Source organism: Uloborus diversus, chromosome 10 (genome assembly GCF_026930045.1).
Source record: "Uloborus diversus isolate 005 chromosome 10, Udiv.v.3.1, whole genome shotgun sequence".
Taxonomy (NCBI): Eukaryota; Metazoa; Arthropoda; class Arachnida; order Araneae; family Uloboridae; genus Uloborus; species Uloborus diversus.
The window spans coordinates 118,768,946-118,904,255 of NC_072740.1; the positions used below are offsets into that span (position 1 = coordinate 118,768,946).

A 135,310-nucleotide genomic window follows, 5' to 3' on the forward strand; every position below is an offset into this window, starting at 1 on the left:
CCGTTTCTTTTAAACTATTTTGTACAATTTTCATACTGTAGGGCATTTAATGAAAAAAAAAAAAATGGGGGTATGAGGAGTGATCAAAACAAACTTCACTAAAAGCGGATATGAGCAGATGACGAAGTGATTCTCTTTTCTCCTCTCTCGTTTTTCCTCTCTGTCCATTAAGTTCCATGATTTTTCGAGCAAGCAATTTTTATTTTGTTTGATCTTGATTTGCAAAAAAATGTATAACTTTTAAAATACTTTGTTTGCCTTTTTTTTTTTTCATATTTTTGTAGTCTCAATTACCTAATATAAGGCCTCAAAATACAGATTTTTTTTTTTTTCGAAAATTTCTCGGTTGAAAAACCCCTGGACCCCTGAAATTATGGATGTTCTACATCCGACTTAAAGGGACACTCTCCTGTTATCCCTACCACTACAAGGTGAATAAGAAAAATAATAAGAAATTAAAATAACAACAGTTCAAACAGTGGAATCATTAAAAATCGAGACAAAAAGTCTTCTATGTTAACATTTTTATGCGTTTGGGGTGTGTATATATACTATATGTGTGTGTGTTAGGGCAATGTGCTAATCTGGGCCCCTCCCGAAAAAAATTTCTGGATACGGCCTTGCTTCAGTATCCATGTTGTATGATTATAGGGTGTGTCCAAGATCTCGTGAATATTTGTTTCACTTGTCTTGGATGCTCCCGAGTAAACTAAATTCCTGGCGCAATTTACGTCGTTAGAGCTCAAGAGGGGTATTGAAATTCTCAAGTGGTAATGGCATCCGCCGATAGTGGCACCAACTCCAAGAATGGTAGCCAGTTCCTACAATAAGTACGTTGGTTCCAAAAAATTTTCCCCTCATAAAGCTGTGCCAGATATATCTGCTGCTTTTTTATAGAAATGAGCTTTGCTTTTATCTTCAAACAAGTGCAATATCAAAGATAAGAAGCGAACGACACATCAGAATACTCATACTCAAGACTACCTAATGAAAATCTGAACACGGACATGCACTCATCAAAAATTTATGAGATTTTCGATCCAGCATAAATTACCTTTAACCTATGATGATATGTCCAGTGCTTAAAAAATAATAATACTTTGTAAATTGTATTTAAGTATGTTTAGAACGGTTTTCCAAACAGACTTGATAAACCTTATTTTAAACCATATTGTATTAGAAAAGATGAATTGTCTGTTGATGGAGATTATCTACTATGGGGCATGAGAGAGGACGTGTGTTTGAAATACACTCTATAACAAAAAAAAAATCGACACACCAAAATGAAGTAGTTAGAATGAAACGAAATTTTACACACTTGATGGCGACATTGATGTTAGAAAGTGATTACAAAACGAAAGCAAAATGATCATTTATTACTGAAATAATCCCAAGTGAATGGAGTTTTAAGTACCCTATGGAGCCACCTCCACTCTGAAAGTAGGAGGCTATACAGTCGAGCATTGAAGTTAGCTGTCTAGTACGATGTCTTACGTCATCTCGTATCGCAGTTACTGTAAACGCGCTACTTTCGATCAAACTTTGAGTTTGATTTAATTTTGGCTGTCCAATTTACCGTCTCAAGTGATCCCAGATATGCTCGATTTGTGAAAAATCCAGGGCATCGCTCAGGCGAGAGAGGCTCATAATCTGGAAGAGGAAACCCTTTGAGACCCTTGCTATGTGTGACCGAACATGGTCCTACTAAAAAAGGGCTACTGGGAACTCCACCATGACTGCCAACACATATGACCAGGTCCGCGCCAAGCCTGATCGGCGCCGTCGTGCAAATGTTTTTGAGCGCCTTTATGCAGTAGCGTTCAGCAAAAATATTGTTAACACCTGGTATGAGGTTTTGTAGACAAATATGAAGTCAAAAATAATGCGTTTGGCATTTAATTTAATAAAAAACGATGTGTAAAAATGTGTATTTAATTGTGGATTACAGTGTAAGTTTTTACTTCATGTCTCCAGGTTATTTCTATTTCAATAACTCCCCTGATATGCTAAAGCGTTTTGGAAAAAGAAAATATTTTAACTATCAAAGTTAACGCCTCTCTAAATATCTCTCCAATCACTTATGAATAATTAATCAAACTTTCAAGTCTGTTAAAACATGACAACAGGTTACTCATTATGTTTCGAAATTGAAGCATGGGAGACATCCCACCTTAAAATCTGAAAACTGAAACCCTACCACCGACAACTTTAAATTATGGAAGGCATTGAATATGATATCTAAAACAAATACGTTGCCCAAAGCTCTTTTTTGACACACAAATAGTTAACGAAATAGGAAGAGGCTTGAGTAATTATGGCCAAGTCGTTTGGAACAAAAAAGTTAACCAAAATTGTTGTCTATAATATACAAAAATTACGCACAAGTAAAATATATGCAAATGGGCTTTCCGTATTTTTAAAGCATGATAACATGAACTAGTCGGAACACCACGAACAATAATTAAAAATTCCAAAAAGACATGTATTACACTAATTACAATACAACATATTCACCTCAAGATCCGAAATGGGGAATAGAAAATTTCTTGCGCCTTATTTGCTCAGAGACACAAAAAGGCAATAACTTTTCCTTCAGATAGGCAACGAGAAGATTGCTGTTTCAATGAGCAATATAATTTCACCGCCACCATTGGATATAATCAGGGCCTGATGAACGCACGGTCCGACAGGTCCATGAACATAGGCACCACAATTTTAGGGGCACCAAAATTGGGTAAATGTCTTTATTTCTTCCCTTCTTTTTGAAAACTTCCACATGAAAAATGTGCAGAATTTCTTGTGAGAGGGTTATCAATTTTTTACAGGGTCGAGTCATCACTTTGGCTTGACCGGAATCTGGATATGTTGAAAAGTTCAATTTTATTTTTTCGATTGGAGAGATTCCCCCCACTTAGAACATTTTTTATTGACTCTGGCGCCGTCGTGCTTCACACGACCTCGCACATAGGCACGGTGCGGCCCTGCATGTGACTGAATCATAACAGAACCATACCGTTAGGCTGTCATAGTTCTGTGAATCAATACTAGGGGTAACTATGTTTCCTAACGATAGCATCCTATAACGTCACTCTAACTATGGGTGCGATGTGCCGCTGGAAAGTAAAGGCTTTATAAGGGTATTCACACTGCCGCCTTTACTTGGAGTAGTGTCGAGTTCGACGAAATCTGACTGCAACCGAATGGATCCAGATCGTTTTTAGTGATGAATCCACATGGATTCTGGGCAATGGTGACATTTTTGTAGTCTAATGTTGAACTTCCCGTTGTGAATTTCCAAATAGTATCTTTGCTTTTCAGTGGCACACCGCATCCACAGCTGGGGAAATGTTATGGAGTGCTATCATATACGAAATGTGATCGATCCGCGAAATGCGCGATGTCCTGATTTGTCACAAATCGAACGTATATGGGATCACTTGAGACGATAAATTGGACAGTCTATGAGTTTGCTCAAATGGATGGTGCGTTTATAGTAACTGTGGTACGAGATGAAGGACATTATACGAGACTGCTATGCCTCAGTGCTCGACTGTATTGTCTCAGGATTAACAGGGTACAAAACCTCCATTCAATAGGGATATTCCCACTAGTAAATGATCAGTTTGCTATCTTATTGTAATTGCTTTCTTAGATGAATGTTGCCCTCATGTATGTAAAATTTCGTTTCATGCTGATAACTCTTTTAGTGTGTCGATTTTTTTTTTTTTTTTTTTTTTTAAATAGAGTTGACTTTTTGATACTCACCATGGAAATATAAACATGATAGCATTTGCCAGGTCTTTTCTAGTGGCCCAATTTTGACCAAGGCATGGAGTGATGTCTGCTGATTGCAATAAGACCAGCTTACTAAGTCTGCCCCTGTCACAGTACTGCAATCATGAGTTTGACCTAAGGCTCCAAGGGACTGGATTCATCATGAATTTGAAAAGAAAGATCAAATTAAATACATTTTAGAAGTGAAAAAGTACTCAAAAAGGATAGATGTTGAAAAGATTTCATTTACATCAGTAGCAAGCACAATAGCTGTCTTGCAACAACTATTTACCAGGCATGGACTACCCTTGAGGATGTTTCGGATGACGGATCTAAGTTCATTTTATAGAAAATAAAATACTTTTTACATCTTCTGGTATTCTACATGCACTTAGCCCGGCATCAATCTCAATCAAATTGTCAAGCTGAACGCACCGTTCAAATCTTTAAACATTCGCTTTGTGAGGTATACTCTTAAACTGTGATGACAGTAGTATAATAACCAGTGGCATACATAGCGACCCCGCAACCCCCGGGAAACGGGGGGGGGCGGATGCAAGAGGTATGAGCGCTCACACACTATGAAAAAAAAAAAAAAAACACTGTGTTAAAATACTTCTTATGACTTCTTATTACACCCATAAAAATAAGTCACCAAAAATTGTTTTAAAACAGGATAAGACTATACAAAATGGTAGAGAATTTATTTATTACTGGGGTAAAAATATTTACAGAAATGTCAAATATAACTGGCTCCCTTTCAGCATCGACACAATCTAAGTGTGCCCACACTTGGGACCGTAACGCATTTTACTCCCACCTCTCCCCGAGTGTCTTCAGGGAACTTTCCATCATGAAAGATGCAAGTTGTATCGCTTGAGAAATAATTTTTGTTGTTGAAAAAAAAAATGTGGTACAGAGTAATGGACAGTCTTTAAATGGGGGCCCATATTTGCACCGAGTTCACGTAAAATATGGCCACTGCGACATGTAACGTAAAAGCGTGCGTGACAAAATTTTTTGCGTTAAAAAGTAGCTTAAGATCGTCGATTTCTGGATATCACTGTGAAACTGTTTTTAACTGAATATAAAATTAAAATGATTTCACAAACCTCTTAAAAGTTTGCAGTTCAGAAAAACACCAATTTGCATAATAATTCACGCTGCATCCACACTACTTGAAAGAATGTTTTTTACTGCTCTCTGCTATCTTATATTCATAAATGGCACTATCTGCAGTCCTCGTCACCAATCTTCAGTGCCTACCATAGCGACAAGGGAGGGGTGCCCATATTTACAACTGCGTCCGTTTTTACACCTTTTCCCCTCTCTCTCTCTCTCTCTCTCTCTCTCTATATATATATATATATATATATATATATATATATATATCTATATATATATCTATATCTATATATATATATATATATATATATATATATATATATATATATATATCTATATCTATATATATATATATATATATATATATATATATATCTATATCTATATATATATATATATATATATATATATATATATATAGATATATATATATATATATATATATATATATATATATATATATATATATATATATATATATATATATATATATATATATATATATCAGTTTGATAATATGGATTAAAATCAAAGGATCTTTCAAATGCGACAGAATTAACAGCTTCGAGAAATTTCAAGCTATACCATACAAATTCAATCATTTTAAGAACAGGAAAAATAACAGCTCTGTTAAAATTTTCGCAGCCTGTTTCATTGAATGTCTTAGGAAATAGTTCTGAATTTGATATTTTTAATAGTTGCAATGGTCGTTTGTTATTAAGGCCTTATTCGGTTACGATTTTGAACGTGATTGATATTTGATAGCATAATATTGCGTAGTAGGGTAGTAGTATCTTAATCAAAGTCTTATTGGTTGCAATGTTGGTTGTTGATTGAACGTTGCATCATTTCATGGTACGGAATTTTGAGTGTCAGCTTCTTTGGATCAGAATTTTGTAGTTATCACACTGTTAAAAATTCAGGAAACTTTTATGGTAAATATTACTGCAAAATGGAATGTTTACAGTACAGAAAAAATTGCAGAAAATTATAACGAAAAAAAAAAGAACGATTGCAGTGCCAATTGATACATCACGTAACATACAGTGCGAAGCAGATAACACCGTATATCCTGTCACTCGACGTGTCCCAACTCGTATGGTGGGCAACAAAGCCGCCTGCCAATCCGAAGGTCCCGAGATCGAACCTGCAGCTCGCATTTTGCGTTTTTAAACTATCGTTTATTCTACCGTAAAATTTTACAGTAAAATATAATTTTATGATAAAAGTTACTGGCAGCATGGATGCCAGTAACTTTTACCGTAAAATTTGAGGATTTTTTTTTTAAACAGTGCATTGACTGAAAATGAACTTAAAAATGATTGTGCATCCCTAATCCCACTCACTTTGATCTTCATATTGATATCTGTAATAAAAGTTAACAAGTAAACATTCTTTTACAGCAGTGCTTTGACAGCATAACTGTTAATTTGAGGCACGACTGTTTTGAGCCTCTAATCTTCGTTAAATTACTTCGGAAAACAGTGAAATTGTTTTTTAAGTGAAAGCACGTAATACTGAAGGAGCTAGACGTGCTGAACGCGAATAACGCACTGAAAAAAGCTAACTGGTTTTCGTTAAAGATATATTTACGTTTTTGTATTATGAAAGTGCGCTATCGCAGATGTATCCCTCCCCCCCCCCTCCCAGAGCAATGGCACACCCGCAATTACCATGAAACCCCCTCCCCAAAGGGCGCTCCTCCAAAAAGAGAAAGATACCCCTGAATATAGCCGCCCTATAAAAATTTCAATGGCGCAGTCTGCGCTATGACCACCCACCCTGTGGGCAACCCCGTCTATCGATATCATAAATGAATGTGAAATTGCGAATTTTTTGCGTGACATTGCAGCAGCTCTTAAATCTTTATTTTTGCCTTTTATGAAACTTTTCGTCAAAGATACACAAAGCACCGCTGTTCTGTTTGTCTGTGAGACAGCAGAGCAATCACTTAGTCTACCTCAAGAGAGATTGGACTCATTGCCCATCCTTTAAGTCTGAAGAAACGTATGTAAAGTGCACCAACTTCAGGTGAACTGTATTCAATCATCATTCCTCCTTTTCACATCAGGTTTGGCCTTGTCAAAAACTTGGTATAAGTCATGGATAAGGATAGAGAAGCATCCAAGTACCTGCACTGAAAATACCCTGGACTAAGTTTAGAAAAAAGTGAAGAACCTGTTTGCGGGGCATCAGATTGAACACCTCTTTCATCAAAGATCATAAATTTGGGAAGCTTTTTCAAAGTTAGGCAAAAGATTTTTTCCCCAGTATTTTACCGCCCTGTAGCCAGGGCTAAGGCTGAAATATATGAACTACACCGCCAGCTCAGTCATTCATGAGCGAGTGAATGACTGAGCTGGCGGTGTATTTCATGTAAAGCAAAAGAAGTTTGGTATTGCTTTCTTCCAAATGTCAACAAACTTCATGGAAAATATCGAGGCCAAAAACTATACAAAGATCTAGTTGATGATAGGTTGGCTTTATTTCATCTTTCCGGCTGCAATATGTCTTTAAATATCCACTTTCAAGACCCTCACTTGTATTTTTCCCTATTAACAGCGGCAACTCAGTGATGAGCACTGAGAAAGTTTTCATCATCAGAATATTGCCAACATAGACAAACGATACCACAGAAATTGATTTACAGCAATGCTGGATGGCATAATGGCTCTGAATTGAAGAACTGCAATCAAAAGTCTCCTCTGCTACATGTCTTACTTATTTAAAACAGAAATGTTATAAGAAACCATCCTCTAGTTTTCAATTGTGAACTTTTCACTTTTCATCCTTTGCATTTTCCACCAGTTTTCTCTGATTGTCGTGATGATGTTTTACTTTAAAAGACATTTGAATTAAAGACATTGAAGTGTTTATTTATCAATTGAGTTTTTAAACTGGTTCATGACATGGGTTTCTGTAATGTACTGAATAATTTTTTGATCGTTAATAAACTGTTCGAAATTTCTGCTTGTTGGAAAGTATTTGAAGAATTTTACTTTGTCCTGTAGTACCGACTTCTTCTCTTCTTTCGCAATTAAGTTATAGATTCATCTGTGACCACAACTTTCTTTTTTAAATCTTATTTTTCTTGGGTAAACTTTTACTGCTTTAAACACATTTATTTGGGGAAAATCGAATAGCTATTCTAAAGAATAACATTATAGTTTTGCAACTGAAAAATCTCAGTCACTCAGACCTATTAAAGCCATCTGAAGAAATAATCTTATTCCGGTTCTCTGGCATGGCAAAATTTTTTTTTAGTTAAAAAATCTAAAAACACCTGAAAATGGTAGTAATGTACATTTTTTAACGCCATTTTTATGGATTAATATGCAACTACCAAAAGAAGCAAAAATATACAACTGACATTTGCACTTATATACAACCCGATCACTAATTATAAATCCTTTTCCCATTAAATTAATGCATTTGATCTTTTGTTTTTGTTTTCAAAGATGGATTTCACTGTTTCTGGTATAAGTAAAGTTTTACGAGTAGTTCTATATTTTTATCATTCTCATTTTTCTTAAATGATGTATATTTTTGCACTTTTTTACTTGATTAAAGTTACAATAATCCTTGAAGAATTATAAATAAAGCAAATAAGTGAGAGTTATGCATTTTTTCATGTTATTATTTCATGAAAATTAAACTGGAGTTTTGATTTGGAAGGAAGGAGTTTACTGTTGTCATTTGTCCCGATTTTTAAAGCCGAGTTTCTTAGAGAAGGTCATGAAGTAAATGATGCTAATGCTCAATCGTCCTTTTTTTAAAGTCAACTTTCCTGGCCATGCCCACCTTACCAGCCCCCCCCCCCCCTCCCTTGACCAAAACACATTTTTGTTGCAACAGCCGCCTATATCAAAAAACGTAAAATTTTCTTGCAAAAAAAGTTGGGACATTTACATATTTATGGTTAAAAAGTTTTAAAAGATCATTTTTTGTCTAATATTATTTTTAAAAAACTGAAAAAAATATAGTAGCTTGGAATCCTTGAAGAAAAAACCTCGTCACTCAGTCTAGGTATGCTAAAATGTCGTACATCTTCTGCCTCCTCTGATTCCTGTGCACCAGCACCGTTTCGAAAGAGCATAAATAATGAGCTTGCTGAAGAGAAAGTAAAACTTGAGACAAAGCAAATGCAAGTAAGTAAGATCACAAGAATGAAAAAAAAAAGAAACCATTAAAAAAAAAGAAAAAAAAAAAGACTTGCGTTGTGCAAAATTTGGAACACTTTCATACCACCTAAGTGAATTCATGCACCTCACACAAAATCCCTCATTTACAATAAATTTCTCCCAAACATAAACACGCAAAAAGTTTATTGCTCTTTTCTATTTTCGTAGAAGTCTGCGTTCTTGCCAGACTTCGCAATTTGTGCTGACGTCGCTCCTTGCGAACAGCTGCGCAGGAAAAGAAAAACTTTCAGCAGATGCTTTGGAAAGAAAAGTCAACGAGAAAAACTCGCAAACAGAAAAATGCTTTTTCTTTTCTTATTCTTCTACACCCGCCAATGACAATATCGGTCCACAAGGGATGCCGCCTCCTACATCCTTCCCGGGATTCCATTCGAACACCCCAACATGGGGAGCGCACAATTGACGGGAACCGCGCTTTGAAGCATGATTTGCGCTCTTGTACACAAATGGAACTTAGTACATTGTACTACAAGGAATACCATCCAGAAAAAATAGATCAAGTCGTCAGTTGAAATTTGTAGAAGCTTAATCTTGACAAAAATGAATATGGATTAGATAAACTAGATGTCAGACGCATGCTTTGCCCACAGAAATGAATCTTCGCACATTATACTGCAGGAAACATCATCCATAGCAAAAGTACAGGGTATTTATTAATTCTTGCACTAGAAATGAAAATTTATTGAAAAAAAACCTATAAGATTTATACATAATTCGTTTTTTATCAATACTTATCTTGAAATGAAAATTACTAAATTTACAAACTAGATTTTGAACATTTCGACTCTGAACAACTTAACTAAAAACACATACCTAAATAAGCTCGAAAAAAGGGTGTTTTTTTTTTCTTTCTTCTTCTTTTTTTTTTTTTTTTTAATTAATAGAAACCCTAGCCTACGTCGATAAACCAGGAACAATGCATCACTCAAAAGCCAACATTCAGCACATTGTTACCGACATTCAACCAGATCTATTATGGAAAATGTGTGAACACTGGACCTCCGGGTTACGCCGTTTACACGCCAGCAGCGGTGTGGCCCACCATAAAATTATTTTTAAATAAAGCATTTTACAAGAACATTGAAGGCATTTTTCTTTAAAATTTAATTTCCATTTCAAGCTCTCTGTCTCTAAAAAAACTCTTTATTATATGTAATGTATCTTTTATTACAGTATGAGGAATTGCATTTGACAAATATCAACCAAGTCGTAAATTTAAAAATTGAGGATGTGGGGGGGGGGAGGAGAAAGGGCTTAACCCTTTAAAGACAATTATGGGAGACGGAAGTCTCCTAAGTCCAAGTTTATTTTACAAATGATTGAATACCAAATAATTTTAACTTCTTTTTTCTTCATGTTATTTTGGAACCAAAATCTTAATATTAGCGGAAGGAAATGTTGTTTTTACTTTAATTTTATTTTTTATGACAACACCATTAACTTCAGAATTTAAATTATGCGTCATGCGCCCCCTTTTTTTAAACTTTTGTCCGCAACGAAACTGAAACATGTAAAACTTGTAGTACAAATGAGTTTTTTTATTATATAAGAAAATCACTACCGTACGGGAGCTAGATGGAGCTGTGAATGAAATTTTTGCAAGACCCTCCTTCCGGTTCAAAGACTGCAATGTACGAGTTAGGAGTCAAATGCTCTCACTCTAAAAACTGTAAAAAAATTCGTACATGAAATAGCCGTTGCGGGTGAAAAATTAATTTAATTGATAATGAAAGAACAACTCTATGTCCAAGTGTGGTCCGCGATATGCAGTTTATACGGCGATCGTCCAACATATTGTAAATAGCTGCCAACCAGACTTATTTTCTAATACATGACAAATTTATCTAATGCCCAATTTAAGTTGATATTTCCAGTAAGTATAGGGGGATGTGTGACAAAGTGAAATTGTTACGACAGCTTACTTTTTTCAAAATGAACAAGTTGGTAATTCGATCAGAAAATTTCGGTAATAAAGAAAGAACAATATATTTCATACAAAGATTGCATTGAAACGTTATTTTTTTAAGTTTTGACAGTAAATTTGTATATCCCAAAAAAAGGTGGAAAATTTTCACTTCTTTTTTCATGGGGAAAAGTGAAAAAAAAAAATATTTTTCTAGTGTAAATATAAGAATGAATGAATAAATGTAAAGGAAATGAAACAATAGACGAATAAATTAACAAATAAGTTAATAAATTAGAAAAAAAATCAGTTAATAAATTAGTTAATGAGTAAGAAAATAAGAAATGAATGAATAAATAAGGGGTTTATTAAATGAAGGAATGTAATTGAAATAATAAATGAATACGTAAGTGATTTAATAAATAATTGAATAAGTAAATAAAATAAGCTATTTCACTTTGCCCCGCATGCTTTTAACTGACTGTACAAAGCATTTAAAATACAAATTAGCTTAATATTAAAAAAATATAAATACTGCACTGAATATTAATAGATCGCAATTAATATTTAAAATGTTAATACCAAGAACTTTATCATTTAATAATAGCAAAAATAATTTTTGTCTTAGAACAAAATATTACAATATGAGTACCAATTTTTGAAAATTGCGTGTACTATCATGTTCTTTGGTTTTCAGAGGTATTTTTTTCTTGACTGGATTCAACTACATGTGTTACTACATAGTTGAAGTATTACTAGATAGGTGGCTCTAAAAGCAGAGTAAATATTTCACCATTTCACTTTACCCCGCTATTTTCCTTTGCCCCATATTCTCCTTTTTAAAATTCTGAAGCCGCTTGAAGAAATAAAAATTAGCAGCCCATGCGTGCTAAAGCTTTGTTCTAACCTTGCGTTTCATAGATTTAATACTTTTGTAATGATAATTCTGCGCACGTGAGTTTTGAAATAGGTAATAACGAAATAGTTATGATTGTAAATGTAGAATTTTTTTTAAAGCCATAATAATAAAAAAATATAGTGAAACTAAATACTATTCAGCAAACTAATTCGAATTTCTCAGTTTCGTTAATTTAAATTAATTTGTAATGTGATTAAATTGCTTTAGAGCTTCATTTCTCCCTTGAATAAGTAAGAGTGAAATCAAAATATATTTTACCCTCTATTTATCAACCTACGTATAATTGTATTAAAATGCTGACTGGTTTAATAACCTTTATTACGATAATTTCTGCATGATTGATACGTTTTATTTAAAGCTCGATCTTATTTCTAAACGGCTGGTTTGTTTTTTTTTTTTTCGAATTTCAGTTAGTGTTTCTTTTAATATATCTCTTAATCATTTTCTGAATTGAAATGTTTGGAGGGAAGTATTACACATAAGTTGTCAAATAGTAAACCATAATGTAACTTTTATAATAAAGAAATAATATTTTTTTTAAAAAAAGGGAACAAATCGTGATTGTAAGCTATAAGCATCTTTTGCTGTTTTGCTCTTTTTTTCAGAATTGAGTATTTTTCTGATATTTTAATTGGAAAAGTTGAGGTTGGGTGGAGGCTTCCCAAGTTGAGCTATTTCAGTGGTATTAATACAAGGAAAAGAAGAGAAATATGTTTTAAATAAAATTGTCACGAAGTTTTGACTGCAGTAGTTGCTTAAGCTATTTTTATCGCTTTAAATGTAAGGCAGAGGTTTCAAAATTAAACTCTTTAAAGCGATATTAATACGATTCGAAATATATTAATTTGGGGTGAGGATAACAAAAAAAAAAAAAAAAAAAAAAAAAAACAGAATGTTTTTAGTAAAAAAATAGTGGTTACGTTTTTTTTTTCCTTTCCGATTAATTTCATTGATCACAACATAAAAATAAAACAAAAACAATGAAAAGCTATTGTTTTTAAACGTTTAATACGTTTCAGCGCAAAACGATTTGAAACGGAAAAAAAAACTCCGATCTTTTGCGGCTTTCACAAATCAATCTCTCCAAACACCTGTTAAAGAAATTAGCAATGGGGGTGTTGATCAGTGCTTGTGTCAATGATCTTCCCGCTATCAAACAGCGTTCGGAAATCTGCTCCAACGCAGAAAATAAACGCCAGAAAAAGTAGCTGGAAGGCTCCACAACTCGTGACAGAACCCCAGTTGGAAAACTCGCCTTCTAATGGCCTGCTCAGGAGCCGCCGAACTCCGCCTCATGCGCGCTCCCATTGGCCGAGGGCGGGAGTCACGTGCTGCATTTAACTCCCATATTTCTGTCAACCTCGGTCGCGATGATTTACCGTTCGTTTATTTTCTGATTTATCTCCCGGTGAGACAGCTAATTTAGCGCGGCCGCTTCTCGTGTCGAATCCAGCACAAGAGTGGGAAAGAAAACCCGGGCCGCTGCGCCGCGCCGCGAATTCGAATGAATTCGAACGTTGTGTACTCGTCCGTGTGCCGAAACGGAGGGGATGCGGCGGCCTACGGAGCCGCGACCACCCCACAGCAGACGATTTACAACGGCGGGACAGCCGGCTCGAGTCCCGAGTCCATCTCGGCGTACTACCACCATCAGCAACCACCAACCGGACCGTCGTACCTTCCGACCACCCTGATGACACCGTACTCCAGTGCTCCTGAACTTCGTACACCCCCATTGCACCCCGAGGCCACAAATGGCCATCACACCCCCCACCAAATCATCAGCGACAGTAATGGTCTCAGCTACACCAACTTGGACCAATCGCATTTTCATCAGCAACGACCTGCTAATCCAACGTACCATCATACCCACTACAGCGCGGTGGCCGACGTGGCCCCGCGTAACACAGCGTACCACCACCCGTATCGAAACCTCGACTATTCTTACGAGTTCGGAGGGCACCAGGGCCCCGACCATCAGGGGGTCTCCTTGGGTCCAGAAGGGGCGAGAGTGGTCAGTGGATTTGGCATGACAGCCTCCACCTATCCGTACTTGGATTCCTTGAGCTTGACCGGCAGAAATGGGTACGGTGCGTACGAAAAGTACGACCCAGCACTAAGAGAGAGCTGTCAGATGAATGGAGGGTACCAGTATGGTTCCCCGGTACACCGGTCCCGTGTACCGACGGCACAGCCGGCATCTTTACCTATGTTCAAGTGGATGCAAGTCAAGAGGAGTGTACCAAAACCACGTAAGTCAATAAATACACTTTTTCATTGATTTTTCATAAATATTGTGCACATTGGTAATAGCAATTTCAAAAAACCTATTAACTGCAGAAACTGTTCAACCAATATCTTTTACGGATTTGTGGAAAAGAAATGATATTGAAGAGATTTAAAGCAAAAATCTTCATATATAAACTACAATCTTAAAATGTGTTCAAGTTACTTTTGTAATGAAGGACATAAGTTTTAGTCGTTTACAGAGTGTATGTCATACCATTTGTTTATTTATGTGAAAGTCAATATTTCAATAGTTTAAAGTAAACAAATGATAAAGTAAATAAATAGTTAGTATTCAGAAGTATTTTTATATGAATTATATATTATGAAATATGAAAATTTCCAACCATTTTATATTGCATGGCTGGAGTGCATGCAGCTATGTAGTTTTTAGAAACTCATTTATGATATCTCATTTATACAGCTTATGAAGTTCTCAGACATATTTCTACCAACTACGCTAAATTTCTCATGTAATTGTTGAAAATGCTTGAATGAAATTAAACTTTTAAAATGTTTATTAAACCATGCATCAATATTTTAATGAAATACATACAAGATCCAAGGATTTTATTTGCACATTTAAAATTGATTTTCTGTGACTAGAAGTGAAAAGTTGATATTCTTTAAACTTAACATAAACACTACTTAAAAAATCTGGGCCAATGTATGATTAAAATTTAATTTTGGAACAACTCATGCAATATACTTTTTTCTCTAGAAGCCATGTGAGAACTTGAGTCAAAGTAAGCATGGTAGATACGTAATGATAACGTAACGACAATCCTTTTATATTTGCTGAAATTGAAAGAAAAAAAAAATGTGACTCACTAAATATATTTCAAGCAAAGTTTCAGATACTCTTTTCAAGTAAAAAACTAAGTAAAAAACTTGGTACATGAAACTTTTCTTCTTGTATTTGACGAATCAACCAAGTTTCTTCAAAAGCCATTGTTAATCATGTTCTCATGAGTCCCGGAGAGACTGAGAAAAATAACTGCTGCTTGCATTAAATGAGTAAACAATTTTTTCCAGGTTTCAACAACTAGTTGGTTAATGACTCATTTCCCGATGACTAATAATTTGAACGCGACGAAACAATTATTCATTGCCAGCGCCTGAAAAGTAGATCTTAGCAATTACAAAATACAGCTATTAGAAGCATTGATCGCTTAATTGATTTCAATCGCTGAGTTTCTCGCGGGACGCAGAAGCTTAGAGAAAGAAAACGTTTAAGTGCTTGATTGTGCGGGAGACTAAATCTAATTAAACAACATTAGTTAAAGCAATTGTTTCATTTTCGCCACGTTAGTGAACAATTGATTTTAACGGTGACACTAAACATGTGGAATTCCACTTCCAAATCGATCAGTTTTTAATCTTCTTTCTGGAGGGATAAATTCAAAATTTTGAATTGTATATAGATATATACACCGGACTAATTTTGCATAAAAGTTCATAGGAGCTCAGCTCTTGTACTTATTTTTGATATTATATGTGATTTTTACTTAGATTAATCGATTAATATGGAAAATCCCATACGTATGAAAATGGATATTCTAGTCATATAATTTGTAGCGATGACTGTAGTTTTTATTAGATTAACTTTTTTTTTTACCCTGAAATTTTACTTCAAAACTGTGGAAGATGCTGAAGTGATTTGAGTTGCATAATAATATTCGCGTTGTTCATCCATGTACAGGAATGTGGGGCAAAACGAAATAGTAAGGCAAAGTGAAATGATGAATTTTTTTTTTTTTTTAATTATTATTATTATTGCCTTATATCTCTGGCAATATTTAAAGTATGCAGTAACACAGGCAGTCTATTCCAGTTAGAAAAAAGTTATCTCTGAAGTTCAGAACATGTGATAATACAGGCAATTTTCAAAAATTGATACTCATGTTGTAGTATTTTATGATAAATTAAAAATTATTTTTGATATTATAAAATGATAAAGTCCTTGTTAATAACATTTTAAATATTAATTCAGACTTACTAATATTTGGTGCAGTATTTATTTATTTAATATTAAGCTCGTTTTTATTTTAAACGTTTTGTACACATAGTCATGTGCATGAGGGGTGAAGGGAAATAGTTCATTTCGTTTAGTTATTCAATCATTTATTAAATCAATTACTACGTATTTATACATAAATGAATTCATTTACATTCCTTCATTTTATAATTCGCTTACTTATTCAGTCATTCACTTATTTTTTTTATTCATTCTTTATTTTATCCTCTCATTTATTTTTCCTCATTATTTATTTATTTATTTCTATTTATTCGTTCATTGTTTTGTTATTTATTCATTTAATCATTTATTCTTTTATTAACTCATTTATTTGCCCAAAAATATTTTTAATAATCAAATAGAAAGTATTTCATATTAAAAAATATTTTATTGTTCCCTTTACCTCACGAAAGAAAAAGTGAAAATCCCCCACCCCACTCTTTTTTTTTTTTTTTTTTAAGGCACGAAGTTACTTCTAAGAATAAAAAGTAATGTTTCAATGCAAGTCTTATTACGAAACACATTGTCCTTTCTTCATGTATAGTAATTTTCAAAAGAAACTTTCATTTTTTTTCATCTTGGAAAAAGGTTAGTTATCTTAACTGTCTCACTTTACCCTACATTCCCCTACTATGAATATGATCAACAGTCGTGTAATGGTGTACGTTATTGTGTAAATTGTGTCTTGAACAATTTATTAAAAACTTTAAAAAAAAAAAAAAAAAAGATTCCTCTGAGCATTTAAAAGCTAGGGAAAAGATAATATTTAACTCATCAACCTTATATGTTTTTACATTTCTATTTAAAATTATTTTATGAAATATTTACTTCAAATTTCATTATTTTGTTGAAAAGCTTTAAAGTGATTCTTTCCATTATTGAAAATTCTTAATTTTGGCATTTCATCAATTAAAAAGTTTTTTCTGATCTACTTTCACTACTTCGCAATGCATAAAACATAGTAAAATGTGTTTGTTGAGTTAAACTTTTAAGAATATAATTTCACGCAATTAATTCCCCCTAAAATTTAAGCACGATTTTGTGGAATTCAAAAAGCGCAGTCTTTACTGTAAACGATTCCGCTAAATAAAGATTTATATGATTTTTTTTTTTTTTTTTTTGAGCGAGAACGTTTTATTTAAATTATTTTTAAAACAAAATACAAATGATTGATTTCAATTCATATGAATTATTTTTGCACTACAAAATTGATATAAATGCTTTCGGAGATACAAAGTTCATACGGTTTGTGTTATAAATGCAAAACTCATTCGAAAAATTTAAATAAAAAATTAAACAAAAAGAAATTTCATTGTAATGGTTTAATAAATTAAAGAGTTGTCAAATGTATCAATGCGAAATTCATATGGATGACTTTGGAAATAGAGATTAATATAGAATTATTACTATCATTTAAGTCAGTTAATGTTCATGAATAATTATTCAGTTACGTTCCTTGTTGGGTAATAGACTTGCAGAGTTCAATTAAAGTGTTTTTTTTTTTTTAATTTTTAGTTTTACCGTTTGGAAATTAATTAAAAACTGGGGTGATCACACTAGGTTTGAAATGGTTTCGCAAAAACTTTCGTAACTTTGCTCGATAGGCTTTTTTTTTTTTTTCTTTGTAGTCATTGATTAGGTAAATCATCTTTGTTTACTGCACTTTCGTCAAAAAAAATTAAAGAAAAAAGTAATGAAAAGTGAATTAACAATGTATTTTATTAATTTGCACTTAAATATTTAATACATTACGAACAAATCTATTAAGTCTTATTGAAAGCAAGAGTTATTTTCAGATCTGTTCAAAAGTTTTTCTTTTTTCCTATGTTCGGGAAGCGTGTATTATTACGCAGACTTGGGTCAAACAGATGAAATCGAGCGTAAAATGTTTACATTGCAAATGATTGATTTCTTCTCAGTGATTGTTTCTGTTAACTGGTGATTTGTCGCAAAATCACTCTGCCAAAATCCCAAATGTATTAAAATGGATAGTCTAGATTCATTGTTTAGTGGGATGTTGCTAGTTTTGTTGATTTAACTTTTGTTTCACCCCAAAACTTTACTTTAACACTTAGGAAGATGCTCAAGCTAGTTGAGTTCTACAACACTAGTGTAGCAATCAAGTTTGTTTCAGATCATTTAAATTCTTACATATTTTTTTTTTCCAAAGTCCGTAACCAAAGTTTCCGGTGGAAAAATTAGTAATATTTATCAAACTTTGTAGCTACAAATATTTTAAAGTGCAAAATTTTAAATTGCTAAGATTAAATCTAATATTAAATTGGATCAGGTTAGCATATGCTTTAATAGAAATGCACGAACATAACTCAATCATCTCCTAACTGTTTGGCAGTCATATCCTAACTGTATTAATACATGGAAGAATCTCTCTTACCAAAACTTTTATAATATAGCAGCGATTCTGAACCAGTGTGGGGTGCGCCCCCTTAGGCCCTAGCATTTGAGAAAAATACTGAAAAATGACTAAGTTACTGATAAGGAGGAAAAACATTCTGACATAACAAAATTGTGTGAATCTATTATTAAGTCTAATAACAAAGTTTCCCTATAGTTTTGGTGAAGATTTAAAGTTATTTCGTGGTGGATAGCTTCAGCGTCAAAACACTCAAAATATATTATTATTTTTGATGCTATTTTATGAATGAAAGGGAAAGGCGAGGTGAAAATTATGTTTGAATTTTGGGTCGCGAATGCTAAACCACACCTAAATATTTTCTTGTATGCAAAATTTTTCATGTCGAATTTATGTGTTTTTTTGCTGCATTCTTGTAGGAGAGATAGTAATATTTCCAAATACTTCATTCAATCGAGTGATTAGAGATTTACGACTCATACTTGAATTCAAAATAAAAGTTGGAGCGTTTACAATTAATTTTTGCACTGTAGAGAAAAAAATTAATTGCATAACCCATCTTTCTCTTTAAACCAAACCGCTATTTTTAATTCAAAGCAATTGAAACCTTGCAGTTGTTTCGATTCAGGTACATTTTAAATGCTAGAAACTCGTAGTTTATTTTCTATTAAAAGTTAAAAACATTAATAGATATAAAGTATTTTAACACTAACCTATTTAAGACAAAATGACAAAAAGATTGAAGTATTTATTTATCGAGTTTACAAAGTAAATATCAATATTATGGCTTACACTTTAGGAAAGGGCTATACAGCAGTATGATCTTAAATTTGAAGTAACTTAGCTAACTGAACAGAAAGTGCGAACGAAATTTCTGCGATTGTTTTTAATGTAATGAAATGGACACGTAGCAAATATATTTTAATTATTTTTGACGTTCACGTGTGATAGTTTTGGAACATTATTATTATAATAATTTGCTGCATTTCAAGGGCAGTTTCAAGTAGCGTTCAGAGTTTTTATGAATCAATAGTGACTTGAAGTCATTAATATGAAATCTATCGACATATGTGACGTTCATTGTGAAAGTTGTCTATCTCTATATTTTTAAAATGTTTTTTTTTTTGCTAAATTGTATCATATTCAGTTATACCTTTAAGTATAAAAGCGAAGCAAAGCACTTTTCGAAAGTTAAATATCTAATGACTAAGTAGTAACTGAACACCTGTATTGTTTTTCCTAAGGAAAAATTTACAAAACCTTTACATAATAAGGCATAGCAAAACCGTTTACAAGAAGATACACTTCTTTTACAATGGATGACACATATCTGTTCTTTTTCTTTAACATGAAAAAAGAAATAATTGCTTTGTTACTGCACTCGTTTTATAAAACTACTCGCGAAAACGAGTGTATATTAGACCAGTAACAAATCTTCTATATGTACATTATCGGAATTTTTGTTTTTATTGAAGTTAAATGAAGCAGCTTGTTCTACTGTACTCAATTGGTATCCCCAATTCATAATGTGTGCGTAAAATGTATGAATAACAAGCACAGTCCTTCCTTCTGGTTTGTGTTCTGGGGGCCAGGTTTAACTGGCCTTTTTCGCCTAAATATTTCTTCGAGTCATTTTACAGTTTACGAACGGGACATTTAACAGCCAATTTCAATATTTGTATTTTTTCAATGGGAAAATACAAATGAGAGTTTAAAATAGTTGAAAACTGTGTTATTAGTACTTGCACAGTGAAAAAAATACAAACATTTTGAAATTTGGTGGAGAAATGTCCCATTCGTAACATTAAATGCCGTGCAAATGATCATTTTGAAATTAAACCGGAACATGGATTCAACTTCAATCTCTCTCTTTTTTGCTATCATTTTTGAAAAGCATTTTTTTCTCTATTTATTAACCATGTAGAAAGGGGAGGATAGTATTTTTGCGTTCTTAACATGCATTACATTCTAATTCACAAAATTATTTACCTGAGCTTAATTAAGCTTACTGATCAAAAATTACATTTAAAACATATTTCTATCTTTATTAATGACATATCATAAAGAATTCATGAACAAATTAGGCGAATTTCAAGCTCATCACAACAATTTAATTATTTAATATTCATTAGAAAAATAAGCACATAAACAGAATTTAACTCATAACATATAATTCTTTCTGTCGAAATGTTTCATGCATCTTTCTTAAAGCACCTTAAATGTATCTCGTACTTTAATATGGTTAAATACATTAAGTAATAAACATATCATCATGCTTTACACATAAATTTAAGAAAATATTTGACTAGACCAAATACAGAAGACATTCATACTTAGAATAGTACTGGAGAGAAGAAAAAAATTACGGACAAAATCGTTTAGAGTAAGAAAAATATAAAAGAAATATATTTAAAATAAAAGAAAAATCTATTTTTTGTATAGACAACAATTATTAACCTGGTTCACAGCTATCCCGCCGTTTAGGGTAACAGAGCCTTGGCAAAAATCGGATGCAAAGAAAATTATTTGAATAAAAGAAGCTCAACTTTAATGCAACAAAATAAAATGTCCAAATGTTTAAGCACTCTATCTTTGTACTCCCCAACATCACAAGATTTCTGTCAATTGTAATACAATGCACATTCAGCAGCTTCAAAAATTGGCAACCGAACAGTAAAATTTTAGAATTATTGTTTTCCAAACAATAACTTAAGAACCATTGGATTATATACAGTAACTTCAGAACTATTGAATAATGCAATAAGCTAATAAGCTATGTACAATATCGCCGATTTTCTTTTTCTAAAGTGGAGAATATAAAGCTTATTTCATAACCTTACCTGGGTCTTTTAGTTTTAAGTCAAAATATTTTTTAATGACGTAAATTTAACCATCATGGCTCACAGTTTGCCTGAAGCATATAAGCAAACTTTACTCAGTTAGGGACCTTGCAATAGTTTAGGACTCCTACACCTACACAAGTTTGTGTAGGCCAGCCTACACAAACACGTCGGCCATGTTTTTCCCCATCCTACACATGTAAATACATTTTTTTCTTCAGAAGTTCTGAATTCATGTTTGAATGTTTTTAATTTCCCACCAACCCTCTTTTTAAACATATCTAGAAGATTTTGTTTGCAATAATTAGATCATGCAAAACAAAAGGAGATAGGTATCGTTTTTACGTGGTAGCCAATCAGCAATCTTTAAATTTTTACATAGTCTTCAGCAAAGTAAAGTTTGTTTACATGCTACCCTGAATGACTGAATTTGTTTTGATGTGTTCAAATAATTTCAATTCACTTTTTAAAAACTTCATTGTGATTTTGAAGGGTTAATTTACTGTCATATAGTAATCACGCAACCCATGGGAAATCAACTTAAAAACTAATTTTGTGAAATTGTTTCTAGTAGAAATTAAATTTGATATTCAGAAAAATACAAATATGTGAACGTATTTCTCGTTTAGAAGTAATTTTTGCTTATTTTTTGTTACAAAAGGGGGGGGGGAGTTACAAGTGAGGGAGTGACATTTTCTACTTTAAACTTACATAAAATGCATAGAAAAAATATAAATAAAATAAATAAATAAAACATATAAATTTGAAAGTTATACTTATCTTTTAAAACTCTATTTTAAAAAGTATTTAAGTATTCAAGCCTCTAAAAATGTAAAGTCAAAAAACAATCGTAAATTATCATAAGGAGATGAAAATGACTTTCCGTGAGAATGACCCACATAAAAAATAACAGGGAAAATGAAACTCATAATTAAATATTTTTAGTAGCATCCTGCATGATAAATAAAAATTGTTGAGAAACCATACTCACTTCGCGTTTGAAGGTGTGCTGGCAAAAGAAGTCCAAGATCGCCAAACTTTGGTAAACCGCTTTTTCTTAGTTATTTTCAAACACTGATGACGTCTTCACTGCTGTTCAGAAATACGCGGAACTCCTTCAAGTGTCTTCTCTATCTTGCCAAGTAAACACTCATTAAGAATTCGTTTTCAAAATTGTCACACACATAATAATGCATTTCACTAGCGCAGCCAGAAATACTTTCTGGACGGGGTTTTTTGATCAAAAATACCTTGTGGAGGGTTTTTTTTTTTAAAAAAATTCAAAAATACCTTCTGAAGAGGGTGTTTTGATAAAAAATACATTCTGAAGGGGGTGTTTTGATCAAAAATATCTTCTGAAGGGATTTTTTTGATCAAAAATATCTTCTGAAGGGGATTTTTTGATCAAAAATATCTTCTGAAGGGGATTTTTTGATCAAAAATACCTTCTGAAGAGGTTTTTTTTTTTTTTTTTTTGATCAAAACAGCCCTTTTCATATGCGTAAACTACTGTATTAGAATTTGCATTAATGTTAAAAAATGGCTCTGGTTGGTGGGGTGTTTTCACTCCCTAACCCCCCCCCCCCCCTTCGCTGCGCCACTGATCCTATGTATCCAACTACCCCAACTAAACCCAGATAATGGTATTTTAATCAATTGTACTTTTTAAAAAATACATCTCTTTCGGATAAACTGGAAGGCTTAAATGGATTACTTTATGTGCATTGAGTTAATGGTTTTATGTTACTATGCTACATCTGCGTTATGTTTATATAAGATGTAAAAAAATCTTACAACTCTTCACTGCAACCATTTTAGAATCATGCTCTCAATAACAAACAGCTAGAGAGGCCAGGTTTTATCAGAAAACAGCAAAAGTCACATCCAGTTGCGTGAAAAAACTTTTTAACATTAAAAAGCAGTTCCAGCTCCTCCCCCCTCAATGATAGCCTTGGTTAATATTCATTGTCATCGTTTTCATCTTAGTTCATAACTCATAAGCTTTTTATATTTGTATTAAAGTGAAATACTTCAGTTCATATACAGTCTGTTACAAGGAAAAATGTATGTACTAAAAACATTCTTAATGTACTCTAATTTGGGATCTTTTAGCAGTTTTTGAGCTTGAGGTCAGAAACTTTATTTCTGGATTTAGAGCAAAGGACCACGTTACTTACATTCGAAAAGAATCGATAAGCATAATAGTGAGATTTATAAAGTGTTTAAAAATAACTAATAGAACACTTTCAGCATTCCAGTAAAATGTTTGACAAAAGCATGCAATCAGCGTACCGAATTTCTGAACAAATACTTAAGTTATACATTGTTTAGTCCAGTCACTTTGTCTTCGCAACTCTAATAAAAAAAGGTCCCGTAAATGATAGAATGGCGTAAGTTAGTAAATGGGTTTACATTAATATCCATAAACAAATAAAGCATTTCAGGGGAACAAAACGCTGTCAACCACTCAGGTTGAAAATGCTTCTTTCAAACTAAATTGTTCTTCGTAAAAGTAAAAGTAATGAATAGCTTGGGCTTCTGTAAGCATGGCAGCAGAAATAAGATTAATTTAAAATGTATTAAGAACAGGTGCTCGTCAACGTTAAAGGTTGGAGTCATTTGTTTTAAAATGGCCACAAAGTACTTTTTTTTTTCTTCTTAAAACATCCTCTCGTGTTGTTCTGCTCCAAACCCAAAACGACTTCACTAGCTGCCTTCCTCGCTTAAAATAAACTTGCACAGGTAAAAAAAAATCCGAGAAAAACGTCTTCAAGATGACGCCAGGCCAGAAGATGCTTTCTTGCTGAGTTCTGAATGCTGTTTGCATGATTTGAAGTTTTACTTATAGCCTAATCTTGAATTCCCATTTAAACTCTCCCCCTTCCCGCTTTTTCTATTATTTTTTTTAACCAATTGCACTTTTAAATCGTTACCGCCTTAGCATCTGATTTTATCTTGCAAGTAAAATATTGTTTTATTGACTTATCTTGCATTTAGCCGTTAAAAATATGAGAATATAATGAATACAAGAATATTTAACGTGATAATTGTTTGGAAGCATTCTAAAACTTGCAGTAAAACATGGTCATCAATAATTTTCTCTGCCCTAATAATGGAAGTTGGTTATAATTAAGGTTTTCCTGCTTTAATCTACGTAGAACTCGTTATTATATGCTGTAAAAAAATTCCAAAACTTTACTGAATATTTCCGTGTAACGTTTCGAGATTTCCACGGTTTTTATACACTTCCTGGAAAAATCAAGTATCATGGTCAAAAAGTTTCCTGAATTGCTAGAAGTTGCACGAATACAGACTTCTAACTCTTGTGAAAAATCTCTTTAGCTCTCAGTTTCAAGATTAACTGAGCGTATTTATAAAGTGTATCGGCCTAGAAGGTAGCAAGATCTTAAATTATACCGAGCTCAGTTTGCTCTAAAGTTCCAGACCACAACTGGCTTTTGACGGGAAGATTCCTGAATTTTTCAGGAAGTTTCCGGGATAATTTCAGAAATAATACTAAATTTTAGCAGAAATCGTTCCTGGTTTTTGCAAGTTATATTACTGGCAGAAATTGGGGACATCAGCTGCCCATTATTTTCCAGGAACGTTTCTAAATCGTTTTTAGTGTAGACATTAATCATTGAAATTTGGTACACATCATATCGTAGGATGTACACTACAGCTAGGTACAAATTTGACAAAATATGGGTGGTTGCGAAAAAAATTTCCATTAGGTTTTTTCTATACAACATGTACTAGAATTAGATAACTGTTGTATCCAATTCATAGGTGTTAATTAGAATTTTGAAAACTTGATAAGTTGATCGTCAGATAAAAAAGACATTCTATAACTCCATACGTTCACGTACCTGTTTAACATATCAGGATTGCAAGATAGGAGCCAAAACTAGGCAACTCTTTAGGTTTAGAGCTGCAAGTCTTCACATTCTCCAAAATCGTGAAGGAAAAAAACATTAGTTGAGTTGTCCTCAAAACAGCTGAATTATATAGATACCGATTAATGTTCACCTTTCTATAATGGACTATGAGGAGAAGAAATCTGTAAAAGAGAGCATTTTCAGGAAGCTGAAAAATGTCATAGAAAAATTGGCTAGAAAAATGTTTGTTCAGGACTTCTCTTTAGTACTCAAGCGGGGTCAATTATTGCATCATTTTTAAGCTTAAAACAGAAATTTCGCTCTACAAATTATTCGAACGAAATAAAAAACATATAAAATTTTGTCGGTCTTTATTTACATGGGAGCTCAGCTCTTGTTGCACATGTTTTCATTTTTGTGTAAAGTTTTAAGCATTAAAGGGCATTCAGACTATTTACTCAAGAAAATATGTGATGAAGACTATAACACTCATATTTTTTGCTGGGAATTAAACCTTAATTTTAGGATATCTCTTTGTCTAGTAGTTAAATTTGAAGGTATTTATGAAAGATCATAATCGACGACTTATTACGTAAAAAAATGCATTGCTAATAATAATAATAATACTAATAATATTAATAACGAAAGGTGTAATGCTTATGCAGCCTGGAATAAACAAAAATAAGGAACGAAAAATGATTAAATATTCAAAATTATAAGTTTGGAGCAATAATTTTATGAATGTAACTTTTCAATTAGAAAAATTGGTTTTTCAAAATAAAAACCAAAACAATTGCCAGCAACCTTTCAAATAAAAAAAAGAAAGAAAGAAAAAGGTAAAGAAAATTACAAGGACATATATTAAATCTGTAGTGCATCTGAATAATGAACTTAAGTAATGTAGAGTAGATTTATGAAGGAATCAATGAGTGAAAGTCCTCTACTCTTCAGAACATATTTTCACGAATAAATACTTTGAATATCGTTTAATCTGTAAAAACTGTTTACAGAAAAATGAAAACAAATCCCATCTAAATTAAGCGCGGCTAAAATTTCATAGGTTTTGTACTTTGTAAGAGAAGGATTTGTATTTAAACACACACATGGATACTTTATTATTATTACTTATTATGTAGCCACGTTTATGAAAAGTTACTTGTAACTTGTTTAAAATAAATTTAAATGACGTACACCATTGTCATTCTTTATTTAGGATTTACACTGTTAAAACAGATTTCTTAAAATTGAGACAAAATCGCTTATTTTTGAGAACATCAAAATGACTCCGAGACAATTTGGCTTAGAATTGAAAAGCAAGAGTTCTTACTTTTGAAATACACCCTCTTCTCAAAAACAATTCATCATATTCTCCTTTTTGTTCTATTCAGAAATAAGCACAGACGGTATTATTTCTGAGAATAGGGCTGTTTCAAAAATAAAAACATGTCGAATTGGTTTGAGAATACGAATGTCTCATAAAGAAGCACATGTTGTACCATTCGCGAGTATGATAATTCTTGCAAAGCTAAGTAGCCCATGGACTTATTCGCTCCTTTTGTGAGCTTAAACAGTCTGGACAGGCCGTAATCGAACTGAAGCCGATACACTTTATAAATACGCGCAGTTAACCTTTAAACTGGGAGCTAAAAATATTTTTCACAATAGTGAGAAGTCTGCGGTGAGAAATAGTGAGAAATTCAACTCCCGCTTTAATTTCTGCGAATGTGTTGTTTTTTTTTTTTTTTGAGATGGTCTGCTTACTTGAATTTAAATTTGACATTTACTTATTTCTAAGTCAAAACTGCTTGGAAAAAATGAGAAGATAAATATTTTCATTTCTAAGCAGATGATTTTTAACAGTGTACTGAAAGAAAGGCAAATAACATGTAAACACTGTTTCAAGGGGGTTCCCCCCCCCAGCAGAATATTTTGACTGTCCAATCAGCGTCATGGAAATTGACTATGTCATGCTCACCTAAATAGCAGTTTTGGTTAGTGGACAGTTTTCGTGCGGTCCTAGTGGGCAAGATATTTTAGTATTTTATTGCGTAATTGGTGCACTAAATAGAGAAACTAAAGACAAACCCAAAGCCATGCTTAACTCAATTTGTAAATTTTTTGACTTGCGCCACTATCATTCTAACCAGTACAACCATAATCATCGACCGTTCCTATTCAGCGAAACACCGGGTGAGAACTATTTCAATTATTTCTCATACAATAAGCTCTGATTTAATACTGGAGTTTGGAAAGGGGCGCGTTACCTGTTGCATCCGCCGACTTGGAGCGATGCGAATCGATAGATGAGGATTGTTTTCTTCTGACGCTACCATCAGCTATAAGATATTGTTCTTTCCCGTTAGCCAAGCGATTGTTGCTTTACAAATCGTTCTCAGGACAACTAATCGCTTTATTGTGCGTAGATAACACTAAATGTTTCGCTTCTCAAATTTAAATAGTTTCTTCATTGCAAAATAAAGAAAAAATCATGTTGCTAGATTTTTTTTAATTTTAAGCTAAGTTTTGGATTTTGCTTTAAACCTTAAAAAATCGTTGCACATGGGAATCCATACTTACGTGACTATTTCTAGTTTGATGTTATGTATTTGTTATTTATCTATTAAATCCGATCCATGCAATTTATGGATAGGTGAGGACTGTTTTTTGCGCACGCTTCCTGACATTGTTCTTAATCAAGGATCAGGGGATCAAGGAAAGCTTTATGGCTTTCTCAGGATAACGATTTTATTTATTGTATATGAATACCCGAAGAGTTTGGCTTGGAAGGTTAAAATGTAATATATTATTAAATGAAAACTTTGTTGCAAGAATATATGTATATATAATTATACTTTGAGTATAGGACTTCAGAATTAGAAACTTGCTGCGACTAATCATCCTTATTCATGCGACTATTTCTAGTTTTATGTTACTTATTGATTTCCATACCTGGTTCGTAAAGAGCACTATGTCACCCAAAGACAAGACTTTCCAGTAGATATATTTAAAGTTTACTTATGACTATTTGTTAACTGGATCGTTATTTATGGCATTTTTAAATGGAAAACTGTTTATTATTATCTTTGAACTTTTGACTATTAACATTTTATAATAACAGTTTTTCATGTAAAAAAGTTTTTAAGTAATCACTTCTTCAAAAAAATTAATGGACATAGGGTCATTTATATCTCCCCCCCCCCCCTTATGTTATTGATATATGCTAGTTTTTCTCATCAGCTATGTTATGTATTACTTTAAATTAGACTGCTATCTTAAACTCTTGGCATTGTATAAAATAAAATAACAAAAGACCAGGGAAATTACAAAATATATCGCAGTATTTTTATGATATCAATAAATTGCAAATTTCAACTGATTTTGTGATTTAATCATACTACCTGAATATTTGAGTATTTAAGGTAAGTTACGTACGTAGTACTTTCTGACTCACTAACCCTACAAGTGGAAAGTTATTGCGCATAAATTACTGCTAAGACACAATTCAGCATAATTGCTCGTTTTATTTTCAATTTTAATTGTAGGGTCAGCAATTTAATAACCAGTTGAACGGTAGTTGAAATAATATTATTATTATATATATATATATAGCGCATTCTTTTTAAAACAACACTAAAAAGTTCAGTTTACAAAGAAAACCTTAGTTTAATTTCGTAATTAAAAAAATCATTACATGTATTTCACAAATACATTTTATGTTCAAAAAATTTCCAGTTGAAACATTCTGACTTCACAGATTTTTTAAACTAAAATACGTTAAATTAAAAAAAAAAAAGTTTTAATACTTCAAATGCGAGTTCATTTTTAATTAAAAAAGTTAGATTAAATAGATTATAAAAGCCTCTCTTTTAAATGAACCGCTCTTCACAAAAAGTTATTTAAAAATAGCAAAGCGTGAGATTAATTTAAAAAGAGAGAGTGAGACCGCAATCATAAATTATGTCTGCAATTGCTTTTCACATTTCAAAATTATTTTGACAGACAGAGAAGAAAAACACGTGTTAGTGCAAATCGGAGTAAATAAAATTAAGGAACCGTGCACATGTGAGTGTTACGATATATGATCATGAAGACATTACGCTCAGACTTGAAGTTAATAAACTCGATTTTTTGCCAAGATTTTAAAAATAAACCAGTTATGATTTAAAAAGAATTTCAAATGCAGCAAGAACATGGATCAAATTCTTATGCATGTAAACCACGTTTTGCTGAACATGTGCAAATTATTGAAAATGTCTCTCGAAACTGAACCAAACTCTCAATGGCTATAAAACATTGATTTTTTGTCTATTTTTCCCAAGACAAAAAAAAAAAAAATAATAATAATAATAAAATAATATTTAAATAAATAACATAAATTAAATAAATAAAAATAAATAAATAAATAAAATAACTAAAATAACTAAATAAACAGAATAAATAAATAAATAAAATAAAGCTTTTAATAAATTATTTTTAAGTGAAAAAACCGCTTTTAAAAAACACCCTGGAGCTTAAAAGCAAAAAATAACTGGTTACACTTACATACTATTTCTTAACCAAACCTGTAAATGAAATCTATCAATACTCAATAACCTATTTTTTAAGCCAATGATAAACATTTACTGTTAATTTAACAGAAAAACTCTTTGGACCCCTAAAATAATATTGGTTTGAATTTCACAACAAATTTTACAAAATATCGCCCGATATTTTTAACTTTTTACAAGTGTTATTCTTCTTGTTAGAACTTTTTCAATTGGTTTATTTATTTGGTTCTCAGTATAGTCCAGTTGTTGTTGATGTCTTGTGCCAGCTAGGCTGGCAATTCGGGGTGCGCTTTTCCAACTGTACCATAATTTGGTGTGAAGTCCGACTTCCACAGCAAACATATGCTATAAGGACCAGTTTATAGGGTAGGCAACCATTCACATTAAAACAACACATTCCCACAAAGAAAGGACAACGACCGGAAAGAGGAAGTACATCCATGCCCGAGCTGGGATTCGAATCCGAGACCTCCCCATCTCTCTCAGACTCCTCTGACCACTAGACAGGGCGGGCGGCTATTATTTAGTTCTCAACTAATTTTAACAGTATAAATGGTTGAGCTTTTAAAATGTTACTCTCTGTTTTGAACTTCATAACTTTAAAACAAGTCTTACGACACACGCCTTATCTTTTTAATCGTTTATTTCTGATCCATATTCGTCTTCTTCTTTTTTTTTTTTAAATATTTATCAATTTATTTGTTTCTCAATATAATTCAGTTCTCAACTTATTTTAACAGTCAAATTTTTAGGCTACTAATAAAAAAGTGGGTTGGACTTGATAAATTTGAAACAAGTCTTACAAAATCACACCGTATATTTTCTTAACCATTTACTTCTTTCAAATGTTGATCTCTTTTTACAAATAATTTTAATGTGTTTATTTATTTGTCTCTCACTATAATTCAGTTATCATTTTTTTAGCAATAAAAATGTTTGGTCTTTTAAATTAATAGTGTTCATAACTGTAGAACAGGTCTTACGGAATAAAGTTTTATTTTTTTAATCTTTTCCTTCTTTCGAATGATAACTCTTCTCTTAAAAATCTTTTTAGTTTATTCATTTATTTTTCTGAGTATAATTCAATTCTCCCTATTTATCCACAGCATCTATCCCAGCACTCACAATACAGATAATGTTTGCAAACATAACAAGGGAAGGTGGAGGGAACGGGGGGGGGGTGGTTAAGCGATTAAAAAACGGTATTCGGATTCTCCCTTCGCTGTGTTCATAAATAATGGATTTGCTCAACGTCAAAAGTTTTCAACCTTTCGATGATTTCGGCCCCCAATTCCCCTTTTCCTGAATAACTCGTTTACTTCACTGGAAAACACGTGTAGCTCACTAAAATGCAATTTTTGAGAAGAAGAATATCGGTTTCTCGTTTTGAGTTGCTGAAGAAGGATTTGTATGTCGACTTTTTCCTGTGTTGCTACACGATTTAAAGCATTGCAAATAACGTGTAATATCTCTATATACACTCAAACCTGTTTATGTGCGGTCTTTTTTTTTTTGTGCGATTTAGGAGTAATTTTTGTTACAAAAGCTATTTTTACAGATACTCGTGAAATACTGAATGATTTTATTTATTTTTTTTTCTAAGCAACTTATTTATTTATTTATTTATTTATTTATTTTGCGGTCTCTATCCATCGCACAAAAACATGTTTGCGTGTATATAAATGGATAGGTAAACCTACAGTTTACGTCGGGATGGATCTTCACTAAATTTGGCTCAGATGTTCTTTGATGCTCAGGAATCCACGGGTGGGGAGGGGGGAGGGGGAGTGGAGATTCCGGCAGAAAATCCGCGAAACGGAGCATTTACGCTAAATAATGACAATGATTGAATTTTGTGAATTTAAAAAAAAAGTCCAAAGAGATCAAAATTTAAATTTTGAGTCTTAAAATTGCTATTTTCTACACGCTGACGGTATATTTTACTTTTCTTTCTTTTATTTAAGTCTGATTGTTGAACATGCGCTAGTTGACGTAATTTTAATACGTAACTTTGACGTTGCAATGCTGGACAAGACCGCACAATGCTGGACAAGGAGCCTAGTATATGTATTTCCGTGACTAGTTTGTAAATGTGTTAGATTGATTTTTTTTCTTTTTTAAATTATCTCTTATTCCTTTAAATTGGGGTTTTGGTTACCCCTGGAAGTTTGGCTATGCAAGCTGTTGGATGGCTATGCAAAAGAAAAATTATTCCTTAATAATTTTTCTTTTGCATAGCCATGAAAATCGAAAATTAATCTTAAATTTTCGATTTTCACGACAATAGCATTGTGTATTATATGCCTACTATGAATTACTATTTATTATTCTTATGCATTCTTATATATTAGTAAAATTTTCTTTATTATATATTTTGCTTCAGACTGAAACTTCTCCAAGTACTCTGTTTTATAAATTTTATTAACGAGTTATATCTAAACCGTTTACTGCGACAAAGCATCATTGATACGTATCTCTAGTACACGTCTTTAGCATTTATACGTAGTTTTCATAAAATCCTGATTCCTTCCTTTCTTTCGAATGCAAAAGTTCATCGTGCATACGTTGCGAAATATTGATATTATCTATGTTTTTTCTCTCGCTAATATTCAAAAATTTCCTGCTTGACTACTTTTCTCAAAACACAAGTTAAAAGACATTTCAAGAACTCAATTTTGTTGATAATGTGATAATTAACCAATGCTCAAAGACAGACCCGATATTTCGAACTTTTCGGAGGGGGGGGGGAGGGAGAGCAAAGGAGTATACTCAATGAAAATGAAAAATATTGCAAGAAAAACAGAAAAATCATGGCCACTTCCATGTTGATACATTTATTTCCTAAAACCCATTTCCCCCGCCCCTTCCCTTTACCACACTAAACGATGGACCTGCTCAAAAACAATCAGCACATCAGACGACGATAGATATTTTAAGCAAAATGTCTGTATGCAGAAAAAACTGCGAAGTATAATCGCATTAATTTAGTATTTCATGGTTTCTAAAAGATTCTTGTTATTGTCAGCAGTTTTTTTTTTTTTTTTTCTCGTTACCCGTCATTCTAAAACCGCGTAAAAAAGTTACACCTCAAAAATCGTATTACAAATTTAACTAAATAAAAACTACTGTGTAAACTGAACAGTGTCTTACAAAACACTGCATTATAAATTGAACTCCATTATAAAATCACATCAAAAATTTAACACATTACTGCATTGTATACAGAAAACCAAAAATTTAAATTAGCACCTCTAAATTGCCATATAAAATTTGATATCTGTATAAAAAAAGTATTCAAATAAAAAGAAAACTTGAAAATTTTAACTCCTTAAAATACAGCTGTAAAAATCACTAAGTGTTTTCTTTAAAACTGATTCCAAAACATAAACGCAACAAATAAGAAGGATTTGCTACTTTCGGAGAAAGAGGCAATAATTGTGAACTGATGCATATGCATAAGAAAATTTGACTTTTTACAAAGATATACACTTCAAGAACGTATGTCAAAATGAATATTCTATTCTCCTTAATTAGCTTACATTTTTTCGAAGCTGCTTTTAATTTAAATAATTACTAACTCCCTTAATTGCAAAATCGATCGCAACTTCGGAGGTTTCGGCAAAAGTGAGAAAAAATACAAAGAAAATCTTTCCCGAACGAATTGTCATGTATGCATAACGGGAAAAAAAACTCTTTCTTTGGAGAAATAAAGAAAGTTTATCCTTGTTAACTATTGTGTTTTCAAACCGCGAAATTTTAACACTTAGCCAGCAAAACTTAGCAAACAGTTGATTGATTGTTCCCCGTCTCGCATCATCAAGCCAGCATCGCTGCTGTAACTGCCCACTGGGATCCAACCCCGCATTGTGCTTGTCGAAAAGAATTTACTGCCTAATATACTCGCAATTACTTGCCTCGCTCAACACAATACGGAATTAAACTGCTGTTAAAAAGTTTCAATGAATCAATAAAGCATACGAGCTGTGATTGATAAATCTTTCATGAATAAGGGTAAATTGGCAAACGAATGTTTTTTTTTAAGTACGACATATAATAAAGAAGGGGTAAAGAATGCACTAAGATGGTTCTATTACTCGCAATTACTTGCCTCGCTCAACACGATACGGAATTAAGCTGCTGTTAAAAATTTTCTATGGATCAATAAAGCATATGAGCTGTGATTGATAAATCTTTCATGAATGAGGGTAAATTGGCAAGCGCATGTTTTTTAAGTACGACTTAAGGACTGGGTAAAGAATGCACTAAGATGGTTTTATTACTCGAAATTACTTGCCTCGCTCAACACAATACGAAATTGCTGTTAAAAAGTTTTAATGACACAATAAAGCACATGAGCTGTGATTGATAAATCTCTCATAAATGAGGGTAAATTGGCAAACGAATGTTTTTTTTTTTTTTTAAGTACGACATATAATAAAGAAGGGGTAAAGAATGCACTAAGATGGTTCTATTACTCGCAATTACTTGCCTCGCTCAACACGATACGGAATTAAATTGCTGTTAAAAAGTTTCTATGGATCAATAAAGCACATGAGCTGTGATTGATAAATCTTTCATGAATGAGGGTAAATTGGCATACGTGTTTTTTTTTTAAGTACGACTTACGAACTGGGTAAAGAATGCACTAAGATGGTTCTATTACTCGCAATTACTTACCCCGCTCAACCTCAACACGATACGGAATTAAACTGCTGTTAAAAAGTTTCAATGAATCAATAAAGCATACGAGCTGTGATTGATAAATCTTTCATGAATAAGGGTAAATTGGCAAACGAATGTTTTTTTTTTAAGTACGACATATAATAATGAAGGGGTAAAGAATGCACTAAGATGGTTTTATTACTCGAAATTACTTGCCTCGCTCAACACAATACGAAATTGCTGTTAAAAAGTTTTAATGACACAATAAAGCACATGAGCTGTGATTGATAAATCTTTCATAAATGAGGGTGAATTGGCAAACGAATGTTTTTTTTTTTTAAGTGCGACATATAATAAAGAAGGGGTAAAGAATGCACTAAGATGGTTCTATTACTCGCAATTACTTGCCTCGCTCAACACGATACGGAATTAAACTGCTGTTAAAAAGTTTCTATGGATCAATAAAGCACATGAGCTGTGATTGATAAATCTTTCATGAATGAGGGTAAATTGGCATACGTGTTTTTTTTTTTTAAGTACGACTTACGAACTGGGTAAAGAATGCACTAAGATGGTTCTATTACTCGCAATTACTTACCCCGCTCAACCTCAACACGATACGGAATTAAACTGCTGTTAAAAAGTTTCTATGGATCAATAAAGCACATGAGCTGTGATTGATAAATCTTTCATGGATGAGGGTAAATTGGCAAGCGTATGTTTTTTAAGTACGACTTAAGGACTGGGTAAAGAATGCACTAAGATGGGTTTTTTACTCGAAATTACTTGCCTCGCTCAACACAATACGAAATTGCTGTTAAAAAGTTTTAATGAAACAATAAAGCACACGAGCTGTGATTGATAAATCTTTCATGAATGAGGGTAAATTGGCAAGCGTATGTTTTTTAAGTACGACTTAAGGACTGGGTAAAAAATGCACTAAAATGGTTCTATTACTCGTCATTATTTGCTTCGTTCAACCCAATACGGAATTAAACTGCTGTTAAAAAGTTTCAATGAATCAATAAAGCACGTAAGCTGTGATTGATTGATCTTTTATGAATAAGGGTGAATGGGCAAACGAAGGTTTTTTAGGTACGATATAAGGACGGGGTAAAGAATTCACTAAGATGGTTCTAGTACTCGCAAATATTTGCCTTGCTTATAACACAATACGGAGTTAAACTGCTGTTAAAAAGTTTCAGTGAATCAATAAAGCACATGAGATAGAATTGATAAATCTTTTATGAATAAAGGAAATTGGCAAACGAATGTTTTTCAAGTGCAACATAAGGACGGGGTAAAAAAAAAGCCCGAAGATGGTTCTATTACCTTCAAATATTTGCCTTGCTTAACACAATACGAATTAAACTGCTCTTAAAAGTTTCAATGATCAATAAAGTTCATGAGCTGTAATTGCTAAATCTTTTTCCTTTTACGAATGAAGTATTAGTATAGAAGCTTTCATACGTTCTGATAATAATAAGTTCGAAAAAATATTAGAGAATATCATATCATAATTCCGGTGCGAAATTATCTCAATTTTCATATAATAACTAGTTTCGGTTATCCTAATCAACTTCTGTTTCAAATTCCGATTTTACTTCTTTTGTTTTGAAATCGTATGTTGAGAAGGAGAGGGAGAGACATGACCTTACATGAGAAATCAAGGAGAGGGGGGGGGGGGCGGGGCCAAAAATGAGAACGCCTGATCTATATGATCAGTAAATGGTGTTCTTTTGTAGAGGTGGAACATTTAATTTACATCTACATAATCGTATATGCCATTTTTACGCATTGAAAAAAATATCTTTGAAGTCCTAACAGTGCAGCATTTAAGAAATAATTGAAAATATGAAAGTTGAAAACCAATAATATTTATGTATCAAGGTCTAAGTATGATCAAAAAGCAAAACATAAGAATATTATCATTTTTTTTTTTCAAATAAATAAATTAATTAATTAAATAAAGAAAGAAAAAAAGAAAGAAAGAAAAAGAAAAGAAAGGAAGACTTTCGTTAGACGAACGTAGTAAGCGTGTTATCAATTCAGAAAAATTGGTTCTTTATATCTACTCGTCTTCACGGAATCACCTGTCTTCAGTCTTCCATCAGTATCATCAATTACCAAAATCAATAAATATATAAAATACAGAATAACTACAAGCCATAATTTAGCTGAAAAGTTATCTAATAACAGGTTCATGAAAGCGAAATAAAAAATATAGTCAGTAATTTTTGACAGCTTCGACTGACTTATTTTGCGTTTCTGTCCAATTCATCATCTGGTACTTATGTAAATATCAGCTTCTGATTCAACTAGTCACTAACTCTACACTCATCAGTCATTTTCAATAACTATAGGGTAAGTTACTTATTTCTTTTAACTTCGAGTCGCATTTTATCGATGCTCTTATCGATTTTGACTTTTCAATTACAGGTAAGTAGGATTCGAACCATTTTTCAATATCTAATTAGCCGCAAGAAAGGATATCTTTGCACTCATTATACTTTTAATTGTAAAAGCTGATTTTTGAATGTATTGCTTCATCGTTTAAATGTTACCAATTAAGCGTCTATCTGTATGCAGAAAATGGAATTTAAAAATCAATGTTACTGAAGAAAATGTCAATGAAAAATTCCGCGTCCGCGTCTTGGGGTAGCAATCAAGCCATTTTCAGGTTATCGTCGAAAAAGGGTTCTTTGTAACCCCGAAATACGTGCATATAATATTTTTGCAAACATAAGCTGCAATAATGTTCATTTCATTATTTATTTCTTGGTTGTAAACCGTACTCCCGATTATATGTTGATGATTGGGACTGGTTGTGCAAACTGTAACAAAGCTAAAAATGAAAAAAAAAAAGACAATCATCAGCAAAAATAAGATAGTTTTACTCTCTTTCTCTCTCTATTACTTAATGGCTCAACGAGAGCAAATTTTAATTTAAAGAAAATTTGCGCCGAAAACCACATTACTCAATGCTAACAACACTTTCCTTACACTTGAAAATGCATTGAAATCTTTTTACCCGAATGTATCTCTTTCTCTTAATATATAAAATAACACTTTACATTGGTTTTTTTTTATATTTTATACTGGAAATACACAGGTGCTACAAGGATTTTTTTTTTAATTAACCAAAAATCCCCCCGAAAACGGATAATTAAGAACATTGGAATCTGGAAACTGCACAGAATCACTCGTCAAGGTATGACGGGTGAAAATTGTTTCTTAATTTGAGTGAAGCATTTGTTTGTTTGGGGATATTTTGATCGTTGAAATTTCAGTTCGCATAACTTTGGGCAATTGTTCCTTTCTAACAAAATCAGCGAGGTCAAAGTACATTAACTCTTTTTGTTGCCAAAAAAATCGGCAACACAGTTGAAAAAAAAAATGAAGAATCTCAGCTATTTTCTAGTAAAAATAGATACAAAATTCAATAAACATTCTCAATTGTAAAGTAATTCATGCTTACAAATTACTTCATTGCTGGTGCCGTCTGAGTGTTACTCGATAAGTGATTTTTTATATGAAGATGCACAAAAAATCTTCCAAACCCAGTACAAACGTGCAGTTTAAGATGGAAACTGCGCACATAGTAAGCAAATTATATAATCCACACATGTATAACAGTATATTCATCTTTTTACATGTACAAGTATATTCATCTTTTTAGCCCTTGTATAAAATGTATATACATTGCATGGTATTTTTTTGCATAGTATTGACTAGACGTAGGTGACAAAGGATTGAGCAATATAAGAATAATATCGGAATTTTAAAAGTTCATGCTGTTTCCAAATATTTTTGTATTTTGTAGTTTGTTTATTTTACAGAAAGTAGTATTATTTTTTCAATGATGATTTTCTATCAGTCAGCCTCTGGTCAGACATTTACTTTTCTTCCAACTGCAGACCTTACGTGATTGATACGTCACCCCATGTGCAGAATAAGACATTCAAAGTAAGTTTTATTTTCTTCTGATTTGGAGCATAGATTCAAACAAATCTCGGATATCTAAGGAAGTCGAAACAAAAGCCGAAAAACTTGTTTGTCATTGATGGAAGGTAAGCGGTGTCGAAGGTGATTTTGTTTGTATGTAATTTTTGGGGTATTAACGTCTTATTTGTGAGAATAGAACGTCCATTCCTACAGTTTTTGGAGCTTTTTCTTTAAGAAAAATAAAATGCAAATGTGTTTAAGTAACGATAATTTCCATTAAGGTCGTTTTACTAACATTTAAGGACATTAAGCTCAGTAAGGGATAAATGGGAACAGAATGATGCAACAGAAATTAGTGTTTTAACTTCTTCAGATCGTCCCATTCCTTTTTAAAGTGAATTGCAGACATGTGTAAAATACGTAACAGTAATTTTATGTGAGTTTCACTAATATTTTAGGACACTAGACTGAGTTGGGGGCAAATGATAATAGAATGCAAGTGTCTCAACTTCAGATGTTTCCATTTCTTTTAGATAAATTGGGAGATAAAAAGTTGTGGATGTGCATTGCATCCCCGAGAGTAACTGGGTGTGAAAATGTTTCTCTAAGAAAAGTAAAATGCTTATACAGTAATTGCCATTAAGTGCATTTCACAAACATTTAAGGACATTAGGCTCAGTATGGGTAAATGAAAAAAAAAATGCTAATGTTTTAACTTCAATTGTTTCCCTTTTTTTTATAGATATATTGGGAGATAAAATGCTGTGCATTGCATCTCAGAGAATAACTGATGGATGTGAAAATTATGACTTCATAAGAATTTGCTAGCGAATAAAATCCCATATCTGTTTACTACAGATTGTTTCTATTTTCCCTAGAGGTTGAGTGGTAAATGGAAACTGGTTTTCGTCCCCATGAGGTTGATGTAGACTGATAACCGTCATATACATGATCAGTTTAGAAGCTTGAAAAGATCTACACCAACGATGCTTAATCTGTTGCTCATATGCTGCATGTGACCCGTAAAATTTTCCAAATACATTAAAAAGAAAAATCAAATTAAAACTTAAGTTACACTCGAAATTTCTAAAATGCACACAAAAGTCTGACATACATCAAGATTTAATCTTTCAAACATATTGGGAAAATGCCAAGATTAGCCTTCTCCACAGTACAGTTTGTCTGGAGTAAATGGAAAGTACCTAAATTTTCTCTTGTAAAATCACCATGTCATGAATGCTTACGAAACGGTTGTCAGAACACGAAGGTGGAGAAAAAAAAAACAAGGGTGGGGTCATATCCTTCCTAAACCGTTGTTAATAGTATCCATATTTCAAACACTATGTGAATAAAATATGAACGATTTCAGTAGTCTTTTCAATTCATTAATTAGTTTTGAAAGTAAATATTTAAGTAATACTTTTAAATGCTTATGAAATTAATTTGCAATTTTTATGCCTATTAAGGGCTTTATTCCTGCCCGATTTCGTGCTCTTTATTAACTCTCAAGCAGATTCAGATTTTTTTTTGTATCAAAACCGGAGGTTCGTTCATAGGGAGAGAGGGGGACGAGTCATTCATTAGCATGCACCTCCCCCCCTAAAATAGTAGTCCCTGTCAGTACATTTTTATTGAATTTTCGTCAGGCTCATGACTAGGCTTGACTTGTATTTTTCTCATCTTGTAAGCGTCCAAAACTCCAAAATTAATGTTAAAATCCTTTTTCTTCAATCAATATTCATTACAAACTTTGAGTCAGTCACTACAAGTGAGCCAGTTTTTCGTGAACCCCCAGTTTGAATTTACCTAAAAGATGGACCCATGCGTTTTAAGATAACTTTTGTTTCTATCAGCTCCATCAATTCCAAAATGTTTTGGTAAGCAAAAATAATTGCTGTTTAGCGTCATGTATTAAAATATGTAAGTATTAATTTCAACATTATTAAATCGCTAAAAATTTATTGATAATTATTAAAATGAGTAAATCTTCTAAAACAAAAATCTATTCTTGGAATTAACAAAGTGGTTTTCAAAGAGTGAAGCACTTTCCTTTGCATTCTGGTTTTGGTTTTGCTGAGCAGTTTTGATGCGTTACAAAACACACACGAAGCATTTCGAAGACCTTGGGTTACAACAGTGGCACGGATGTAACGGCTATTAAGGGTAAATGACCAGGTTTCTTCTTCTTCTTTTTAAGATTTGTGGTTTATTTCTCTTTTTCCTTCTGTTTTTCCGTAACTGATAAAAATTCCTGCAAACTTGATGAGACTCAACCTTGACTCGACCTTCAATTCAAACTAAGTTTTTTCTTGTCCTTAAGGACCAGTAGCGCACACAATGGGAGGGTCCACCCCTCCCCCTCCCATCGCCCTTGAATTTTTTATTGACGGTAATCATATGTATGTGGTACGTAAAATAATTCCAAGCAAAAGAAAACAATAATTTCAGATCTAATTAATGTTTTAAAATATATACATATATTTTCTCTCTTTCTTTCTCTGCAAAATCGAACTGTATGTGAACTTGAATGGTTTTATAATAATGATTTTGCTTCGCTGTTTTCATTTTTAACTATGAGAAAAGTAAAAGCATTCATTCTTATGCTTTCTATTATTTTAATTAAGCATTTGTGAAAAATAAATTCAGTTTAATAACGAATGCTAAGTAATTATTCAATTTTTTTTAACGTTTTTTGTTCCCGACAATCGATAAAATCGATAGAATATGTTTGGATGCGTATTGAAGTATGATATGAGATATTTAAATGAATTTAGAATTTTTTATGGATAGCTTCCATGAACAATTTAAAAATGTCGTCTGGTCTGTTTTAAGCATTCTCACTTTTCTTACTCTTTCCACTGGCTCGACAGCCCCAGATGGGTCCTTGCTTTTTTATGCCATTATGTTCCAGGTCAAAATTTCCCCAATTTGTCACTCAATAATTTTCAGATCTTTTTCCAGGCACGCAGTCAATCCGTTTAAAATTTTGTATCCCTTTTTATTCCAGTGTCAGATGGTTTAGACAATAATTTCGTTTTAGTGACTCAATTACATCTAAAATAATTAGGTTTTCCACCCATTCAATCATTATTACACTAAATTTGTTAATGCAAAATATCTGGCACATTGAGAAGCTTACACTACTCGCGTTCGTATCAGACCTACACGTGCTCTCTGGGTGGCGGGGTACACGTTCTACCTGAGCAACAATTTTGCAGTATTTTTGTTCGAGTGTTAAATGCAAAGCGTTAGTTCAAAGAGAATTATTTGTTTATATTGCAATTATAATTGATAGAAGAGACATAAACCACCCAATGCCGACATTTTCCTCCCTAGGACATACGTACACATGACTAATATTTTAATCAAGTTATAGCTTACAAACTAATAACAATTAAAGTACGTAATAAGCATATCGTTCTTTCGTAATACATCTGAATTTCGTAGACCAATTTTCATGGTTAATCGAATCTGCAAATCGCTTGTGAAATGTAAAACAAAGTGCTCAGTTTTTAGGCGCTCTTGCATGAAAAACATGGATTTAAAAGTAATAAATCATTATATTTAGTGTCATCTTTTAGCGTGATATATTGACTCTTTTATAATTTGGCGCAAAATACCGCATAGCGTCTTCTTGAAGCAAAATTACCAGGAAAACAAGTTACAGTATACATAAAGCACACTGTTTCCAAAATTCAACATTTAGTAGCGCAAATTCTCTTGAAGATTAAACCCCTTTGATTGAATAATAATAATTTTTAAAAAAACTTTGTAATAGCGCTCATTAGACATATTTATTTTTATGTTCACTGAACATGTAATGCCTTTATGACACAGAAAATACTCGTAACAACGGACGGGTTTTACTTAAAGTGAAAATATTTCAATTCGTTCTACTTTTTTGGCCCTGCTACTTTTTCAAAAAGGTTTCAGACGGTACAAAAGAATGAGATTAGTCTTTAAAGAAATAAATTTCACTAACTTAAGAATGCTATAACTCCTTTTCTTATTTATTTTTTAGACCCTTCCGAGTTTTGATACGGCGAAAAAAACTTAGAACGGGGTGTTTTCACGGGTTTTCCTATCGTATCAAATTTGAAAAGATACAGCAATTCCTTCGCTGAGAAAGACAAATTTCAAACAGCTTTTAGATTTAGAATTCGAATTAAAAAAGAACAAGTTCGAATTTTGAGAAACGTTCTTCGAGGTGCATCAGAACCTGGCGCACGGTACCTGCAACCAGAATTTCGTACTTCTGGATGTTTTTATCTGTCTCCGGGATACACACCAACACATACCCTCCGTTTTATACCTATGAATATGGACATACACGTAATTTTATGAGTCGGCAGGATTTAACTTATTCGCACTAAAGGTAAAGCAACCAATTTTAACAAGAATCGGTTCCGTTTAAAACTTGTCACCGTACATTTGTAGATAGTATATATACAAGTATTTCCCAACTACTCACAGGAAAATTCTTTGTGGCCGAAATACAGTATAGCAATATAGAAATAAGTCCATGTCTAACATATGTTTATTAATTTATAAAACTAACTAAATAGACATTTACATTATAGGCATAGGTTACAAATCAAATTAATTACTTTTTTCTGAAGACCATCTATTATGAAGTTTTAAAAAAAACGAATAAAACACTAAAAAGCTTAATTTTAAAACTTTTCTTAATGTTTTCTATAAAGTAATAGGCGCTTAATTTGCAAGCACTAATTGAAATATTTAAAGTAATACTGCGAGACACAATTAATGGTCTTTACATTTCTATACTATAACGATAACCATCAAGTGAGACATAAGGAATTAAGTTTTCTTTTTTTTTTTTTTTTTTTTTTTTTTTCGGAACAAGCACAAACTTTTCTGACTGATTCCATAGGTTCCAGGCGCTTAACTGCAGGCCTAATTGAAATAGACAACATGTATCCGATTCTATACAATAACAAGAACTATCAAATGAATGATAACAATAAAAACGGGAATAATATGCTATTTAAAAGTAAGCGTACGAAACAAATTGTCCCAATAACAACAAAAATAATTCCCCTTACTAAACCTTTCCCTCTTAATGTATGAAGCCCCTTTTGCTAGATGTTTCCCCTCTTGAAAACAGTCAATTTTACTTAGTGTCTCAGCTTTGTTTCCCAAGCACAATTTAAAACTTTTTTGACTGCTTTTCCGTAAGCTCACGGACGTTTAATTTGCAAGCACTAATTGAAATAGTCAAAATATATTGAGAGATACTAGTAAGGATGCATCCAATTTTTTACGATAATGAAAACCAAATGAATTTCCACTCTAAAAACAGGAAGAAGTAATAGATTATTAAAAAGTAAGCAACAAATATACATATTTAAGCTTTGATAACTTATTTAATACTTATACAAGAAAGCATAGGACCAATACAGAAATGATTTACTCGGTTTGTATGCATTAAGATCAATTATTATTTAATACTTTTGTAAATTATGCAATTGCCTTTTTTCTGAAATTTAAAAAAATAAAAATTAAGCATTATTTGTTATTTTATTATATGCATCAACAATCGAAATGTAACTCATTTTTCTTAATGCGTGCTAATTTTCGCAGGAACAATATCCTAAACCACGTGACACATGTGACAGACCTTAACGAACATTCAAGGAGAGGCCTAGGTTCGATTCCAACACTGAAGCTTAAAATTAAGTAAGACTTATTTTTTGATTTTTAGTCTTAGCAGATTAGAAATTCAAAGAATCCCCTTTGAAAAAAATTATTTTCCCCCCAGCGACTACACGTTCATTTATCTTGCTATTTTTGGAAATATGTATCCGCGTAAAAGGAGATATTATATGATGGTAATCCAAATCCAAACAGACTTATTAATATCAAATATAGGTTTTAAATAATTTTAAGACAATAAAAGTTCCTAACGAAGAATAAGAAACGAATATCAAAAATACTTGACTCAATAATTAACAAAATCCATTCTGTATCGAGCATATCTTCCAATGTCTTAGAAAACTAATAATATCATCCCTAAGCTTCAAGGACAGTCTTAATGAATGAGGGTCTACAGCCACAAAATAACAATAACATAATACAAGTATAAAATAAAATGAATAAATAGATAAAGAATCCACCAGAAATGTTAGGAAATGTAAAAAAATATTAAGTCAAGAAATGCTTGTACCTATTTGTTACAAATAAGACGCATAATCGCACTGTAAGAATGAATAAAGTATAAAATATAGCAATACAATCGTAATAATAAATATTAAAATTGTAGGCATAATGATGGATTATCCATGCAAGTCTGCGTACATACTGCTTTTAATATTTTACTAGAGAATTATTTAATTAAAGTAATTTATTGATTTCAACATTCAGTTCTGGTTAGTCTTTTTCGAAACAATTTCATGTCTTATTCGAAAAATTCAGTTATAAAATGAATGTGTTGTAAATTACTTTTGTATTTAAGACAATTTTACATTTTACTCATGAGTGCATTCATTGTATGTGCTTCGTATTTATTTATTTTTACAGTTTAGTTATAAATATTCTTATAATTTTCAAACTAGGTTGAATGATATGTCAATTGTTTCCACGGCAAACTGCTGAATTATACTCTTGGTAAATTTGATATTTCATTGCCAAACTTGTAGGTTAATTGTAATTTTTGATATTAATCACATCGTATCAAATGAAATTAATTATAAATACTTTATATTACTTATAATTATAGAAAACTTAAGTTAAAGTACACATTTTTAAAATATTCTGCTCGCGAACATAAAGGGGGGGGGGGCGTAAATCATATGACTAAAACATTAGCTATTGCTATGATTGTTTATCATGAAAAGCTTAATATTCTTCAAACATAACGTCCCCTTTAACATAAAACACAGCTTACCTGCTTTTAATAGCATTTTTGCATTTTAGGCGCTATGGCTACGAAGAACTGAACTTTAAACGACCAAAAACCTTTGGAACTCGGTCTATAGTTTACGAGCTCTGTGTTTTTTTTTTTTTTTTTAATATTTCTCATAGTCTGGTGTAAAAATTGAAAAAAAAAAAAGTAATAATGAAACAAGTAAGCAAATAAATAAATGAGGAAATGAAATAATAATAGTAAAGTATAAATAAAAGTAAACAAATCAAGTAAAGCAAAAATGAAATAAAATAAATAAATGAATAACAGAATAAAAGATAACTTGACCTTTATTTACTTTTACTTTTTCTACGTCTGGCATTTTTGCACACTTTTTTCATTTAATTTTCCTATGTTTGCATGTATATATGTATACTGAAATCTTGTGTTAGAAGTTTAAAAGCTTTTTTTAAAATATTTGAACGTAAAGCTAAACTTCTTGCAAAAGAAGTGGGGGAGCCATGTAATCTCCATAACTGATTTTAACGAATAAATAGCCTGAATTCAGCCGATTATGAGAAAATTCACATGCAATTTATTGAAAAGACATGCGCAAGTTGCACTCCCGTGAGCAAATTTAAGCCCTGGTTGAAAGTTAAAAATTATTGAAATATCAGAGTAACTGTCTACAGTGGATCCTCTCTATTCTGAACACTCATGTGACCGAACAAAAGTTTTCAGATTATGGAGTTTTGCATTATATAGGGGGACTGGAAATGCATGCACAATGTATTCTATTGCGTAATGGACAATGTTCAGTACTTTGCCAAGTAAGCTATACCAGTTATTGAGATAGAAGTGCTGAATTTTAGATTTGCAGCTAGTGCAATGTTATCGTTACAATGCCCCTAAAAAAAGGAAGAATTTTAATATGTTTTTGCATTGTGTATTCTCCAGCAAGGTACGTGTTATCATCCAATTGTTTAAATGAAGAGGTTTTCGGGTGATCCTAAACCGCATATTGCTTGTAGGTAATCGTACTTTAAAGATCTTGAATGGTTGGATTCTTGAAATACGCAGCTTAGTGGCAGAAACTTCAGGCTCATATGGCTCAGTTGAATTATTTTATGAAATTCAGGAATATCCACGAAAATAATCTTTCTTCTTCCACTCTGCATCTTCTAAATGTTCTTCAGTCATGTGATAATTTGGGAAGGTATTTCAGGTTTTATAATGTGATTCACAGGAATTCCCAGTACCGATCGTGAACATGTTCAGTATATAGAGAGGTAATAATTGAACGGAATTAAAAACAGCGTTCATAACACTGGGGTGTTCATATTACAGGGTATTCAGAGTGCAGAGAGGTCAACCTATGTTAAGAGTATGGAGTTTGCAAAGAAATTTTGTGTGTGTGTGGAGGGAGGGGGGTGTAAATACTTTATTTAAAAATACCCTCAGAGCTTAGACATTTTATCACGAAACGTATTACATAGCCTTTGCATATCTGCAAGGTTAAACTTTATGCCAAGTATAGGCAATCCCCTACATAATTTATCTTTGAACTGTAGGTATTCTTCGTTAACATTAATGGTATTTTTTGATGATCCATTTGCCTTTTTCATAAATATTGAAACCAAAAAAAAAATAAAAAATAAATAAATAATTAATTTGAAAAAACTTTAAAAATTACTGAAAATGGTTGAGAAGTATAATTTGTTAATTTTCCCGCTCAAACTGTCGAAATTGAAAAGGACATCCACAAAATTTTTAAAGCATAGCTTTTGACTCAATCCATTATCTTTAACTTTTGATTCTTTTTTTTTTCCTACGTTGTATAAACAAATATTATCGCATTTTATATAATTGAGCGATATCACGTTAAAGTTTAAAATGATAATTTTTATTGAAAAAAGTGTGAACGCATTTTCATAACCACTAATAAGACCTGATTGGGACCGTTGAGATTTATCAAAAAACCATCGCTGCGATTTATCAAACACAATTTCGTAACCCATATGAGCATGCGATGTTTTATTCCACCACGTAAGACTTCAAAGAAATAAAATTAGAATTTTGTCTCCTTTAGGTGATATATATGAGACAGAAAATAATTAAGTGAACGCTTGAAATATTTTATGTAACAAATTAATGAAGTAGTAATAATGTAATAATTCATGAATTTATTAAATATGTAAATTATTATATATTGAAAATTAAACATAACTATTTTAAATTTTTTTAGCGCTTCAAACATTATTCGGTGAGCATTATTATTATGAACTCAGTAAAACGTACAAATAATGTAAAATAGTTAAAACTGTAGTGTACCTATGAGAATAAATAAAGGATAAGGAATTTTTTCCACCCCCTCCCTTTAATATCGAAATGGAATTCGATCTCAAGCAGTTCAGTCAAATGTATCACACTATTTAATGAAGCAAAAGTATATCAATTAATAACGAATAAATACCTTTGTGCTGAAAATTCAAAAAATCAGTAATCCAACGTCAGAAAGCACAAATATTTGCAAAATATTGCAGACACGTGTTTCGGTGTTACAAGGAACACCTTTTTCAATGCAAAGAAATGTGAGCTTCTGGATGAAAAGTCATCCGCTTTTCTCGGATGACTTTTCATCCAGAAGCTCACATTTCTTTGCATTGAAAAAGGTGTTCCTTGTAACACCGAAACACGTGTCTGCAATATTTTGCAAATATTTGTGCTTTCTGACGTTGGATTACTGATTTTTTGAGTATATCAATTAATGTTTCATGTCACTTATTATTGTTCACATATATCTTAGTGTGTTTCACGCATAACTTATAATCGTTCACATATAACTTAATATGGTTTACGCGTAACTAAATATGTTTCAAATAGTTTAATATGGTTTACGCGTAACTAAATATGTTTCAAATAGTTTAATATGTTTCACGCGTCTATTAATGTATTCTATATGGCTTAAATATGTTTCAAATATAACTTACTAAGCTCCACTTGGTTTAATAAGTCTCGCATCCAACTTAATTCTTTGAATATTGCAGGGGTGCCCATCCCCCTTAAGAGCACGGAGCACCTCCCCCAACCCCCAAATACAACGAAACCCTCCCAAGAGCGCGATACCCCCTAAAAAAGACACGTATAACCCGCAAAACAACCCCCCCCCCTAAAAATTTCAAGGGCACAGTCTGCGTCATATCAGCCCCCTAGGTGCCCCCTCCCCTAAGTACGTATGAATATCATTATATTGGGCAAATGCGCAATAGGTGCTGTTGCTACCAAAAACGAAGTTCATATAGCTTCTGCAACAATTTGCTCATCTTCAGACGATGACTTAAAACATAAATTGTGTAAAACATATTGTGAATTTCAAAACTACGTTGATATTTTTCATCCACTTCCCCTCTCATCCACTCTTCGAACATCCCTGATATCGGATTCGCGACGATCTCTACATCCTACTTGAGAAACATTCCGAAGCGTAAAAGATAAATTAACTATCCGCAGCCGCACGTTCTTTGATGGTAACTAGATGCGGTTGAACAGGTTTCCATTTGAAAGCACAAAGCTTGTTCAAATACTCAAAACATATTCCAGATTTGTTTAAATTCGGAAAACGTCATTTTCGGCATTCATTCAAATGCATCACCAGTAACACACTATCCATCAGAAATCAAATGAAACATTTCGAGTCGAGAAAGAAAAAGTTCTTTGCGCTTTGCATAACAAATGGTGCGGGTAATGTTCCACAGCAGTCTGGATAGTCGAGTATCTTGTTTGCCATTACCACCCACGAGATCCTATATTTCTTTCTGTTATTGTACAGAGAAAAAAATGTTTCATCTGTGAAATATTATTCATAAGCAATAAATTACAGCAGTCTCTGTCTAAAGTTACTAGAACCCTAATAGCCTTTAAATTGTTAAAGATATTGTGTTAAAAATAAGTTTTGTAACAGACTACGATTTTAGAGGGGAGGGGGAACATACTGAAGAATGACCCCCTGCTTGGGTGTCGATAAAAAGCACCAACTCGGCCAGCAATAAGGCACAGGGCACAAACGTTACAAATCATTTTCATAGGCAATGAAATGTAGTGTTTTAAATATTTACTTCCAAAGATAATTAATATATTGAAAAGACTACAGAAATCGTTTACATTTCATTCATAAAGTGTTTGAACGCAATGTCGATGGACATTATTCTCGACAGTTTAGGGGGGGGGGGGGGTCATGACCCCCATGACCCTACCCTTGTATCCGCCACTGATAAAGACAATGGATTCAGATTTTACTTAATGGTCGAGTATCTCTTGCTTGACATTACCAACCCCGAAATCAATAATTTTTTATTTTTTTTACATTTTAAAAATAAATTTCATGCCTTAAAATAGCTATTTAATATTCTAACTCTATTTTAACAGAAAAAAGCATGAAATATGCAAATGAAATCCCTGCTAAATAAAACTTGATACTCATTAGAAAATACCATACAAATATCTAATAAAAATCCATTTCATAGTTTCAAGTCAAACCGTGAAAGAAATTTGCTTGAAAGATCCAATGTAAAGGATTTGCGTTTCTTCAACACCTACACAGAAATCTTCAAAAAAGCAAAGTCAAGCTTAGGATGAGCAGCCCACGTCCTAGACAATATTTTCTCGAAATAAAACTAGCAATGCGTACAGCCTCTGTTTTAGAGCAAGGTGTTATATTTTGATAAATATCCTGCTGCACTTTTTTTTGCTCGAGTCTTCAATCTCACCGCCCGATCGCTTTTATTATCGGATTAGAAGGAGCTTTTGTTTAACGGAATAAAATGCCACCAAACACGTTCCTTTGATTGATGGAGGGGCCACAACATTCTTTACACAGAGGACCATTGATATATATATATATATATATATATATATATATATATATATATATATATATATATATATATATATATATATATATATATATATATATATATATATATATATATATATATATATATATATATATATATATATATATATATATCTGCATTCAATACATTTCATTTCAAAAACATAAAAATTAAACTGAAAATTTTCTGAATTTATGTTGGTAATTTTTTGTGGTACTTCGTTTTACTGATATTTGTCTGTATATGGGTCATTCTCCAAAAAACGTAACTTTTGAACGCAAATATTTTTCAATTTCAAAACCTTTCTTTCTTTTTTTTAAAATTCTTACATGAAAGTGTTACCTACTATGAGTAACCATAGATAATGGTCCAGCTAAGTTCCAATTATTTTACTCATAAATTTAAAAAAATAAATAAATAAATAAAAAATGCCTTGTTCAAGGAAATATTTTTTTTTTTTTTTTTTTTTTTAGTGTTTGAAAATTGAGGCCAATTTACTATGAAAGAAGTAATTTTGTTAATTGTGCAAACAAAGAGCTATTTTAATGATTAGTGGGAGTTTAATTTTAAGTGTGTTAAAAATGTGTGTTAAAATAGTATTTAGTAAATTTGAGAACATACTGGCAATTTATAATTGTGGTAGAATGCCTAAGATTGATGTATTAAATCTCCATCATTTATTTTCATCTCACAAATAATGACATTGATATGGACGTTCTCTTCTTTTTTTACAATTATTTACACCCCTGAAATTTGAGTTCACGGAGGTGAGAATTCAGAATAACCACACTAAGTTTTTACAGCAAAATCTATCTCCTTGTTTTTCGACAAAAATCTCACAACTTCAACTATGGCTGAAAATAAACAAGGGGATTGCCTTGTATCATGGAAAATAAAATTTGATGTCATTACTGCCACGTGTTAATGAGGAATGACATTTTAAGTTTGGGTAACGGAGGTGAGCATTTTTTGTGTGACATGACTACTTATCCTAAAAAAAACGAACTAAAATACAATATTAAAAAATTAAATATACTTAAACAATTAGTATTTGAGACACTATATATCTATTCATGAATAAACAATCTAAATAAACTTGAATATGTTTGTACTGTTTTTGTTTCTAGCAGCTTTGCGCCTCCATTACAGTACACTTTAGTATTTATTCTTGCATTTTTTCAATGTCTTTGAATTTATATTTAAAATATGTTCTTAAAATGTATCTCATGTTGTATATATATATATATAAATATATATATATATATATATATATATATATATATATATATATATATATATATATATATAAAATGTATAAGGTAAGCGCGTCTTATAAGGCTAACCTAAGGTTAATTAGCTAGTATTTCACTCATTTGTGAATCAGTTAACTCTTACTTTTGGACAATCATAACATGACTCATAAAAAGTAAGAAAAAAGTAATTCCTTGCAAAAATTTAATTTAATTTAAGTTTACAGTTGTTATTTTTATCAGTTTTAACAAAAAAGGCGACTTGGTCTTATCAGAAACATTGGTCTTCAATAAGGCCAACTCTGAAAAAACTCCAAAAAGTACTTTCAAACAAAAAAAGATATAATACATTCTTTCTTGTCAATATAAAAACAAGTTAAATCCCTAAAGCACACTTGGAAAAAATACGAAACATTATCAAAAATTCCATATCTACTTCAATAAAAAGGAAGAAAAAACAATCGTTACATTGAGGCTCACTGATAAGTCGTTAATTTTCTGTCTTTTCGCTCAGTCCTAGCACAGTTCGTGCACTGAAGTACAGCATATGCAGCACTAGATCATATCCTCGACCCGATCCTTCGGTGTCGTTATACGGACACCGTAGCAGTAATAAAGCGAATCCTGGCTTTATTAAGCTACATAGGGTTCTCAAATCACTAGAGAAAAAATGACGTTACACAAAAACACTTTTCTTCACTTTATTTTAACGTGAACTACAAACATATTAGATCTTCTGGATCAATTAACTACTTTTTTTCTAGTACACTGCAGTAAAACACGATGAAACAAAATTTACTGTAAAATAAGATAACTTTGACAACACACTTTTGCAACAGTTGTTGCTACACTTTTGCCTTTTGATGAAAAATAGCATTTGATTTTGCTTGTTGATAACGCTTCATCATAACGAAAAATTTTTTTCAAACATGGGGCTCATAAGATTTAGTCCTATACTATAGTTTTATGCCGAAAAGTTAGTGAAAAAATTGTAAAACACAAACCATTAGAAAAAAAAATCGTTTTTGATATTTTTTAAATTTTAAAAATGGAAATACCTCTATCTCCCTTTCAAAAAGCTCCAAATGTTCATGCTTTTGAACTTGGCATCTCTCTAGACCCTCAGAACAGTGTTAATGGCTGATATAATGCTCCCTTCCCCTCCAAATAGAGATAATGACTATGAAATTGTCGAAAACAAATTAAAAGTGAGGGGCGGCTTTTCCAAAATATGGAACGTGTAGGGTTAAAAGCCGTGATCGTTTTGGATTTAAGAAGTCATTTACATAAGAATCAGCAAGAATTATATCAGAAGCATTTTAATGTTTTTTTTTTCCGCGCAGTGTTATCTGCACTGTATCACATTTTAAGTGATGGGAAGTATTTCTGCATTCTGAAGAAAACTAAATAGTATTTTTTTTAAAAAAACATTTTTACATTGCACCATTTTAACCCTTGACATTTTTGCATCTACTGCATTTTATACAGTTTTAGTGAGGTTTGTCAAAAAAAAAGAAAAAAATACCTCTTTCCTCTTTAGGGGAAAAAAAGCATTTACTTTTCGGTTTGAAGAGCAGCATATTTTCGATCAAATGAATTTCACTCCGTCACATTTTAAGCTACTGGATATTATATTGCATTGCAACCAAAATTTTATGAAGTTTCTTTCAACTGTTTTGACATTCTACCAATAGAACTCCTGATTTTTTTTGTATCCGCTGATTGCGTTGTATTTATAAAGGTATTATTTTCTTTCTTTCTTTCTTTTTTTTTTTTATAATTTTCTTATTTTCAAGTATTGAGCACACCATTAAGAGTGACATATTTGCAATCAAATTTACTTCACTCCGTCACATTTCAAGGGACTGGATATTGCTATTACATTGTAGGCATAATTAAATAAACACTGCTTCTTCAAAATATTTTGACATTGTACCAACAAAACTCCAGCGACATTTTTGCGCCAACTGTAGATTAGATAGTCTCTTTCACCTCACAAACAGTTCTTTGGAGACTATAACAAGGTTCCACCCCATTCGTCTCCTTCATCACCCCTCCCACCCCCTTCAAGCTCTGCCGGTTGCTTTAGACTCCCTCCCCAGACGAGATGTTAATTCATTCCACAAGAGTTAAAAGTATCTTTGGGGTTAAAAATAACGCATTCTCCCCAACACGCTCCCCGCATTTCATCTCTGCCATGATCAGCGGAATTAAATAAGAGCAAAAAAAAAAAAAAGTATTTTTTACCATCTGCTGAACACTTGGCTCACAAAAGAACTGAAATGCCGCAATTCCATTGCCGAACAGCAAAAGTGTTTATTTGTATTCGATTTGTTAGGGCATAATTACACCTCTGAGCCTCGATTTGCAGTTTCTTTCGCTTTCCTAAGCTCCATCTTCTAAAAGTCAAAACAGTTTACTTTATAACATCTGGTAACACTCCACAACAAAACACAAATGCCACCATTCCATCACCTAAGTACAGCAATCACTGTTTTAGAGGTTAGTGCCCCTGAGAAATTTCAATTTTGGCTCTCCTACTTTTCAAAATTTCCACTTCTAAAAAAGCGAATTTCATTGTAAATATCATAGACCCTGAAATTCGTTGTCTTCAGATAAAAAAAATCATCTTTTTTGGATTACAGTGAAACCTCGATTTTACGTCCCCCGAATCTACGTTTTACCCGCGTTTTACGTTTTTTCCATCAGGTCCCAGTTTTTCCGTATACTAATAATGTTAATTTAACCCGGAATGTAAGTTTGTTATTTATCAATTTCCGCAGTTTCCGTTTTCCCTGAGAAGTATAAAAATTAAAGAAATGTTCTTAAATGGGGGAGCAATATGTTTCATTTGCGCTTTTTTAACGATAATCCACGTTGTTGAAAGTTAATCTATGAAAACAGAAATGCTACTGCTCTATCCGTAGCCGAACTTATGGACTTTTCGTCCACCAATGAAGATGAACAAGAGAAACCGGAAGAGAACACAGCCCGTCCCTTCTTTGAATATTGCATTAAACAGCTTATAAATAGTTATTACAAATAGCTTTTTTCTTTCTCATAACCAGGAAAAAAACTTGCAAAGTATTTCAATCCTCTCCTGGAAGATGCTGCATTTACTTTGAACTGAATGAATACAAACAATCCATTATTACGAACTATTTTCAACATTTTCTTCCCATTTGATCTTTGCTTTCTGTGTAATACCACAATAATTAAATTATAAGTTAATAAATTTGGTTTGAAGCACTAATCAGTTACGACATCAATCTAAGTAAAAGATTTATGCGCGAAGTGTTTCTAGTCATACAGCGTAAAAAGTGACATTTATAGGGGGGGGGGGTAATGGTTAAACTTTTTTTTCAGAATGTAAGAGGAACAAATTAGATCTTGTAAAAAATTATAATTTTCTCCAATAAATGGACGAATCAAATAACATTATTTTCAGTACATCCTACTATCAGTAATATACTGCCGTGATAAGACAAAGCGCAGGATACAATAATAAGTTTTTGAGGTATTTGAAGAAACTCGTTTTAGATTCCATATTAACAATAGGGAAGTGTTGGAATTTGATGTTTGTTTCGTGTTTTATTTTAGCGAGAACCAAATAGGCAAGTTTTTACAATAAAGCTAAGTACAATTGATCACAAATATGCAAAAAAATAAATAAATAAATAAATAAAATGAAAAATTTGCAGGCACTGCTTTTTACCTTCATACGGCAGTATAGCACACATTTAAAAGCAAGTATAACATTAAATATCAGTATTATTCTCATATTTTAAATTTTTAATATCATATGTGACATGTGAGGAAGTTTTTTTTCTTATTCATTTTGAACATAAAATTTGAAAATACTTTTATTTTCACTTACTTTTAAAAGACGGTAATCGGTTCGATATTTTTTATTTTTTTTACATTGATAATTTCCTACTGGACTAATTGATTTGGATGATTATGTTTTTTTATCGATAGAAGGTGATTCAAAACCTATTTTTGATTAATCTTACCCTTAAAGTATATACAATGAAATCCCGTTACAACGAATGCCAAAACAACGAAATTTCCGTTTCAACGAAATAGATTTTCAGTCCCAATGTAAAATACTTTACATTGCTTGAATTCCGTTACAACGAAATGCCCGTTAGAGCGAATGAAATTTGTGGCCCCTTAAGTTCTTTGTAACGGGATTTCGCTGTATATATTTACATTCGAAGTGAAAAATATTATTAGTTTAAATTTTAAGTATATGCATGTTAGGAAGTTATTCTTCTCATTCAATTTGAATATGAAATTTGAAAGTTTAATTTTCACGAAATTCAGAAAGAAGGTTTTTGGTGCGCTACTTTTATTTTTGAACATCGATAACTTCTTACTGAATCAATCGATCTTTTAACGATAGAGTGTGATTAAGAAATTATTTTAATGCATCTTACTCTTAACTCTTAGTAGTGTATATTTACATTCACTGTACATTTTTTCATCTTAAAAACATGTTTCTTATTTTAATAACTCTCATTTCATTATAATGAATATATCCTTATATCCGATATCAACTAAAACGAGCTTTGGCAATACTTCCGAGGCGTTCAATTCATTTTAGATACAAAATTTCCCCTGGTTAAATCCTAGTAGCGCCTCTTGATTAATTTTTTTCATCAACTTCCATTCATCATTATGTGGACATCCTTATAATTTTTCATCTTTTCGTTCACGTTCTCACTATATATCTATCCGCTTGACCCCCCAGCTTTAAACACAGAATCAGAACTTATCAACCAATAGCGAGAGTAAAAAATAATAATTAAACTTGCACCTTATAAGGAGCATATTTTTTCAAGCGTATTACCAACGCTTATTAAATTTTTCCGCAAAAAATGAGTAAAAAACATCTTCTTTTTTTTCAACATGAAAGCCTGTAATTAAGAGGTATAAAACCTATCAAAGGCTGAATAACTTAAGAAAGGAATGTTGAAGCCTCGGGGTTGTAAAGTTCTTCTAATTTCAGCCGTCAGAAAAATAAAGAATTTAAAAAAAAAGCGAAGTCAGTTCCGGAAAAAAAAATGAATATTCATTACTTGAAGAGACTGAGGAAAATACCAACATTGGTGGTTTTGAAGGAACGAGGCAAATAGGAAAAAAAAAAAAAGATGAAACGAGTTGGTTCACGGCTTGATGGACAATTTAACTCCTCCTCTAAAAAACTTCCTTCTCTAATTTTGGTAGATACACGATTTTTAAAATGTGCGATAAAATGGCTAAATAAGTAGATGAATCACTGTATAGAGAAAAGCTAAGTGAGTGTTAGCGTTAAACTTAATTAAAGCTATAAAATTAATACAGAACAGACCCAATTACATGCCATCTAATTGTTATAACCATCTAATTGTTGCAAGTAAATTGACTGAGCAAATCTCTTAAAATGCATGCTTTTTATTCTTTACTTTTATCATCTACGTTATCTTTTCCCCCTCTCATACCAATTAAGCATTTTAAAAATATATAATAAAAGTTTAAAGAATGAAAAATCAATGTGACTCAAAATACTTTGCACACTCTCAGAAACGCATGAAAAAATCTCACGAAAGTTTCGTCGTGTTTGACGAAAGGGATTCGAGAACAATGCTTTGCGTAAACTTTTCGTCGAATTGACGAACATTACGTGAGATTGGATCATTAGTTTTTGACCCAGCGAAAAAGGAATCGTCGTAAATGACGGAGTTTGTCTTACGATTGATGAATTCTTGAAATTAATTTCCGAGAGTAAATACACATAAAAGAAGTTAGTAAAACATTTGAGTGATTAGTGATATTTAATATTTCGTTAAACTACGCATGATTTCATTCACGAAATTTACGCACTTTAGCATATTCTTTCCTGAAAATTAAGCCTTTCTTCAAAATTTGGAGGCGATTGTATTTCCGCAAAACGCAGTAGAATTAGAATTAAAATTTGCCTCTGAAGTATAGTATATAAAAAAGATGTCTAATATATCAATACAACCGCCGCCCAAACGCTACTAAAATAATAGTCATACAATTATGTATATTCTTAAAATAAAAATTAAAATTAAAAAACTTTTCAATGCATATGCTCTACTTTTTAAGCAAGTATTTATTTATTTATTTGTTACTTTTGATGTTGTAAGAAATTTCTTCGATAAAGAATTCGATTCGAAATTTTTCACCGGTAATGCTTAGATGTTAGCGCAGCCAATAATCACTCATAAAACTTTAGGACTTTGCCTTGATCTTTTAAACGTTTCACCAATTTTCGAAACGCAGTATATATTTACTTTACTACAATCCAGCAAAAAATAAACCAATAAGTTAAAGTTTTAGTCCAAACAAAGTGACTACAAACCCTAAAATGTTCACCTGAAATACCACTTTTGCTCTCCGACGGCTAAATATTAAGTTATAGAAATGCAGATCTTGCTGAGATATGCTACTCATTCATGGCAGTTCAATGAAAAAGGTATAACTCAAAATCGCTAATTTTTGAGATATGATTTTTTCTGAAAGGAGTGAGCGATACGCACTCGAGAATTATGTACACTGTTAAAAATTCAGGAAGATTTTCTGGTAATTGTTACTGTAAAATTGCATCGCCGACGCATCGCTGATTTTTACGGTAATTTATACCGGAGAAATAAGCGATCCCAGCGCCAACTGGTTGCTGTGGCCTACCGAGGAAACCGTAAAATTTTACAGTAACATTTGATTTTTACGGTAATAGTTACTGGCAACATGGATGCCAGTAACAATTGCCGTAAATTTTCCGAAAATTTTTTAACAGTGTATCAGCTTAACTCTGTATCAATTGGACCCGTGCCCCCTACATATTATTTATCAAAGGGATTTTTTGTGGGAACGCCATCATTTCCGCAATTTTTTTTATCAAACTTAATAATTAAGGCATTATTTTAAAGATTTTTTATCACCGCTTTAGGCAAAAAATATAGATACAGTTCACATTTTGGTTGTGTGTGTTTTATTGTTTATTCTGTTTTTCATTACGCGTTGCTTCAATGCAAAGCATCCCAAAATGGAGACAGTTGGTTAGAACGTTGTGTTGATAATGTCACGAGTTCGAATCCTCAGGTGTCGAAAAACGTCGTTTCAATCGCTTAATCCTTTGTCAACAGAATTCTGATCCAAATGTCCATCATATGTAATAATATACTACTTGCAGGATTCTGAACTCAAGTACTGTTGATGCTAAATTCAGGCAACAAAACATTAATTTTAATGTAATATATCGCACTATACGTTTCAAAAATTATTTCAACAAAATATAGGCATCGATTTCAATTTTTTGTTTCGGTTAATTTATTCCGCACTGTTTTAGTGTATAGCATCCCGCGATGGATACCTATTAGCTCTGTTTGTAAGAGCTTCATGTTGGTAATGCGAAGGTAGTCTAATCGTTCTTCCTGTAAGTCGGAAAATGTAGTTTTTGAATGACTGATTTTCCTTAGTTGAATTTTGGTCCAAATTTCCATGAATATTTTATCGTCTCTCCCCGGGGGAGTGTTCAAAACCACAGTTGTGTTGTTGCATTGAAATCAGAAAAAAAACCACGTATTTTTAAAGGTGGTAAATTGAAGTATCATATGTATTATTTCTTAAAAGTGTTCTTTGTTTGTACGCCTTCTTCAATAACTTCCTTAATACAGCATCAAGCTTCAAGAGTAGGATACAATTTTGTATGGTTTATCATCGCTCAGTGTGAAAAATAAACAAACAAGTCCCATTTTTGCTGTTATTCAGAAACTTACTTTAAAAGCCGGGTTTTTGCATTCTTCCTGCATAACGCGATTGCTTCGTACGCGAGTCAGCTAATTTTTTCTTTAAACTTAGATGTTCCTACCTAGCGTAAGACACGACGGTTTGTCGAATTAACTTTGGGAAATATCAGGTTTCGAGGTTTAGAGTACCAGCAACTGATAAACAGCATTGCACACGAAACGTATTTAAAATTAACAGGCAAGTAATGCTTGCTATAGTTGATGTATTTGCTTCAAATCGGAAAAGATATAAGAGAGAAACTATGTAAACTGAAATTAAATGAAATACAAGAAAGCAAATAACGAAAAAGGAACAAGAAATATTAAAGAAAAAACGCAACTAAACAACCAGCAATGAATTAAAATACATAAAGGAGGAAATTAAATGTACTGCTCTTTGGCATCTATGACGGATTTTTTTGACACGTGATATTTTCGGACGGTATCTGATATGAAGGAAAAAATAAAATTCCCCAGGCAAATGAGGAATCAAATTCTTCTCTTTTTAATGAAATAAACGATGCATTTTCAAATTCTTGCTTGGAAATATGTAATCAAGGGCGCCGCCCAAACATAAACTTTTGGAAGAGGAGAAATTCTTAATTTACCGAATAATAACATACTAACATGAATACATTGCCAATATCCAATAAGAAGAGACATTAGACATTATCAAAAAAATAATAATACAGTACTGCAATACTGTCTTCAAATTTACCTAATCGTCAAAGAAAATTTGCCGCACAAGGACATTTTCGGAAGGTCACAGTGACCTAACGTGACCTTCCATTGAGACGCTCCTGAACTGCAAACGTCCATAAATCAGTAATACATTTATGACTAAATTAGATGAATATCAGTCTTTAAAACAAAACAATTGCGTATTAAATATTCGAATTGTGTAATATGCATTGTCTACTAATTATTTTATTATTTTTTTCATGAATACTTAAAAAGCGGATTTTTTTTTTCTGCCATAGCTTTGTTTATGCTGCTTAGGATGTCTTGTGCTTAAATTCTATTGCTTTTAATAGAAATAAAAATAATACTTGACGTCTTCTTTCAAGTCGGGTCGCCAAATACCAAAATACCATTGATTTATCACCCGTTGCTTTACATTATATGAATACGTAAACGCACTTCCTCTTTTCTATATCATTAAAAAGCGATTCTGCTGTCGAATGACGCATAATTTGTGCATTCAAATTAAAGGGTACTTACGATTACGATTTAGGGGTATGGCTGTGTTGTCGTGAGAGCAATCCGTCGTGTGTCTCAAACCAGTTTTGTCTGGATTTTTTTTTTTTTTTTTTTTTTTTTGCGTAATTGAAGAGAGAAAATCGGAGCTTTTTTTCTTCTTCTTTACTTCTTTCATACTTTCTCTTCTTTTTTTTCTACCGCATAAGACTTGTCAAGGTCGACCGAGTGCAGTAAACAAGTCAATTCGAACTTACATTTTCTTTCATGTGTGTGTTTTTTTCTTCTTTTAATAGATAAACAGATTTGAAGCATGCTTAAAATCAAAGCAATCAATTGTTTCTTCAACGTTAATTGGGTTCATTCTTTTAAAAAATTCACAAAATTCCGTCTGAATTCTGGAGGACGGGGGAGAGAAGATGCTGACTGTCGCTGAGAAAAAAAGTCGGGTTTTGAGAAATTAAATTAGCATTTAATTCCTAAATGATTTTAAATAGTTTGATTATGAGCTAAAGCAGAAAACTTAACAAGAAATCACCGTCCATCTACAGAGTTCCATATTGTTTAAAAGGTTAGTTCACAAAGACGCCAATTAAATACTATCTATACGCGCGCTTGTGTCTATATGAGTTTATAACCCAAGTGAGATTTCACTAATTCCATACCGCTATTAAAAAATTTACATTACAAAATCTGGACCATGTTTTAAAAAAAAAAGTAAAAATAAAAAATAAAACGAAGGGACCAACGCCTTAACAAAGAGTTGTACAAACTTAGTAAATATTTTGTATGTATAAAATATAGAGAAAACTTGACACATAGATTCTAAAGCCTACTGAACCCGTTTGAGGTTTCGTGGCTCAGGGGTGCAAAGGCAAATGTTCTGGTTCGGTGGTCAACCGAACGAATAACTCCCAGTGTTTAGCTCCCAAGCACGCTTGGTATTCATTTTATTTACCTACTAAAGAGATAAATGGTTGAGTTGATTGTGCCAAAGCCGGGTTTGTGGCGCAGAAAGCGCGAAAGGCTACAACAAAGCCACTGAGCTTATGCATGAAATGTACTAATCATAAAGAAATTCGAAATAAATAATTAACAAAAATTATTATTTGCATGAAAAAAGCAATAAGAATTTAATGCTGCAGTTGTGGACGAAAAATTAGTGCGATGCTTCTAAAAATTCTGACTTTAACCTATGACAGAATAAAATTTATAATTTATCTGACAGTATTTTTCCATGGAAAATCATTTCATCAATGAACTAAAAATGTTCATTACAACTGTTTTTTTCATCGAAATGTTACTAAAAACTGCCCAACTTAAATGTTCTTCCCACACCGGACTAAAGAGGAATGAATCCCTTTCGTGTCCAAAAATGTGGGCTTTCGTGTCCAGTTACGAAAAGTCGGCAAATCCCACAAAGCTATCATATACCAGTAGCTCTTGGGAAAGTCGGAACATCGCGTTCCGCTTTCGTAGTTTAAGTATAAATAACTTGCTACCCAAAGTCGTCATCGTTAATCTCATTAACCTGGATATTAATGATTGTGGTGGCCGTATTTTTGTCGAAGGAGAACGGCAATGCCACGAGAGTGGAGACATTGAAGGATTGGTTTAAGATTAGATGGAAATAACACACCTGAAGGAGAAAGCTCCTTTGACGAAGAGATTTCTGCAACACTTTTTCAAAGAAAAATATTTTAATTGTAGTTTAATTGGAGTTCCGACACCGTCTATATACTTGTGGATGTACGGTTGGATGTGAAATAAATCCTAGCTGAGCATAAATACCCAGTAGAATCATTAAAAGGAATTTTATGTGAGGAAGAAAAAATGGTTACAACAAGCATCGGAAGTTGTGTACGCAAAAAAAAGCACAACGATTTTAGTTTTTGAATTGAGTTTGCAAATAATGAAAAGGAAACGTTGAAATATATATATTTTTAATTGAATCATTATACTTAATCGTGTTTTTGCTAATCCATTAATTCCTTATACATTTCCTGCGTCGAGCAATCTTTGTAACATCTCGAAGAACGCATCAGTAGCCCAAGTTCAAATCCCGATAGCGCAAAAGGTTTCTCTATTGCAGCAACTTGGCGATAAAAATTGCAATTAATCAAGAAGCCAGGAAGCCCTCAGTTGGCGGTAAAAATTTATGTAATGAGGCAGAGTAAAATCGTTTACAAAGAGATACACCACTTTTACATTGAATGACACATTTATTAAAACGAGTTCAAACGTAGATCAAAATGGGTGCAGTCATTCAGCTTAAATTTGAGCTCGCAATTTCTTTATTTTAAACTGCCCTACTAATATTTTAATAGTTATATTGGCATAAAGCGGAAGAAGTGCTCCTAAATAGTACAGTCCTTCAAAATTAGTTCATTCCTTCAAGTGATAATTGCTAAATCCATTTAAAATGAATGGTTAGCCAAGGTCAAAACTATCCGTTCTCTGGCATTTAGAGTAATTTTGAGCCACGTTAGAAATGCTATGAAAAAGAAATTAGTCTGATTAAAGTAGTGCAACTGTAATGCAGTAAAAAGATCTAACTGCTTAAAAACTCCCACTTTGAGCTTCACAACCTTACAAGATTTCTGTGTTGTTGCTGTTTTGTAACAGCTAGACTGGCAATTTGAGTTGCGTTGCTTCACTTTTCCAATTGTACCATAATTTGGTGTGAAGTCTAACTTCCACAGTACAAACATGCCATAAGGACCCGCTCATAGCGTAGGCAACTATTCAAAACACATTCACACAAAGAAAGGACAAGAACAGGGAACAGGAGAAAGAAAGTGTATCCATGCCTGAGCAGGGACTCGAACCCAAGACCTTCCCATCGCAGTTAGACTTCTCTGACCATTATACAAGGGACAAGGGGGGCGAAACAAGATTTCTATATTTTACAATTGAATAGAATGTTACAATGTAGGAAGAGCCAGTTCAGCAACTTCAAGCAACGCTTCCAAAAACAGTAGCTACAAAATTGAGCTGCTATTTTCTTCTTTGTGAAATAATGAGTAGAAAATTTATTTCATAACCTTCACGAGAGTGCAACACTGGTCTTTCTAGTTTCATTCTTCAAAGACATATGAGGCAGTGAGAAGCAAAGGGATGTAAGTGGCAAAACTAAAAATTTGAAGATAGCCAGTGCAAATGGTAGGGGAACATCTCCCCTCTCTTGGGGCAAGAGATAGTACTAGTAATCCTGGTAGATGTTGCTGTATAGCATGATTAAGAAAAAAAAATCAATGAAAGCCTACCTAGGACGTTATCTTTAAACGCGTTTTACTCAAAACTTTAAAATGTCCACCTACATCCCTTTGCTTCTCACTGACTCATATGTACTAAAAAATTTCAAGGGGCGCAAAGTTAACAGTCTGCGTTCTCAAAGTTACCCTGAATCCCTGAAGGACTGTAACCGCCTTGTGTTATTAAAAATTAAAAATTCTGCGCTACGTGGGTTTATTCTTCAAGTACTTTATAGAAAAATCTCCAACTCGTTAAGAGATTGTAACCGAAGTTTGAAGAACAAGCTCTCACAACAAAACTCGATCTCATAAGACTAATGCGGCCCTTAGCTTAATGGACGTTGAAAAGGAGCTGTCGCTCAACTTCTACTAGACTCTCAGAACAGGAAGAAATATGATGCAAAGACAACGTGTCTCGGACTCTTTTACTTTTTCATTTCTTCTTTTATTCGAATTTTTGCTCTTTCGTTTTTGCTACATGCTTTCCCTCAGAAAATTTGATTTTCCATTTAATATCAAGAATACTATTTCTTTGAAACAGCACTAAAATTTCTTTCAGTGAAAATTTGATAACTCTTATTCAAAATATTAGGTTCAAACTAGCTAATTAGTTAAATAATTAGCTGTTTATATAGACAAAAGAAAAAAGATACACATGGATAGAAAATAACAATACTAAACTCAAAGTAAAATATACGCCTTAGAAAACACTCCGCCCCCTCAAAAAACGTCCTTTTTACCAGATCACGCTGCGCGTTCCCTTCCAGTTTCGTCAAGCTTAAAAATATATGTATAAGGTATAGTTCTTGTCAATTTAGACAGGAGGGCTTCTTTCATAGCCTTGGAAGTTTTTGAATCCAACATATGTTAAAATTAAGAAAAAAGGGAAGTTAGAGGCATGCTTTTGTATTGCTGAAAAACATTCCTGACCCGAGGTACATCCCGTCAAAGATTTCAGATTGGGCGTCATTTTACACTAGCGATTATCGGCAAACTTTTTCTCCGGAACAACGCACGATATTTTTCTGTAGTTCTTTTTACTAGAAAGATATTTTTTTTTTCTTTAATATGAGTTTTATTTTCTCTTGTTACAGTCTTTAAAAAATAATATTGAAAAGTCAATTTTTGATTTTTTTCGAAATCGCCAGTTGCAAAAATTTGGATTTTTTGACTATTGCTCAGCACCATTAAGTACTACATTCTTTGGAAGGAAGAGCTTATACTATTGAGTTTAACATATTTTAGAAAAAATGAGGGTGTTCTACGAACTGTATATATAAATGTAGACTTGAAAATTCAACATTTTGTGAATTAGTAACTGACAAGAAGACACTTTGAACTAAGTATTTTGAGTGTTGATGTACAAGTACATATATAGTTCCTGAAAATCCCTCATTTTTTCAAATGGCTATGAAATCTTTTAAACTCAAAAGTGGAAACTATCTTTTTAATCGACTTCAAAAAGGAGGCGGTTATCAGTTCATACCGTATGTATGTTTTTTTTTTTGTTTTTTGTTTGTCCACTCATAGCGTCCCACCTAGTGAACCGATTTTGATTATTCTTTTTTTAATGGATAGAGGATGGCTCAACTTAGGTTCCATTACTTCGTTTGACCATATTTGTTCTTTAGAAAAAAGTTATAGGCAAAAAACAGTAAATTTCCCTATTAAATGATTAAAATGATATTGTAGCGAAGTTCGCACTTTTCATCCGTGGATAACGGTGACTCAGTGGTAGAATTCTCGTCTCCCACACGAGCGACCCGGGTTCAAATCCCGACTAGGAAAAAGTGAATTTTACAAAAATTTCGTTTCTACTGTTTCCCGTATTTTCTCGAATGTTCTATTAATTTCTTTATCTTTTCAAGTCTGGAAAGTTCCAGCACTTTTTCAAGTTGTATATAAGGAGATGTAACGTTCATTCGTGGTTCTGAATAAAGATCTCGAGTTGAGACTAACGAGTATTCGCTTCGTTTGGCTTTCACATTGTCTTCGCTATCTTCATCTACGCGACAATATGAAACTCATTGTTATAAAAGTTTGGTGCCATATAACTGTAACATTAATAGTAATTGTAATGATAATTTTGAATAAAGGCTTTTCTAAAGCAATACAGTGATATAGAGCCGCACTTCTTACTAGGTAACTTCTTACTTTTACTGAAAACTTCTACATTTACACTAAAAAGAATGAAATAAAAAAATTTTGAAAAAAAAATAGAACCGACTTCAAAATTGCTCTAAAAAGTGAAAAATAATTTTATTCTTTAAACACCATCGATAATACTTTTAAACATAATTTTTGAAGTTGGCGCAAAAACAAAAAGTAAAATCCATTGTAACCATGCTTCGTTCATATTTTTATCAAAAAATCATCCAAACTAAGGAACGGAACATTAATATCGTTACGCAAATATGCTGTCATCAATGCGTAATGCATGTGGTAGTGAAGAAACTGGACGTGGTTAAATTTATACTTGTAGTTGAGTTATGGCTGTGAGTGATTTTATCGATCGTTTTTGTGCCAACTTCAAAAATTATGTTTAAAAGTATTATCGATGGTGTTTAAAGAATAAAATTATTTTTCACTTTTTAGAGCAATTTTGAAGTCGGTTCTATTTTTTTTTTTCAAAATTTTTTTTCAGAGAATGTAGTACTCAATAGTGCTGACCATCAGCCAAAAAATCAAAGTTTTGGAAATCGGTAACTCATATTTCTCAGTAGTGTACATTATTAAAAATATATATATTATCTTTCAAATAAAAAAATCCGCAGTAAAATATCTTGCGCCATTCTTGAGATAAAGAATGTATACATTTTGTCAAAAACAGCATGTGAGAAATGCTGTCCACAAGTTGCCCTCTTTGACGGGCTATATCATGGGCCAAGATTTTTTTTTTTCTGTTTTCGTTAAAAAACTTTGTCTTTATTTTTTGATTGCTTTGTTCCGACGACTTACATCCCATAGGCTCGCATCTTTATATATTGATGAATAACTTCCTTGTGACTCCGAAACATATGCCAACTAATTTTAAAGTTAGTACATCAAAACTTGATCTCCCCCAAAATTCAATTTCGGAAAACATTCAGTTTAGATGTTCTATACAATATTGACATTGTCTAATAACGTAATTAATATCGCCGTTTCTATACATATATTTATTGGAATCATTAGCATTGTCTGATGAGTTAATAAGCTTTTTACTACCAGGATATTTTCTGTTGAAGAATCACGATGTATAAACACTTAATAAATATTTTAAAAAACTTTTAGCTACTTGTTACGTGTCTAGAACGAGTTAATTGATTCATCGTTGGTGAGAAATAGTTATCTATTTAATGTACAAAATGTGCACTCTACTTTGCAGTATGATATATTATTCTTTGGCGGTATACATTTCTCCACAGAATAGGGTTTTTTTTCTTCTTTTTATTATAGATTCTGTTATAAATCTCAATTGAACTTCGGTAGATACATTATTATCACCCCCACATGGCCTTGTTTCACGCGCTGAAAATCAAAATTACGCCTCAAAACTTTAGTCAAGCGTATTTTCCTACTTTGTTTCCTGAGCACAAATTTAGCATTGTGGAAAATATAGGAAAAGTCAATTGAGGCAGTGAGAAGCAAGGAGATGTACGTGGACATTTTCAAATTTTGAGCAAAACGCGTTTACAGATAACGTCCTAGGTAGGCTTTTGTTGATTTTTTCCTTAAATCATGCTGTACAGCAGCACATACCAGAGCTACTAATACTATCTCTTGCTCCAAGACAGAGGAAAAGTTCCCCTACTATTTGTACTGGTAATCTACAAATTTTTAATTTTCCACTTACATCCTTTTGCTTCTCAATGCCTCTATTGGTATTTTTTAAATAACAAATTAGAAAATTTTTAAATTCCGAAAATTCAATAATGTCAAATATTAAGTTCAGAAATCAAAATAGTTCAGGGTCATTCCATAGAAATGTCAACCTCAACCTCAGAAATGTTTTTTTTCACAAAGCCTTAATTGTGACCTATCATTTCATTCAGCATATTTTCTAGTACATAAATCCAGTAACAGTTTGCAAAAATTTCATTCGGTGTTTTTCTTCTGGCTCTAAACGTGCGAGGTTGTAGAAAAGGCTTAGCATGTGCAAAAAACATGCGTCTACGTTTTCTTGTGTAATGCAAAATGTTTTGCAAATTTTTAAAAGAACTATGTTTATTCTAAATGATTAGATGTTGGCCCAATAAAATTCACTGTTATTTTTTCATACATGATAAGATAAGTATTTTAATTAGTTTAGTTACTTCAGTGAAAATATTTACGTTACGTTAGTCACGAAAATGTACTATTTTCTGCTTAAAAACTAAACCAGATGATTGAACCAAACAGCACTTTTTATTTTCTTGCATCTATGTCATATCTACTTAAAAAGTGCAAAATATTTATTTCAGTATCAGAAGATATAAAATAATTAGTGTGACTAACGTAACATTTGAGCTGTGACTAACGTAACAGTTTGCATGTGACTAATGTAACATTTTAAAAATGACTGCTAATATTTAAAACTTATTTAATTTAATGTACATTTTCATGAACAATTTTGAATATGCAGGCATTCTATATTGATTAAAAATATAAAGGCTGAAAAATACGAGTAAAATTACATTGTATAGACCTTCTGCTTACTTAGAAAAATACTTTTTTAAAAGTCTTTATAAAGATACTTCCAATTTAAAGAATTATTAAAAAAGAAAAAAGGTGAGTAAAGCAAATTGAGTGCTCTACTGAAGGTGCATTCAACACAAGAATCCAAGCTTAAGAATTAAGTTAATAGAAATACAGTCTTAACAAAGGAGAACGTCTCTATTTTTTAGAAAATACATGTCCACCTATTATTAAAATGAAATAATGGATGCTCGTTGGGAAACATTTGAAGATGTTACATGATACAGTGACAATAAGCTCTGCTGCCATATATTTCAGAAAATGCAAGAATGATCATTTCAAACATTTGCGGTGATATCTGGAACCGGCGTAGAATGCATATTGCGGTGATATGCATTCTACAAAAACATGCGAATATTTTTTTTTTCAATATTACATTTTAATTCAAAAGCATGCACAACACTATTCGTTCGATGAATCAGTAAACCTTAAATAATAATATGCCATTGAAAAGTACTACTGAGTTTCGACGATAACTAGTATATCGGCAGAATACTAGAATTCGGTGAAACTGTCAATTTGCATAAAGTTAATTTTTTAAAAGAGATTTTTCGGACTTAATTACCCCAAGAATGATGTTATTCAGTTTATAAAAGCAGTTTTTTTTTATTTGTTAATTTTTTTTTCGCACATTCAAATTGAATTAATTGAACTGAATCCTTCCATTCAATTTCTTACCCTATCATAGAAAAAAAGTAAAGGAAGAACCATAATGCAACACAAAGAAGGTTCCCATAAAGTGTAAAATTAGAATAAGAGCAAGAAATTAATTATAAAAAGTTTTTTATATGCATTCATTGTTTGCTATTCGATGGTTACGTTAGTCACGTTACGTTAGTCACACACAGTTTTTCGTAAATGTACCATTAAGGGCCAAAAAAGATTCATCTGTAACAAATCTGTAGTACATTTTTAAAAATAGATTGTTTACCTCTTACAAATATATCGGCCAATTTTAAATATCTGCGTAAGTTTCAGAAAAATTTGCCTCGTAACATAAGCATTGTTGCTCAGGGTTGCAAAAATGTTACGTTAGTCACGATGCCTTTTTTTGGTGAAAAAACATCTGCCAGCGCTTATTTTGCTTCAAATTCTTGGTAGAAATGAAAAATAGTCACCTTGTACATTTTAAATCTGCATATTAAACCAAAACACATTCATTTTTACTCCCGGTGTAAGTAAAAAGAGTTTGAAAATCAGCTGAGAATGTTACGTTAGTCGCTATGGAATGACCCTTCACATCTTTTTTTTCCATGCAATCTTTTATTTCATCCTTAGAATGTTAGTTTTGCGCTGAAATAGAACAATATTATGGTCTTTTATTGTTTTATTATATTTTACACCTCCAAAAATAATTTCACCCCTCTAAAACCGTCAAGAAATATCTTAAAGCCTTGAAAAAAAAACTCTAGCAATATGTTTGAACACTTTTTACAAATATGGCGCTTTTTTGAAGTCGCAAAAAAAAAAAAAAAAAAAAAACTTTGCGTTAAGCTTCATTACCCAAATTAATTTAATTTAGCCTTGGATCAGACTGCGCAATTAAAACTGTGATGCCCGGAGGCAATAGCCAAATTAACATCTACGTAATCCAGCGATGTCTAAAATTTCATCCAGACGCATTATTATCTGTATTTTTATACACCCAGAAGGTAAACCCTTACACAAATTAAATGAATGCACGAATAACATAAAATGAGTGCTTTTATCTTAATGAACTAAAAAGTAAATAAGTGTCGAAGTGGACTTTTCTCACTCTCCATCCGCTTTGTATGCATGGACGATCTGTGTTTGGCTCTTATCTTGGAGAAACAACAACTTATTACAAGACGCATCTGCAAAGCCGCTGGACCAAAACCACAGAACTGCATCCGGTAGGTAAGCGAATTTCAACGCACGTCCTCTTTCGCTTTTAATTTTTGTCGTAGGCAACTGACACATCGTGATGTATCACCTCCAGGACATTAATCCGTTGTTCACTCTACAAAATGAATCCGGAAATTTGAAAAACTAATTTAGCCGGGCCCGTTTCTTTGCTGACAACTTTCAGGTGGATGGCTCGGAAGGGTTGGTCTGTCTTCTCCGCAGAAATCATGCCAATAATTTATGACTCCCCCCCCTTTCAAAATCTCCAAACTTAGTGATTTGGGAAATTCGCTTCTGAACGGCAGCGCAAAACGTTCCCAGAATCCATCAAGGGTTAGACAGTCACTGCACCTGTCTAAGTTTCCGAAACTTGGAATTACTATGAAGTTATGTGGAGGAGAGGATCTTACAATTGCGTCAGAGGAGAGTTAAATAATTACTTTGCATATTTAGAATAAGCTTTGGGATTGAAAATAATTGAATCAAGCCGGCCTTGATGGATCGCGCATATCTCGCATGTGATGCAACATAGTTTGCCTTTCAAAATGAGATAATGTTATGGTTATATGTTTAATTTCTAGAAACCATGTATGAAAGAAAAAGATAAGAGCTACTTGAAGGTATGATTACCAAGGGAGTTGTCGTGGTTAAAATGAGAGTGATGTACTGCCGTGTACCTTGAGCAGGTAAAAGGCAGTATCTGCAGAAGTGACTTTTCGAGACATTTAAAGAAAAACGTTTTGGATTCAATACTGAAAATAGGGAAATATTGGAATTTAACGTTTTCTTCTCTGTTTTTTCTTTTTTTCAAACCAAAATAAACATTTTTGGAAACCAAAATAAACAAGCTTGCAAAATATACCTAACGTACCATAGATGACAAAATGGAAAAGAAAGGAAACGAAAAAATTAAAATTTTCAATCATTCTAACATAGTTTCGAGTAAATGAAGGTTTTGAAAAAACATCTACAAAAAAATCCAAGAGTGCTTAAGTAGAGGATTTGCATTTAAAGATACTTGTAACTTGCTTTAAAGGAACATTAAATGGCTTACACCAGTCATTCTACTTTTGCGATGTGTTTGCCGAAAGGAAGTTCAATACATGCAAGGCCTGTTATAAATTCAAAGATATCAGAAAATTCTGGCTGATGCCCGTAGTCATGGTAGGGAAACTGACTTGCAACACTTTTACTCTGACCTGACGATCCGTTTGTGCAAGCTCCTAAGGATCAATATATTTTAGTATTTTTTTTTAATTATCTTTTACAGACGGTATGTTCAGTAGAGGAACCAAACAGTTGCCCTTCCCGCCACACAAAAAAAGCCCATGCTTAACGCAAATTATAAAATTTTTGACTTGCACCACTATTATTCAAACCCGTGTCCAGTTATTGGAATGTATCAATGGGGTAAAATCAAGGTTGTGTAAATCATATTTGCTCTTTCTGGTAAACTTATGTTTTCGTCCATCTAAATAGAAATTCCCAACGCATATTACTAGAAGACACTATGCGATCGAAGGATGGTAGTATGCAACACCTAATTAGACCATCTATTGATAATGATATAATTGATTTTTAAAATATTGATCAAAAGATTTTTTTTAATGTAATTTTTAGTGTTGCCTCATGAACAAAAACGAAGTTGAGAAATTTTTAAATTAAACATTATATCCTTGCTGAAAGTGCATTTTTGGAAAGTGATCCGCTTTTCAAGTAGTAATTACATTTGTAATTTTCTTACCTACATAAATTTATATTGACAGAAAAAAATGAAATTTTGAAGGTTGTTTGTTTTTACTTTTCCTTCTTTTTTTTTTTTTTTTTTTTTTTTTTTGAGAGAGAGTGGGTGGGGAAGAGGAGTTGTTTACAGACAAAACGCTCAAAATTAATAATAACAATGAATGCAATCTGATAACTTTTGGTCATAAATGAACTTATACCACTTAAAAAAAACAGCTTAAATCTGAACTTGCGATGTATTTTATTTTTCTTCATGGTCGAATATTTTGCGGTAAGTGTTTATACTGATGCAAAGTTGCAAATATATGAATAACGATGGTTCAAAAAAAAAAAAAAAAAAGGCCATTAGACTTGCAGTTTTATACTAGTGGGGCGACATCGATGTTGATGTATTCGAAACATCGATGTTTATGTTAAAATATCGATGTTTGATAGTAGGTATTTTTTTAATATCAATGCTTTGCGTTCGACAATTTATATTTGATCCAAAAATGTCCAAAAAAAAAATCCGAATATGTTTATAGTTATAATGAAAGCTTTATTATTAATTAGTTATAGTGAGATATGTCACATCGGAAAGAGTTTTCTATTGTTGTCCATAGAAGTAGACTTATATTGTAGTAGAAAGCTAACATTCCTTTTTTCCCACACTCTGGTTAAAAAAAAGAATATTGAGTGTTTTTAACGTTAAACCCAGTGGCGCAGCGAAGGGGGGGGGGGCACCCCTCAGAGGCATTCGTTTTAACCTAATTGCAAATTCTAATGTAGTAGGTTAAGCATATGAAAAGGCTGTTTTGATCCAAAAAAAAAAAAAAACCTTCAAAAGGTTTTGTGATCAAAAAATCCCCCCAGAAGGTATTTTTTATCAAAAAAAAAAAGCACAGAAATTTTTTTTTATCAAAAACCCCCTTCAGAAGGTATTTCTGACTGCGCTAATGGTTAACCCCAAACAGAGGATTTTTCATTTTAGTTTTCCCCTAAGATATATATGAACCTGTAATATCGTCCCCCGTTCTCAATAAGTTGTAGATTTAAAAAACTGTAATTTTACTATAAATATGTAATGTACTTACTATGCGTTTTAAGTCGCTATAAATATTCTTCTTCACTATCGTTTTCTTATATTTTTATTTACTTTTTGTGTGTGCATGTTATCAACTTTTAAAAATTTTTAATTCCTGTGTAATTACTTACTTTCAGTTTTTGTATTATTAAGGTTGGAAATTTAAAAGATGTTACCAAATTGTTCCAATTAATTTATTTTGATGTGTCAGTTATTTGTACTTTAAATATATGAGTTATGTATCCTTTTGAAAAATTTAAATGGAGCGTTAATAGTTTATTATCAAAAGTTATTATTTGCTTTTCTTTGACACCTTAAAAATCTTCTTAATAAATTCATTACTTTGAATTTTGTTCCAGTATTAAAACATTTTTTCGAGTTTATTATGCAGGAATGTGCAGTTAAATGCTCGATTTTTGGAAACATCGATATTTTTTCGTCGATGTCGCAGCACTACTATGTATTGTTTAGACTTTTTTTATTCAATTTTTTAATGTCACGTACACATAAATCCGTCCTTTAAAAATGGTGACGTATAGTTCAATGGAAAGGAATCAGATTTTATTATTAAAAATTAAAAAGAAAAAAAAAAAAAGAAAACAAAAACGCTCATACTGAGTAGGGAAAAAAAGAAAAAGGAAAATGGATAGATTATTATTATTTGTTATAATCTATCATGCAATAATAGGCAGCTAGAAATTTTCATCTTCATTTGAGAGCAGTTTAGATCATTAGAGACAGGCAACTTCTGTTATCCTCTCCTTTCTCTATTTTTACTACTTTTATAACTATTATTATCATCATTTCAGTGTTAATAGTAATAATAATCGTTGTAAATTTAGTAATAATAAAAAAAGTAGTAGTAATGGCAACGTAATAATAGTATTGTCATCATTAGTTGTAGTAAAATTAATAACAAAAATAGTAACAACATTGACAACAATAATAAAAGTAATAGTTATAAATGTAATAATAATGATAATAATAGCAATAATAATAATAATAATAATAATAATGCATTACAATTACAAGTAACAATAATGATAACAAAGAAGAATTCGACCGAAAATTAAATAGCCTACCAAAAAAGTGAGAGAGAGAAGAGGGTTCATATAAATGTTTCACAGAAGTGAGAAACTGCAAAATATTTTCTTTTTTCCTAAACCAGTCCTCACAAAAATAAGTTGACATCAAACTCGATAAAACACTAGCATTTAAAGGGTAATTTTATGCATATGATACCTGTTATGGGAAATTTAACGTTCTTAAGGTGTCCTTTGCTGTGATCACTTACATGCGATATGAATACTTACTTTCATGCATGCTCAATGGATTAAATAAGGGAGACCGGAAAAATCTTCTCATTTCTGGAAAGGAAAGAAAGGCATCCAATCCCACGTGAAGAAACAGTGGGAAGCGAGCTTTGAAACGAAGCATCGGAGGGTTATTAATCATCATGATTACTTTAAATGAAATTGGGCGACAACCAGTGACATAATGTGAACTGTAATAATTAATCACACGCTTTCTCCGATCAAAGGGACCATTTGCATGTTTTCTCTTCCCTTAGAGAATGATATGCTGGTGAAATAAAACTCGGAGTAATCTAATTAAATGAGCGCTTGATTTTAAAAAGTTGTTCTTGATTAGCCGTTCATGAAGAAAGGGAGGTGTTAATTTATAACGTAAATGAAAAATATATATGTCTTACGACGGTGTCATGTTCAAAGAAAATTGGCGGAAGCCACTTTCCTTTGCTTCTGAGTGCTGAAAATGTTGCTCTATGTTGAAATATATATTAGGGAAACATAATGCATCCTAGCAAGCTGAGAAGATAACAGAACACTAAAAATTCTATAAAACTTAAGTCAAAAGAAAGACATGGAGTACATAAAATTACTAATCTGTGGCAGATTTTTTTTTTCAGTTGTCTGCGATGGAGAGTAAAAGCCCAAATTTAGTCTGCACTGTTAAAACCGCTGGCTGCATATGGCACCTTTTAGGGTGAAATGTTGTAGCACAAGAGGCACCGGTGAAGGTGCTAATTAACTCCTTTTGGCATTACTGTGACTCTTAAAGGTATCATTTGGTTCTGTATTGAACGCTGTGGCACCTCTAAGGGTTTCATTTGGCTCCTTCTGGTGCCCTTAAGGGTGTCATAGAGATCCAAATAACTCCCTTAAGGGTTATCACTGGGGCTGCGATGTTTCACCGTTATAGGTGCCATATGCAACCCGCAATTTTAACAATGTGCAAGGTAGAATAGCATTAGATTAATCGTAACACTTTATTTGAATCTGCAAACGAAATATATAAAAATATGCTAAATTAAAAAATTAGGAGTAAAACGAGGGCTAAAAAGCTTCAAAACAAAATAGAAAACTTCGGCACAATTTGCTGCGGAAGCAATTGCTTTTGACCTTTTAGCTACTGAGGACTCCTGCATAAATTTAAACGCCTTTTTTTTTTTTACTTTTTTTCTATTTCACTTTGAAATGTATTTTTCTGCTTTAAATTTGAGAAATTCGTGAATAATGCGAAGAAAAAAAAAAAACCTTTCCAATTCAGAAATAGCCTGCTGACCTAGTCAAAAATATGCGACTTTTGTCGCAGCGTTGCGCTGTTTCTGCTACCGGAATAATAGTTAATTTAAAAGGGAAGACAGGCCTCCTAATACTATTGCGTTAGGCTCAATGTTAAACTTGGTCCCTGACTATAAGGAATCTAAAATTTATAGTTAGACTTAAACACTAAATTTATAGTTATATGTTAATTATAAAAAAATACGATAAAAATTATTGTCTTCCGTTTTGCCAATTTTTGATCGTAAAATCGTTTTTTATGGTAAAATTTCTTAGCGTTTTACAATAAAACTTGTGGTGAAATTTAGTATAGCTCAGTGAATGATACTGTAAAAATTTTCAAAGGAGAAGGACTTCCCGGTGAAAAGTTCTAGTATCCATGTTGCTCGTACTTTTTACCACAAAATTCTTTTTTACTGTAAAATTTGTGTAGCAACCTATTGATAAGTTGAAATCGTTTATTCTTTCATATAATTTGCTGTAAAACTTCATGCGTAGTGTACAGTAATATTTATGTTAAAATTTTTCTTAATTTGTAGCAATAGACGTCAAAGGTTAGCAAAAAACAGATAAAATGTATTAAAAATTAAGGAGAAAAACCATGTTAACTTTCTGTTCAAGGTTTAGTAATATATATGCATGATTTTGTCTAACATGCAGACATGCAGTGCTCTGTAAGTTATCAAATTTCTCCAAGCGTGATTTTTTTTCCTGAGTTTTGAATAGTCAAATTTAAAATTCATATGCTAAACCGCTCAAAAGAGTCTTTAAAACCTGCGCATGGCCATAATTGAAAATTGGTCATTTTTCATTGCATTCAAACGAGTTTTCAAGCAGCTTTTATATCAATAAACAAACATTAAATTAACTCTACTTTCATTTATGATACCGAAAGAAAAAATGCTTGCATAACTGAGTATTCCAGTAAGCATTTAATGTTAACTCTCATTGTCTCTCAATCACAAGGGGTTTGAATAATTTCATTTGTTAAGATCGTGGTATACTGTATAAAATTTTATTTAAATTTTACTGTAAAAGAGTACTGGTATCCAAGCTGTCAGTACTTTATTCAGTAAAATTCTAATTTGAATGAAAAGAACGAGGTACATGCAATTGGATCTGAACCTGCCTTCTCATTTTACATAAAACATTGCGCTACCTCAAAACTGAACAGGAATCGTGGGGAGGTTTGGAAAAACAAAATAGTAGCTATATGCTTCGCACCATACGTTACGTGGTGTAACAATTAGCACTGAAATTGTTTACGTTATCCGGTACAACTTACTACAAAATCTTCTCTGCACTGTAATCACTCTATTTTACAGTGTCAGTAACCTTAATATGTTCTTGAATTTTATCAGTGTGAGGAAAGTCAGTTTGCGTATCCGATAACGAGTATTGGAATTATACCCATCTAAGAATGCTTCCTCTTTTAATACTAACAAAAATGAGCTCATATAAGGTCAAGCATAGTTTTACTAGGGCCAGACTATACTGCCGTGGGCAAGTAAACAGCAGTACCTGCAGAAATGAGTTTTCGAGGTGTTTGAAGAAATGCGTTTTGGATTCGATACAAACAATAGTGAAATGTTGGAATCAGACTTTATATTTTTTTCCCCGCGGAAACCAAATACGCAAGTTTGTACAGTAAAGTTAACGTGTAATAGATGACAAGAAAAATAAAATTGCAGTTACTGCCTTTTACCGGCCCACGGTAGTACATTACTGAGACGTTTTCCAGTTCATACTCCTCGGCATCAAAAGAGCTTCATTTTTGTTTATGATATCAAAAGAGAAAATAGGTGCTTAAGCTGAGTAGCTCAAATAAGCATTATGTGTATTCCTCATTGTCAAAAATTTCGTTTTCATTTGAGGAAAATAAAAAGGTTTCCATATACTACTGAGAAGTCCATGTACCCCATCTACAAAAGAACTTCGTTTCATCTTTGATATCTAAAAAACAAACAAACAAAAAATATCAACTGAAACTACTAGTTATCTAATATTTGAAACCATATAATTTGAATTTGAATAAGCGAATGATTTCTTCGAACCAATTCTTTTCCATTTGATATCAAAAGTCATTCGTTGACAACTTTATACCAATCTAAATGTAGACTTTCGCAAGGATATCAACAAGAAAGAAAAGACATGACAATGCCCAAAGAGATTCGGTGAAGGGATATTGTCTTTTCGCTTCAGCAAAGCTAGGGGGTTAATACAAAGAATACGAACAAAGTGGACGCAATAACGATGGATGAGCTGCAATTACAGTGCAAAACGTTTTGTATGGAGAAATAACACTATTTCGTGGTTAGTTATTGTCGCTAGGCTCTGTGCTCTAACAGTCATCAACTTCTACATGCTAGACTGATCATAACTTCCTATAATAGATATGTTAAGTTGAATGATGACTGAAAAGGTTGTGGGCACAAAACCTTGAGTCTTCACAAGCTGTTTAAACAAAGAGAAGATATGCGTTAAAAATAAGGCGAGCAACGACGGTGAACTGAGCTATTGCTGTCTTTAAGCAGCTATTTTGTCTCCCAAAAGCTAAATTTATGTTACGATTTCGTCATCACGATGTTAATCAAAATTTCAATTTACAAATACACCAGCAGTTTATAGTTATAAAGTGTTTATTCCAAGCTTAAAATTTCAGACATTTTGGTTTAATAAAATACGGTAGCCTAAAAAATACTCATCAATTTCTATACCGTGTTTGACTTCTCATAACTTTGCATAATAGGCATGTTAAATTGATGAATAAAGTGATAGTGGGCACAAATCCTTGAGTCTTCATAAACTGTTTGAACAAAGAGAAGATATACGTTAAAGAGATGGTCAGCAACGACGATGTTGTGAACTACAATTATATTTAGGTAGCTATAACGTTTTGACTTTTAAAGCTAAATTTGTGTTAACTCTTCAGTGGGCCGGTAGGGGGGGGGGGTCTTACACCCCAGGAGAATTAGTCTTTTGCATTTAAACCGCTTTGTAATGTTTACATAGGAGGTTTTTTTTTTTTTTTTTTGCATATGTTTGTCACTTAAGGTATTTTTATTAGCATTTGGTGTATATATATATATATATATATATATATATATATATATATATATATATATATATATATATATATATGCGTCCAAGTGGCCGAGGTTGTGTTTTCTCACGACTTTCTTGTTGTGTGTTGAATATTTTTTCACTGAAGAAAAAATCCATTGTAGCTTTGAAATTGCTAGATGCTGTATTTTCTCAATAGTTTGTGCTTTATTTATGTTTTTTTCTCTTATTTTTACTTCAATCATATTTTAACACAAAGCATATTTGATCCTTTTTCATTTAACTTACGGTGCTGTTTCATTTGTATTTATATGAGTAAATGATACGAAAATTATTGGAAGCTCTCCAGTTTCGATTTTCTAAATTATGAAATGTGCGCAAGTAATATAATGTTTTACCTCATCACTTACGTTGCAAAAATATCCCCTTACCACAGTTAAGGGATAAGATTGCGCCACCACGATGTTAATCAAGTTCTCAATTCATAAATACAACTATAGGTCCTTATTATTTTGGTTCGTGTATATTCCAATCTTAAGATTAAGAGACATATTGTTTTCACAAAAAATGATAGAATGAAAACTACAGAAAGTTTATTTAAGAAGAGGAGATATTTAAAATATTAAATCTACCACTAAGATTCATAAAACAGAATTTCTCAAATATTGGAAGAAGCAGCTTTTTAAGTGTAATTTTTTTTTAAGTAGCATTAATTAACTTTGCTTTTAAAACGTTCTTTTAATATTAAATTTAAATGTTCATTTAACCAGGAGACCGCCCGAATAGTGTAACAATGAAAAAAAGTTAAAATAGGTAGCAATCAAACGGGCATATTGAGACATTTTTTGACGCAAAAGGCTTTTGTCCTCGTGCCTCCGTTTTCAAGATATATATTCTTAAAATCTGCCAAAATTTTAACAAAGGTGCAAAATTTAAACACTTGACATGCATAAGTAACATGTCTTCCATTACTCACCGAAACTCGCTAAATTTTGCGACTTTTTAAAAAATTTTAGCAGACTTTAAGACCTAGCTCATATTTCGACAACGAGGACACGGGAGCAAATAATTTATGCATCCAGAAACATGTTTCACTATGCTCTTTTAATTGCTAGCATTTTTTTTTTAATTATTGCGCTATAGTATGTTTTCCTGGTAAGTTATATACATGTAATATAAAAGTCATCTAAAGAGGTATTCAGCGAAAAGTTTATAATGAATCTCTCTGGAAGTACTGGCGTATCACCAGCGTTCTTCCTTTAGCAAAATACACTGGTGAAAGTACTTTATGAAAAATGGATATAATGTACAATGAATTTATGAGCTAAAATTATCTGTACAAGCTAATATAGAATGCTGTGCTTCCGTGCAGAATAGATATTTTTTTTTGTCGAACTATACAGACAAATATATCTAATAATCTTATAGCTTAAAAATTTTAACAACATTGGGCTGTATGAAATTTTTATAAGTGGAGAATAACAGCAGTTACTTAAAAATGCAGGGCATCAAATTGTAATTGAAGTGTTGATTAATGTTAACAGAATATGAACTCATTTATGAGATTTCAAAAATACGTTGGATCATGTTTCGTTCGGATTAGTTGACTTCCATTACATCAGCGAAAGGAGGTGGATTGGTAGGGGGAATTTATAAAATTTATGTTTTGTGAAACGATAGATACTGGATCGGAGATTCAATTTTCTATCAACTTTGGCTATTCCTTTTCTTTATAAACAGATGTTTTACAATATATTGAAGATAAATGAATTAACAATAAAAAAAACTAAACGACTTCAAATTGGAAATAGAATATCTATGTGCTTCCTTGCAACTTAAAGTGAACCAATAACGACACAACGCAATAAAGTACAAACTGCAGTGCAATTTGTGCACAAGTATACTTTGTAATCACAAGACTAAAAACGGCTAAGATTTTGCTGTTTTGATTTACTACTTATTCCAGGTTAGCCTATATCCAAAATCTGTTGAACCCAGCTAACGGGGCTTTTTTTTTACCATGCATTCGTGGTGTTTGCCCAAAATATTTTTTTTTTCAAATATTAAGGAATAGTATATTACGTCAATAAGGAACAGGAAATGTATTTATTTATTTATTTATTTGTTTTTGTTTTTATTTTTACTTATTTTTATTTAATTATTTATTTTTTACAAAAAGCAAAGAAATGGTCTCAGAAAAAACAGGTATAAAAACAAAAAACAAAAAAAAATAGATATTCAATAAAATACAATCCAATATAAAATGTTAGACATTTTAAGTATTTAAGTAAAGCAATAAATATTGTCTGAACACCTAAATGATGGACCAACTACCTCCGCTGTTATTCTAAGCAATTGAAAACACAAAGCTTTACGCAACCAACGTGTAGATACAAAGTAATATTTTCTCCAAAACGTTCAGCAAATAAAGCCCAAAATGAAAATGTAAAAATATCATTGCATCCGTGCTATATAATAAGACGGTGTTACTGAGACGAAAGCTGGTGTCAAAGATCAGGGCCATCGTTGACGAGAAGAAAAAGAGACTGGGATCTTATAGATTGAGAAGAGTACAGGGACAGGACAAAAGAAATGTCAGCGACCTATCTTTGCGCTATTACGTGCTATTTCTTCCACATTGAAGTGCAGTCAGTTTTCTCCTGAACTAATCAATGTCTCCGCAACAGTAGAAATTCGACGCAAATGTTTGAGACATTGAGCAATTTCTTTTGAATAAGTAACTGTTAATCAGGAATGTTTTCTAAATTCGAGATTCAGTTTCTTCAAAAGCAGTGGTAATTAACTTACTTTTTTTTTTCATAATTTTTGGCCTCGAGCTTTGGTATTTTGTGTATTTGCATTTGTATTTCCGCACAAGAGAGTTAAAATCGCTTTGCATAACTATATCTATCCAACTGATATTTTTATATATATATTTTAAAAAATTCATATTGCTTCTTGCGCTCTAAATTTTTCAATTTACTGTTATATATACATTTCGATCACTTAATCAGTTCTTGCAGATAAAAGTTGGTATTGATTTATGATTTCCTTGAAAAGAGAGTTTTTAGAAATAATTTTTGCAATTATTCTAAATTTTTACGACGGTAAAAATGTTATTGACTTTTAATTGGGTTTAATGAATCTTAATGCATTTGACTTCTAAAACGCATATTAAGTTTTATTACAAAGCCAAACGGAAAGCTAAGTTATAAGTTTCATGTATTTTCAAAAAAAAAAAAAAAACGACGCATGGGGTTTTGAAGACTTGAAAATCTTGAAATGAAGAATGACTCAATTCAAGATTTTATTTAAAACATTAATGTATTCTTCGATTCTTGCTCTTCATGCATCTTTTTACTTTATGTAAAACACTGCATATTACTTACTACAAATAAGTAGATTTCTTCACTCAAGCAAAAAACATTTTTGTATGTTTTAGTTATTTTTTAATTGAAACAACGTCACCTGTCCCGTTAAATACATTGCAACAAGAAAACTGCCATAATTCGTTTAAGAAATTGAGGGAACTTCTTTTTATAATCAGCGTTCAAGTTGAAGCGTGCTGCTAATCCGGCAAATTTTAATTTTCCTGAAGTATCACATGCTAATGCAACGGTGCAAATTCAATGGAGTGAATTAAAATCTTCTTATAACTTATGCTTTCTAACTAGTAGGAATTTCTATAACAAATTAAGTTAACTTGCGGTTAATTTATATAACATGACTAAGTTCCTGATAAAGATAATGATGCTAATAATATAATTGCTTTGCCTGGAAATATCCTCACGAGACATATAGATAAGTTTGGCTAGGAGGTTAGCACACGAATTTTCTGGCTGCAAAATTTGCAAGTGATCCTAACTTTATTGAATTTTAGAAGTTTTTGCCAGGATTGTTTATTGTCTTCACTTTGCCAAAACCCTGGCGTTTGTCAAAATCTATTGTCTTTGTGATTGATGGACAGCTCCTTCGCTGCAGATGGCATTTTGTTTGTAATTAATATTATTATACGATAAATCTCAACTTAGTGATATTTTTAAAGGCCATTTCTTTCGGATTGGATAGTTGTAAGTTATTATTTAACTTTAAGCACTTAGCTATGATGGTTCTTAATGGTTTTAAATCGTTTTTAAATTAGAGGCTTCTTTTGTTTTTTGGAAGATGGAGTTTTGACGGATAAGTGTCGCCATTATTAAGAATTTTTATTACTCCCTGGAACACGCTTGCAGCTTAGGTAAAATTATGTGTGCACATTTAAATTAACGAAACTAAATCTTTTTCTATTTTGGAGTGGGAAACAAAATTTATATATGCTCAATGAGCTTTTTTTTTTCTTCCAATAACCTTATATCACGAGCACAGCCGTGTGGTACAACTAGTAAACGATAGTACTCAAAAGCAATATAGTTTAGGCATAGCTTGATGAATTATATGGCATACATAACCTTTTACAAGTCTAACATATTAGCTTCTAATGAAAAAAAAAGTACTAATTTTTTGCAAAGAAGTCCTAAACTAAAGCTTTTTTCAATATGTAACTGACTCGGCAGAAAATGTTTTGAATTCCATTCCTGGAACAAACTTTAGTCGATAAGTCACACGTAGCAAGCAAATCGGGTCTGCTTGTGACTAAAAAGTCACAAATTATGCCGGGGCGTATCCCTAGAAAAACTTATGGGTGGAGTACAAGTAAGTTCATTGAAAAGCTATTCATTTTGTCCCCTCTCCCATTCACGTTATGCCACTCTATCCACGCTACATATGAAACTTTCTAATCAAGGCCAAACTCTTAACTTCTCTAGTGTTTTGTTTTTCCCTTCTTCCTCTTTTCTGTATTTGCTTTACATCTCTGGTGCTTCTGCTCTTTCCCATGCCATTTTATTTTTATTCACCCGGCGTTTTATTTTACAGGTTTACAGAGTGATATAACTGTGCAATGCATAGGGAAAAGGGGTTTCTTAACTTTTTTTTTTAATATTTCTTCAGACTTTAAGACTTCAAATTTCGATAGCAGGGAGGCGAGGGCAAATAACTTGTGCTACCAGAAACATGTTTTACTATGCTCTTTGAAATGATATTTATTTAAATGTTTTTCATTATTGCACTGTCGTAAGGTTTCCTGGTAAGATAGCTTCAAGCAAGAAATCTTGAAAAAGTCTCAAGTGATATCCGTACCAATCCTACCTCTGTGCAAAATGTTTAGAACAATGAGTCATTTTGTTCTTCTGTGGGGACAGGTTCTTAGTTTTATCTGGTGTTGTGTTTCTGTTCATCACTGTGTTCCTTACGTGAAATCACATTTCTTGTGCCTCCACTTTCCAAAATTCAAAATTAACAATCAATCTATAAAAAAAATTAAAAAAAAAAAAAATCCCGATTGTTCAGAAAAGGTTATTTAGTCAATATTTATCTTAAAATTCAATAATACAGCGCAATTTTCCAAATAAAAAACTGCTTGATGGTCGGCGCTTTCCCATCCCCCCAGCCATATTTCTTTTGACTCACAAGTTTTTTTACGGCCGTGGTAGCCCGATCGGTAGAGTGTCGGATTCGGGGTCGGAGGGTCCTGAGTTCGAACCTCGATGGTCGAAGACCCACCGTCGTCATTAAAGGGGACTGGGTGACGTTAAATATGCTCGTGGTCTCAATGTCCTCCAAGTGAAACGATACCTCTGGAGGTGCTAGCACCAGGTAGCTATTAGCTCCTGGACTAGTTCTAAATTCTAATTAACTGTTCGATCCGGTGATGGTGCTGCCATCTATCGGTATATAAAATAATGGAGGCAAGGCACTTAGTATGCAGTCCTCGACATAAAATACAGTTGTAGTCAGTGGTGACTCTGAATAGGAATAGGAATAGGAAGTTTTTTATTACACTAGCTACCTATGATGAATATAATTCGAACACACACACACAGGCCTGAATGTTTAAATTTTTACCTTTTAAAAGCAAATATATTTTGAGGGAAATGAAACTCACATGCAAAGCAAAATCAATTGAAATGTTAATCATGTCACTAATAAGTGACAAAAAGGTTCATATATAACACAACTCCTAAGAGATCGTCGAATGTATAACTGAATAAAGCCTCTATTTTTTAAAACTTCCCAATGCAAAGAAAAATTTGCTGTCTCAAAAACGGTTTACAGTCTTTTTTTTTTTTTTCAATTACAGGCATCACCAAACGTGTGTTGGGGCGTTTGCACTCACGGTGAAGCTAAAATAAACAAACTTTGATCACAGACTGTATTTTACTTTCACCCTTATCAAAACAGCAACCAGTTCTAAAAAAAGTACATCGATACGCATGAGTGAACTGGACCAAACTCTTTTTATTTATGCAAAAAAATCAATTCACTTGAAGTGAATTTCGTTAGTGAACAGTTGTCTTATCTCTGGTTTTCAGAAAACAGGATGTGCTCTTTTACATTTTTTTTTCTTTTTGCATTATTACATGCAGCTTACAGCGGTGAGTAAGGCTTGAAACGTGTCTTCAAGAATATTCTGATTAATGTGATATACCAGTAGCTTTCGGCATAGAGACATCGCCACTGCTGTGAAGTGCTTTTATTATATTTAAAAAAATGCAATTTATGTGATGTATTTATTTCGATAAATTGTCCCATTAAGGCTAGAATTTTCGTGTGGCATGTTTTAAGGCAACTTATTTTATGTGAGGCAATTTTTTAGGTGCCTGTACAAAGTCAGAAATACTTATACTACGAAAACATATGCTAACCATATTTTAATAATACATAAGAATGACATCTAATTTAAATCAAACTTTAAAAAATAATGCAAATGACAACATTCATCAACTCGTATTTGTTCAACTCAGCAATTTAACGTTTGAAGAGAAAATATGTTAGATTAAATCTATATGTCAAAACAAACTTATTTCTTAACAAGCAAGAGAAAGAATTCGAATACGCACACTCATTAACTCTGTGATATGCTCATGCTCACCTTAACACTTAACCACTGTGAAGAAAAATGCTTCAGGATTAAAAATCTTCATCCACGGTGGATTTACATACATTTGGTCATGCAATAGCTATATTTGCAAATAGCTATTCTAGCGATATATCAAACTTGAATAACTTTTTACCGATTGTTCGTAGATTTTGAAAATTCAGCGTTATCAAACCACTTGTATGTTTCGTGAAGCATTCAAGTGAGGCAGTGAGAAGCAAAGGGATGTAAGTGGCAAATTTAAAAATTTGGAGATAACTAGTACACATGGTAGGTGAAACTCTCCTCTGTCTAAAAGAAAGAGATGGTACTAATAGCCCTGGTAGTTGCTGCTTTACAGCATGATTTAGAAAAAAAATTCAATGAAAGCCTGCCTAGGAGCTAATCTTTAAACGAGTTTTACTTAAAACTTGAAAATGTCCACTTGCATCCCTTTGCTTCTCACTGCCTCATATAACCTATAAATTACTAAATTGCTTCTTATAAAATGCCTAAAAACACATTTATGTAATAAATGTTCTTAAGTTGCTCGCTATTTTAAGAAAAGTTCCAAAATCATAATTTTTATTTCAAGTTATTGTAAAAATACCGTACTTATAATTTTTATTTATAAATTAATATCGAAGGCGGCAAATAATATTTTTGGAATAGGTACATAAAGCGCGTTTAGAGGAATATGTTTGACCGTGATCTTCAAATATGCATCTTGAACAGTAATCGCTGAAAATTTGCACAAAGTTTCAACCAGGAAGTTTTGGAAAGGGGCGTTATTTTTGAACATGAAATATTCTAAGTCACTTCATTGTATTTATCAAAATTAGTGCTTTTACTGAAGCAAAACCAAGATGAATAACTATTGTTTAACCCTTCTAAACTACTGTTTGTACGCCAATAAGTTTTTTCTGCACTCTTACTCATGTGCAATCCTTTCCGAAGTCACTTTATTTCTGCATCACAGCAGGTGCATTCCCATGCAGATTCCTAGCTCAGAACGTTAAAGCGGCTGCTTAGTAACCGAATCAAAAATAAAGTGGCTGACTAACCAAATAGTTATTTTCACAGAGTGTAATCGTCTGAACCTACTCGTATATTATTAAAATTTGTGAATAATGTACGAGTTAAAATTTGTGAATATAATATACGAGTTAAAAATTTTACAATTAAATTGTAGAATTTTTGAAGCTAAAATAAACAAGCTTTGATCACAGACTGTATTTTACTTTCACCCTTATCAAAACAGCAACCAGTTCTAAAAAAAGTACATCGATACGCATGAGTGAACTGGACCAAACTCTTTTTATTTATGCAAAAAAAATCAATTCACTTGAAGTGAAATTCGTTAGTGAACAGTTGTCTTATCTCTGGTTTTCAGAAACCTGAAAACCAGAGATAAGATTTCTGGTTGTCAGTCTGTCCACAATCGCAACAGTTACCATCGGCTTCACAACGTTACGGAAATCATTTCGCCCAGCTTCATTCCAAGGGCTTTAACCCAGGTAGCCGCACACTTAATGTTTAAACGCTTTTTAAACGTTTTAAAATGATTGTAACAACATTAACTACCAGTTTAGAATGAAACGAAGGATCCTATAATTAAAGTAACGGACAGATTATTTCAAACCTATAGTAATAAAATTAACTTGGGGGACTTATGCTAATTGTGTTTAAGAGAATCCTTTCAACGTTTTACAAAGGTACTTCTGCTTTTTGGTTTTTTGGTAGTGGATTTTTTGAAGCAGAAATGCATTTGAGTAAAGAAATTATTTTCGACACATAAGCTAAATCAGCTTACTTTTACTTCCTTCCCTTTTTATGGGGAACATGTTTTGCATTAAAATGAAAGTCCTAGGCGGTAAGTATGTATTTCACTCTTAAGGACATGTGATATCATTAATCGAAATTAATTTCGACATATAAATTAAATCAACTTACTTTTACTTCCTTCCCTTTTGATGGGGAACATGTTTTGCATTTGAAAATGAAAGTCCCAAGTAATAAGTACGTCTTTTACTCTTAGTGATATGTGACATCATAGCTTAAATAGCAATGAGTTGAATTTGGTAAGAAGTACAATAAAATAGAAATAGTTAAAATAAATACTTAAATTTAAAATTATATAATTCAATTTCTCTGTCTCTCCTACAAACGACTTTCGCCACGAGAAGTCTTCACGGAAGAGTAATTCTACAAGGAGCGAGAGTCACTCTCTAATAGGTTCTCCTCCAGAAACTCGTGGATAATCCCTAACCGAATGTCACTTTTTCTTCAACACACCATATTTTGTCCATAATCAGGATGACTAAATCTCACGCTTCTTCGACGCGTCACAAGAGTCCCAACAACTGCACGCTTATCAAGTGTACGTGACGCATTAGAGCAAATTTACAATGCGTCGGTTCCCTCGTAGACAGCAGTTGCAAACAATGCTTCGTTAACTTAAAAATCGAGAACGGAATCGTTAATCGCCTGGTAGCATGACATTGCTTTCGGTTCCAGATACGGCAATATTTATGTTCTTTTATTTGCAGTGCGCGGTGTAACGTGTCACAAATTATTCTTAGTGATTTAGTGACAGGTGAGGCATTTAGTCTCGAGACTGCGAGAGGAAGTGGATGAGTGTTATCTAAGATTTGAAGGGTTACAGCATTCGCGATCAAATGAAATTCGAAACTTGGAATGGGACTTGTAGTTTTTAATGCCTATCTAAATCTAACAGATGGCTACCGCATGGGTAATTTAACTTTTTCTTTCGAGACATTCGTATCTTAATTGCCTTCCGGCGGATTATTTTCATTTATTTTTATTCTCGTTTTGTGTTCTGGAAAGAAATTTAAGATTAGATTTTTGTGTGCAAGGTTAAAGTTAGTTGTACTTCGTTAGTTGTATAACCGATGAAGTGTTCAAACCAGAGGAACCCTGAACTTAAATTTTTAGGAGGGCGGAAATTCTCAATTTAACGATTGGAACTCCAAATTTTGCCAAATAATGATAATTTTAAAGTAAGACAAAACAACGTTAGAAGAAGCACAAATTCTTCTAACGTTGTTTTGTCTTACTTTACTGTTCAGCACAAAAGTATTTATTTATCTTAATGATAATTTTGTCGAATGGAACTCCAAGTTTCCTCGAATGATGGTAATTTTGCCGAACCGTCAGACAAGATTTGCCGAATAAGGAAATTTTTGGGAGGCTACAGTGACCTCTCGTGACCTTTGGTTCAAATATAACTTTTTTTTTGTGTAGAAAATTTTCATTAACTTTATAGTGTTACGAGTTTTTTCAGTAAGATACAGAAGTGACGTTACATTTGTAACAGTATACGGATCTCATCCTGAGAAGCTGTAATGGGTAATTTGACTTTTTCTTTCGAGATATTTCTACCTTAATTGCCTTCCGTGGATTATTTTCATTTATATTTATTCTCCTTTTGTGTACGAGAAAGAAATTTAAAATCATATTTGTGGGTAAGATTAGTTGTGTATTTCTTAAATTGTATAAAAGATGAAGTGTTCAAACATATAGCTTTTGTGTTAGAAAGTTTCAGTAACTTATCAGTCTTCGTGCGAGTTCTTTCTTTCGTAAGATGTTGTTTTAGAAGAGATGTCATATATTAATCAGTCCAAATCTCATTGAGCTGTAAAGGGGGAAAAAATATGGTGTGTTGCACCAAAAGATGGGAAAAACTTGCTGGCAGCGGCTCCAAAAGGTAGCGCATTATTTTGCCATATTTTGGAGCAAGGTTTGGTGCTTTCTTGCTCTTGCATATGTTTCACCAAAATATAGTAAAATTAGGCATCATTGTTTGCAATCAGCAAATTAGCACCATCTATTGGTTCAACTGATCACATTTTTTTTTTTTTTTTTTTAAGTGTTACGAGTAGATGTGATGAATATTGTACTGGCGTCATTTAGAATGAATTGCTTACGAAAAGAATCCAAGATTGAACTGAAAAACAAATTTTAATCACAAAAAATTATTTACAAGAAAACACAACATTGCTCATTATTTTAGAAAAGTAAATTCTATTTGCAGTTGTTTTGTACATTGTACAAATAGAAAATACTCTCAGTTGTCAAAACTTTCCGCAGTTTACACATATTTCATGCTTCGGTTTTCTTATACCTCTTTGGGAATCTTTTACTCTTAGAGCTTTAAATAGTTCCGATGAATTTCGTACTAATTATGATATGCTTTCAAACTTTTGACATAATTTCCGAATGAAATGCCTACCAACGGATTATTTATCCATGAAATGAAATTTAAAGACTAGCTCCTCAACACAAACTTCAAACCTAGAAAAGACATTCGTTGTTTATTACAAAAAAAAAAAAGGAGCTCGTGTTGGTATTTAGTTTGCAAAAAGCAACATATTTTATGCGATCTACATACAGGCATCCTATGGCGAACAACATTTACATTACAATGCATACCCAGGCTGAGTTTATAACAAGGACTTCAGAGTAATTTTGACTATAAATGCGTATTTAAAAACTATAGTGATTAAAAGTTTGGTGCGAATTGAAGTTTTTAAAAACACATTGCGCGAGATTTTATGCATGATTAACTTCAAAGAGATCCCGTCCTATCATAGCAAAAAAATTTGATTTCCAAATAATAAGCTGATTTTTTAAAATAAACGTTAAGCTGTATTACTGAGCTGTGTATTCTTCCATGCTCATAAGAATAGAAGGATACGACTTTCTCTGTATTCCTCTATTCTTCCTCTAAGCTATTGTGGATGTACAAGTTTGCTTAAACTGCACACAAGCTTTTGTTTTTATTTTTTCAACAGGAATCCTAATTACTAAAACAGAGCATGCGTGTGTAGTGATCTCATAACCTCAAAAACATAATTATCCATTTGTTGATAATTAACTATCGCTGAGTTGAGTATCAGAGACATATTTTAAGAGGAAAGACAACGGTTGAATGTATTATCTGAAATTCTGAAGCATTGCACGAAGCGTGAAAATGTTATGGGAAATTCATAGACATCCCTCAAAGTTTCAAGTATTGCCGGAAAATAAAAATCATCAACGGCCGACGTCTAAATGCGTTCTCTGACACTGAAAAACGTTCTTGACAACAAAGCATTTGAAAATGTTCTCTGAAAAGTACAATTTTAGGCTACCTTTTGTAAGGATGGGATAACATTCAGAAACTCTCTTCCTCCCTGTTTATTGACTCCCATCGTATTTTTCTTTCTTTAGTTATTTTAATAAAAATCTCATGGAAAGTCCTCATCTAGAATTTTTTTTCCAGTAACAGTTGACTATTCTGGTTTTACATAATGGAATTTTGATATCCCCCTAATATTTTTATTGTTTGAAACACAAACGTCTCCGGACCCGATAAAATACTTTTGACATTTTGGTCTGAAATGGTATTTTGCAATGATGACTCTCGAGGAAACCATGTGGTAGTAAAAAAAAATCTAAATAATTATCAATCGAAAGATCATGGTAAGATATGTATTTTGACGCATGACGTATTTTCCCTCATGTCCACGTTATCGAAATATGGGGCCTTAAGGTCTGGCGAAATTTTAATGAAAATTGCGAAATTTAGCGAGTTTCGGTGAGAAATGGAAGATGGAAGGCACCTTTCACGCGCTTTGCATATCGATGGATATTTTGTCCCATGTAGACGGTGGTAGGTCATACAGAAGGCCGGTGCCCTCTATTTCTCGCCAAGTCTTTGAACTCGGCAACTTTTCCCAAATTTCGGCAGACTTTAAGACTTTCTTTAAGTCTTGATAACGGGGGAAAAGGGCAAATAACTTACGCATAAAAGAAATTCTCAATAGGCTCTTTCGATTGCTACCAATCTATTTTTTTTTTTCATTAATTTATACGTATACCCTGATTAGATCAATTTATTTTATTCTATAAGTATCATCCTCCTGAATCTTTTGATAAAGTTTTGTTTTACTTTGGTTTTTTTACCTTTGAACATCTAGAAAGACTGGTGTGATTTTTCACCAGTTTTTACTACAATATTTCAACTCTCTCTCTTTCTATACATTTTTTTTTTTTTTTATTTGAAACATTTTCGGTTGTCAAGGAATTTTTCTCCGCTTTGCCGGGATTTTCGTGATAACAATTTGATTTAAAAAAAGCCAAATATCTCGATGGCTATGATACTCTTATTTTTCTTCACCTATCAACTTTTTAAACCTGAGGTCTGCCACAGTTTTCTACTGACGTTTGAAACGTACAGTAATTAGTTGATCTCAATAAAACAGATTCTCGGATATGCCTAAATAATATATATTTTTTTAATTTTTCAAAAAAAAAATGTCATGTTTTTCTTTGTTTGAATTTTTTTTCTTTCTCACTTTCAACACTGAATGTTTTCTTTTTTAAGTATTATGTCACTAAAATGAAGTTGGCTGCCGTTTATCCTAAAAATTGGTTAGGGGGTATGTAGCAACTTTCCCTCCTTGGAGACTGCCCTAGCTGGAAACGAAATATGTCTAAATGTAAGGATAAAATAGTTTTCATTTTTTCTTCCTCTTAATTTTAACTCTTAATGCTTAGTTTTCACTTTCGAAAATTTTTCTCATGACGTCATTGTACAAAGAAAGGAAAATAAAATACATCTGAAAAAATATATTATGAACACTTCGGAGGGAGGAGGCTGTATCCCTACCTGAACCCCCTCCACTCTCTCAATGCTTACAAATAAAAAAAATAAAAATTCATTATTTTAAAAATCAACTTTACATCAATTCTAACAGCCTGCTTGTTTCTTTCTTTCTTTTTTTGTGTGTGTGCGACTAATATTTTACTGCACGTCTGTAAAACGTAAGAGGTGAAGTTTTATTTTCATTCAATGTTAATGTGCTGATAAACTGCCTGAGATAAATGTGAATTCTTAACAAACATTTTAATTATTTATTTTCTAAGTGCCAATTTGTGTTGAATAGGTGATGCTGCTAAAAACCAATCGATTAACTAAATTATCTGTTTAATGAAAAGTACATAATCTAAATTTTTTTGGAGAAAGGACCTGGCTGCATATTTATTCCCAAGAACCAATCTCCTAAATAATCCTTCAAGAATCATTTTTGAAGTAGGATTTCCTAAAATTCATAAATTTAAATACTCCAAGAGACAAATTCCATGCATGTGCATTAAAAATGTAATTAAAAATTGAAGATTCTTCGAAAATGATATGATGATTGCTGTTGGGATAATCTCACTTCAGAAAATTCACTTTTTAAAGTTGGTGTGCTTCATTTGTATAGTGAGTTACGATCGGTGTTAAAAATGAACAATTAAGTAAGATATTTTTTTACTAATATTGAGACTAAACTCGAATAACACCAACGAAGCGTAACGCAACAACTATTTAATAAATTAATATATATGTATATAATTATTTTGCAATGTACTAACCAAAATAGTGCTTTGTGCAGTTCAGCTATATATGTTTTACCAAACACAATAAAATTTGGTGAACAACAGGACGTTGCTTACCAAATAAGTATTATGAATTTGCACTATCGAGACTTTTTTTAACTACTGAAAAGTGTATTGAGGACATATCTTCGGTACTTCAGTCTAAGTGCACAAATAATATCATTAAGAGGCAAGAGGGTGACTGTCAAAGTCAGACAGTCGGGAAGAATATCTTTTACTCTTGTTTTGCTTAATACCCCCCCCCCCCTTTTTCAGATTGCTTATCACTTCCCATTGTATCAAAAAACTATATAGTTTATATTATAAAAAATATTCAAAATTTTATTTCCCACTGCTAACAATAACGCAGTGGGAAGGCAAAACGCAATATCTACAAAATTGATGTTTTGAGATAATTTGAAGAGAGGTGTTTCGGATTTCATACAGTAACAAATGGGACATCATAGAATTTGTGTGTTTTTTCGTGCTTTTTAGCTGGCTTGTATAATAAAGCTACACTCCAATAGATGAGAAAAATGCAAAAAAATAAATAAATAAAATAATAATGAATAATAATAGTAATAATAATAAATAAAATAATAATAATAATAATAATAATAGTAATAATAATAAATAAATAATAATAATAATAATAATAATAATGAAATAAATTAAAAATTGGCAAATACTGTGCTTTACCTTCCCACTTCCCGCAGTAGAATGCACATAGCTTTTAATATTTCTAAAAATGTTTTCATGAGCACAAAGGATGGAAGAATTCGCTTGGGCATGTGTTCTAAAGCTCAAGGGCGCATGGATCCGAGGGCAAACCGGTCTGCGGGACCGGTGAGCCCATCCTTGGTATAGCAATGCTACTGCGTTTGATAGATTAATTATATTTAAAGATAATTAGGAGAACATTTTAGAATTGACGTATTTACATTTTTTACAAACTTTATGTGTATGATAAATTGTTTATAAATTAAAGTATTTTGAAAAACATTTCAGAATCGAAGATTTTATATTTTTTAGAAACTCGTAGATTCATTTTTGGTTTCACCCCCCAGACGGGTGACATTCGGGGCGGAACACCCCCTCCCTAGCCCACCTCCCCGTAGTAAGGTTACTGTGATAGATCATATATTTATTAAAAAGTAATAATTTTAAAAGGTAATAAACAAATGATTTGCTCACGAGATCACTTATGCATGTGATTTTTTTAGCAAACAAAATTTTGTTCATTAATCTTTTAAATTCTTAATCTTAATGAAATATATGAGTTGTCATGAGCGAGATAAAATGACTATTTTCGGCGGAAACATTCGCTCATGAGACGTATATTTTATGACGTTTGTTAAAGAGCAAGGACCTATCTTTAAAGAAAAACTGCAGCATTGTGCAAGAAAACTCCCACATTTTAAGCATTACATTCTCAAATAAGTGAGTATAAAGTCACTTTAGTTTTCTGAGTCGGTGCTTTTCGAAAGAATACAATACAAGAACTCATTTCGACCGAGTAACACCAGTGAGCATTTGAAACGCTGCCCAAGAATGTTTACAGGAAGTTATTCTCTATACTCTATTTTTGACTCTTTCTGATTTTTTGCATCACTTCTATATCATTGCTTCTGAATAACAAAAACATGGTTTTAAACATTAAAAATATATCGTGATTTTAAAGCTTTTATTAATGTTTTGGCGCTAATACTGTTTGATGCACGCGAGGTTATTTGTTGATGGGCGTATATAATTTTTAACGAATGTTAAAAACAAGAAATCCAGTTAACGATACAAATTTAGCATTTCGCCACAGGTGTATTGAGGTCAATAAACTGGCATAAATGTTAATGAGAATAATACAACGGATCAGATTTCTCTTCGCTTCTAACCAGAATAAAATGGTCACTCGGGGTAGTTTTGAACCACAATTTCTCTATTTTAAACTGCCCCATTCCTATTTCGATAGTTTTACTGTATTTGATGGTATAGGTATAGAACGGAAGGGAAATTTTTAAAGTATTTCATAGCTTCGTAGAATTGAGGAATAATCATTATTAAGTCGATTTAAAATTAATTATTATGCTGGTTCAAAGTTATCCTGCTGTTTAGGGTAAGATTATGTCACGTCAGAAAATAAAACAAAGAATATATATAAATATATATATGTGCGCGTGTGTGTGTGTGTGTGTGTGTTCCCCATACAAATCCACAGTTTACGTCGGATCTGGACCAAATTTGACAGGGAGGTACTTGGGCACCCGAGAAGGAACGTAGGGGGGCTTTCGAACGACAAAAAAGAACCGCACCGTTCGAACTTTAATTTTAAGACCCGAAAATGGCATTAAATGGCTCTTTCTACTCGAAATAAATGTCCGATCAGTTCAATTTTAACGCCATTCGAAAGCCCGCGAAAAATACTCATAGAGATCATTCACTTCCTTCGAATTTCAAAAGAAAAAAAATGGAAAAAATTAAAAAGCACTTTTCAGCTTAAAGGAACAGAAATTTTATGCCGTAAATTTATGGTTTGCGCGATCTCATTTTAAATTAGCTTGAAAACAATTCAGAAAGTTGCCACTTCTTTTTTCTCGACTGTGATTAAATAAAATTTTGTTTTTGTTTCGAGGTAAAAATTTCCCATTTTGATTATCATTTGGCGATTTTATCTTCTTTTTTGGGGGGGATTTTGTATTTATGGAGGGTTACTTTAAATTTATTCGGGAGTTTTTGATTTGTAGTTTTTTTCTGTAAGAATGATTATTTTGAAGGGAAATTTTAGTTTTTTTTTTTTTTCCTCTCTCTAATAGAAGCCCGATTGTTGAACACACATCACTTGACATAGCTTTTATTTTCAAGATAGACCGTGCGAAGCCGTGCAATGCAGCTAGTATTTAATAAAAGTGATGAAACTTGAATGCAGCAGAATAAACGCCTTTTTACTTAATATTACAAGATGTATGTCATTTATAAAAATTGCATAGAATTTTCCAATATACGAACGACAATTTCATAACTTTTAGCGGGGTATTTTCCTGCTCTGTGCCGGATTTGTTACTGGCAAAATTCAGGCACATTAGTAGCCCATTATTTTTCAGGAATGTCTCTGATTTTTTTAGTGTCCATGGTTGTACCTAAGTTTAAACAAGTTTATTTTGAGTGGATAAAATATCCTTAAGTAGTTACAGCCATAAATCAATTGGTGGTTTTCCAAAAAAAAAAAAAAAAAAATCGAACCTTCCTCCTCATTCACTGTTGAAATACTAGAATAAAAATGATGTAATGTATATTTTTTCCGGCCTAACTTAAGTTTGTTCAATATGAAAAGTGGTCTTGTTTTAATCGCGTAATGTATGTTGTATTTCACGTAAAAGCGGGAAGATTTATTTAAAAAAAATAGTGTGGTATCATATTTAACAGAAAACACAAAATATTTTAAAATTTACATATATTATTTAAAGTTTAAAAAAATATATTTCTCTACAAAACCAACAGAATTGTTAAAGCTGTCTGATTAGTTCTTTTCTAAACTAACAAATCATCTGCTAACGAAAAAACAATGATTTAATTTGACCAAATATACTTTTAGCGTCCCTTCATGCATTGAAAATCTAAAATAAGCCTCAAAAATTTAATGAGGTGCATTTTCACATGCTCTGTATTTAAAACAAAAACTTAGCATCACAGGAAAAAGCAGTAGTTTTTAATTTTGAAAATATTATACTTTAAAGTATTTTATTTTTTACAATTCAAAGTGTCAAAAATTCTAGAGGTTAAAAAGTAAAACAGTACACCTTTTTTCTTTCCCTCTCATCTTCCATCTCATCCTTAGAAAGTTAGTTTTTTCAATACAATTGTCCACTATTATTGTCATTACTCTTTTCGTACCGTTCACTCCTTCAAAATGAATTTCGCTCCTTTAAAAAATATCGAGGGCATTTTTCACACCTTCAAAAAAAAAAAAAAAAAAAAAACTCAAGCAGCACTTATGATTTTAACATTAACATATCAGTTCAGTGTTTCGCATTAACAAATTTCTTTTACTTTAATCTTGCGGAAATATGCATCAAAAATTTTCTAAAGATCAAATGACATGATGTGCAATTTAACTTCTTTTAATAATGGAAGTTAAGTACAGAAAAAAATCTCTTTTTATAAAACACCTTGTTAAGAGCAAAATACTCAGAAATGTACGTCGGTAGTTTTGATGTACCCAGCGGGTGGTACTTCTGAATAACTGCGGGACAAGACAATTGATGTCAAAATGATCGAGCGTCTAAAGAGGTGTTGATGATTTCATGTGTATCCTTCTTCTTTTGATTGATGTCACAAGATTATCACTTAACAGCCAGCATGCTAAATACTTATTTTAGGCGATCCGACATACATGTTTGAAAAGATTTGGAGGTGTAATGAATTGTTTGTTTGTATTTGCTATCAGTTGAGTATTTCTAGTTTTGAAAATACGACTATTTCTGACAGTATTTTTCCTCAGATTAAAAAAAACGAGATTTTTTATTCAATTAAAAATAATTTAATAAGTTTCAACCGATAACATTTTTTAATTGCCTAATTCTTTGAAGAAACTGCAGTTCTTTATTTATTAGTTTATACTTAAATTTATCTTTGATGAAATTCATGTTTACATTCCAGGATCCCAGAAATGATTTCCTGTTAGTCACTTTTGTAACTATATTCCTGACCAATCAGTAGTAGATAATTTAATGCCATATGACATCATGTTGACATGACGATACCATCAATTTGTTTATCCCCCCCCCTTTTTTTAAGCTCTTGATTTTGTTTCTGAAATCACTTTGCGTAGATTTTTTTTTTTTTCAAAACCCGGATGTTAGTAAATATGTTCGGAATTAAGTGCACCTCCTTCTAAAAAGTAGGGGGTTAAAATATCAAATTTGGAAGATATGACCTAATTTAATTTCCTATTTTTACCAATCTCAATTCAAAAAAATATATTAATACATCATATACTGGAGAAAATTTGCCATTTAGAAGGTTCAAAATTGCGTTTATTTCATTTTTTCTACTTTAATGAAGTAGAAAACATTAACAGAATACAATTCACTCAGTACTGACTTTGCTACAGTTAGAATATAAGAAATCTGAGCAATAAATTTTTATTGTTACTGATTCATTCTTTGTCACATGGTATATACAGATGTTATTCCTAAGTATTGAGCCAAAATAAAGTAAAAATCGTGTGCAAATGTGTCTTGCTTCAGTGCGTCGTGGTCCTCAATCGGACTTAGCAGACGTTGCGATAGTTCAACATGACTTGGGCTTTGATTCAGTTGGGTGCTGACGATGCATTCGGGTGCTGACGATGACGTAATACATTCGTCAAACTCACAACCTCTTTTGACGAATAGCATATTAATGTGTATAATTTTTATTATGTTAATAAGCTATTCGTCATACATAAGTTTTAATTAGTACTGATTGATTCGCTGTTACGTAGTTCGGAAAGATTTCATGGCATATTTTTACATTTCAACATTTTCCGTCATTAATTTTAAATAAATATGAATATTTTGCTTAATGAAATACGACAAGAATAAACTACTTTAATTTTGCATAGATATATTGCTTCACTCAGCGCCGTTTCATATAATGGCATTTCTACGGAGTAGCGTTTCTTAACTTGAATTCCGCGAAATATTATGAGAGGTCTGCAAGAAACTAAAAGTTTTTATTTTATTTTTTGTTTCTAAAGAAAAACGCAGAAACTTTTGCTAACTTCAATGTGGTTAGGAATGTGGTGCTTTATTTTTAATATCATAAGCTATTTACGTGCACTAATACTTAAGACATTATGAAAGGCATTACTACACATTTGAGCACCTTTTTACTAAGTGATCAATCTTGGAGAAAATAATATAACTTCAGTATTTTTCAAAAACTTTTCATCATAAATTCAAACTGATTCATTAAAATATTAATGACAATGGTTGCAAAAATTGATCTAAGTATTCACTCTAAAAATATATTGAAGAAATCTCAATGCAAGGGCATAAGTATTTCCTGAAATTTGGACATTGTTGCTGGAGGGAAGCTTGAAGAGGGCTTTAAAAATTTAGTTTTTGGGAAAATTAGAATCTAACATTTTGAGGCGTTAGGGTTTGACTTAACATGTGTACTAGATACTTTGCATATTAAAAAAAAGCATCCTTCCTCATGCAGCGCTTTTTGACTAAGGAGAGTAGTATAGGAAAATTCAAATTCCGTTCTCTTTGGTTTTGCCCAGTCTGTCGGAAGAAACCGAAGTTTCACGCAAAAAGATGGGGGAAATGTGAAGAAAAGTTCTTCAGAAGAAAATTCTAACTACATGAATGAGAAACATCACCATTTGAAATAAAACACTCTAAGTTTTGAGTCAACACAGCCGACGAACCGATTACACGGACTAACCAACCCCAGTCCATCCCAAGATCAAAGATTAAATTCGTTTCCATCTCCTTTCAACCATTCGTTTTCTTTGCTGGATCAACCCCAAGATAAATCCGTTCAGATAAAGTGGTGTGTGGCATCTCAATCCGACGAGTTTCCATCAACAACTCTACCGTCTTCTGAACTGGTTCTCTCTTAAACTACGATAATCCAAGGTGTGAAAAGAAAACATGGAAGATACTATTAGAGGTAAAGACTTGACGTTAGTTCCCACATAAATCACTCGATTAACACTCGCCTTGCTTGTATGGAAGCTACCCTTAGCACCTTTGACAAGACACCATTAATTCCGGATAAAGAGGAATGGCAGCGGCGAAGCCATCGAAAGTCCATTAAGCAGCACTTTGCTCTCTTTTTACCCATCCTTAATAATGATGCCACGCGAAAAGTATTTATTTTACCAATAAACTTTCGTGTTTTTTCAACTCTCCCTTTTCAGCAGCTTTAAAAAACGGTGTCTGATATTCAACTTACCTGATGTAAGGTACTTCGCTTGTCAATGCTTGTTTGGAAGAATGCCGAGGTATTCGATGTTGACACTTGATTCATCCAGGAGCATAAAAGGAGCTTTTCCGATAATCAGTGCAGCTGAGGTATCATTAAAAACGATGCGATTTTTTATGCTTAGATTTATGAGATGGTAGGTGCGGTATGTAACCACCAAACAGATTTTGATAAAAATTAATGAGTATTGTATTTATTGAATAATTTTCAGCCTGCTTTTGCATAGAAGTAGATTCTAATTATTTTCTTTTAAAACAAACGTAAAAGAAGTTATTGAAAGATTCAAGTGATTGTTGATAATGGATAATAATAAATTGGTGGTATTTCTGTCTCAAACTTGATATCCTAAACACTTGAAAAGCGTATTTTCTTGCAAATGAAAAACAAACACGAAACTAAGTAATAAAAAAAACTTTTAAAAAGAGTATCTGGTATTGGTTGATGATTGGGCATGTGGTATTGATTGATAATAGGGTATTTGATATTGACTGATAATAGGATATGAAATATTGGTTGAAGAATAGACAAATTATAAAGTATCCACAACGCTGCTACTCGAATCGAAGAGGAATCACGGAAAGGAAAAAAGCTATTACAAATAACATTAACCTGCCATGATAAAACCATGAAATTGTTGCCTCCGATGTTTGAATATTTTAGTGGTATTTGTATCATGCTGAAATCAAATTCGAAGCCAGAGAGCTACTTTCAATAACCATTTTTTTCCAAAGGGGGGAATAAGTTAATTATTTTTACAAAAAAAAGCATATTTTTTTTTTACTAAACAGTTATTATCCTTTTATTTATGTAACTACAGTATAATAAAGCGAAGAATATTCTATGAAATTTTGCATTAATTTTAATGAAGAAATAAATTATTAACAGCGACTCTCCACGGACGTCTCAAGACAAAAAAAAAAAGGCCAGTACTGTTAACTCAGCACTGCACCATCTGAAATCAAAACACGAAATGATTTTATTAGTTACTAAGTTTCTACAGGTAAAAAGGTCGAGTTTCTGCTTTTCAATCGATTTTCCCATATTTTTCTAGAAATCAAAATACCAGGCTTTACAATTAAAAAAAAGGAAAAAAAAATTTGCAATTTTAAACTACGTTAATGTTTTTTTTTTTTTAAATTTTTACTGACGTTGTTATGCCTGCAGGAACTAAATTAATAATAAAATCATTTTGGGTTTCTGATCGCAGATGCTCCAGTGATCAGTTATGAGGGGTAACGTAATGATTTTTTTTTTTTTTTCTGTCTTGAGAAGTTCACGAAGAGCGTCTATCAATGGCTCATTACTTCATGAACGAAAATTTTTCAGATTATGCTTCAAATTTTACTTTATTATGTAGTAGGTATAGAAATAAATACATACCCGTTAGTTACATACTAACTCAGTTACATACTTTAGTTAGTTACATACTTTAGTGGTCACAATACGAGCGACGTATTGTGGCCACTAAAAGTTACAAAGATTAAAAAAAAAGTTTTCGTTTCTTGTCAAGGCGGAATGACGCTTTTTCTTTTGAATCATATTAACTTTACTGCCCATTCAAACTCATTTTGTTTTCCTTGCAGCGTAGTTTTCGTATGTCCAAAGAGTAATTATATAACTAAATTCAGAAAGTTTAATATTCTTTTTCGTCAAAGTATTATGGAAAGGTTTGGAGTGAAATTCACGTAATTATGACGAGTAATCGCGTAATCATTTAAAGTGATTTTGCAAGAAAATCCTACATGATAGAATTAAGAGGATTGTGAATTCGAATTCAGCACATTGACGTAATGAATACTTTAGGCAACAAACAAAAAGTTTGAATTCGAAGGTTAGTGTAATTTATACATAAAAGTGTGCTTATAAATATACATTTGTACACATTGGCTCAGTCATAATTTTCTGCTAGGTTAGGGTCTTAGTCATACAGTCCCTACACGTATATATAACATGCTAATGTACGCAATATTGATAATGGATAAAGGGTTTTTCGGGTTAATTTAACTCTCAATACTGCCCCCACGAGTATATTCATGCATTGTTTTATAATATAAAGTGTCTGTAAAATGTCTCGACATATTTTGATGTTCGTTAATTGACAAAATAATGAAGATACTATCAGCTGCTGCTAATAAAGTAACGGATATAAACAAATATATATATATATATATATATATATATATATATATATATATATATATATATATATATATATATATATATATATATATATATATATATATATATATATATATATATATATATATATATATATATATATATATATACCCCTCTTATAAGAATCAAATATTTCTCCATAGACGCAATGTTAATGGAACGCTATGTATAATCGAATAATTTCTGCTGAAAACGTAATAAGACTGGTCAATTATTGGAATCGTTTAATTCTCAGCCCATCGAAAGTCTTCTTAACAGAGCCCAGCCAGAGAGGAAATTTGAATCGTATAATATCTTCTGATCTAACAGGGAGATATGTTTCAAACAAACTTCTTCGGAAACAGTCCGAACAAGGATTTTTTTTCCTCGGTTTTCAGGAGCATTTTTTGAGCAGTGAAATAACTTCATTAGCTCGTTCAGGAAAAATTGCCACTAACAATGAAATTGTTTTCTAGCACCGGAAAATCAGGAAAACGAAGAGAATGATAAATACATGTTTTGTTTTAAGAAATTGAAGAAAAAAGTTAATAAGCATGACACTTCAGTTCTCCGTTGTCGTAGTATTGACGATGTCAACAGTTTGGTTGATTTGGGAAATTCAGTGTGAAGGAAATAACACAAACGGTTTTATTTTTGTCATAAATGTTAACTAAAATGTAGTTTGTGTTAAATTGCCATTCTAAAGTTTTTATATTATTGTTGTACAGTTATCATTTTATTTGACCGCAATTAAAAGTAAAATAAATTTCTTCAAAGAAAAAAAAAGTATTGTCATTTCAATATTGCCCGGTCAAAAAAAGATTATTCTTTTACATGTTGTTTTAAAATTGTTCGTACTTTATTTGGCACAATATAATTTCTTACCAATTCGAATTCCTTTATAGGAATTTGTGTACTTATTCTATTATAACTTTTACGCATGTACGCTTATATATAGAAAAAACGGTATGTGATTTTAAACTATTCCTATTGAAAACACATTTGTGGTTGGAATTCATTTGAACATAGCAGTTTCAGAGTATGAGTTTGATATTTTCATATTAACTAATAGCTACACACAAAGTTCTACACATAAAGACATAGTTTGTGCTCAGAGAATTCTTTTAACTGTTAATAGGATGTATTTGAAAAAATTGGAAGCCTAAAAACCAATTGAGCTATAGATATAGTTGCTGGATATTGGTCTCAAGATATAGCTGCTGTTGGAAAATCGATGCTGACGTAGGGGAAAGTGGGCCGATAAGTTCTAGAAGAACTTCTCATTAGGGTTAAAACAGTATCACAAAAATCACCATGCATTTCAATCAATAAATAAATAAAATATCCAAAATCATCAAAGTCTAACTTACCAACAACGCCGACAACGTCTTTCTACAACACCACCGCATACAGTGGAGATGCACTGCGAAGAAACATCGATAGTCTCTCACCACAACTAATGATATGACATCTTTATCCGCTAGTAAACAAATCACTGGCCACACCAGGGCTGGTTACTCGAACAGTGGTTCATTTGTTAAAGCGTGGAAAGCCATAAATTAAGAGCAGTCACTAGGGGGTCTTACTTAAGAAACCATCATTTCTTTTATCGATTTGTCTCCGCCACCAGTTTTACACCCTGGTGAAGATAAGTCCCAGTGGTTGGTATTATGTTCATAACTTATGACTTTTCGTAACGCCCTGAAGTGGGCTATAGGAGGATCAAACGTAAGAGACTGGGTCATTACAGGGTAAGTTTTTGGTCATTCGTGAGTTTTCAATGTAGTGAAGTATTAATCCTTTGAGGACCATAAACTTTGCGCTTGAGTCATTTTTTACTCACAAAACCATAGTGATTTAAATAAAAAGTATGTCAAGTTTTGTGAAAATTCGCTCTGTAGATTTTGGGTAGATCGGTGGGACATATGCATCAATATGGTCCAACAGAGATGCAAAGCTACAACTGCTTTTCAAATTTGGTGTTAATTCATTATTAACCTCAGAAATGAATGCATAATTAATGACATGACTTACATTTTTCCTTCGAGTGAAAGGTAATATTGAATAAACGTAGAAGCATGACAGTATGCATACAATGCTTTCAATCGATGTATTTAATTTGCGATGTTTTCAAAATAAAATTTGTGAGTGTATTTGTAAACAATAATTATTTTTTTAATAATATTTAGCTTTGCCAATATTTAATCAGGCTAATGATAGCTCAGTAGGCTGGAAGAAGTATGATTTATAAGGTGTTTGTGACTGATAGTTTATTTTTAAAAAATGAGCTTAGCGGTCATATATGGCCCATGATCCTTAAAGGGTTAATGCAATGAAATTATTTTGCTACTTGCATATAATCACTATCCATAAAATTGTTATATTTTCGGAAAAATTCATATTTAATTCAAAATGAGAATATGCTACCTTTATTTGAATTTGTGTAAGTCTTTACTGCATGATCCTTTTAAGTTATATTTAGAGAATTCACTATATTAATTGAACTTTATTTGGTAAAGTGCTTGTCTAATATTTACCGTTTATTAAAAATAAAGAAAAAGACCCATTTGATGCATCATTTGAGTTACAAAAGAGTCTAACTGAAATAGTATTTCTAACGAGCCTTAACTTCACACTGTTCATCTAAAAAATCTTATTATTCGTAAAAATCTTACTAAAATTCATTTAGCTCTTATACGTTGTTTACAGGGGGGGGGGGGGTGCATATTCTACCAAAAGAAAAGGTCTCTTATTTTTCATTAAAAGAAAAAACGATCTTCAAATGAGAAAAAAAATAAATCCCTTTCTTCGTTTAAAAATCACCAAATCAACAGCTCAACAAAAATGACGACATATTTTATAACAATTAAACTCATCAGCATAACAGCAAAAAAAAAAAAAAAAAAAAAACTATTTGCAGTGAAAATTCAACTTAGCTTAGGCATATTCATGGGTGAAATGTACTCAATTCCTTGTGCGGTGGAGAGAAGAAGTTTACTTAAGAGGAAAAAAGTTTTAAAAGGAGTAGAAACACAAAATAACATCAAAAAACCTTCATATTATTTTTTAACGTTTAATCTCATTATCCTGTGCACAGAGTCATGAAGTAAAAAATAAAATTATCGTAAAATGAGAAAATTTTTGTACTCTTTTCTTCGTTTAAAAATCACCTTGTCATGCAGCGGCTCAACATAAAGGGTTACATATTTCATAACATTTAAACTCACCGGCATGATATTCAAAAAAAAAAAATGTGCATTGAAAATTTTGCGCAGCGAAGGCGTTTTTCTGGATAGAAACCACTCAATTCCATACATGGTGGCGCAAAAGCGTAGAAATACAAAGTAAACTGAAAACTTTCATATTATTTTCTAAGATTCAATCCCATGATCCTTCACAAGGAAGAGCATAGCAAAAGTTAAATAATGTTCAAAGGAAAAAAAATGTACTCCTTTCTTTGTTTAAAAATCTCCATGTCAAGCAGCAACTCAACATAAATGAGTACATATTTTATAACATTTAAACTCAGCAGCACGACAGTAAAAAATGAAAAATATATGCAATGAAAATTTAGCTCAGCGAAGGCGTGTTTATGGATGGGAAGCACTCAATTCCATACGGTGTCGCGAATGAAATAACTTAAGTAGAAAAAAGTTTTAAAATGCGTAGAAATACTTTGTCAGCGAGCAAAATGTAAACCAGCGAAACAACTGCCTTTTGATGGATGACTTCAGAGCAAAGATAGTGACCGCGGAGGAAGAAAAAAATGACAAAACGTTTTCTATTACAAAAAAAGGAAAACCCACAGGGACATTGTGTAGCTCTCTAATTGTTAGCCGGCTTTTTTTTTTTTTTTTTTTCAACTTTCAATCTGACATAGCAGGATTGAAGATTGAATGGAAGCACTTAGCCGCTTTTTAACCCCTTTGGCAATATGCGATCGATTCTCACTTGATGTTTTGTCCGTAACTAAATCTGCATATAGAGTGGTTAGGGTCGAAAATTTTGGGAACTGTTCAACGTGCTAAGCTTCGGGCCTGTTCTCGGAAAAGTCGTCTTCAACGAGTGATTGCTTTGGTATTCGATAATAATATGATGTGGCTAAAACAGATCCATCATAAGCAATGAAGCCTACCAAAAGAATATGATTCGCAGAATGCTATATTCCAAGAACATTATTTGATTTAATAAAGCGTTTAAGTTTATTATAAAAGCATTCATCTTTTTGTGTTGCTAATAAGCCGCTAATATATTTTTTTCATGCCCGAAAGACGGTATAGTAATTTTAATTTAATTCAATATATATTCATATATTTCAGTTATTTGTGAAACAAATGAAGTTATTAGGGTCGATTAGAAATATATTAGTTGGATGTTTTTCAATTGAATCAGAATTATATGTGCAAATTATTGAACAGCACGAACCATATTTCGTTGACTGCAATAATAACGCACATCAAAAATGATTTTTTCAAAGAAGGAAACATGGAATATTTTTGTTCCTGTCAACTTTAATTAAGTAATATATTAACTGATTTGAATAATCATTGAAGAAGCAAATTGAATTATGCAGCTATGGTTTTTTTCCTTTTAAATGCAAACTGTACATACAAATCCACTCAAATCTGCCTTCTTTTTTTTTTTTTTTTGCAGCCAACACCATTGTCAGTTAAAGGAAGTCTAACATTTAGCATAGTCATTAACACAATTACACGGTAACAGACGCATAAATTGTTGCACAAAGCACCCTAAAGATTGCAAATATGTTAGGTCCTTGTTTCATTGCATAAAATTTATGATCTCTTATGATTATCTCTACTTTTGCTTCTATCTAGTGCAAGTAAAATTTGAAGATTTCTAGAAACAATATTTAAATAATATTTTGGGCTCAGTAATGGACGTATCTCATGAGATACGTCCGTTACTACAGTCCGAGAAAAAATATTTTCCTTTCACATAATGCTTTAGTTTAATTTTGCCTTAGTTTTCGTTTTAGCATTGATAAATCATTGTTTCTTTTCTTATTTACATACTACTTATCGGAAAATCAAAAAAAAATCAATCACTGACAATCTTTCAAAAAGAAAGTCAGTCTTTAACTCCTGTAAATGCTTTCGATGATGCAAATCTTATTACAAAGCTCAATTACGCAGCCAGAACTTTTTCTTTCCTCGGGAACAAGAGTCTAGTTCGTAATAATCTCCCCCCCCCCTTGTGTATACATAAACGTGTTGGTAATCGTGACTCGAGTTTTATATGTTTTGTGGTAGGGTTATCATTTTTTAAGGTACGATTGTTTACCGCCATTGTCCTCAATCAATACATTCAAGACACTTAGGCAAGAACACTACAGAAAAACGTCAAAATCTTAAGCGGAGATCTCCGTTTTAAAGCACTCCTTCAAGTTCTTACAATCATGTAGCTAAAGTTGACTACTGAAAACCCAAGTAAGGATCAAGAAATTTAAAAAGCTGTCTCGAAAATGCAGGCAAAACTGGGCTCCTCAAAAATGTAAACAGACACATATAGTGTCACCATTAGCAGTGCCCCATCCTAACTCCCTTCCTCCGGTGGCACTCCAATTGCCCCTTTGTAGCCTCAAAAGGCGAAAGAAGTGTATGTGTTATTGCTAAATGCAAACTAGCTATGAGCTTGAGCCTGAACCAAGTTTTGACTCACTCTCAGGGACTGAAGAATTTTTCATTGGCGTTCCGGTATCGTAAACCACAAGTAAACTCATGCGTGTGAGTGAGTCTTATCTTTCAATTCCTCCCAAACGGTTTATGATACCATCATCAGCATTAGCTTTGAAGACGATTAAAATCTTTGAGAATGGTTATGTAACAATCAATAAAAAAACTATTTAAACCGATGTCTTGACGTCCTACTCCGTTTGAAATACAGTGCTAGTGGCTTGTTTTTAACTTCTTCTCAGTAAATGAACTTAAATGACTTCCTGCACTCTATTAGCAAGTTAGATAACATTTGGTGCAGTAAGTTTTCCTTTTATAACTATTTCTTTGCAGGTTTTGGCAGAAACTGTGCATTAGAACTTTTTAGTAACGACTATACGAGGGGGGACCCAAAAGAAACCGGACTAATGGTGCGATGCTAATCCTGGATGTAGTAGAGTGTTCTCCAGCTAGATGGCTCAAGTAGAGACCTTCACAAACCAGCTGTGCAAGTGGAGTCAGTTTAGTTCATAATGTCTGATCGTAGTGTTGGTTTTCTCAGGTATTGTTGCTTTCCGCCTGCGAACTCATTATGGCAGATTTAAAAAGAACAAACTGAAAGCTTGAAATTTTGCTTCCTGCTTGAAAATTCGGCAATGGAATAGCTTACCAAATGCTTCAACAAGCTTTCAAAAACAATGCTATGAGCCATACACAAGTTTTCAAGTGGTTTGGGCGCTTTAAACGTGGTAGCATGAGTGTTGAAGATCTTACTCGTTTTGAGCGCCCTTCAACGTCTCGAAATGATGAAAACGTTGAAAAAATCAGCCAAAAAATCAACGAGAGTCGTCATTTTACGATTGACGAAACTTTAGAAGAGACAAGAGTGAGTTGGAGTTCGCGCGGGCGATGGGAAGAATGGTTCCTTCACCACGATAACGCTGCCGTGCACCTAACCTTCACTATTAACCGCTACTTGGCCTCTCAGAGATGGCCAGTCGTTCCTCGACCCCCGTATTCACCAGACCTAGCCCCCTGTGATCTTTTTCTGTTCCCGAGGATGAAAAAAATTCTGAAATCGAAGCGTTTTGATGATGTAGAGTCTGTAAAAACTGCTTTGCAACGAGCACTGAACATGGTCAAAGCTAAAGAGTTCCAGGAGAGCTTCTAACAGTGGAAAAAAAGAATTAAGAAGTGTATTTCATCTAAGGGTGAACAGTTTGAAAGAGACAAAAGAAATTTTGTGAATAAACTAATATATATATATTTTTTTAAACAAAAATCCGGTTACTTTTGGGTCCCCCCCCCTCGTATATATATGAAGTACCTAGAGTAAAAGGGGTGTAAATAATAAAATAAAAAAAATGAAGATAACTGGTACAAATGGTAGACGAAATTTTCGTCTGTTAAGGGGCAAAAATGGTACTAGTACTCCTGGTAGGTGCAGCATGATTTAGAAAAACTTTTCAATGAAAACCTACCTATTGTTTGAATTTCCACGCGCTTTACTCAAAACATTAAAATGTCCACGTACATCCCTTTGCTTCTCCCTGCCTCAATTAGCTCCATAAAAAGTTAATCACAGCAGTAAAGGATCGTGCATTAACTTCGAGAAAGTCAGTATTTTTTTCCATGGGGGAAAAAAAAAAACTTCAACTTAAAACAAACCACTTTTTCCCTCAACTGTCAAACTCATTCCCGAATCAACACCCAATGAAGCAGATAATGGCATACACGGTTTACAAACGAACCGACTCCGGCAAAAAGCAAAGTCATCGGAGAAGTAGTGACACTGGATACTCTAAAACGTAATCCAAAACGTTTCGTTATCCAATACAAACCGAAAAAGGGTGTAGATTTGTGTCTTGTATTTTCATACGACAGTCACTGAATCGGTGAACAATGCTTATCGTGCATCACCTTATCGTAGCGAGGAATGATTTGAAATTCAATAGTGTCTTAGAAGAAGAAGATTCAACAGGTGGACACAGTTCGATATCTATGGACGCTCCGATTTCCTTTTCGAAGCGATTGTTTTTTAAATGCTTAAAATATGAGAAATTTAATTCCTGATGTCGTCATAATTTTTTATCAGACATGGACATCAAAACAATATATTTTCTCGAATGGTTCATCTCACAATCAGCTAAATTTTGTTTGAATTTTGCTTACCTAATTATTTCAGCATCAATGTGTTAATGAATTTCTGAAAATTCTTTTATTATATCGCACTCCGGCAAGGAAAGTGATACAACTCAAAATTTCGGAAGAAGGTATAGCCATTGATTTAAAATCTGAATTTAATGCTCTTTCTTGCCATCAAACTCGCAAAAGTTAGCTTACATAACTGGTGTGTGCTGGCGTAAAAACAGTATAATCAACAGGTGACTAATCACAAAAATGTCAAAATTTAGAAGAAAATTTTTCGAACTTAAAGTATGGATTAGTAATGTAGACAACAAAAACTTGCCACTAAACATCAATTAGAAGTTCTTGTGTATTGTAATATCTGAGACGAAATCGCTGAAAGCACTATTGCGTAAAACCTTGACTTTCTCGAATGCTGTTTTTTTGCGTTGTGTCACTTTCACTTTCCTTGCCGAGGTGCGATATCTAAACATCATCTGCGTTAAACTGAGAGCAGCATTGCATAAAGTGCCCTAGCTGCAACTTGCACAAATTTAAAAAATCCAATATTTTTTGAAACAAATTTTCAATAAAGTATACTTAAAAGCGTGTCGATTGTCGAAGCTACAAGTAGCCTCTCCTTCAGAGCAAGTAAACCAACCTATGTGTGCTGGGGGGGGGGGGGATCAGGGGCGGATACAGACTACCGTTTTAGGGGAGAACATGCTGAAGAACGGCCCCCATAAAAGAACCGACGGTTTTGAGTACGAAAAATTTCTGAAACTGCATGGGTGTCATTAAAAAGCACCAACTGTCAGTAATAAGACACCTAATATAGCGCAGAAATCTTACAATTAATTTCATAAGGTAGTATTTCAAACATATTATTCTCTAAAATAATTAATGAAGTGAAAGGACTACTGAAATCGTTTGTATTTTAATCATAAAGTGTTTGAACATAATGTGGATGGATATTGTAGTAGGCAGTTTAGGGGGGAAGGGATCATGACCCCCAAGTCCTTCCCCTTGTATCCGCCACTAGGGGGGTAATACATGTGGGAAAAATTACTAATTTTTGTCGCATAGCATCATGATGAAGATTCGCTTGTAAATCAGAAATAAGGTATGCAATTTTCTTCGTAAATTTTAAGTAAGTTTCGTTAAAGTTGTTTTGGTTTGGTGTCATTTCTATATTTTCCTTTCAATAAACGCAAGATATTCAGTATATGAAATGAATATTTTGCACCGATTTTTCTAAAAGGCAACGGACGTTTATTACCAGTTTATCTGTTGCATTTCATATTTTCAATTGACAAAATATAATGTCCGATATTTTTATCGATTTTTTATCCTCAAGTCAATTTTTAAACTTATTTGAATTCACAGGTACTAATATCATTAGTTGACTTTCTTGTTTTAACTAAGCATAAGTTTTAACCTCACGCTTTTACCAAATTTCCACATTCACTTATATCGGTTTTGGTACAATATTTTAAGACTCGTGAACATTAATACATTAATTTTTAGCTTAAAGTTTAAAAATTTTGTTTTAAAGGAGATTGTGTATGCTTGTTTGGAAATATTTTCAGAATTTAAATTTCTCATTATCCATGGTTGTTTCATTGGGTGTTTGATCGATACTAGAAACTGACTTTTGGTGACGTTTCCAGCTTGTTTGAAGTTTTTATTCACATTTATACAAGCTATTTATTATGGCTTAATTTTTTACAAAAGAAAGGAGGGAGTTCTACATTCTTAATTTTTTTCTTTTGGTGAGAAAGTAAGAAATATGTATAATATTCTAACCTAAAGAACAGCCACATTCTGTCCCCAAAGGTGGCCTCCAAGTTCATGAATAAGTTTCTGGAATGAAATAATTACGCGTGAAATGATTTGGAATCCCTCATCGATCAAAAAAAAAAAAAAAAACCTTTCGCTTTATCCTCTGTATTTTTGATAAACTATAACTTTAAATAAGTAGAATTTTTGATTCAACGCTCGTAATAACGAAGTGGAAAATACGTAACATTTTACTGTTCAAATTTAGTTTGGACTTTCTCTTGATCGGGAAATAGTTCTTCGGTGTTACTATTGCATAAGATAGCTTTCAACTATCGATTTTTAAAGTAAGATTACACTTTGCAACCAATTTGAACTTTTTCTGTCTTCGAAATGAAACTATGATCATGGGTAAACAAAAGTCGTTTGGTTTATAATCAAAACCAAATTTGTCTAGGTAGCTTTTGTATAGGATACCCATTTCTCCTATGAGAAGTGCACACTGATTTGAATACTAGATAATATTCATTTTCTGCTTCCGGCAGTTTATTTTCAAGCTCTTCGTCTTAAGTCACTGCTTTTATATTTTTGTTTGGTCAATAAAACCCCTTTCCTTTGGTCTACCTCACTTAAATTCTTGAATTTATTCCTGAGCTTCAAGGAAGTCATTTCTTTTCTTTTGAGTACTTTTACAAATGTTTCTTGTCAGAGTTGAATGTGAAGTGGTGGAAAAAAAAGCACATGGAGGATTCCAAAGTGGTTCATGTAATATATTTTGGATGCTAAGTCTGAAGTTTTTTCTTGGAGGCCTTCTGTTTTGAGGCTGCTACAAATTTATCAAGAAAAAAAATTCATAAAATGGGAATTTTTGGGAAATTAGTGCGAGTTAAATGAAAATAGTTATGGATTTGTTATTTTCAGCATGAAATATGCAAGAAATGCATATTTTGATCCAAAGGGCAGTTTTCATGCCGTGCAATTGTTGCAATGACGAAGACTCATTATGCTAATTTTACACGGACGCGAGTACCATTGGCATAAAAAAATGACGTCAAATCTGAACAAGTTGCTTTCTGGTAGAACCTAGAGTAAGTTACGAATGAAATCACAAACTAGTTAAAGACAGAGCATAGTTTGTTAGAAAAATTTGTGGACTTTAAAATACCATACGAAGTAATATTATTGGACTTAAATTATGTTTCAACTTTTCTGTTAACCGGGCAATTGTTCTCCAGTATCACCATTGAATAAGACAACTTTAATCGGAGGAGCACTTTTAGGAAATCCGCAGAACATCCTCTCTTCGCCCCAGGGATCTTTTTCTGAGCTGGATCAAGTGAGGAAACCGAGTCCTTTAAAACGGTTCAGTAGCTTTTGCAAAGGCTTACACAGAAAAGTGAAAGTTCCTTCAGTGGAGAAAAACAATTGGTACGAACGTATGTTAATCCCATTAATTCGATGGTTGGGAGGGGGTAATATGGGGGAATCAAGGGGACGAGAAAAATAGGAACGAGAGAGAGAACAGGGAGTGAAGTCTTCTTGGATAATAGATGATGGATGAGAACTAGGAGGAACGGACCGTGATCAATAGCGTCAGGAATTGTTCCCACCAAGCTCATGCACATGTATGGACCCAGCTTTTTCGCGAAAAATCGTCTCGTCGTTTTCACGGCAATGTGGATAGTTTTTTTTTCTTCTTTGCGGACCCTTAGCTGTTTCGGGCAGAGCACCCGCTCAACAAAAAGTGTCGCTTCGGGATTTGGAAATTTATTTCGTTGCGGTCGGATTTTGATCGCGCGCCCATCCTCGTTCTGTCTTCGAGGGACCCTTCCTGTCAATTTCTCTCCCCCTGCCGGGCGAAGAAAGGTGTCAAGCGAGTGGGATGGTTTGAGAAATGGACTGTTTTCAATGAGAATCCAGTTACCTACGTCTTTTGCCTTGTCGTACTTAGTGGGTGTGATGCAAGATAGCGGTGAGCCACAAAGCGCTTATTGAGTGGAATGCATAAAATTGCTCTTTGTGATGAGTGTTTAAGATTCAAGCCCTACCTTGGAAGGAAAACTGATGTACAGGGGAAGGGAATGAAAAAGAAAATTATTTTGGGCTTGAGAATTACCCCCCCCCCCCTTTTTAGCTGTTTTTGTACATGTTGTTGGAACAAACTCAACTTCCTTTTATATAATGATTCATTTCCTATGGATGAGAGTTTAAGATTCAAGACCTATATCTTAGAAAGACAATCGAGGAAAAGGATTAAATTTCAGGCTTGAAATTTTTTGAGAAATCTGTAGGATGTGCATGTGTTAAACAGGGTTGTGTGTTGAACAGGGGCGTAGCAAGGTGAGAAAACCTATTGGTTCTACTGATAAGTTATGGTCTTTAATATAATAGTGGTTGGTAAAGTGTGTCAAAACCAAGCACGCAGCGGAGTTGACTCTCCCCCCCCCCCTCCCACTGCGCCCCTGATTTTAATAGTGTTAGAATTGCCTGGCTGTAACTGTCCATTTATCCGAGTTTTTGCTTATGCAAACTAGGGTGGTCCTACGACACGTTTGGGAAGTGAGCTATCTACTGTGAAATTCAAAATCTACTGCTGTTATACAATAAAATGACATCTTACTACATAGAAAGAAAAAGTATCCCATAAAGCTTCACTCCTCGAGATCATAAATTAGAGGGGAAAAGTAGGTGAAAAAAGCGATCAGAGATTTCTATTTATTAGAAATACATGAAGAAGCGAGTCTCTATTCAACACTGAAATTGAAAAACAATATATATATATATATATATATATATATATATATATATATATATATATATATATATATATATATATATATATATATATATATATATATATATATATATATATATATATATATAGGACTGGGGAAAAGGAAGTTACAAATAAAAAAACATATTTCAAACTTTTTAGTTTGATCAGAAACATCTAAAAAATTACCTCTCAAATTATGCGCGTTTTTGCTCATCGAAACTAAGGTCCGTTTCGACAGGTTGGGAAAATCAGCGCTCTACTGTAAAATTCAAAGTCTACAGCTGTTGTTCAGTAAAAGGACGTCTTACTACATAGAAAGAAAAAGTATCCCATAAAGCTTCACTCCTCAGGATCATAAATTAGAGAGGTAAGGGACGTGAAAGAAAAATGACCAGAGTTCATTTATTAGAAACACTTGATGGAGCGAGCTACCGGTGTTGAACAGGGGCGTAGCAAGGTGAGAAAACCTATTGGTTTAACTGATAAGTTATGGTCTTTGAAGTAACCCTGTTTCCAGCTGATGAAGCGTTGGACAGCCAGCCATGTACGACCAGCAAAACATTTTTCATTGCAGGCCGACTTTAGTGGCTTTGAGTGTACATCTGCTGGGCAGGTTTTAACAATGGGAAGGATCATTTGCGGTTGAGATGTTGAAAGCTGTCGGCTGCGGGGGATAAAGGGCCTTATTTGTAAAGCGGGAAAGGTCTATGGGTGGCTTCATAATTTAGACAAAATGATCATATATCATACCAGCTGGCTTTTGTGAAGTGACTTGAAATAAAAGTATAACAGAACTCATTAGTAACCAATTCAATCAATCAAAATAACTTTTTGAACCTCCCAACCAAACAAATAGACAACGGATGACCATCTTCAATGTTTATAAAACCCTTTCTATAACCTATTAGTATGTGTATACAATAATAAAATTTGAGTCTTAATTTGAAACTGAATAACTGAAAGGAATGATTAAAATTGATAAATTTCAGAATAAAACAATGTAAGTTCCACTTTTGAAACATAACTTTTTAATAATAAAGCAATATTGAGTTGTATAGCTAAGACTGAATAATTTGTACCTAGTATTAAAATTGAATAATTTAAAGAGAAAACATTGAGTAACGCGCTGAATATTTTAAAGCAAAAGCCGTGTTAACGTGTAGAATTAAATCTGAATAAGTTACTAGATGCATTACAACTGGTAACTTATTCAGTTGTATGAATAAGTAACTAGTTGAATAATTGAAAGAGAAAAGTGCTGAACAGCAATATTAAAATCGGTATGTTTAAAGAAAAACTAATGCTGAATTATAATATTAAAATTAAATAATTTAAAGAAGCAAACAATGCTAATTTTCTTAAAAAAAAAAAAAATCTCAGATTTTTTCTGATACGCTATTTGCGTCTAATAATTCAACCCTTAAAGTAGGAGTAGTTAAAAAAAGGTGCATTAATTGCAGAAATTATTAGCGCTAATAAAAGTTTTCAACCATTTATAATGATTATAATTACATAAAAATTAATTTTATTAACTTGATAACGAAACCTGATTTATTTACCCAAACAACCACTTGAAATAAAACATTTTAATTGCATATTAATTATTTCTAAAAAAATATATGATGCGAGAAATATTTTCTACTGTTTAGCGAAAACATTCCTATGTGGAAAATGAACCTGTTATCCAAAAAATGGAAATGTATAAAAACGTGACTAATTATTCTCAGAAAAATAAGATTTATTACTATGTACACCTTTTAGAAGTTACTTTTTTAATCCATTTTTTAAATCCATAATAACGTAATGATTTTTTATTGTGTAAAAGAAGACATGCTTGTTACCCACAGCACCAGGAAACTGTTCGTAACCCTCTTTTCCCTCAAGAGAAAATTTTAGTGATTAGATTAAAATCTACATGACGACTTAAGTAACATGTACGCAAAATTTTGTGAAAATTAGTTTGGTAGATTTTGTCTAAATGGTTAATACTTACGTTCCTACATAATCCATTAGAGATGCAAAACTATAAATTGTTTCCAAAATAATGTTAATTTATTATTTAACTCAAATATTTGGATCATTAATGACTTGCATTTAATATGCAATCTTGAATTAAGTAGAAGCATGAGTATCGATGCGATGTTTTCAATCTATGTATTTCAATAGCCATGTTTTAGAATAAAAGTACAGTGTATTTTTGAAACAATAATTAAGGGATTTTTTTTTTCCTTTTGCTAATGCGTAATAAGATTCTGATGTATCTCTTTAGAAAAAAAATATTATTTATAAATTATTTCGATTCAATAATTTCTAAAAAAATTTTTGCATTTAAAGGATACATTATGTCCCATGTTCCTTGTAAAGTTAATAAGTAAAGCACTTTAAAAATGTGATCGACTTATAAGGCAGTGAGAAGCAGAGGGATGTAAGTGGAAATCTTCAAGTTTTGAGTAAAACGGGTTTAAAGATAACTTCCTAGGTAGGCTTTCATTGATTTTTTTTTTTCTAAATCGTGCTATACTGCAGCACCTACCAGAAATACTAGTACTATCTCTTGCACCAAATCAAAGGATAGGTTCACCTACGATTTGTACTGGTTATCTCTAAATTTCTAATTTTGCTACTTATGTCCCTTTGCTTCTCATTGTCTCATATGTAATGTAAACATTTCAAGCTAAACACTTCTAGAAAGCGTGGAGGCCGAATCGCTGAAGGCTTCTTCAGCGAACTTCTAGTCAATACATTATCATTTTCTGAAAAGCCTAACACAAAATTCATCAAGTTTACTGCTGATAACGAAACACACCTCCTCTTAACACGCTTGTCTGTCTTGCTCAAAATTATTTACTGCTTAATGTTGAGAACATCGTGTCAATGACTGCCCTTCCTCAGCTTTCTTCGGAATGATATTCAAGAACGTAGATTACTTCAGTATTAGAACTATGCCCTCAATCTATTTTACTCAACTATCTGATTCATGCCTTACTTCTACCGGTGTACAACAGGGCTCGGGAATAGCCACGCCCTTGATATTTGTAGTTGACCTACGCCCTTGAGGACCTCCCAGATTGATATGCCCTGTATTTACATTCAAACTCGAATGAAAGCTGCAGGAAGCAATTCCTTCAAGCAAAGTCAGCAGGTCCAAAAAAGTCACCAAGGCTTGAAAGAAATCAAATTACCGTGGGCTGAGTAATCTAGGGATTTGATGCTGATGAACAAATGCTGTACTTTGATGCAAATGCTTTTTTCTTTTCATTTTTTTAAAAACTGTAACGGTGAATGACGGACATTCTTAAAGTGACTTTCGCAAGCTTTGTCTACTCTTCCACAGTTCAATGCAACTCGTTAGCTTGTTAAGCTGTTCATCCTATAACACGATTAGAGAGCAGAAGACATAAAGAGTAGAAGCTAAGGTGCCATGGGCATTACAAACCAACCGGATTTAAGTTTCCTTCTTGAGGAAATTCAGAATATAGAAGAGGCAATCAGGTATTTTTCTTTTATTTTTGCCGTTAATGCAACTTTTATCAGATGTTTACATTAGTGCTCTTGCATGTTCACAACTGGATGTAAGGAAACGTTTTAAAATAGTACGCAAATAAGTATCATAGATAAAAAAAGGAGTTAAAGTTCTGCTATTATATAATATAAAACTATTGGTTTGAATATTATATAATATGTATGTTTATTATATAATATACAAGCCAATTTTTTATTTTATAATATACAAACCAATTTTTCATACCAAAACATATTTATGGTATGTTTTTCACAGTTGTGATTTTAGTAGTTTTCATTTCAGTAGTAATAGTGGTATAGTTTACATGTTCTTTATGGGTTCGAAAGTAACGGTAATCACTAATTATTTGTTTTTACCACATTGAAGATATTGTTTCGTTCCTTTAAGCCACTTTCTTAATTATTCTACGCAAATGGAAAGAAAACTTGATGAGGGCTCAAGAGCTTGTCTTGATGTATAATATCACACCAAAATAAGCATCGAAACATTGCTGTAATTCGTATTATTAAATTTAATTAGTGTTAACAATGATAGCGACGATATTTTAATCTATAAATATACAGTTTAATAAATAAAGTAACGAATGTGCTCCAAAACTTCATATATTTATCGCACATGTTGAGTGCGATTTGCATCGAAATTTTTAGCTCGGTCATCTCATTTTTAAAATTATTTATTGTGTTTTACCAAGAAATAAAATGGCAACAGCTCGTATCGTTTGTTTACTTTTATTACCAAAACTCAAAGCATTATCAGCGCATTCACTTTCGTTTTAACGGATATTAATTTGTTATTTTTTTATTTTATTTGAAAATAAATTTGAATATTCATTGTGGAGAAGCTTTGTAATGGGCAATAGTAAAAGAAATCGCTCAAAAAAGCGAGTTTTTTTACAGAAACAGGCATACTAAAGTCACGTCTAAAGTGCCTGAAACTGCTAGCAGTAAAAAGTTGAAAACAGTGGACGAGTGGTTTTGATGACCTAGAAAGTAATCCTGCGCGTACTGGTAACAGACTTATAGATGTAGAACTGTTGATTTCCACCATTTCACTACTGTGCTGCCCTTTGTGCTACGGCCAAAAGTTGGTGATACTGGAAGGTTCAAAGTTTGGACTATGCTCTAATTTCACGTTTAAATGCAATGAGTGCTCATTCAACAAAGGTTTTGCTTCAAGCAAAAAAATTAACAAGATGAGTGAAATTAATGTTCGTTTTGTTTACGCATTGCGTTTAATTGGTAAGGGTTTGTCTGCGGCAAAGAAGTTTTGTGCTACTTTGAACCTGCCAGCTCCTTTGTCAAATGTAAGCTTTCGAAGAATAGAAAAGAAACTTTTGGAATCTGTTTCTAGTGTTGCCGAAAACTCAGTGAAAAGTGGTGCTGCAGAGTTACGAAAGGGAAAGGAACACAATATTGTTGAATGTGTTGTCACTGTTGACAGAACATGGCAACGACGTGGCTACTCCTCACTAAATAGCTGTGTTGCAGCATTATCTATTGACACAGGAAAAGTTTTAGATATAGAAGTTATGTCCCAATTTTGTTGAATATAACAAATCTCTTCCAAATTCCCAGAAGTGTTGCAAATCGCATGCTTGTGCTAATCATTCCAGAACCGCTGCGAGTACGGAAACAAGGGGAGCTTACAGAATTTTCGAATGTTCAGTTTCTTTTAGTTCACAGTTACGTTTATTCTCATTGGGTCGTTAAAAGTTCATCCGAGACATCATATGAACATACTACTGACGTCGTCAATCGTCATGAAATCAACCGTCCGGGTTAACCAGTAGCTCTATATTCAGGCATACTCATAGTATTGGAAATACTTAAAAAGAAGAAGGGGGGATAAGGGCTTACGTACTTACAAAATGTGCTTTCATAATTATGATGTTGACGTGACTATTTGTTTTGGTAGGATAGACATAGTAGTTGCTGACTTTTAATTGTCCTATATCTATTACACAACTGGAACCAAGGATTTAAGTTATGAACGCAATAGCTAGACTTCTACAGATGTCGTCAATAACAATAACTATATCAATCTCAGATTGCTCCCACCTGTCATATTTACAATACTTTATTTTGAAATTTATAATGTGTATCTGTGTGATTTTATTTTTGATACTTAAAGCATTTAAATTCCATTGCCATCAATGTACTTAACTAAACGTTTATTTTCAGCTGCTAAACCAGACTACAATGGATACAACTCATCGACGCCCAACAACAATGATCCTAACGGAGGAACAGGCACAGGGAGAACCAACTTCACATACAAACAGCTGACAGAGCTTGAGAAGGAATTTTATTTTAGTCAATACCTAAACAGGGCTAGAAGGATTGAAATTGCAAAAGTTCTTCATCTCAACGAAACACAGGTGAAAATTTGGTTTCAAAATCGAAGAATGAAACAAAAGAAGAGACAAAAGGAGGGCATCGTTCCAATAGATCCGTCAAGTTCTGGAGGCGAAACTGGTTCCTCTCCTTTACCCGCAACTGGTTCAGTACCTGTTAGCTCATCCAATAGTGTTCCTCCAGTGCCCGTGGTTACTACTGGACCGATGACTTCTCCAGAAAATAGCAAATGATACTATCGACAAGTTCTTCGAACAAACTACTTTTAAATATGTTCTCAGTCATCAATGCTCAACTGGGATGGTAAGTTCTGGAGTTCCTTTTTGTTCTATTTGAACTGTTCAGTCAGACTCAAGAACTCGAACATTTCAGACTTTGACTGTTCCTTTGCCAAAAGCAGTTTCATTAAAATCTCAAAATCAAATAACATCTGAGGAACATGTCATCACTCGGTGATCTACTACAAATGAAAGACAATTTTATAACAACCCGTTGAATTTAAGGATGGTTTATGAACATTTATCATACTGCCAAGAAAGTATTTGAAAACAAAAAAGAAATGAAAATGCAGAATATGTGATACATTTCAATGTCCTAAAACTATTTGAAAAGAAAGTTACATACAATCAAAATGATATAGTTTCTAAAATTAATTGCTTTTTTTTAATGTTCTGCCTGAGTTCACGTTCTACTTCTGTGACGATACATGTACTCAAAATATAAAAGAGCTAATTTATTTCTGCACTCAGTTTATTTTATAAACTGAATGCAATTTTGCAAATCAAGTATTCCTATTATTCCTCACTTCGAACTATCCTCATATAGTAATTTCAGAAATAACTATCTGTAATGGAATCGATTTTCGTTTCTTACTTAAAACTCTCAGTAAATTACAACTCCGGTTAAAACGTTTTAAATGTCGACTTGGAACAGAAATTTTATTTTTATGATGTTATTCTCATAGAAACAGTCATTTTGAGCTTAGGAAGTTCAGAAAAATTAAAGTGGATGGAATAAGGTGAAACCTTTTATAGAGATAGCTATATGTAAGGGCTTTATTTAAAAAAATGTTGGTCTTGAAAAATGAAAATATTATTTGAATAGTTAGCATTATACTGTCACTTATGCATGAGCTTTTAATAATTACACAAATAAAAACAACATTTAGACCAAAATCCGTAATACCAGAATGTAAAAATAAGTCAAGAAATAAGTAGAACGTGAACTTGGTGATGCAACTATTATAAACTTAATCGGCAAGTAACTAAATTGGTCTTGACAGTTGTTTTTGAGTCGTTCATAATTTTATGTAAGACTCTTAAAATTTAAACTAGCTCTTTAAGCATTTTCTTCAACAATAGATTATTTCCAAATATATGTTGTTTCGGTTTATCAACTGCTTCGTCAACTAATGTAGAACTACGCAAAAAAAAAAAAAAAAAAAAAAAGCAGCGGAAAAAAATGTCAACCACTGCAACGAAGCACAACACATACCTCTGATGTGAGAAACAGATCCTGATCATCCCAGTAATTATAAGAGCTCTAGATTATGAAATCATAGAGGACATAAAACTGAGTTTTCTATTACCTCATTTATCAGCAGTTGTGTGCTATATGTTTAGACCCATATCAATAATAAATTGAGTTAAAAACTTTTACAAGACAGATAACTGAATTTCCTCAATAATTACCAGTGTCGGACTGTGATTTTTAAATAAAACAAATGTTTAAAATATTGCTGATTTTCAAAAATAAGGTTTCCTTTGTGGGAGGATGTGAACTGGTATTTCTCGGTAGACAAATCTATGTGCAATCATTCCTTTTCTTGAACTGCGTGAACAAATCGATGAATAATCCGCGAAAAATAAGGATTTCTCATTGATTTGTCTACTGGTACAGATACCAGCATGCAGAATGAGAAAATCGTTAGGTTAAAAGCCTTGATAGCATACTGTCCGACAGCGTTTAGTGTGGAAAATCGGCAAGCGGCACAGCTGAGAAGATTCTATCTCAATGAGAGAAATTATAGCCAAAAAATTTTGAAGCACACGTTTCGTTCATATCGACTTGTCTTTGATTCGAATTCGTCAAACTTGCGTCCCTGCAAAGTAATGGATACGTTAATTTCACCCTATAAATGTTTTCCTTTCCATCTTCATCGGAGGTCTAACAGTACTGCACAGAATAAGTTCTCATTTCAGCAAGTCATGTCACATAATATTGATTTTTTCTTAGCAATATATTTTTATCGTCTTTATTGCAGCACAATAGAATGCTTTGATTCGATTAACTGTATTTCCTTTTGCGCGTCACGATTACGAAATTAACTTAATGGATTGAATATTACCTATGCAGCTATTTTAATATTTGATTAATACAGTAGAACCTCCCTCAAGGGACACCTCCGAATAAGGGACACCTCCATTTAAGGGACATTTTTTCTGTTCCCAGTCCTTTTGAATACGAACCTCCATGTATTTACCTCTAATTAAGGGACACTCTATTTAAGGGACAGTCACAGAGAAAAAAAATACTCTACAAGTGCATAAGAAAGATTGAATTTTCTGAATTCAAGTTCCACCTTTCCTCTAAAAATTAATTTAGGAGAGTTTAACATTAACATACGTTAAAGAAATATATTGTAAAAGTCTTGCTGAAAGTTAAATGCACGATTTATCCATCAAGATATTAATTCAAGTAGGCTCAGGGCCGAAGGGGAGGGCATAAACTGAGTAGCTTTTTACATCAAAATTGAAATGTGAACACTAATTGTAATTCACAAATGGTCTTGCATTGTAAATTACGTAACATGAAGCAAATTCATGCAATGAATTACTTCAAAATAATTGCTTTACGCTACAAAATTTTGGACTTACCAAATTTTTAACTCAATTACAATTAATAAAATATTAAAAACTTGAAAAAATTTATTAAGTATGAATTTTATTTAGTTGTGTATGAAAAATGCATAGTATTTAATCTTAACCATTAATAGTCTAAGTTCATAAAAAAATTATATTGAGTTAACACATAAACTAAAATACCTCCGAAAAAGGGACACCTCTATTTAAGGGACGAAATGTCTGGTCCCATTAATGTCCCCTATTGAGAGGTTCTACTGTACTAATGAAATCTTCCGCAACGGGTCCAATAATATGGCACACCATTATACAGCTCAAAAAATGCAATTATGAATTAGTTACCTGCCGATTTCGTTGGAAATAAAGTGCATAGTCCATTATTCTATAACATAAAAAATGAGTATACATGAAATAGTAAACACTATTTCGAAACGTAATTTTTTTATGCGCATATATGAAATATCATTGAAGCATTGTTTCATAACATGTAAAGTTTTTATAGTTTTAGTTTAAGCAATTTCATGATCATAGTTTTGGCATGTTACGCAAAATCATCGCAAACTACGTCTTTCAATGCAAATGAAAAAGTGAATGTACAGACTTGTTCGAAGTTATATGCAATATTATTTCTATTTCTATTATAAGGAGATTGATGGTTTTTACGTGTGTGAAAAAAAAATTATCTATTTATGTATAGATCTCACTATCTTGATTTAATTTGTTGAATTATGTACAGCTTACAGTCATATCAAAAGTTAACCTTTTAGATATTAAAATAATATATTAAATGCTCCATTTACTTTGGTTTTGTTAAAGAGGGCCCTCTTGAAGTTTTATGCAGGTTATGTGTGCTACGTTTCTAAACACAAACTCTCTTTTTAATACTCCCATAATGATGCATGAAATATTGCATGACTCCTTGTGAAGTCTAGAGAGTCCCTTTTCAGCGTTAACACTCCTCGAGCTAATTCTGAGAAATCTATCATTTTAATTTCAGCAATAGCTTTAACAAACAGTGAAATATTCATGGCATTAAAAACTGAGTTAATAAATACAGGGCAAAATAATAGTGCCGAGATGTGTATGTATGCTTTAAAATATAACTTATATGAAAGTATTTTATTTATTTTATCATTATTTTTTTTAAATATTTTTATTGCACATACTCACAGATAAATAAGTCACGGGCTCTTACTTCAAATGAGCATTTTTTTCTGCACAAATGTGCTTCTTTTTAAAAATTCATTTGTGGTGATAAAAATAACAGGTAACGAGCTCATATTCAAAATGGAGAAAAACCACAACATATTTGTAACAACTTTACTCTGAACCAGCAAACTATATACCTATTAGGCTAGGATATTCTCATTAATAATAAAAAATGATGAAGCAGACTCACAGCATGCGCAATCTTTTAAATTACGTAGATGAGGTGGTTTAAATTTCTATAGCCTGCATCTAGAATATTAATACCAAGCAAAATGTTTCACTTTCTTGATGAACAAATAATGTTCATCCCCAAATTTTATCATCAATCTAAGTTCACTTAAGAAATAAGGCACCACTCAAAAAATAGGCATTGAAGTCAATATGTACGTCAGTCAATAAGTATTTTCATCATCTGAAAATTAGATAGAGACTAACCAACACATATTTCAATCAAGACAATAAATTATTATAAGAAGCCTTACATTACCATATAGTTATTGCATTGCAAGTATCAATCGAATTCAACCCCAGCTTATAAATATTACAACTATATTTTACTGTTTGCAATAGTTATACTTGGTTATACACATACACCACTAGTAGACGAATTCGGCATTCCTTTCCTAAGGAAATTTTATCAATGAAACTCAGGTTTTATCTCAAACATATCCTTAACACATACGGATTGATGCTCCATTTTTTTTCCTACGATTACTTTTTCCGCGCTGGCCAATATTCCTGCGATCAATATTGGATGAAATAATAGGCATACATTCAGCTAAGCAAATACGAATGTCCTAATTTTTTTTAAGCAAATATTACCTTAAGTACGAAGAATGTGTTTAAATGAAGATCTTCTACCCGCATTTTCAACTTTCTTCAACTGCTATACACATTTTAAATCCCCAAAATTAGGAAAACAATCTGCCAATATTTTGAATGGTTCCATGACTTTCAAAAGAGTTTCTTTGCTCAGAAAAATCTGCAAACTTTAAACCGTAATCGAAGCCATACACTTGGTTGCCCATCCTACTAAGAGGGGCCACCCCCCTCCCCCAATATACTAAGAAGTTTCCTCAAGAGTTGGGGTCCCCATGAAATATGAGATAAATACCCCTAAAAATAGCCCCCCTGAAAATTTCAATGGCGTAGTTCATGCTACCCCTCCGTTGCCCCCCCCCCAGATATTCATTTATTTAACTGTGCTAATATGTCCTTTTCCCTTCATGCGTAAAAAATAAATTACAGACATCTGTTTGTGATTCCTTTCTATATATTTTTTAATAATACATATATACTGCAAGCATATTTACACCAATATCTCAATAAATATAAAAGAATAGTGTAGGGTCAGTGGGGTCAGTGTTGCCAGATTGGGGGAAATTTCCCCATTTTGGGTAAATCTGGTGCTCTCTGGGGAAATTTTGGGGAAATGGGTTTTGAGGGGAATTCTTTGGAGAACATTTTTTTTCTTGGGGAAAACCTGGGGGGGAGGGGGGGGGGGAACCTCGGGAGAAAAAAAAAATTGTAATTAAATTTGCGTCTTGACATCTGGTAGTTACATTGTTTGTATCAAAGAGCGTTGGTTTAGCTTCGTTCAGATTCATGGAATTCGCATTTCGTATTATGTGGAATATTATGCTACAGAATTCGCATTAATAGTTCTGAGTGAGTTACTAGTTGATACGTGAAACAGGCAAAAAATAAGTGTGATGAATAATATTCTTGGATAAATATACACAAAAATCATAGTTTAAATGTACGTACAGAAGCAGAGTAGTAAATGCGAGTAGAAAAATATATTTGGTTATTTCTTATCTCTCGGTCAGGCGCTTGTATTTATGACAAGTGGCACCCGCACGGCTTTGCCCGCAGTAGAAAATTCAAAGGTATTTTGATTCCCCTGTATATTTACAAATAATGCATGATGAATTTCTCGCCAATTGGCTTGCCCACGTTACGGTTCCACATTATGATAAATTGGTAATTTAGTCTTCCATCTTATGATAATTTTGCTCGGGAAAATGTTCTTAAAATTGGAATAGAAAAAGAACAAAATCAAAATTTTGAAAAATCGCTTAAAGGTGCACACCCCCATGCTACAAACTGATTCTTTGCCAAACTTCATGAAAATCAGTCGAACGGTCTAGGTGCTATGCGCGTCACAGAGATCCTGACAGAGAGAGAGAGACTTTAAGCCTTATTATTAGTAAAGATAAAAAAAGATGAAGATAAAGACAAAGAAATTGCGAAAATGGAAAGAAAAAAAAAGTTGGGGAATTTTGTAAGAAAATGTGGCGATTTGGGGGAAAAAAATTTTTTTCAAGAGACAAAAATATCAGAGGAAGTCGATTCATTTTATGAAAATATTAGTGGAAAAATAATTTTTGAATTTGGGGAATTTTGATAGAAAACATCGCTTTTTGGGGAAAAGTTGGAAGCGAATTGGGGAAATCTGGATTTGACCATCTGGCAACACTGAGTGGGGTGGAATGGGTAGTTTATTAATATTTGAGTTACAAAAAAAAATTCTATTTTTTAAAAAAAATAAAAACACTCATGTTATTACAATAGTTCGACTTTGTTTTGGTTCAAGAAAAAATTGAATGGAAACAGTCACTTTAATGGCAGCCTTCTTGAAAGTTACACTGTAAAAATCAAAACTAACTGATATCTTTGAAACTTTGTTTTCAGGATTTTGTTTGAATTTAGATTGTATTCTATTACTGTTATTTTCATTAAAGGAAGTCTCCTTTGTCAACTGAAAAAGTCAAAAAAGAAATATTTCATAAATTTTAAGAAATATGTTGAAAAATTTTAAGTGGGGTGGAATGGGTATAATATTAGGCGTAATGACATAGGCTGTGGAAATAACACTTTTTCTCATTAAAAGTTTTTTCCTTGAAATAAGTTATTCGTTTTATCGAAAGTTTTACATCCTGAATTGTTATGGAGTTGCTTATGGTTGGATGGGAGACAAAATCTTTGAAAAATATTTCAAAATTCTCGCAAGGCACCAGAAAAGACATACAAGACATCTGACATATGAAAGAGTAAAGCATGCTATTGGTAATGAAATTATCATTTGCCTGCCGCCTAATAAGAGTTATGCCCTGCAAACACTAGACACAGTCAGAGCTGACTAAATAAATTAAAAACCAGTTTGATCAAACTTCCATTCCACTAAGCTTATGTACGAGTACAATATCTACAGGAGATTGGATGCAAGTTGAATACATTGCTAAGAAATTTAAAAAGTATTTTATTGCTCAGGTTCTAGAATTTTTAGATACTTGTGCTTATGTTGTAAAAATTCTTAAGAAGTCTTTGATGGGAAATTTTTTCACCTTCCCCAATAATGCGAAAATGAAGATTGAAGAAGAACAAAAAGATCATCAAAAAATCTAAGTCAACCAAACCTCAATAATCGTGGAGATTATACTTTTAATTGCAGTGAAATTGCAGACTATATTGTTCAATAGATTTTTACCCTTATATTAATATTTTTTGTGAGAAAATGATAAATAAGTTCCTGTTTTCACTCTGAAATTTAATTTAAAATAGTACTACCCATTTCACCCCACCCCATGGGTTGGAATGGGTATAAAAACCGACTTTGAAATAATAGCTTTTACACCAAACAATAAAATTATTTCAGTAAAAGTAACTATGGAGATGTAAAGTGTATTGTGTAAATGTAAAAACTCAATCATAGTTTTTCAATTGTTGGATATCAGATTTGAATAGTTTGATGATCATTTCAAAAATGCCTGTTTTTATATCCATTCCACCCCAGCTGACCCCACTGAAAAATATTAAAATTGAGACACGTAGCAAACGTAGCATACATAACATGTAAAGCATATTACTTGGTATAAGCCCAATAAAGTTGCAGAATCAACATTTTCGTTTGTATTTTATAATAGTCATAATTTGAATCTTTCTGTTTAAAAAAGTTAAATGTGAGTTCACATGTAATATAGACTCACACTTGAATGATTCTGCTATGATTTTGAGAGTTGTTGTTTGAATTCATTAAAATTTTAAACACCTTTACAACGACCGAACTATAACTTAAGTTAGAATTGTGAAATCGGTTTCTTTGTGTTTCAATTGGACCTGATAGCCCCTTCAATTACGTAAAAACGTAATTGGTACTCATAAATTTCGAAATCATCGGCTTTGTCTGATGACGACTTTTGAATCAGCAGTTCGCTGCTACAAATCAATACCTTATCGCAATCACTTATAATAATTAATTTTCTATTTTTTTAAATTTGAAACGATAGTACTTGGATTATGTAATTGGAATGCATAAAGTAAAAGAAGATGGAACATTGCACAATCTTTTAGCACATAAAACAGCATTTGCAGAAAAGTTTATACTATAATTAAATTTTTCTCCCTTTGAAATTTACAGTTACGTAAGTGAAATATTTGTGTAAGTATGAACTTTGGATTTTTGGGTCATCCGGTTAAAAGAAAAGATTTAAACTTTACTCAAAAGAAAAAAAATATATTACATAAATAATATAAAGTAAATAAGTAAATAAAAATCATTTTTAGCAACAATCTTATTTTTTAATTTCCATGGTTCAAAAAAGCGGTTTTCAGCTTCGTTTCTGAAATTTCTCTCTTTCAATCTACTACTGCTTAAAGAAAATTTTTGGAAATGTTTAGAGGTGTTTAATTAATGAGAAGCATTATTGAAAATTTTAGAGAATTAAAGCAGTGTCGAAATATTTTTGAAACTTTTAACTGACTGTATCATTTTCTATACTTCGTTACCTAATTAAACCGAATTATTTTGAAAGTTAATTGCTTTGTATGTGTTTGTGAGTATTTTTCTCCTCTTTGAGAAATTTTATTCTCTCTGTCTTAAGACAGACCTGGTCCTTCCTTGGTTCAACATACTGAACATGAGTTCCAGTATTAACAAACCGAATTATGTATATAGTTTTCTTACTTTAAACTTTGTAAATAGTTTTTTACGACTTGTTTAAACTTAAAGTGGCTGACATGATGCTAACGAATAGTTTTATTTCCTTAACATTGGAGCACTATTAGTGATATTAAGAACTAAGGAGTAAAAATATTTTTGATGGTTTTCAATTCAATGACTTTTCAATTCCTTTTCTCTAACTGGTCTATTTTAGGATAACAGTTAATAATGTCCTAAAGTATTAACATTAGTTAATAATACTCATATTCATTATGTTAAACAAAATAATGACTATGAGTAATTTTTAAGTATGAACAACAGAGTCAAAAATCGCTCAACAAAATATATTACATTCACATATTTCAGAGTAACAAAGCGCTCCTTTTTCAATGCAAAAAGATGTGAGCTTAGGAATGTAAAGACATCCGACAAAAGCTAAAATATTAAAATTTAAAAAAAAAAAAAAAAAAAGTTTTCAAGTTGCCAGTATCTTAGGAAGAACGGTTTTAACGTGAACAAACTTCTACTAAAATTCAACTGCTACAGCAGAACTGCTTGATTCTTGTACAACAAAGTAGATAACCGATTATTCTAACTTCAGTCAACTGAACAGTCCAATTATCCGAGCTAAGAAATCTAGTAACATTTATGATTCGATAACTTTTATAAATTTACTGACAAATTTACTCACAAAAAAACTATCTGTACCAACCAATTTTAATTAATTCAGAATAAAATTTAAAAGCAAAAATATTCAGTTCACTAAGTTTGTAATTTTTTTTTTTTTTTGTTTGTTTTTGAAAAACTGATTTGATAGGCCCTTCTTACACATAGTATTTACACTTTCTGGCAACTTTTACTTATAATGCAGGTCTTACACGTTTTTTCAACTTAAAAAGCTAAACTTCCCACCAATTTGAGAATAAATGAAATACCACTATTATGCTTTCCCAACAATTTATTATCAAATCTGTTAATTATTAAGCTAACATTAAAAGTTTGTAGTTTAGAAACGTTTTAACAGCAAATAAACTTTGCACTCTTTTTACAGCCATTCTTGCCAAAAATTAATGCTTGAAAACAAGGCAGGAAGTAAAGTTTTGATTGATGGAAATAATATTATTAACCTGAAATCTTAGAATTCAAATCGTATTAAAGAGTATTTCAACAATTTCTAATGATATAATGGCAAGCTTGCATTTGTATTAAAATACGTAAAAATAAAAAATCTTTTAGTTAGGCGTCGCGCACTGAATCATTCGCTAAAAACCTTTAAAAAATTACAAAAAAATATGAAAAAAAAAATATATTCATGAAAAAGAGTATCTTTGATCCTTTTGATAATGACAACCAAATGATTTTTTTCACAAACATTAGTACCTTTAATGGTGAAATAACAACAATAAAAGTGCCTTTTCATTTCAACTAATTCGCATAAAAAAACACCTTGATGAGTTTTACATCAAACACAGGAACCAAATGTGTTATACGACAAATAATAACTGAACTAAGCTTCACAGCTTAAAAATAATGTCTGAAAATAATTACATCTCGTACAAATATGTGCGTCAGTACGAATGTTTGTTATCTTACCTAATAGGCGTTTCATTTTGTGACGTATTATGATTTGACTAGCATCACCCGACTTGCAAAGTTGACTTGATTGCAAGTTGTTCAACAATGCTAGAAAGATGTTAAAGGTGTCAGCCACTTTAATGTTTCTTTCAAATTTAAATTATTAAGAGCGTTGATTATAGTCACTATTTGTACACTCAACAAAATACGTGTTTGACTTACTTTTGTGTGCAAATTTTACTTGTACAGCTTTTCAGTGTTTTATTATGTATTCATTTTTTTGCCTGTTTTCATGACGTGCATTATATCAGATAGGCATTGAGAGGCGATACTGAAAATCAGACCCTGTTCTTGCAAATAATTGAACCTTTACTTTCGTCGAACTTTCTCAAACATAAACCAATTATATTTCTGATGGTTTGCTACCGTACACCATGTTTCTGGCGGATCTGTGATAATGATGAATAAATTGCTGATGAAAACGTTACAGATTATGCAACTTGCCTTCAAAGAAATACATTTCACAATTTTTTGTTTTCAATAAAACAAGTAACATTACTGAATAAATCACAATTGAAAGAGTTCAACCCGCATCCAAAGAAATGAAGTGTACCCGTTTTGTGTTTCTTTTATAATAGTAATAATAAGTAAAGCAGTCATGAAAAAAAAAAAGTTCACATGGCTTAAAAAATAAAATAAAAAATATTCTGAGGTTATAATTCAAAATTATGACAAAAAGGAGATTTAACTTACACACAATATAAAAAATACGCGTGTGATGACATCATTTGTAGGTCGATTTGCCCTTTTTAAAAAAGAAAAAAAACTATATTAATTATTGTATTTGGAGCTTTGGGAGTCAAAATTAAACCAAATTCAGAGCTAGAGCCGGGGTATGTTAACAAATATAATTTTTGTATCCCACGATAACCGGTTACATAAATAATTTTAAGTCATAGAGTTAAAAGCCTGCAATCAAAATATGAAAATAAATGAAACAACGTGCCATTATTTCCGTGCTGAACTTTTGCTTCACACTAAAGTTCTCTCATCTATTCTAAAAATTCCTCCAAATGATTACACTCAGAAAAATATATTGTATTTAAGAAGTATAGTTTCTATCATGCGGACATAAGTACGCACGTTTTTTTACACAAATTTTTAACACTGAATATTATCTTCTTAATACTGAATTAACATCATGAAGCCTAAAATTCAAAGAAGTGATCATCCACTCTCAGAAATGCATCCCCAAATCTGACGAAATGGCTTTGTGAAAAATGCTTCAATTAAAGTTTTTGTCAAATTGAGTAAATTTTTCGACACATGGGTGAAAGTATCTTTAGATTGTGGAGCACGAGTTTCTGACCCAGCAAGGATAAAATCGTCGTAGATAACGGAATTTGTCTAATGATTGAAAAATCCTCGAAAGAGAATCAGCTCATTTCTGAGAGTGCCAGAAATATAAAGGCCTAAAAGTAGAGAAAGTAAAGGGGTTTTATTTGCAATCGTATACAACTTATTTGTAACTAAGTTTTGAAAACCAAAAGAAAATACGTTTTTGCCATTGAGAAGAAATAAAATGGAGGGGGTGAAGACTTTCATTGGTGAAGCCAAGTTCCCAGGTCACGTGATAGATTTTAAAGCAAAGCATTGGAAGAAATCAGGTTTCTTTCGCTTGTTTCAAGCAAAACGTGCCAACCATTTGTCGTTGCAGAATCACGTGACTTGGGGTCTTTGGTTCAGATTTCGCTAAACCCATGATTGGACTTGCTCCCTCCATTTACTAATTCCTGCTGTAAGGTTTTTGCTGATTATCTGTGCACATGGTTTAACAATTGTTAATGTGATTTTAGTACGATGTTTGTTGCCTCAGTAGTTAGTGATCATTATAAGGTTTTCAAGAAGTAAGTGTATTTTAATTCCAACTACTAACCTACACCGTTGAAGTATTTTTATTCCCTCCATATATAACAGAAAGCATTTGTACAAGCCTTATGCCATAGATTATCATACTGGTATTTTCATGAAAATAAAGACCGTTGCAACTGTTTTGTTAATGAATCTCTCGTTTCTTTTATTTCACACCAGAACACATTTACACCGACGATTCACCAATCCTCATTTTTAATAGCGAATTCACTGATCGAGTAATGCTGACGCCATCAACAATGAAACTCGTGCTGCGGTATGATAATTTAATAATATTTTTTGGTAATGTTTGACATGCAGGGAAATGCTTTATTTTGACAGGGCTGAGCTGGATCCGGTAACTGAACTGTTTTACTGCTAATGCTGTCATATTAGGAGAATGAAGAAAAGTAAAAGGGGTCAACAATGAACACTATCTATACTGGGGTTTAGGGTTAATCTACAGGAGTTAGGGTTAAAATTTCAACTATCAAAACATCACCAAACAGGCAATTGCTTCGTTCAAATGTAGAAGCAATTTTCACCCGTCATACCTTGATGGGCGATTTTCTAGTTGCACCAATAATTATGAATATAAAGCAGCATTTTGTTTCTATCCATTCATCCATTTCACTCATAGAACTCACTGTAAGAACACAAGAAAAGGAAGGAAAGTCATATTTTAATACTTTATTTTTAAATATGCACCTGGCTTTGTTGAAAAAAAATACAACGTCAATTTTACAAAATTTAGTTTCGAAAAAAGTTATCTATGGTTCTGCAGAAACGCTTTCATCGAAGACCTTTTTCAGATCTTAAATTAGTCAGGCATTTATTCTAACTAAAAGGTTTCGATATTGGTACAACAATAAAAGTTTTACGTTATACGTACATATAAAGTGAATTTTTCTTTCTAAACACGTAAAAGTAATTATCATTTAAAAGTATGAGCGATTTTCTACAAGTTAAACCTATTGACATACTGAACGAGTTTAATAATTGAGGTTTAGTTGAAACATATGAATAAGTTTTTTGCCTTTTGAATATGAAGCAGTAGCAGTGATAAGCAAATGGATGTAAGTGGCAAAACTAAAAATTTGGAGATAACCAGTGCGAATGGTAGGTGAACCTCTCCTCTCTCTTGGAGCAAGAGATAGTACTAGTAGCCCTGGTAGGTGCTGCTGTATAGCATGATTTAGAAAAAAAATTCAATGAAAGACTACCTAGGAAGTTATTTTTAAACTCGTTTTACTCAAAACTTAAAAATGTTCACTTACATCTCTTTACTTCTCACTGACTCATATATGAATGAGTTTCTTCTTGTTGGACATGTAAATGCGTTTCTTCGAGTTGATTGCAAAACGGGTTTTTCTACCTTCAACGTAACAAAGAGTATTTTAAAAAGCTGGGAACATGCGTAGAAAATATTTTTTTCTATGGATTTTCAATAAACTGGTTGATTTTATAAATTATTCTACTGATTTATTCATTCATAATATTACTGAAACAAAACCTGCAAATCTGATTAAAAACCTTCATGACACACATCGCAAAAACCTTTTTACTGATGAAAAAAGTAGCAAAATGTTTTCTTTTGTTAAACTACAATAAGCCATAGGCGACCACATCAACTATATCACCACAAGAAAGAGTTGCTCCGTGAACAAAGATCTTGATCTGCCAATTAATTTTAGAGTGACTTCAACAACACGTGCTTAGAGTTTGTAAGCACCCAGCAGGATAGCCACGTTTTGACGCTCAACTCTTTCCATTCTGTTAAACAGCTTTTGGGTGCTCCAAAAGCAAAAGTCGACAATTTAAATGTTGGTCACGGGATTATTGAAGTGGTGGATTTATGAAAATATCTCTCGATTTGAAGAGCTGCCTGCAAAAGCGGAAACACGTACTCAGACTTCCCGCAAGTTATCGTTTGAAAGTGACAGCACCTTGATAAGAAGTGACTGAATAATCATTCGAAGATGTGCCTTGCTTTAAAATGAACTCTAGGCAAAAAGTGATAAAAATGAATCGTATTTAAAACATATTTCAATATTCTATTCTATTCATTCGATTCGTTTCTGATTAGTTCCATCAGTTCTTGTTAACCGATGGGCATCATCACATTTTGGTTATTGTTAGGGGTTGATTTATTACTTACAAAGAGAGCTCCACCTTTCCCAGGAACCAAATCATTAGAGATAAAACAAGTAACAAACAGTTCACTGTAAAAAAAAATCTACAGTACTTTACTAGAAAATCTGTTGGTAACTGGGACTTCATCAAAACTTTCTAGTGACTGATACAGCTTCTTCTTAAGCA

The 135,310-nt window shown here is 32.4% G+C and overlaps 1 protein-coding gene across 1 annotated transcript; it reads left to right on the top strand.

Annotated features, from left to right (window-relative positions):
- The first annotated feature begins 13,427 nt into the window (after positions 1 to 13,427).
- Positions 13,428 to 121,043, top strand: LOC129231412 (homeobox protein Hox-B1b-like). The gene is made up of 2 exons (XM_054865723.1): positions 13,428 to 14,175; positions 120,320 to 121,043. Exons 1-2 carry the CDS (start codon positions 13,428 to 13,430, stop codon positions 120,724 to 120,726), a joined length of 1,155 nt encoding a protein of 384 aa, XP_054721698.1. The 3' UTR covers positions 120,727 to 121,043.
- Positions 121,044 to 135,310: the final 14,267 nt, after the last annotated feature.

What these genes read in the sequence shown, in the direction of transcription:
- LOC129231412 (XM_054865723.1), top strand. Translation starts at nt 13,428, where the DNA reads ATGAATTCGAACGTTGTGTACTCGTCCGTGTGCCGAAACGGAGGGGAT. An exon ending in GAGGAGTGTACCAAAACCAC is followed by an intron (nt 14,176 to 120,319) that starts GTAAGTCAATAA and finishes GTTTATTTTCAG; the next exon opens with CTGCTAAACCAGACTACAAT.